This window comes from Lolium perenne, chromosome 1 (genome assembly GCF_019359855.2).
Source record: "Lolium perenne isolate Kyuss_39 chromosome 1, Kyuss_2.0, whole genome shotgun sequence".
Taxonomy (NCBI): Eukaryota; Viridiplantae; Streptophyta; class Magnoliopsida; order Poales; family Poaceae; genus Lolium; species Lolium perenne.
The window spans coordinates 258,410,359-258,554,537 of record NC_067244.2 but is presented as its reverse complement, the minus strand read 5'-3'; the positions used below and the strand labels follow the sequence as shown (position 1 = coordinate 258,554,537).

Sequence of the window (144,179 nt, the reverse complement as noted above, 5' to 3'; positions counted from 1 at the left end):
GTGTTATTCTTCTAGTGGTGTCATGTGAACGTCGACTACATGACACTTCACCATTTATGGGCCTAGGGGAATGCATCTTGTATTCGTTTGCTAATTGCGGGGTTGCCGGAGTGACAGAAACCTGAACCCCCGTTGGTATATCGATGCAGGAGGGATCGCAGGATCTCAGAGTTTAAGGCTGTGGTTAGATTTATTCTTAATTACTTTCTTGTAGTTGCGGATGCTTGCAAGGGGTATAATCACAAGTATGTATTAGTCCTAGGAAGGGCGGTACATTAGCATAGGTTCACCCACACAACACTTATCATAACAATGAAGATTATTTAGCCGTATGTAGCGAAAGCACTAGACTAAAATCCCGTGTGTCCTCGAGAACGTTTGGTCATTATAAGTAAACAAACCGGCTTGTCCTTTGTGCTAAAAAGGATTGGGCCACTCGCTGCAATTGATACTCTCGCACTTTACTTACTCGTACTTTATTCAACTGTTACATCAAATCCCCCTGAATACTTGTCTGTGAGCATTTACAGTGAATCCTTCATCGAAACTGCTTGTCAACACCTTCTGCTCCTCGTTGGGATCGACATTCTTACTTATCGAAGATACTACGATACACCCCCTATACTTGTGGGTCATCAAGACTATTTTCTGGCGCCGTTGCCGGGGAGTGAAGCGCTATTGGTAAGTGGAATTGGTAAGGAAAACCTTTACTGTTGTGCTGATTTTATTTCTGCCTGCTGCCATAAGTCATCATGGAGAGATCTTCTCTTCAATTTTTATTTGGGAAATCTACTACTACTGCAACGGTAGTAGATGAGGCGCCAGGTGAGGAAGTGATACCATATAAAATACCTACGAAAATTATTGAACGTGTTATGGATAACCACTATGAAGGGGATGGAACTATCCATCCCGGTGATCATTTACTGTTTTTGCATGAATTATGCGGGTTATTCAAATGTGCAGGTATTGCTATGGATGAAGTGAGGAAGAAACTATTCTCTTTATCGCTGTCTGGTAAAGCGACGCATTGGTATAAATTACTGGATAATGGGGATTCTCTTGAATGGAATGATATTGTGCCCCGGTTTTATTCTAAGTTCTATCCTCCAAGTGAAATTCATAAGGATCGGAATCGCATATATAATTTTTGGCCTCATGATGGAGAGAGTATTGCCCAAGCTTGGGGTAGATTGAAGTCTTTAATGCTCAAATGCCCCATTCATGAGCTTCCTGGTAATGTTATTATTGATAATTTCTATGCAAGACTTTCTTTTCAAGACAAGACCTTTCTGGATACTTCTTGTTCTGGATCATTTACACGCAACAAAGAAGAGTTTAAAAGGGACCTTCTTGATCGGATCCAAGAAAATACTGAAGGTTGGGAGAACGACAAGGATAGAGAATCAGGTATAATTTATGATTATAAATGCATTGAAGCTTTTATGGATACTGATAAATTTCATAATATGAGTGCTATATATGGTCTTGATTCTCAAGTTGTTGCAAATCTTTATAAAGCTTTTGCCTCTCATTATGAATTGCCAAAGAAGAATTTTGATAAGTATCATGAACCGTATAAAGATAAAATTGATTCATCTATTAATAAATGTGTTGTAGTTGAAACTGCTGATCATATTATTCCTGAAGCTTATATTGAAAAAACTCCTTTCCCTGCTAAAATGAAGGAGTACTCTGTTATAAATAGTGCGGTTCATAAAAGTGAAAAGAAACCTGTAGAACCTGAAGAACAAATAAAAGTTGAACCTGCTGTTGCAATAATTAAAGATCTTGTGACTGAAAATGTGGAGGATGGTCATATTATTTTCTGTGAAGATGCTTCTAATATTGTTTCACATCCTAATAAACCCAAACAAGCTAGTGTTCCTATGCTATCTGTTAGAATTGGTGATCATTGCTATTATGGATTATGTGATATTGGTGCAAGTGTTAGTGCTATTCCGTATGAGCTTTACACGGAGATCATGCACGAAATTGATTCTTGTGAACTTGAAGATATTGATGTGGTTATTCAGCTGGCTAATAGAGAAACTATTTCTCCAATTGGTATTGTTCGAGATGTGGAAGTTTTATGCGGTAAGATTAAATATCCTGCTGACTTTTTGGTACTTGGTTCTCACGCTAGCGATTATTGTCCTATTATCTTTGGTAGACCTTTTCTAAATACTTGTGGAGCTATTATAGATTGCAAGAAAGAGAAAATTTTGACTAAATTTGCTGGTGAATCTTATGAGTTTAACTTCTCTAAATTTACTAAAACTCCTTATAAAGCTGACTTGCCTAGTAATGATTTTAAAATGGAGCAATGTGCATCTATTGTTCTTGTTCCTAATAATCCTTTGCAGCAACATTTGGAGGATAGCGAGAGTGAAGTTTTAGGAAAGAAAGAGATGAGCTTGAGGAAATTTTTCTTCGCCAACCTATTCTCAAGCATGATTTACCGGTGGAAGATTTGGGTACAACACCTCCACCAAAGGAAGATCCTGTTTTTGATTTAAAGCCTTTGCCTGATAATCTTAAATATGCTCATATTGATGATAAGAAAATATATCCTGTTATTATTAGTTCTAAGCTTTCAGAGATTGAGGAAGAAAGGTTATTGGAAATATTGAAGAAGCACCGAGGAGCTATTGGCTACACTCTTGATGATTTGAAAGGGATTTCTCCTTCTATTTGCCAACATGCTATTAATATGGAAGATGATGCAAAGCCTGTTGTTGAACATCAGCGTCGTCTAATTCCGAAGATGAAGGAAGTGGTAAGAAATGAGGTATTACGACTTCTTGAAGCTGGTATTATATATCCTATTGCTGATAGTAGATGGGTTAGTCCTGTGCATTGCGTTCCCAAGAAAGGAGGAATGACTGTTGTGCCTAATGATAATGATGAGCTCATCCCTCAAAGAGTAGTTGTAGGGTATAGAATGTGCATTGATTTTCGAAAAGTTAATAAAGTTACTAAGAAAGATCATTACCCTTTACCATTTATTGATCAAATGCTAGAAAGATTGTCTAAAAATACTCATTTTTGCTTTCTTGATGGTTATTCTGGATTTTCACAAATTGTTGTTAAAGCTAAAGATCAAGAGAAAACCACCTTTACCTGTCCCTATGGAACTTATGCTTATAGACGTATGCCTTTTGGTTTATGTAATGCTCCTGCTACTTTTCAAAGATGCATGTCTGCTATTTTTCATGGTTTTTGTGAAAGTATTGTAGAGGTATTCATGGATGATTTTTCCGTCTATGGGAATTCTTTTGATAGTTGTTTGCGAAACCTTGATAAAGTTTTGCAGAGATGTGAAGAAACTAACCTTGTTCTTAATTGGGAGAAATGCCACTTTATGGTTAATGAAGGAATTGTATTGGGACATAAAATTTCTGAGAGAGGTATTGAAGTTGATAGAGCTAAAGTTGAAGCAATTGAGAAGATGCCCTATCCGAGGGATGTTAAAGGTATTCGTAGTGTTCTTGGTCATGCTGGGTTTTATAGGAGATTTATTAAAGATTTCTCCAAGATTTCAAAGCCTCTTACTAATCTTCTTCAAAAAGATGTACCATTTGTTTTTGATGATGATTGTAAGGAAGCTTTTGAAACTCTTAAGAAAGCCTTAACAACTGCTCCTATAGTTGAACCTCCTGATTGGAACTTACCCTTTGAGATTATGTGCGATGCTAGTGACTTTGCTGTAGGCGCTGTTCTTGGACAGCGAGTAGATAAAAAGCTGAATGTTATTCATTATGCTAGTAAAACTCTTGATGCTGCTCAAAGAAATTATGCTACAACCGAAAAAGAATTATTAGCTGTAGTCTTTGCTTGTGATAAATTTAGATCTTATATTGTTGATTCAAAAGTTACTATTCATACTGATCATGCTGCAATTAGATACCTAATGACAAAGAAAGATGCTAAGCCGAGGCTTATTAGATGGGTACTTCTTTTGCAAGAATTTGATTTACATATTGTAGATAGGAAAGGTGCTGATAATCCTGTTGCTGATAACTTGTCTAGATTGGAAAATATTGCTTATGATCCTGTTCCTGTTAATGATAGTTTTCCAAATGAACAATTGGCTGTAATAAAGGTGAGCTCGCGAGACAGTCCTTGGTATGCTGATTATGCTAACTTTATTGTTTCCAAGTACTTGCCTCCAACCTTTTCAGCTCAGCAAAGGAGGAAGTTCTTTTATGACTTGAGGCATTATTTCTGGGATGACCCACACTTATATAAAGAAGGAGTGGATGGTATTATGCGAAGATGTGTTCCCGAATATGAACAACAGGAGATATTGAGTAAATGTCATGGTAGTGCTTATGGAGGACATCACGCCGGAGAAAGAACCGCGCAAAAGGTTCTACAATCAGGTTTTTATTGGCCAACTCTCTTCAAAGATGCGAGGAAGTTTATTTTATCTTGTGATGAATGCCAAAGGGTTGGTAATATCTCCAGACGTAATGAAATGCCTATGAATTATACTCTTGTTATTGAACCATTTGACTGTTGGGGATTTGACTTCATGGGACCTTTTCCCTCTTCAGAAGGTAACACTCATATACTTGTTGCTGTTGATTATGTTACTAAATGGGTGGAAGCTATACCTACAAAAAGTGCTGATGGTGAGACCTCTTTAAGAATGCTTTTGGATATTATTTTTCCTAGATTTGGAGTACCTAGATATATTCTGACTGATGGAGGTTCTCATTTTATTCATGGAGGTTTTAGAAAAACTCTTGCTAGGTATGGTATTAATCATAGAATTGCTTCCGCTTATCATCCTCAAACTAGTGGTCAAGTAGAATTATCAAATAGAGAGATTAAATCTATTTTGGGAAAGACCGTTAATAAAACTAGAAAGAATTGGGCTAGTAAATTGAAGGATGCATTATGGGCTTATAGAACTGCTTATAAAAATCCCATGGGAATGTCACCTTATAAAATGGTTTATGGGAAAGCTTGTCATTTACCTTTAGAACTAGAGCACAAAGCTTATTGGGCAGTTAGAGAATTAAATAAAGATCCTAAACTTGCCGGTGATAAGAGGTTGTTGCAATTAAGTTCTCTAGATGAATGGAGAAGTGAAGCTTATGAAAATGCTAAACTCTTTAAAGAGAAAGTTAAAAAATGGCATGATAGAAGGATTATCAAAAGAGAATTTAATATTGGAGATAAAGTCCTATTGTATCGGTCTCGTCTCAGATTCTTTGCAGGGAAATTACTCTCGAAATGGGAAGGACCGTATGTTGTCGAGGAGGTGTATCGTTCAGGAGCAATCAAAATTAGCTCTCTCCAAGGCAATGCCACGCAAGTGGTGAATGGACAAAGACTCAAGCATTATATCTCAGGTGATTCCTATAATGTTGATGTTGATATTATTCAAGTGGAAACACCTGAGACTTTCATCAAAAGGCAAATTGACAACCGCGTAACCTGACTTTGAATAGGTAACAGTACTGGTAATGAAAAGTACGCAATTTACTTTCCGAACAATATTTTTGCTGTTTTTAGAAAATATGAAAAATTACGAGTTCGAAACGGAGTGGAAAGGACGCACGAGGGGGCGCCACCATAGGCCGGCGCGGCCAAGCCTGGGCCCGCGCCGCCCTATGGTCTGGCCGCCTCGTCGCCCCTTTCCGACTCTGGTTCGATCTGGTACTTTCCGTTTGTCGTGAAAATTTTTGCTATATAATCCCCCGGACCTCTGGAGGTCCGTATATCGTGTTCTCGACGTATTTTGTTTCGAGCTGTTTCTGCCAGGATCTGTTTTCAGTTTAGAAGCGCCATGGTCTCCAAGAACAAGGGCAAGGGGCTTTCGGAGGAAGAAGTGAAGGAGGTGCCATCAAGACAAGAGCAGCAAGCCGGAGGGAGCAAGCAAATCTTGGTGGGATCTGTTGATACTCGACGTTCTTTTTCTCATAACCTGCAGGGACCTATACCACCCGCTCTTAGCCTCGACTCCTTCCCCATGATGGAAGAAGTGCTACGGATTACCGATGAGTTTTGTGATCAATATCGGGCTCTAAGAAGAGAAGTGGAGATACTCCAGGAGGAGAATTGCCGTCTCAGAAGGATGATTGAATACCACTCGATTCGCATCACAAGGTCGTCGTCGCCAACTTCAGATAACAATGAATCTCTCCGAATCTTAGTGCAGAATTGTCAAGCTGAGAAACTGAAGATGAAGGAGCTTATTAAGAAGCGCGGGAGGAGTTCATCACCACCATCGCCGCAGGAGTAATTCATCATCGGTATTGGCATCCCCTTGGTTTGTTCCAAGCTTGGGGGAGTGCCGCGGTATCACATTATCACTACCTTTTACTTTTATTGTCAAGTAGTGTCATATCATGAGTAGGGAAGTTATCATATAAGATGGGTTGCAGTGTGGAAGTATCTCTCCTTTAGTTGGTTGTCTATGTATCCCTTGGTGTGAGTTATCGTTATGGAATATTAATGAGAAGTCTTATCATTTACATATTGCACATCTTATTCTAGTTTGCAATCTCTATTATATGATTTACCTTGTTGTTAGTATTGGTATCACTTTGGGAGCATTGAATAAATCTATTTGGTTTTGGCAAACTTAGCATTGGTCAATAGCAACAACACTTTGAGGTTTAGTTAGAAAAGAGAAATACATATAGATGTTTCATTGTCTTTCTTTCTTGTTAGCTCATAGCTTATTATTCTGAAGTTAAGATTGTTTGTGCTTACAAGGAAGATGCAAGATTGTTTCTATCATATGTATATTTGTTTGTTTCCCTCGACTCTTATGCTTGCTAATTAACCTTGCTAGCCAAAGACCTGTACTGAGAGGGAATACTTCTCGTGCATCCAAACCTTAACCCAAACCTATGCCATTTGTGTCCACCATACCTACCTACTACATGGTATTTTCTGCCATTCCAAGTAAATACTTCATGTGCTACCTTTAAATAATTCAAAACTTAGTATCTCTAATTTGTGTCAATGTTTCATAGCTCATGAGGAAGTATGTGGTGTTTTATCTTTCAATCTTGTTGGGCAACTTCCACCAATGGACTAGTGGCTTCATCCACTTATCCAATAATTTTGCAAAAAGAGCTGGCAATGGGATTCCCAGTCCCAAATTAATTAAACTAAATAGACACTCCTCCATGGTATGTGATTGATGGACGGCACCCTAAGGATTCGGTTAGCCATGGCTTGTGTAAGCAAAGGTTGGGGGGAGTGTCATCATCATCATAAAGCTAAAATAAAAAGGCACTCCTTCATGGTATGAGATTGTTGGCAGGCACCCGAGGATTCGGTTAGCCATGGTTTGTGAAAGAAAAGGTTGGAAGGAGTGCCACACAAAATGAAAATAATATGGGAGCCGCTCTTTGGAGGTTGTTTGGCAAGGGGGTTAGAGTACCCGCTACCAGTCGTTGACAACAACAAACACCTCTCAAAATGTTACTTTTATTCTCTTTATATGATTGCAAAACTAAAAAAGCTCTAGCACATGATTTAATCACTGCTTCCCTCTGCGAAGGGCCTGTCTTTTACTTTATGTTGAGTCAGTAAACCTATTTCCCTCCATCTTGAGCAAGCATTTGAGTTGTTGTGATCAAACCATTATATTGTGATTCACTTCATCATGTTTTTATTCTTCCTTGTTTAGTACAAGTTTTATCTGAATGAATATAGCTTTGCAAGTTATCAATGATCATGAAAAGACCATTATGATTGAGTATGCAAGTTGTGCCTTATAAACTTTAACATGAGAGCGCTGCTCAATGAGGTAAATATAATCTGTTAATTGTTCTCTGACCAAGAACGAAGTTTGCCATCACCAATTATGATTTCTTATGCACCTTTACTTGTGATTGCCTTATACTTGTTTCAAGTTGAGTTATAAGAGGTTGTTTACTATAATGTCCTGTGTGAATGAATATGATGCTTCTTGTCCGTATTTTATTTATCGACTCTTCACTCCATAAACATGTGGTCCTGTCTATCGAGCTCAGTTTCGCTTTGGGACAAGCGAAGTCTAAGCTTGGGGGGAGTTGATACGTCCAATTTGCATCACTATTTTATATCATAATTTGCTGTTATTCATTGATATATTTCATATTGGGACACAATACTTATGTTATTTCATCTATTTTGCATGTTTCATCATTATTGGAGGATCAAGCACCGGAGCCAGGATTCTGCTGGAAAAAGCATCGTCAGAACGCAATATTTCGGAAGATCAACTGTGGGAGGAAATTATACCAAAAATCCTATTTTTCAAGATAACGGAGGAAGCCAGAAGGAGGGGCCAGGAGGACCCAGGGTGGGCCCACACCCTAGGGCGGCGCGGCCCATGCCCTGGCCGCGCCGCCATGTGGTATGGGGGGCCCACGACCCCTTTCGCCTCCTTTTCTTCGCGAAACCCTTCGTCCCGAAGACCTAAGCCACAGAGGGTACCTCACGAAGAGTTACAGCCGCCTCTGCGGGGCGGAGAACACCAGAGAGAAAAGAGCTCTCCGGCGGGCAGGAATCCGCCGGGGAAATTCCCTCCGGGAGGGGGAAATCGACGCCATCATCACCGTCATCGAGCTGGACATCATCGCCATCACCATCATCATCGTCTCCACCATCATCACCGCCATCTCCTCCGCAGCACCTCGTCACCGCCGTAGCAATTTGGGTTTGATCTTGATTGTTTGATAGGGGAAACTCTCCCGGTATCGATTTCTACTTGTTGTTGATGCTATTGAGTGAAACCATTGAACCAAGTTTATGTTCAGATTGTTGTTCATCATTATATCACCTCTGATCATGTTCCATATGATGTCTCGTGAGTAGTTCGTTTAATTCTTGAGGACATGGGTGAAGTCTAAATGCTAGTAGTGAACTATGGTTGAGTAATATTCAATGGTGTGATATTTAAGTTGTGGTGTTATTCTTCTAGTGGTGTCATGTGAACGTCGACTACATGACACTTCACCATTTATGGGCCTAGGGGAATGCATCTTGTATTCGTTTGCTAATTGCGGGGTTGCCGGAGTGACAGAAACCTGAACCCCCGTTGGTATATCGATGCAGGAGGGATCGCAGGATCTCAGAGTTTAAGGCTGTGGTTAGATTTATTCTTAATTACTTTCTTGTAGTTGCGGATGCTTGCAAGGGGTATAATCACAAGTATGTATTAGTCCTAGGAAGGGTGGTACATTAGCATAGGTTCACCCACACAACACTTATCATAACAATGAAGATTATTTAGCCGTATGTAGCGAAAGCACTAGACTAAAATCCCGTGTGTCCTCGAGAACGTTTGGTCATTATAAGTAAACAAACCGGCTTGTCCTTTGTGCTAAAAAGGATTGGGCCACTCGCTGCAATTGATACTCTCGCACTTTACTTACTCGTACTTTATTCAACTGTTACATCAAATCCCCCTGAATACTTGTCTGTGAGCATTTACAGTGAATCCTTCATCGAAACTGCTTGTCAACACCTTCTGCTCCTCGTTGGGATCGACATTCTTACTTATCGAAGATACTACGATACACCCCCTATACTTGTGGGTCATCAGGGATAAAGTCCTATTGTATCGGTCTCGTCTCAGATTCTTTGCAGGGAAATTACTCTCGAAATGGGAAGGACCATATGTTGTCGAGGAGGTGTATCGTTCAGGAGCAATCAAAATTAGCTCTCTCCAAGGCAATGCTACGCAAGTGGTGAATGGACAAAGACTCAAGCATTATATCTCAGGTGATTCCTATAATGTTGATATTGATATTATTCAAGTGGAAACACCGGAGGCTTTCATCAAAGGGCAAATTGATAGTCCGCCAGAACTCGACTTTGAATAGGTAACAGTACTGGTAATGAAAAGTACGCAATTTACTTTCCGAACAATATTTTTGCTATTTTTGGAAAATATGAAAAATTACGAGTTCGAAACGGAGTGGAAAGGACGCACGAGGGGGTGCCACCATAGGCCGGCGCGGCCTGACCTGGGCCCGCGCCGACCTATAGTTTGGCCGCCTCGTCGCCCCTTTCCGACTCTAGTTCGATCTGGTACTTTCCTTGTGTCGTGAAATTTTTTGCTATATAATCCCGCGGACCCCTGGAGGTCCGTATATCGTTTTTTCGACGTGTTTTGTTTCGAGCTGTTTCTGCCAGGATCTGTTTTCAGTCTAGAAGCACCATGGCCTCCAACAACAAGGGCAAGGGGCTTTCGGAGGAAGAAGTGAAGAGGGTGCCATCAAGACAAGAGCAGCCAGCCGTTGGGAGCAAGCGAATCTTGGTGGGATCTGTTGACACTCGACGTTCTTTTTCTCATAACTTGCAGGGACCTTTACCACCCGCTCTTAGCCTCGACTCCTTCCCTGTGTTGGAAGAAGTTCTACGAACTACCGATGAGTTTTGTGATCAATATCGGGCTCTAAGAAGAGAAGTGGAGATACTCCAGGAGGAGAATTGCTGCCTCCGAAGAATGCTGGAATACCACTCGATTCACATCACAAGGTCATCATCGCCAACTTCAGATAACAATGAATCTCTTCGAGTCTTAGTGCAGAATTGCCAAGCTGAGAAACTGAAGTTGAAAGAGTTCTGTAAGAAGCGCGGGAGGAGTTCATCACCACCATCGCCAAAGGAGTAATTCATCATCGGTATTGGCATCCCCTTGGTTTGTTCCAAGCTTGGGGGAGTGCCGCGGTATCACATCATCACTACCTTTTACTTTTATTATCAAGTAGTGTCATATCATGAGCAGGGAAGTTATCGTATAAGATGGGTTGCAGTTTGGAAGTATCTCTCCTTTAGTTGGTTGTCTATGTATCCCTTGGTGTGAGTTATCGTTATGGAATATTAATGAGAAGTCTTATCATTTACATATTGCACATCTTATTTTAGTTTGCAATCTCTATTATATGATTTACCTTGTCATTAGTATTGGTATCACTTTGGGAGCATTGAATAAATCTATTTGGTTTTGGCAAACTTAGCATTGGTCAATAGCAACAACACTTTGAGGTTTAAGTAAAAAAAAGAGAAATACATGTAGTTGTTTCATTGTCTTTCTTTCTTGTTAGCTCATAGCTTATTATTCTGAAGTTAAAATTGTTTGTGCTTACAAGGAAGATGCATGATTGTTTCTATCACATGTATATTTGTTTGTTTCCCTCAACTCTTATGCTTGCTAATTAACCTTGCTAGCCAAAGACCTGTACTGAGAGGGAATACTTCTCGTGCATCCAAACCTTAACCCAAACCTATGCCATTTGTGTCCACCATACCTACCTACTACATGGTATTTTCTGCCATTCCAAGTAAATACTTCATGTGCTACCTTTAAACAATTCAAAACTTGTTATCTCTTATTTGTGTCAATGTTTCATAGCTCATGAGGAAGTATGTGGTGTTTTATCTTTCAATCTTGTTGGGCAACTTTCACAAATGGACTAGTGGCTTCATCCGCTTATCCAATAATTTTGCAAAAAGAGCTGGCAATGGGATTCCCAGTCCCAAATTAATTAAACTAAATAGACACTCCTCCACGGTATGTGATTGATGGACGGCACCCGAAGGATTCGGTTAGCCATGGCTTGTGTAAGCAAAGGTTGGGGGGAGTGTCATCATCATAATAAAACTAAAACAAAAAGGCACTCCTTCATGGTATGAGATTGTTGGCAGGCACCCGAGGATTCGGTTAGCCATGGTTTGTGAAAGAAAGGTTGGAAGGAGTGCCACATAAAATGAAAATAATATGGGAGCCGCTCTTTGAAGGTTGTCTGGCAAGGGGGTTAGAGTACCCGCTACCAGTCGTTGACAACAACAAACACCTCTCAAAATGTTACTTTTATTCTCTTTATATGATTTCAAAACTGAAAAAGCTCTAGCACATGATTTAATCCCTGCTTCCCTCTGCGAAGGGCCTGTCTTTTACTTTATGTTGAGTCAAGAACCTATTTCCCTCCATCTCAAGCAAGCATTTGAGTAGTTGTGATCAAACCATTATATTGTGATTTGCTTCATCATGTCTTTTATTCTTCCTTGTTTAGTACAAGTTTTATCTGAATGAATATAGCTTTGCAAGTTATCAATGATCATGAAGAGACCATTATGATTGAGTATGCAAGTTGTGCCTTATAAACTTTAACATGAGAGCGCTGCTCAATGAGATAAGTATAATCTGTTAATTGTTCTCTGACCAAGAACGAAGTTTGCCATCACCAATTATGATTTCTTATGCACCTTTATTTGTGATTACCTTATACTTGTTTCAAGTTGAGTTATATGAGGAAGTTGTCTACTATAATGTCTTGTGCGAATGAATAAGATGCTTCTTGTCCGTATTTTATTTATCGACTCTTCACTCCATAAACATGTGGTCCTGTTTACCGAGCTCAGTTTCGCTTGGGGACAAGCGAAGTCTAAGCTTGTGGGGAGTTGATACGTCCAATTTGCATCACTATTTTATATCATAATTTGCTGTTATTCATTGATATATTTCATATTGGGACACAATACTTATGTTATTTCATCTATTTTGCATGTTTCACCATTATTGGAGGATCAAGCACCGGAGCCGAGGATTCTCGCTGAAAAAGCACCGTCAGAACGCAATATTTCGGAAGATCAACTATGGTCGGAAATTATAGCAATAATCCTATTTTTCAAGATGACGAAGGAAGCCAGAAGGAGGAGCCAGCTGGACCCAGGGTGGGCCCACACCATAGGGCGGCGCGGCCCATGGCCTGGCCGCGCCACCATGTGGTGTGGGGGCCCCACAGCCCCTCTCGCCTCCTTTTCTTCGTGAAACCCTTCGTCCCGAAAACCTAAGCCACAGAGGGTACCTCGCGAAGAGTTACAGCCGCCTCTGCGGGGCGGAGAACACCAGAGAGAAAAGAGCTCTCCGGCGGGCAGGAATCCGCCGGGGAAATTCCCTCCGGGAGGGGGAAATCGACGCCATCGTCACCGTCATCGAGCTGGACATCATCTCCATCACCATCATCATCATCTCCACCATCATCACCGCCGTCTCCACCGCTGGACACCATCACCGCCGTAGCAATTTGGGTTTGATCTTGATTGTTTGATAGGGGAAACTCTCCCGGTATCGATCTCTACTTGTTGTTGATGCTATTGAGTGAAACCATTGAACCAAGTTTATGTTCAGATTGTTATTTATCATCATATCACCTCTGATCATGTTCCATATGATGTCTCGTGAGTAGTTCGTTTAGTTCTTGAGGACATGGGTGAAGTCTAAATGTTAGTAGTGAACTATGGTTGAGTAATATTCAATGGTATGATATTTAAGTTGTGGTGTTATTCTTCTAGTGGTGTCATGTGAACGTCGACTACATGACACTTCACCATTTATGGGCCTAGGGGAATGCATCTTGTACTCGTTTGCCAATTGCGGGGTTGCCGGAGTGACAGAAACCTAAACCCCCGTTGGTATATCGATGCAGGAGGGATAGCAGGATCTCAGAGTTTAAGGCTGTGGTTAGATTTATTCTTAATTACTTTCATGTAGTTGCGGATGCTTGCAAGGGGTATAATCACAAGTATGTATTAGTCCTAGGAAGGGCGGTACATTAGCATAGGTTCACCCACACAACACTTATCATAACAATGAAGATTATTTAGCCGTATGTAGCGAAAGCACTAGACTAAATCACGTGTGTCCTCGAGAACGTTTGGTCATTATAAGTAAACAAACCGGCTTGTCCTTTGTGCTAAAAAGGATTGGGCCACTCGCTGCAATTGTTACTCTCGCACTTTACTTACTCGTACTTTATTCAACTGTTACATCAAAACCCACTGAATACTTGTCTGTGAGCATTTACAGTGAATCCTTCATCGAAACTGCTTGTCAACACCTTCTGCTCCTCGTTGGGATCGACATTCTTACTTATCGAAAATACTACGATACACCCCCTATACTTGTGGGTCATCACTGCCCGTTCGTGGCGCCGTGATCAAGATCTTCTACGCGCTTTTGCAAGCGGCAAGTGAACGTCTACCGCAGCAACAAGAGCCTCATCTTGTAGGCTTTGGAATCTCTTCAAGGGTGAGACTCGTTAATCCCCTCGTTTCTACCGTCTTCTAGATTGCATCTTGGTTTGGATTGCGTGTTCGCGGTAGGAAATTTTTTGTTTTCTATGCAACGTTATCCTACAGTGGTATCGGAGCCGTGTCTATGCATAGATGGTTGCACGAGTAGAACACAATGGTTTTGTGGGCGTTGATGCTCTTGTTATCTTTAGTTGAGTACTTTGCATCTTTGTGGCATAGTGGGATGAAGCGGCTCGGACTAATTTTACGTGACCGCGTTCATGAGACTTGTTCCTCGTTCGACATGCAACTTGTATTGCATAAGAGGCTTTGCGGGTGTCTGTCTCTCCTACTATAGTGAAGATTCAATTTACTCTTCTATTGAAAACATTAGTATCACCGTTGTGGTTCATGTTCGTAGGTAGATTAGATCTCTATCGAAAACCCTAAACCACGTAAAATATGCAAACCAAATTAGAGACGTCTAACTTGTTTTTGCAGGGTTTGGTGATGTGATATGGCCATAATGTGATGATGAATATGTATGAGATGATCATTATTGTATTGTGGCAACCGGCAGGAGCCTTATGGTTGTCTTTAAATTTCATGTTGAGTAGTATTTCAAAGTAGTTGTAATAGTTGCTACATGGAGGACAATCATGAAGACGGCGCCATTGACCTTGACGCTACGCCGACGATGATGGAGATCATGCCCAAAGATGATGGAGATCATGTCCGTGCTTTGGAGATGAAGATCAAAGGCGCAAAGACAAAAGGGCCATATCATATCACATATGAACTGCATGTGATGTTAATCCTTTTATGCATCTTATTTTGCTTAGATCGCGACGGTAGCATTATAAGATGATCCCTCACTAAAATCTCAAGATAATAAAGTGTTCATCCTTAGTAGCACCGTTGCCAAGACTTGTCGTTTCGAAGCATCTCGTGATGATCGGGTGTGATAGAATCAACAAGTGCATACAACGGGTGCAAGACAGTTTTGCACATGCGGATACTAGGGTGGCCTTGACGAGCCTAGCATGTACAGACATGGTCTCGGAACACGTGATACCGAAAGGTAGAGCATGAATCATATGGTTGATATGATGAACACTTTGAGTGTTCGCTATTGAAATCACACCTTGTCTCGTGATGATCGGACTTAGGTGCGGTGGATTTGGTTCGTGTGATCACTAAGACAATGCGAGGGATATTGTTTTGAGTGGGAGTTCACCTAGATTTTTAATTATGTTGAATTAAAATTTGAACTCAATTTGTCATAAACTTAGTCTAAACTTTTGCAAATATATGTTGTAGAGATGGCATCCCCAATCAATTTTAACCAGTTCCTAGAGAAAGAAAAGCTTAAGAGCAACGGTAGCAACTTCACCGACTGGTTCCGTCATGTGAGGATCTTCCTCTCTGGCGGAAATCTGCAATTTGTGCTTGATGCACCGCTAGGTGACCCTCCTGCAGAAACTGAAACCGATGAAGTAAAAGCTGTTTACGCGACTCGGAAAACTCGGTACTCTCAAGTTCAGTGTGCCATCCTGTGCAGTCTGGAATCCGATATTCAAAAACGTTTTGAGCACCATGATCCTCATGAGTTGATGAATGAGCTGAAAGCTATATTCGAGACTCATGCGGCCGTGGAATGCTATGAAGCATCGAAACATTTCTTCAGCTGTATGATGGAAGAAGGCAGCTCCGTTAGTGAGCACATGCTCGCCATGACCGGGCATGCGAAGAAACTCAGTGACTTGGGAATAGTGATTCCTAACAGACTGGGGATTAATCGTGTCCTTCAATCACTGCCACCAAGTTACAAGAACTTTGTGATGAACTACAATATGCAGAACATGAACAAGGAGTTACCTGAACTCTTTGGCATGCTAAAAGCTGCTGAGATTGAGATCAAGAAAGAACACCAAGTGTTGATGGTCAACAAGACCACCAGTTTCAAGAAACAGGGCAAGTCTAAGGGAAAATTCAAGAAGGGTGGCAAGAAAGCTGCCACGCCTCCTATGAAACCTAAAGAACGGCCCTAAGCCTGATGCTGAGTGCTATTACTGCAAGGAGAAGGGACACTGGAAGCGTAATTGCTCCAAGTATCTGGCTGATCTGAAGAGCGGTGATGACCCACAAGTATAGGGGATCGCAACAGTCTTCGAGGGAAGTAAAACCCAATTTATTGATTCGACACAAGGGGAGACAAAGAACACTTGGAAGCCTTAACAGCGGAGTTGTCAATTCAGCTGCACCTGGAAACAGACTTGCTCGCAAGGGTTTATCAGTAGTAACAGTTTTATAGTAGTAGCAGTAGTGAAATAACAGCAGCAGAGTAACAAAGACAGCAGTAGTGATTTTAGTAAACAGCAGGATTAAAATACTGTAGGCACGGGGACGGATCACGGGCGTTGCATGGATGAGAGAAACTCATGTAACAATCATAGCAGGGCATTTGCAAATAATAATAAAACGGTGTCTAAGTACAAAGCAATCAATAGGCATGTGTTCCATATATAGTCGTGCGTGCTCGCAATGAGAAACTTGCACAACATCTTTTGTCCTACCAGCCGGTGGCAGCCGGGCCTCAAGGGAAACTACTGGATATTAAGGTACTCCTTTTAATAGAGTACCGGAGCAAAGCATTAACACTCCGTGAACACATGTGATCCTCACATCGCTACCATTCCCTCCGGTTGTCCCGATTTCTGTCACTTCGGGGTGATGCGTGTGGTTGGCACGTCCGTTGGGAACCCCAAGAGGAAGGTGTGATGCGCACAGCGGCAAGTTTCCCTCAGTAAGAAACCAAGGTTTAATCGGACCAGTAGGAGTCAAGAAGCACGTTGAAGGTTGATGGCGGCGAGATGTAGTGCGGCGCAACACCAGTGATTCCAGCGCCAACGTGGAACCTGCACAACACAACCAAAGTACTTTGCCCCAACGAAACAGTGAGGTTGTCAATCTCACCGGCTTGCTGTAACAAAGAGTTAACCGTATTGTGTGGAAGATGATTGTTTGCAGAAAACAATAGAACAAGTATTGCAGTAGATTGTATTTCAGTAAGAGAATTGGACCGGGGTCCACAGTTCACTAGAGGTGTCTCTCCCATAAGACGAACAGCATGTTGGGTGAACAAATTACAGTTGGGCAATTGACAAATAAAGAGAGCATGACCATGCACATACATATCATGATGAGTATAGTGAGATTTAATTGGGCATTACGACAAAGTACATAGACCGTCATCCAACTGCATCTATGCCTAAAAAGTCCACCTTCAGGTTATCATCCGAACCCCCTCCAGTATTAAGTTGCTAACAACAGACAATTGCATTAAGTATTGCGCGTAATGTAACTAGTGACTACATCCTTGAACATAGCACTAATGTTTTATCCCTAGTGGCAACAGCACAACACAACCTTAGAACTTTCACATCCTTGTCCTGTGTCAATGCAGGCATGAACCCACTATCGAGCATAAGTACTCCCTCTTGGAGTTACAAGCATCTACTTGGCCAGAGCATCTACTAGTAATGGAGAGCATGCAAGATCATAAACAACACATAGCATAACTTTGATAATCAACATAACAAGTATTCTCTATTCATCGGATCCCAACAAACGCAACATATAGAATTACAGATAGATGATCTTGATCATGTTAGGCAGCTCACAAGATCCGACAATGATAGCACAATGGGGAGAAGACAACCATCTAGCTACCGCTATGGACCCATAGTCCAGGGGTAGACTACTCACACATCACACCGGAGGCGACCATGGCGGCGTAGAGTCCTCCGGAGATGATTCCCCTCTCCGGCAGTGGTGCCGGAGGCGATCTCCTGGATCCCCGAGATGGGATCGGCGGCGGCGGCGTCTCGGAAGGTTTTCCGTATCGTGGCTCTCGTGCGGGGGTTTCGTCACGGAGACTTTTTATAGGCGGAAGGGCAGGTCAAGAGGCGGCACGGGGCCCCACACCACGGGGCCGCGCGGCCAAGGGGGGCCGCGCCGCCTAGGGTGTGGCCCCTCCGTGGCCCCTCTTCGTCTCTCCTTCGGACTTCTGGAAGCTTCGTGAGAAAATAGGCCCCCTGGGCTTTGATTTCGTCCAATTCCGAGAATATTTCCTTACTAGGATTTCTGAAACCAAAAACAGCAGAAACAAAGAATCGGCACTTCGGCATCTTGTTAATAGGTTAGTTCCAGAAAATGCACGAATATGACATAAAGTGTGCATAAAACATGTAGATAACATCAATAATGTGGCATGGAACATAAGAAATTATCGATACGTCGGAGACGTATCAGCATCCCCAAGCTTAGTTCTCGCTCGTCCAGCAGGTAAAACGATAACACGTATAATTTCTGGAGTGACATGCCATCATAATCTTGATCATACTATTTGTAAAGCATATGTAGTGAATGCAGCGATCAAAACAATGTATATGACATGAGTAAACAAGTGAATCATATAGCAAAGACTTTTCATGAATAGCACTTCAAGACAAGCATCAATAAGTCTTGCATAAGAGTTAACTCATAAAGCAATAATTCAAAGTAAAGGCATTGAAGCAACACAAAAGAAGATTAAGTTTCAGCGGTTGCTTTCAACTTGTAACATGTATATCTCATGGATATTGTCAACATAGAGTAATATAATAAGTGCAATAAGCAAATATGTAGGAATCAATGCACAGTTCACACAAGTGTTTGCTTCTTGAGGTGGAGAGAAATAGGTGAACTGACTCAACATTGAAAGTAGAAGAATAGTCCTCCATAGAGGAAAAGCATCGATTGCTATATTTGTGCTAGAGCTTTGATTTTGAAAACATGAAACAATTTTGTCAACGGTAGTAATAAAGCATATGCATCATGTAAATTATATCTTATAAGTTGCAAGCCTCATGCATAGTGTACTAATAGTGCCCGCACCTTGTCCTAATTAGCTTGGACTACCGGATCATCACAATGCATTGTTTTTACCAAGTGTCACAAAGGGGTACCTCTATGCCGCCTGTACAAAGGTCTAAGGAGAAAGCTCGCATTGGATTTCTCGCTATTGATTATTCTTCAACTTAGACATCCATACCGGGACAACATAGACAACAGATAATGGACTCCTCTTTTATGCATAAGCATATACCAACAATTAATAATTTTCTCATTTGAGATTTGAGGATTGTTGTCCAAAACTGAAACTTCCACCATGGATCATGGCTTTAGTTAGCGGCCCAATGTTCTTCTCTAACATATGCATGCTTAACCATATGGTGGTAGATCTCTCTTACTTCAGACAAGACGAACATGCATAGCAACTCACATGAAATTCAACAATGAAAAGTTGATGGCGTCCCCAGTGAACATGGTTATCGCACAACAAGCAACTTAATAAGAGATAAAGTGCATAATTACATATTCAATACCACAATAGTTTTTAAGCTATTTGTCCCATGAGCTATATATTGCAAAGGTGAATGATGGAATTTTAAAGGTAGCACTCAAGCAATTTACTTTGGAATGGCGGAAAATACCATGTAGTAGGTAGGTATGGTGGACACAAATGGCATAGTGGTTGGCTCAAGTATTTGGATGCATGAGAAGTATTCCCTCTCGATACAAGGTTTAGGCTAGCAAGGCTTATTTGAAACAAACACAAGGATGAACCGGTGCAGCAAAACTCACATAAAAGACATATTGAAAACATTATAAGACTCTACACCGTCTTCCTTGTTGTTCAAACTCAATACTAGAAATTATCTAGACCTTAGAGAAACCAAATATGCAAACCAAATTTTAGCATGCTCTATGTATTTCTTCATTAATGGGTGCAAAGCATATGATGCAAGAGCTTAAACATGAGCACAACAATTGCCAAGTATCACATTACCCAAGACATTTATAGCAATTACTACATGTATCATTTTCCAATTCCAACCATATAACAATTTAACGAAGGAGAAACTTCGCCATGAATACTATGAGTAGAAACCAAGGACATACTTGTCCATATGCTACAGCGGAGCGTGTCTCTCTCCCATAAAGTGAATGCTAGGATCCATTTTATTCAAACAAAACAAAAAAACAAAAACAAACCGACGCTCCAAGAAAAAGCACATAAGATGTGATGGAATAAAAATATAGTTTCAGGGGAGGAACCTGATAATACTGTCGATGAAGAAGGGGATGCCTTGGGCATCCCCAAGCTTAGACGCTTGAGTCTTCTTGATATATGCAGGGGTGAACCACCGGGTGCATCCCCAAGCTTAGAGCTTTCACTCTCCTTGATCATGTTGCATCATACTCCTCTCTTGATCCTTGAAAACTTCCTCCACACCAAACTCGAAACAACTCATTAGAGGGTTAGTGCACAATATAAATTGACATATTCAGAGGTGACACAATCATTCTTAACACTTCTGGACATTGCATAATGCTACTGGACATTAATGGATCAAAGAAATTCATCCATCATAGCGAAAGAGGCAATGCGAAATAAAAGGCAGAATCTGTCAAAACAGAACAGTTCGTATTGACGAATTTTAAAATGGCACCAGACTTGCTCAAATGAAAATGCTCAAATTGAATGAAAGTTGCGTACATATCTGAGGATCATGCACGTAAATTGGCTTAATTTTCTGAGCTACCTACAGGGAGGTGGACTCAGATTCGTGACAGCAAAGAAATCTGGAACTGTGCAGTAATCCAAATCTAGTACTTACTTTTCTATCAACGGCTTAACTTGGCACAACAAAACACAAAACTAAGATAAGGAGAGGTTGCTACAGTAGTAAACAACTTCCAAGACACAAAATAAAAACAAAATACTGTAGGTAAAAACATGGGTTGTCTCCCATAAGCGCTTTTCTTTAACGCCTTTCAGCTAGGCGCAGAAAGTGTGTATCAAGTATTATCAAGAGACGAAGTGTCAACATCATAATTTGTTCTCATAATGGAATCAAAAGGTACCTTCATTCTCTTTCTAGGGAAGTGTTCCATACCTTTCTTGAGAGAAAATTGATATTTTATATTACCTTCCTTCATATCAATAACAGCACCAACAGTTCGAAGAAAAGGTCTTCCCAATATAATGGGACAAGATGCATTGCATTCAATATCCAAGACAACAAAATCAACGGGAACAAGGTTATTGTTAATGGTAATGCGAACATTATCAACTTTACCCAAAGGTTTCTTTGTAGAATGATCAGCAAGATTAACATCCAAATAACAATTTTTCAGCGGTGGCAAGTCAAGCATATTATAAATTTTCTTAGGCATAATGTAAATACTTGCACCAAGATCACATAAAGCATTACAATCAAAATCTTTAACCTTCATCTTAATGATGGGCTCCCAACCATCCTCTATCTTTTTAGGAATAGAGGCTTCGCGCTCTAGTTTCTCTTCTCTAGCTTTTATAAGAGCATTTGTAATATGATGTGTAAAAGCCAAATTTATAGCACTAGCATTAGGACTTTTAGCAAGTTTTTGCAAGAACTTTATAACTTCAGAGATGTGGCAATCATCAAAATTCAAACCATTATAATCTAAAGCAATGGGATCATCATCCCCAATGTTGGAAAAAATTTCAGCAGCTTTATCAAAGGCAGTTTCAATGATTTTAGCGATTTCGTGCAGTTTTTCGCTTTGCATTAGAAGTGGAAACATTGCTAACACCAATTCTTTTATTAGTATGAGTAGGAGGTGCAGCAACATGTGTAGCATTAGCATTACTAGTGGTGGTAATAGTCCAAACTTTAGCTATATTCTTTTCTTTAGCTAGTTTTTCATTTTCTTCTCTATCCCACCTAGCACGCAGTTCAGCCATTAATCTTATATTCTCATTAATTCTAACTTGAATGGCATTTGCTGTAGTAACAATTTTATTATGATGATTCTCATTAGGCAAAACTTTTGATTTTAAAAGATCAACATCAGCAACAAGACTATCGACTTTAGAAGCAAGTATGTCAATTTTCCCAAGCTTTTCTTCAACAGATTTGTTAAAAGCAGTTTGTGTACTAATAAATTCTTTAAGCATGGCTTCAAGTCCAGGGGGTGAATTCCTATTATTGTTGTAAGAATTACCATAAGAATTACCATAGCCGTTGCCATTATTATAAGGATATGGTCTATAGTTGTTACTAGAATTGTTCGGTAAGCATTGTTGTTGAAATTATTATTTTTAATGAAGTTTACATCAACATGTTCTTCTTGTGCAACCAATGAAGCTAACGGAACATTATTAGGATCAATATTAGTCCTATCATTCACAAGCATAGACATAATAGCATCAATCTTATCACTCAAGGAAGAGGTTTCTTCGACCAATTTACCTTCTTACCTTGTGGAGCTCTTTCCGTGTGCCATTCAGAGTAATTGATCATCATATTATCAAGAAGCTTTGTTGCTTCACCAAGAGTGATGGACATAAAGGTACCTCCAGCAGCTGAATCCAATAAATTCCGTGAAGAAAAATTTAGTCCTGCATAGAAGGTTTGGATGATCATCCAAGTAGTCAGTCCATGGGTTGGGCAATTTTTAACCAAAGATTTCATTCTTTCCCAAGCTTGAGCAACATGTTCAGTATCTAATTGTTTAAAATTCATTATGCTACTCCTCAAAGATATAATTTTAGCAGGGGATAATATCTACCAATAAAAGCATCCTTGCATTTAGTCCATGAATCAATACTATTCTTAGGCAGAGATAGCAACCAATCTTTAGCTCTTCCTCTTAATGAGAAAGGGAACAATTTTAGTTTAATAATATCACCATCTACATCTTTATATTTTTGCATTTCACATAATTCAACAAAATTATTAAGATGGGCAGCAGCATCATCAGAACTAACACCAGAAAATTGCTCTCGCATAACAAGATTCAGTAAAGCAGGTTTAATTTCAAAGAATTCTGCTGTAGTAGCAGGTGGAGCAATAGGTGTGCATAAGAAATCATTATTATTTGTGGTTGTGAAGTCACACAACTTAGTGTTTTCAGCGTTGGCCATTTTAGCAACAGTAAATAAAGCAAACTAGATAAAGTAAATGCAAGTAAACTAATTTTTTTGTGTTTTAGATATAGCAAACAAGATAGCAATAAAGTAAAACTAGCAACTAATTTTTTTGTATTTTGATTTAGTGCAGCAAACAAAGTAGTAAATAAAACTAAGCAAGACAAAAACAAAGTAAAGAGATTGAGAAGTGGAGACTCCCCTTGCAGCGTGTCTTGATCTCACTGCAACGGCGCCGAAATTTGCTTGATGCGTGTGGTTGGCACGTCCGTTGGGAACCCCAAGAGGAAGGTGTGATGCGCACAGCGGCAAGTTTCCCTCAGTAAGAAACCAAGGTTTAATCGGACCAGTAGGAGTCAAGAAGCACGTTGAAGGTTGATGGCGGCGAGATGTAGTGCGGCGCAACACCAGTGATTCCGGTGCCAACGTGGAACCTGCACAACACAACCAAAGTACTTTGCCCCAACGAAACAGTGAGGTTGTCAATCTCACCGGCTTGCTGTAACAAAGAGTTAACCGTATTGTGTGGAAGATGATTGTTTGCGAGAAAACAAGAGAACAAGTATTGCAAGAGATTGTATTTCAAGAAGAGAATTGGACCGGGGTCCACAGTTCACTAGAGGTGTCTCTCCCATAAGACGAACAGCATGTTGGGTGAACAAATTACAGTTGGGCAATTGACAAATAAAGAGAGCATGACCATGCACATACATATCATGATGAGTATAGTGAGATTTAATTGGGCATTACGACAAAGTACATAGACCGTCATCCAACCGCATCTATGCCTAAAAAGTCCACCTTCGAGTTATCATCCGAACCCCTCCGGTATTAAGTTGCTAACAACGAGACAATTGCATTAAGTATTGCGCGTAATGTAACTAGTGACTACATCCTTGAACATAGCACTAATGTTTTATCCCTAGTGGCAACACAACACAACCTTAGAACTTTACATCCTTTGTCCCGGTGTCAATGCGAGCATGAACCCACTATCGAGCATAAGTACTCCCTCTTGGAGTTACAAGCATCTACTTGGCCAGAGCATCTACTAGTAACGGAGAGCATGCAAGATCATAAACAACACATAGCATAACTTTGATAATCAACATAACAAGTATTCTCTATTCATCGGATCCCAACAAACGCAACATATAGAATTACAGATAGATGATCTTGATCATGTTAGGCAGCTCACAAGATCCGACAATGATAGCACAATGGGGAGAAGACAACCATCTAGCTACTGCTATGGACCCATAGTCCAGGGGTAGACTACTCACACATCACACCGGAGGCGACCATGGCGGCGTAGAGTCCTCCGGGAGATGATTCCCCTCTCCGGCAGGGTGCCGGAGGCGATCTCCTGGATCCCCCGAGATGGGATCGGCGGCGGCGGCATCTCTGGAAGGTTTTCCGTATCGTGGCTCTCGGTGCAGGGGTTTCGTCACGGAGACTTTTATAGGCGGAAGGGCAGGTCAAGAGGCGGCACGGGGCCCCACACCACAGGGCCGCGCGGCCAAGGGGGCCGCACCGCCCTAGGGTGTGGCCCCTCCGTGGCCCCTCTTCGTCTCTCCTTCGGACTTCTGGAAGCTTCGTGAGAAAATAGGCCCCTGGGCTTTGATTTCGTCCAATTCCGAGAATATTTCCTTACTAGGATTTCTGAAACCAAAAACAGCAGAAAACAACAACTGGCACTTCGGCATCTTGTTAATAGGTTAGTTCCAGAAAATGCACGAATATGACATAAAGTGTGCATAAAACATGTAGATAACATCAATAATGTGGCATGGAACATAAGAAATTATCGATACGTCGGAGACGTATCACGGGGCCATCGGTTCCGGACAGCGACATGTGTATACAACTTATAGGTAAGACCATAAACAATGAATATCTTGATGAAGCAATAACATGTTCAGATCTGAGATCATGGCACTCGGGCCCTAGTGACAAGCATTAAGCATAACAAGTTGCAACAATATCATCAAAGTACCAATTACGGACACTAGGCACTATGCCCTAACAATCTTATGCTATTACATGACCAATCTCATCCAATCCCTACCATCCCCTTCAGCCTACAGCGGGGGAATTACTCACACATGGATGGGGGAAACATGGCTGGTTGATGTAGAGGCGTTGGCGGTGATGGCGGCGATGATCTCCTCCAATTCCCCGTCCCGGCGGAGTGCCAGAACGGAGACTTCTGGCTCCCGCGACGGAGTTTCACGATGTGGCGGCGTTCTGGAGGGTTTCTGGCGACTTCGACTTCTCTCCGTGCGTTTTTAGGTCGAGGCGAATAAGTAGTCCGAAGGAGGGCGTCGGAGGCCGGCCGAGGGGGCCACACCATAGGGCCGCGCGCCCCCCCCCCTAGGCCGCGCCGCCTTATGGTGTGGGGCCCTCGGGCCTCCACTTGATTTGTCCTTACAGCTCCGTCGCATTCCTGGGAAAATAGGGCCTTCTGCATAAATTCCGAGGATTTTCCCGAAAGTTGGATTTCTGCACAAAAACGAGACACCAGAACAGTTCTGCTGAAAACAGCGTTAGTCCGTGTTAGTTGCATCCAAAATACACAAATTAGAGGCAAAACAATAGCAAAAGTGTTCGGGAAAGTAGATACGTTTTGGACGTATCAACTCCCCCCAAGCTTAGCTTATTGCTTGTCCTCAAGCAATTCAGTTAACAACTGAGCGATAAAAGAACTTTCACGAACACATTTGCTCATATGATGTATATATTCTCATGCTATGGCTAATACTTAAGCAGTTCATAATGAAATACATGCAAATAAGATCATCCAACAGCTATGCCAAACATGGAGAGGTACCAACAATTAATAATAAGCATCATGAATCATGTATATAAGCAGGATTGCAATGTTCATAAGGGAGTATGATAAAGTGGTATCTTGCTTGCCTGTATTTGGTTGGCAGAACATAAATGCCCGGGCACCTCTGGAGTTCATAGAAAGACTAGAAGTAGTGATTGTCAAAAGATAAATGCATCAAAGTTATACCACAATCAATCATATTTTGAGACAAGCATATTATACTGAGAATGACAGTTGTGCTCTCAAGATAGTGCTCAAAGAAATAATGGAGACACAACATAAAAGTAAAAGATTGACCCTTCGCGAGAGGGAAGTTGTGGATTAACATGCGCTAGAGCTTTTCATTTTTATAATCAGGAGTAAAATTATTTTGAGAGGTGTTTGTTGTTGTCAACGAATGGTAATGGGTACACTAACTACCTCGCCAACCGGACTTTTAAGAGCGGCTCCCATGAATTATTGCATATTTATGTGGCACTCCTTCCAACCTTTCTTGCACAAACCATGGCTAACCGAATCCTCGGGTGCCTGCCAACAATCTCATACCATGAAGGAGTGCCTTTTTATTTTATTTTTATTATGATGATGACACTCCCCCCAACCTTTGCTTACACAAGCCATGGCTAACCGAATCCTTCGGGTGCCGTCCAACAATCACAAACCATGGAGGAGTGTCTATTTAAATTAATTAATTTGGGACTGGGAATCCCATTGCCAGCTCTTTTTGCAAAGTTATTGGATAAGCGGATGTGCCACTAGTCCATATGAAAGTCCGTCAAAAGTAAATGACAAGGTTGAAAGCTAAACACCACATACTTCCTCATGAGCTATGAAACATAAACACAAATTGAGAAGCATTTTGAAGGTTTTAAAGGTAGCGCATGAGAATTTACTTGGAATGGTTTGAAATGCCATGCATAGGTATTTATGGTGGACACTTTTGGAACAACTTGGTTTTCAGGTGTTTGGAAGCACGAGCAGCGTTCCCGCTCAGTACAAGTGAAGGCTAGCAATAGACTAGGGAGCGACAAATCAAGAGAGCGAGAATCGTCATAATCATGCTTGCGGCAAAATAAATTAACGGAGGTATAAAAGTGATACAAGAACTCTGAAGCAATATAGATCATCGAGGCTTAATTGACTTTTTGTTCAGTCATATGCATGCGTGAGCATGTGCCAAGTCGATATAAATGAATTATTTAGAGGAGGATACCACAATGCCATACTTACTTATGAATAAAACAATACAAGCAAACATCCATGACATGCTACTCATATTAATAGATTGGTGCTAAACATGAGAGATCATGAACTACTAGACTTTCTCAAATAACATATACCTCACATGAACCAACTAAGCATGCTCACATGGATGAGTATATGTACAAAAATGAAAACAAATAGAGTTCATACCAGCCTCTCACCACAATCAGATTGTCGTAGATCGTCATTATTGCCTTTTCACTTGTGTAGCTTGGATAATATGAAAGGAAAACCACGCTCCAGCCACCGAAGACCATTGAACTCATAAAGAACTTTACAAACCAAAGAATAACAGCAAATATTTTTGGTGTTTTCGAATTAGAAACAAGAACAAGAGGAAACAAACAAACAAAGCAAAATCTTTTTGGGTTTTCTTATAGCAAACTAGCAATAGCAAATAAAGTGAAACAAATGCAAGAAACCAAAGCAAACAAATGGTGAAGAGAAACAACAGAAATATTTTTGGTCTTTTTGTGTTTTGGGAAGGAAACAAAGCAAAAACAAGAAATAGCAAACTAAAAGAAACACATAACAGCAGGATGACAGAAATCTGCCAAAACCTGACAGCAGTACAGAAATCGATTTTTACAAAAATCTTACGTTGCTCAGATCGAAAAGTGTTCAACTAATGAAAGTTAGATAACAACCTGGGAAACCTGCACAAAAATTGGCAGCTCAAAATGACGCTCTGGCTATTTTTGAGAATTTTTACGGTAACGTTCCAGAATCTGTTTTCAGGCAGCACTTCCCCAAATATCATCTTCCTCTCATTAGAAAACCACTCAAACGAACAAAACAAGTATGTACAAGTATCCAGCAACCATAATATGCAAAGAATGAGTGATGCCGGTATACCTCCCCCCAAGCTTAGGCTTTTGGCCTAAGTGGAGATCAACCCCATCGAGGATCTGGGTTCCATGCCGATGAATCATACATGGAGTAGTCATAATAAGGTACCGATGCGGAAGAAAAGCGTGGAGGCTCCATATGCCCAACATGTTGATGCGAGGAACTTGCTGCATCGGATGATGAATCGAGGTGTTCCTCGACCTCCGTGTCGTCTCTTGCATGATGGCCTCCTCCCTCTATGTGTGCATTCAGCGCACTTTCTGCGACCGACCAATCCTCCCTGGAATCAAGGTTAAACGAGCAGTGCAGGCAACCTTACTAATTTCTCAGTTTTCTTAGTTATTGTCCAGACTTTCTTATAAAATGTCATTTTGTAAAACAGGTTACCCAAGTTGGAGGAATCAGAAACGAATTCATGTTTAATCATAGAAGCTATGTCAAGTTTTTCTATGGAAAATGGAATATCAAAATGATGAGGTTCTACATTATGAAAAGCTAGTAAACGAGAGGCGATGAGACCTCCACAAATTCCACCTTTCTCACGGTTAGTAGCGAGTCTATAAGCTATCAATGCCCCCAAATTATAAGTCTTACTACCTTGAAGTGCCGCAGCTAGAAAAGCCAAATCCGGGATAGAAAGTTTACCTCCAATTTTTTTAGCAAGAACGCATTTAGTAATAAAATAGGCAAAGTAGCGGATAGCCGGGAGCTGAATACTAGTGATTTTACCACTATCCCCTGAGAAACTCCTTCCATCGCAAATCATCTTGTAGAGATCCGAGAGTTCTTGCGGCGATCCCCTTATCTTCTCGCATGACCCCCATTGCGGTACTCTAATTGCTGCACAAAAAGCACTAAATGGCAAGTTGACAGCTTTATTGTAAATTTTATACTGGACCATGGGGTTAGATCGCGACCAATTGAACTTGAAGTCCTGCACAAAAGACATAGTTAATTTTACATATTGTCTTGGCTCTCCTTCAACAAAGTCACTCAGCCCTGCACGAGAGATTAGAGTTTGAACATCTTGTAAAATCCCCGCACTTCTCATAAAGTCCACGCATGGGTAGTAAGAGGGGTATACTCCCTCTTCACGATTGACTATCATAACTTGTTGGACTTCCAATTCTTGCTGGTTCAAGTGATATCTATTCCACTCCATTTTCTGAAATTTCAACAAACAATATAAAAAATTTGATTTGGTGACATATAATTGAGGGAAACTACCATAGGAACTTGCTAGAGTACTAATCATGCATCAAAACTAGTTTCTACCACTTAGAACAAGCATGCAAGCTCACTAAACATGTTACCTACAGCAGCAAAATATTCAAGATATACTCAACCAAACAAAATTCTACTTGGATGGGTGGAGGAGTCACATACCGAAGAGCAAATGTGCCAAATTTCAGACAGAAATCTGAGCTGAGCAAAGAGATCGAGAAATCTGAAGCTCTGGAGCAAAAACGCGAGAGAGAGGAACTTGGTACGAGTTTTTTCGGGAGAGAGAAGGTGCTGGGAGAAAGAGATGACAAAGTGGGGCAAAGGGGGGCCCACACCACATGGTGGCACGGCCACCTCCTTGGCCGCGCCGGCCTGTGGTCTGGCGCCCTCTGGTGCCCCACAGGTCATCCTCTGGTGCTCCCAGGTGCCTCGTCGAAAAATAGGACCAACGGTATAATTTTTGTGAATTTTTGAAAACTTTGAAAAATGCACATTTCTGGGTATTTAGTTTATTATTACTGGCCAGGAAAATTTTTGAAATCTCCAAATAACTAAGGAACTTTGAAAATTAAAAGTGCTACAGCAACTAGAGCAAGTGGAGGAAGAAAGAGATGTTGTTTATCTCCTCTATGCATGTAAAAGGTATTTGTTAACAAGGTTGATCAAGTCTTGTCACCAAATAACTTTTTCATAACATAAGAAGAAATAAACCTCAAATCAATCATGTTACCTTGAATTGTATTGATATGGATCCAATCACGAGAGTTTGATATTCTTCTTTAGGCTCATATATAGGACAATCAATAGTTCCCACTTTAATACTTCTCACATTAGTAATAGTATTGACTCCACATACTTTCTCAATCTTCTTGGGGAAATAGACGGTATGCTCCTTATCATCAACATTAAAAGTAACCTTTCCTTTATTGCAATCAATAACAGCCCATGCGGTGTTAAGAAAAGGTCTCCCAAGAATAATAGACATATTATCATCTTCAGGCATTTCCAACACAACAAAATCAGTTAATATCAAGCAGTTAGTAGTAACTTGAACAGGAACATTCTCACATATACCAACAGGAATAGCAGTAGATTTATCAGCCATTTGCAAAGATATATCAGTAGGTATCAACTTATCTAAGTAAAGTCTCTTATAAAGAGAAAAAGGCATAACACTAACACCGGCTCCCAAATCACATAGAGCAGTTTTAACATAATTATTCTTAATAGAACAAGGAATAGTAGGTATACCTGGGTCGCCCAACTTCTTTGGAATTTTGCCATTGAAAGAGTAATTAGCAAGCATAGTGGAAATTTCCTCATTGGGGATTTTCCTTTTGTTAGTAACAATATCTTTCATATACTTTGAATAAGGAGGCAATTTAATAGCATCAGTCAAAGGGATTTGCAAGAATAAAGGTTTCATCCAATCACAAAATTTATTATAGTGTTCTTCTTCCTTTGATTTTAGTTTCTTAGCAGGAAAAGGCATTTGCTTTTGCACCCAAGGTTCTCTTTCATTACCATGTTTCTCAGCAATAAAGTCTTCTTTAGTATACTTTTTATTTTTAGCATGCTTTTCAGGTTCTTCTTCTACCTCTTCTTTATCAGGAGTATCATTCTTATCATTATCTTTATCATGTTCATTACCACTTTCAGCCAAAGCATCAGAAATAGAGATACTATTAGGATCATTAACAAGTTCAGAGGATTCTACAACATTTTTATGCTTCTTCTTCTTTTTCTTCTTAGAATGAGCACTAGGTTCAATGCGTTGAGAATCTTGTTCAATTCTTTTGGGGTGCCCTTCAGGATATAGAGGATCCTGGGTAGAGACACCACCTCTAGTTGTTACTTCATAAGTATGTTTCTCTTTAGAATTATTCCCTAACAAGTCATTTTGCACTTTAGTGAGTTGATCAATTTGCGTTTGAATCATATGAAAATGTTTAACAAGCATCTTAACATCATTGGAGGTTCTCTCTACAATACCATGCAATTCACTAATAGCTCGAGAATTTTCCATTAAATGATTCTCTACTCTCATATTAAAATTTTCTTGCTTAACAATATAATTATCAAACTCATCTAAGCATTGTGCAGGAGGTTTCGAATACGGAATATCTTCCCTAGTAAAGCGTTGAAGGGAGTTTACCTCAATCATGGATGAAGGGGGAATTATCTCACATATATCTTCTATAGGAGGTAGATTCTTCACATCTTCAGATTTAATACCTTTCTCTTTGAGAGACTTCTTGGCTTCCCTCATATCTTCATCATTCAATTTAATCATACCCCTCTTCTTCAATATTGGTGTTGGAGTTGGTTCTGGCGTAGTCCAATCATCATGATTCCGGCTTATTTTAGCCAATAATTCTTCAGCGTCATCCGGAGTTCTTTTCCTGAAAACACAACCAGCACAACTATCCAGGTATGCCCTAGACTCAATGGTTAGTCCACTATAAAATATATCAAGTAAATCATGCTTTTCCAAATCATGGTCAGGCTGAGCTCTAATAAGAGAGCAAAATCTCGCCCAAGCCTCAGGCAATTTCTCTTCATCTCCCTGGTCAAAATTATAAATTCTCTGCAAAGCAATATGTTGAGCACTAGCAGGAAAATATTTGCGGAAGAAAACATCAAGCAATTCTTTTGGACTTTTAATAGAATTAGGTGGCAAATTATTATACCAAGTTTTAGCGTCATCCTTTAATGAGAATGGAAAGATTTTAGCAACAAAGTAAGTACGCATCTTGACATCATCAGAAAATAAGCTACTAAGAGTAGATAACTCAGTCATGTGTTCAACAAAGACTCTCTTTTTCAAGTACCACAAAAAGGTGTTTTCTCAACAATAGCTATATGAGATAGATCAAGAGAAAAATCATAATCTTTATCCCTAATGTTTATAGGAGATGTGGCAAATTTAGGATCGGGAGACAGTTTATATCTAACGGCATGTTCTCGCAAGCAACTTTTTAATTTTTCTTGCATCATTAGTAGATTTGCATTTTTCAATAAAATCATCATTAAGCTCCACATAATCTTCATCAGGATCATCACTAAAATAATCAAGTTCAGGTGAATTAACAGTGTAGTAGCATTAGGAGTTTCAGTATTTTCAATTTGTCTAGACCTAGCAATTGTAGCATCTAGAAAGGATCCCAATGAACCACTATCATCAAGCACAGCAGAAATATTATCAATATTATGAGAGTTTTCAGATTCAGCAGAAGTACCCGCATTTGAAGCATGCGGCGGTGAAACAAGTTTATCAATCACAGATGGTGAATCAAGAGCAGCAGAGGTACTCAGAATTGTACCTTTTCTTGTAGTGGATGGTAATATGGCGATCTTAGTATCGCGAGGTTTACCCATGATGGAGAATTTGCAGCGAACAATATTAATCCAAGTGAACTTCCAAATAAAGCTATGCTCCCCGGCAACGGCGCCAGAAAATAGTCTTGATGACCCACAAGTATAGGGGATCGCAACAGTCTTCGAGGGAAGTAAAACCCAATTTATTGATTCGACACAAGGGGAGACAAAGAACACTTGGAAGCCTTAACAGCGGAGTTGTCAATTCAGCCGCACTGAAACAGACTTGCTCACAAGGGTTTATCGGTAGGTAACAGTTTTATAGCAGTGGCAGTAGTGAAATAACAGCAGCAGAGTAACAAAGAAAGCAGTAGTGATTTTAGTAAACAGCAGGATTAAAATACTGTAGGCACGGGGACGGATGACGGGCGTTGCATGGATGAGAGAAACTCATGTAACAATCATAGCAGGGCATTTGCAGATAATAATAAAACGGTGTCTAAGTACAAAGCAATCAATAGGCATGTGTTCCATATATAGTCGTGCGTGCTCACAATGAGAAACTTGCACAACATCTTTTGTCCTACCAGCCGGTGGCAGCCGGGCCTCAAGGGAAACTACTGGATATTAAGGTACTCCTTTTAATAGAGTACCGGAGCAAAGCATTAACACTCCGTGAACACATGTGATCCTCACATCGCTACCATTCCCTCCGGTTGTCCCGATTTCTGTCACTTCGGGGCCATCGGTTCCGGACAGCGACATGTGTATACAACTTATAGGTAAGACCATAAACAATGAATATCTTGATGAAGCAATAACATGTTCAGATCTGAGATCATGGCACTCGGGCCCTAGTGACAAGCATTAAGCATAACAAGTTGCAACAATATCATCAAAGTACCAATTACGGACACTAGGCACTATGCCCTAACAATCTTATGCTATTACATGACCAATCTCATCCAATCCCTACCATCCCCTTCAGCCTACAGCGGGGGAATTACTCACACATGGATGGGGGAAACATGGCTGGTTGATGTAGAGGCGTTGGCGGTGATGGCGGCGATGATCTCCTCCAATTCCCCGTCCCGGCGGAGTGCCAGAACGGAGACTTCTGGCTCCCGCGACGGAGTTTCGCGATGTGGCGGCGTTCTGGAGGGTTTCTGGCGACTTCGACTTCTCTCCGTGCGTTTTTAGGTCGAGGCGAATAAGTAGTCCGAAGGAGGGCGTCGGAGGCCGGCCGAGGGGGCCACACCATAGGGCCGCGCGGGCCCCCCCTAGGCCGCGCCGCCTTATGGTGTGGGGCCCTCGGGCCTCCACTTGATTTGTCCTTCTGGCTCCGTCAGTATTCTGGGAAAATAGGGCCTTCTGCATAAATTCCGAGGATTTTCCCGAAAGTTGGATTTCTGCACAAAAACGAGACACCAGAACAGTTCTGCTGAAAACAGCGTTAGTCCGTGTTAGTTGCATCCAAAATACACAAATTAGAGGCAAAACAATAGCAAAAGTGTTCGGGAAAGTAGATACGTTTTGGACGTATCAAGCGGCCTTGTCAAGAAAAAGAAAGAAGGTATATCTGATATACATGTTATAGATGTTTATCTCACTGGTTCTTGTTCTAGTACCTGGGTATTTGATACTGGTTCGGTTGCTCATATTTGTAACTCGAAACAGGAACTAAAGAATAAACGAAGACTACTGAAAGATGAAGTGACGATGCGCGTTGGAAACGGATCCAAAGTCGATGTGATCGTTGTCGGCACACTTCCTCTACATCAACCTTCGGGATTAGTTTTAAGCCTAAATAATTGTTATTTTGTACCCGCGTTGAGCATGAACATTATATCTGGATCTTGTTTAATGCAAGACGGTTATTCATTCAAGTCTGAGAATAATGGTTGTTCTATTTTTATGAATAATATCTTTTATGGTCGAGCACCTGAAAAGAATGGCTTATTTCTGTTAGATCTCGATAGTAGTGATACGCATATACATAACATTGATGCTAAGCGAATTAAATTGAATGATAATTCTACTTATATGTGGCACTGTCGTCTTGGTCATATTGGAGTGAAACGCATGAAGAAACTCCATACCGATGGATTACTTGAATCACTTGACTTTGAGTCACTTGATAGATGCGAAGCATGTCTAATGGGAAAAATGACTAAGACTCCATTTTCTGGTATGATGGAGCGAGCTACTGACTTATTGGAAATCATACATACCGATGTGTGCGGACCAATGAGCATAGCATCGCGCGGTGGTTATCGTTATGTTCTAACCTTCACAGATGATCTGAGTAGATATGGGTATATCTATTTCATGAAACATAAATCCGAAACTTTCGAGAAGTTTAAGGAATTCCAAAGTGAAGTAGAAAATCAACGTAACAAGAAGATTAAATTTCTACGATCTGATCGTGGAGGTGAATATCTGAGTTATGAGTTTGGCATGCATTTAAAGAAATGCGGAATACTTTCACAATTGACACCGCCGGGAACACCACAACGAAACGGTGTGTCCGAACGTCGTAATCGAACTCTCTTAGATATGGTTCGTTCTATGATGTCTCTTACTGATTTGCCGTTATCATTTTGGAGTTATGCATTAGAGACAGTCGCATTCACTTTAAATAGAGCACCATCAAAATCCGTAGAAACGACACCGTATGAATTATGGTTTAATAAGAAACCTAAGCTGTCGTTCCTTAAAATTTGGGGTTGCGAAGCCTATGTAAAGAAGTTACAACCGGACAAGCTAGAACCCAAAGCGGAGAAATGCGTCTTCATAGGATACCCTAAGGAAACTATAGGGTACACTTTCTATCATAGATCCGAAGGCAAAATCTTTGTTGCTAAGAACGGAACCTTTCTTGAGAAAGAATTTCTCACTAAAGAAGTTACTGGAAGAAAAGTAGAACTCGATGAGATTGATGAATCTATACTCGTTGATCAGAGTAGCGCAAGATCGAAGTTGTACCTGTACCGCCTACACCGGCAACAGAGGAAGCTAATGATAATGATCATGAAACTTCGAACGAGGAAACTACTGAACCTCGCAGATCGACAAGGGAACATGCCACTCCTGATTGGTATGATCCTTGTCTAAATGTCATGATTGTGGATAACAATGATGAGGACCCTGCGACGTATGAAGAAGCGATGATGAGCCCAGATTCCAACAAATGGCAAGAAGCCATGAAATCCGAAATGGGATCCATGTATGATAACAAAGTATGGACTTTGGTAGACTTACCTGATAGCCGAAAGGCTGTCGAGAATAAATGGATCTTCAAGAGAAAAACAGATGCTGATGGTAATATTACTGTCTATAAAGCTCGACTTGTCGCAAAAGGTTTCCGAAAAATTCAAGGAGTTGACTACGATGAGACTTTCTCACCTGTAGCGAAGCTAAAATCTGTGAGGATTTTGTTAGCAATAGCTGCATTTTTCGATTATGAGATTTGGCAGATGGATGTCAAAACGGCGTTCCTTAATGGAGACATTGAGGAAGAGTTGTATATGGTACAACCCAAAGGTTTTGTCGATCCTAAAAATGCTGACAAAGTATGCAAACTTCAGCGTTCAATCTATGGACTGAAGCAAGCATCAAGAAGTTGGAACCGACGCTTTGATAAGGTGATCAAAGACTTCGGGTTTATACAAAGGTCATGGAGAGGCCTCGTATTTACAAGAAAGTGAGTGGGAGCTCGTAGCATTCTCGATATTATATGTAGATGACATATTATTGATTGGGAATGATATAGAACTATTAAGCAGTGTAAAAGGTTAATTGAATAATAGTTTTTCAATGAAAGACCTTGGTGAAGCATCGTATATATTAGGCATCAAGATTTATAGAGATAGATCAAAACGCCTAATAGGGCTATCACAGAGTACATACCTGGACAAGATTCTAAAGAAGTTTAGAATGGACGAAAGTAAGAAAGGATTCTTACCTATGTTACTAGGCAAGGTCTTGAGTAAGACTCAAGGACCGGCTACGGCAGAAGAAAGAGAAAGGATGAGTAATATCCCCTATGCCTCGGCAGTAGGATCTATCATGTATGCCATGCTATGTACTAGACCGGATATAGCACATGCTGTTAGTTTGACTAGCAGATATCAAAGTGATCCAGGAATGGAACACTGGACAGCGGTCAAGAATATCCTGAAGTACTTGAAAAGAACTAAGGATATGTTTCTTTGTTATGGAGGTGACCAAGAGCTCGTTGTAAGTGGTTACACCGATGCAAGTTGGAACACTGATCCTGATGACTCTAAGTCACAGTCTGGGTACGTGTTTATATTGAATGGTGCTGCAGTAAGCTGGGCAAGCTCGAAGCAGTGCACGGTGGCGAAGTCTTCAACAGAATCAGAGTACATAGCGGCATCAGAGGCTTCATCAGAAGCGGTATGGATGAAGAGGTTCATTGTAGAGCTCGGTGTGGTTCCTAGTGCATTGGACCCACTAGTCATTTACTGTGACAACATGGGTGCCATCGCCAATGCACAAGAACCAAGGTCACACAAGAGGCTGAAGCATATCAAGCTGCGTTACCACTCGATTCGCGAGTACATCGAAGATGGAGAAGTAAAGATTTGCAAAGTACACACTGATCTGAATGTAGCAGATCCGTTGACTAAAGCTCTCCCTAGGGCAAAGCATGACCAACACCAGAATGCCATGGGTGTTAGGTACCTTACAATGTAATCTAGATTATTGACTCTAGTGCAAGTGGGAGACTAAAGGAGATATGCCCAAGAGGCAATAATAAAAGTGGTTATTATATATCTTTATGTTTATGATAAATGTTTATATACCATGCTATAATTGTATTAACCGAAACATTGATACATGTGTGATATGTAAACAACAAAGAGTCCCTAGTATGCCTCTTATCTAGCTTGTTGATTAATGGATGATTAGTTTCATAATCATGAACATTGGATGTTATTAATAACAAGGTTATATCATTGTATGAATGATATAATGGACACACCCAATTAAGCGTAGAATAAGATCACGTCATTAAGTTATTTGCTATAAGCTTTCGATACATAGTTACCTAGTCCTTATGACCATGAGATCATATAAATTACTTATACCGGAAAGGTACTTTGATTACATCAAACGCCACTGCGTAAATGGGTGGTTATAAAGGTGGGATTAAGTATCCGGAAAGTATGAGTTGAGGCATATGGATCAACAGTGGGATTTGTCCATCCCGATGATGGATAGATATACTCTGGGCCCTCTCGGTGGAATGTCGTCTAATGTCTTACAAGCATATGAATGAGTTCATAAGAGACCACATACCACGGTACGAGTAAAGAGTACTTGTCAGGAGACGAGGTTGAACAAGGTATAGAGTGATACCGATGATCAAACCTCGGACAAGTAAAATATCGCGTGACAAAGGGAATTGGTATCGTATGTGAATGGTTCATTCGATCACTAAAGTCATCGTTGAATATGTGGGAGCCATTATGGATCTCCAGATCCCGTTATTGGTTATTGGTCGGAGTGAGTACTCAACCATGTCCGCATAGTTCGCGAACCGTAGGGTTACACACTTAAAGTTGGATGTTGAAATGGTAGAACTTGAATATGGAATGGAGTTCGAATATTTGTTCGGAGTGCCGGATGAGATCCCGGACATCACGAGGAGTTCCGGAATGGTCCGGAGAATAAGATTCATATATAGGAAGTCATTTTATGAGATTTAAAATGATCCGGAAGGTTCTATGGAAGGTTCTAGAAGGTTCTAGAAAAGTCCGGAAGAAACCACTATGGAAGGCGGAGTCCCAAAGGGACTCCACCTCCATGGCCGGCCAACCCTAGAGGGGGAGGAGTCCCAAGTGGACTCCCCCAAAGGGGGCCGGCCACCCCCCCACATGGAAGGGGGGAATCCCACCCCAAGTGGGATTCCCACCTTGGGTAGGTTTCCCTATCACATGGAAGGTTTTGGGTTCGGGTCTTATTCGGAGACTTGTAGTCCAACACTTGGGGCTTCCACCTATATAATGAGGGCCAAGGGGAGGGGGCCGGCCACCCCAACAACCACCAAGGTGGCCGCACCCCTTAGTGGCCGGCGCCCCCCTCTCTCCAAACCCTAGCCGCCCCGCTCATCCACTTCCCGCACGCTTAGCGAAGCTCCGCCGGATTTCTCCACCACCACCGACACCACGCCGTCGTGCTGTCGGATTCAAGAGGAGCTACTACTTCCGCTGCCCGCTGGAACGGGAGGTGGACGTCGTCGTCATCAACAACCGAACGTGTGACCGAGTACGGAGGTGCTGCCCGTTCGTGGCGCCGTGATCAAGATCTTCTACGCGCTTTTGCAAGCGGCAAGTGAACGTCTACCGCAGCAACAAGAGCCTCATCTTGTAGGCTTTGGAATCTCTTCAAGGGTGAGACTTGATAATCCCCTCGTTGCTACCGTCTTCTAGATTGCATCTTGGCTTGGATTGCGTGTTCGCGGTAGGAAATTTTTTGTTTTCTATGCAACGTTATCCTACAGATGGACGACCCGGTACGTGAGCTCTGTTAATGTGTGCGAGTGCCCTGTATCATGCATCTGATGTCCGGTCGTTCGTAGGACTATTGGAAGGACCGCCATGATTCAGACATCCAGGAAATTATCTACGGCGGCGGCTTCGTTCGCGATGATCGGGCCTGGACAGGCGCGCATGATGCGGAGGACATCGAGACCGCACGGCTGTTCGGCACCCAGCAGACGCAAGATGCGGAGGACATCGAGACCGCACGGCTGTTCGGCACCCAGTAGACGCAGCCAACACCCGTGTGCGTGGACGACTTCGACGACACGCCAACACAGCCTATCCCCACGGACATTGCCACCAAGAAGAAGGGGGAGAGCCGCGGGACACAAGGCTTCATCGACGACGAGGACAAGTGTTTGTGTGAAGCGTGGCTGGCAACGACCCAAGATTGTATCAATGGCGCCCAGCAAAAGGGTAAGGTCTATTGGGCCAAGGTCTTGCAGCAGTACAACGAGACCAGGATGCACCCGCCCTACCATATCACAGGCCCTCGGACGGAAGAGTCCCTCCGGAAAAGATGGAACTACATCAAACAAGAGACTGCCAAGTTCTGCTCGGCGGTTGAACATGCTATTAACAACCCCGTAAGCGGCACTGGCGTCATGACAGTGATAAACACGATACAACCATCATCATTCTACACAATTTGCGTCATTGCGTCAATTTGCGTCATTGTACATCATTGGCGGCTATGATTGCAGGTATCCCGCGCCTTGCAGAAGTTCAGGGCGACGCACAAGAAGGGCTTCCATATGGTCCATTGTTGGGAGCTGCTCAAAGACAACAGCAAGTGGATGATAAGCTTTGCGGCCTACAACGAAGCTGTGAGGAATGGGACAGCGGTCAACCTCGATGGCGAAGACGACGATCAAGGTCGTCCAGTCCTTCCACCTCGTCCACGAGGCCACAAGGCTACCAAGGCCGGTCTCGTTCGGGAGGCGCAGGCCATTGCTTTCACGCAGAGCATGGAGAAGATAATGGCCGACAACCGTGCCGCCATGGCTGCTAGGGACGAGAAGAGGCGTCTGGAAAAAGAGGCCGCAACTGCCATCTACCAGAACCTCGCCAAGGAGGTCCTCGATGTCCAAAGGCTGGACATCGAGGCCAAAAATGCAGACGCCGAGGCCAAATTGCGTGCAGAAGACACAAGGATCATGCTTGCCGACTTGAGCGGCGTCGACGACGACACCAGGACATGGTTCATGAAGAGGCGCGCCGAAATCCGCGCGCGAGACGCCTGATCGCCGGCGCCGGCGCCATGCGCCCAGCACCTTGGCCTCCTTTTGGACTTTTTTTTTATTGCTGTTCAGGCCTTGTCGTGCCCCTTTTGCTCCACTTTGCGCCGTACGAGCTGCAAAGTGTGATGAACTTGTTTCAACCCTCAATTTGCGGCTGTAATTTCGTGCAAAGTCGACGCTATTTCATCGTTTTTTGAATTCTGGTCTGCGCCCAAAATACGTCGCCCCGCTGGAGCCAACCCCAGACGTAAACGGACACACGACCATTTCCCCGTCCGCTAGGCGACGCACGCGTGCGAACAATTTAGGCGTCCGAAATACGTCCCGCCGCTGGAGATGCCCTAAACAAAGGGATAAAACCCAAAACCCCGGTAGAGGTGAGATGAAAGGAAATCCAGCACGCGCCGCCGGGCCCCCGCCGCGCGACACGACACCCCTCCGCCGTCGCCATTCGGCGGCACCCCATGTGCTTGTGCTCACTCACATGCCCATCCTCCACCACCTCCGCCTCCTAGCCACCTAGCCTCCCAGCCGCGCCACCCACACTCACCACACTCAGCAGCAGCTGCTTCGCGCGCCAGATTCGCCAACCCTCTGAGCTCTGAGCTCTGAGCTCTGAGCTGAGCGAAGCGGAAGATGAAGGATGACGGCGGCGGCGGGTTCGTGCGGGCGGACCAGATCGACCTCAAGACCCTGGACGAGCAGCTCGAGCGACACCTCGCGCGCGCATGGACCATGGACAAGCCGCCGCAGCCGCAGCCGCGCGGGGAGCAGGCGCCCCCCGAGCGGAGGGAGGACTGGGAGGCCGACCCCGCCAGGCTCGTCGTCCGGGGCGTCATCGCGCGCGGCACCTTCGGCACCGTCCACCGCGGCCTCTACGACGGCATCGACGTCGCCGGTCCGTCCCTAACCCACACCCCGTTCTCGCTCGCTCCATAAACTCTCACTCAATCCCCTCCCCTCCCCTCCAGTTCAGTCCAGTGATCCAGTCCAGTCCAGTCCAGTCCCCCATTCACTGTCCGCGCCCATGCCGGTCGCCACTAGTAACAGTCATGTCTTAGCGGAATGTCCACCGCACGCCCGCACGCACGCTGTTCGACGGAATGTCCGCGGCGGCGCGGCGGCGCCGACGGACGGGTGCCGCCCACCTGCTACCTGTCGGTCGGCTGCTTTATTTCCCCTTTCGGCAAGTCGCGGGAGCTGACGGCGCTGCCCTTTTCTGGCGGCCGCCCGCACTACCCTGTCCATGGGGGTTCCCCGTGACGTCGCAAGTTGGCATCGCTCATGTGAGTCTCGGTCCTTATCGCTGGCCTTATTCCTGTGATCCATTGGGAGGTAGGAGCCAAAGCGAACAAACAACAACGATGAGAGTTAGGTTGCTTCGGGGGTTAGCCAAATGTGTCCACGTCTTAGCAGTATGAAGTGAAGCTTTGGTGTTTTTTTCGTTTGTCACCAGATTGAGCTTATCCACGGATGTAATTGAGTGGCATAGCAACAGCATGAAAGAGGAATAATCCCCTTATGCTGAATCATCTACCGGGTACTGACCGAAGCCTGCCGTTGTAGCCGATTAGTAGTTTGTTAAGGAGTTGCTGCTCTGCATGCACGGTTTGCAGACGTGGCAAAAGCATAAAAGACTAGTTTCTTCATGCTGAATTGTCTCGGTCTACTGAGTACTGATGAAAGCATTTTATTATAGTCAATTACTAGCAAGTTGTTAAGGAGTTATTATTCTGTACGCACTTTGTGCAGAGATCCGCACCCTGTTACTGAATGACTCGTGCCACCCACGCTTGTCAGCAAGCATTCACCTATTTCTCTGATCCTGACTAGGGTTCGTTTCGTTTTGCAATCCCCAAGATGTTCTTTATCAGTAAAACAAATCAATTTAACACCCATGCAAAAACCTGGACTGTGTAAGCTTGAAAAAATTTGCATGTGTTGTCCTGCAAGGCAAGCACTTCGATACCACACAAAGCTATCTCATTACTCCATTAGACCAGACGGGGCACTAAGTAGTATCCTGTTGTCGATCTATATCCTAGGACAGGTAATACAAATTTTCTGTAGCAAATAACCCTGTCCCTCCTCTTGCTATCTCCCTCTCAATGCTGGCACCAGCCTTTCGCGTCAATTCTTAACTCCCAAATTTAGGACAATAGTTTGCTAGGAATAATGGAAACCTCTTACTACAACTGTCATTTTTAAACATGGAAAATGGTTAACACTGATTATGTTTCAGTGAAATTACTTGATTGGGGAGAGGATGGTCATAGGTCGGAACAAGAAATAACGGCTGTAAGAGCATCGTTTTCACAAGAAGTCTCCGTCTGGCACAAGCTTGACCATCCAAATGTGACTAAGGTACTATTTGGCTCGACAAGTATTGTGCCTCCTTCAAATGTATTTGGTTAATCTGCTCTGCTGTTTTGGCGTGCAACATTTGATGCATTTGTTGATGATAAAATGAAATGAATCTCCAATCTGCAACTTATTATGATTGATGATACTTACTGTCTAAATGATGTACGGGGTGCATTACAGCAACAATGCTGTTAACTGGCCCTGTATTGTAACATTAGTTTCCACTAATAAATCCATTAACTATTAACTTCTGTAATAGCCCCTATGAAGTGTTCACATACACCAATATTTTCACATCTTACTTGTCAGTTGTCATACTGTTGTGCACCTTTTTTTGTGTGTAATAGCTACATACGAATTGAAGCTCTGTTATCTTCATTTCTGTATTATTAAGATGCTTGAAATTTCTTGCTTTGTACCATACTATCGAACATGCAAAGTTGCACTGACAACAGCTTCGATTTCCCTGTACAGTTTATAGGGGCTATAATGGGTGCTAGGGATCTGAATATTCAGACAGAAAATGGAAATATTGGCATGCCAAGTAATGTCTGCTGTGTTATTGTGGAGTACCTTGCTGGAGGTGCACTAAAAACATTCCTGATCAAGAACAGGAGAAGGAAGTTAGCTTTTAAAGTTGTGGTTCAAATAGCTCTTGACCTTGCTAGGGGGTAAGTAGTTTACTGCATCTCACCAGTCTTGCAATTTAAATTTTGACTCCCAGTAGCTACCGAAGTTCTCACTGATTTGAGGAATACTGACATCTAAATCTTTGACAGATTAAGTTATCTTCACTCGAAGAAAATTGTGCATCGCGACGTGAAGACTGAAAATATGCTTCTCGACAAAACAAGAACCGTAAAGATTGCGGATTTTGGTGTTGCACGCCATGAGGCTGCAAATCCTAGCGACATGACAGGCGAAACAGGAACCTTGGGGTACATGGCACCTGAGGTATCTTTTTATTGGACGGTGACTGGTCTTGCTGTGTTCTCATACAATTTGACATTTCCGCATCAAACAGTTCCTTGCGTATGCTAGCCACCTTGCATGTTATATGCCTTATCGCCACCTGATGTGCAGGTTCTCAACGGCAACCCTTACAACAGGAAGTGCGACGTCTACAGCTACGGGATCTGCTTATGGGAGGTCTACTGCTGCGATATGCCGTACGCAGATTTGAGCTTCTCAGAGGTCACATCTGCTGTCGTGCGACAGGTGCAAATCTAACATGCTTCTTTATTTGCTGATTTCTGTAACTAGTCGACACTTGACAATGCAATCTCCCTAATTCCCAGAACCTGAGGCCAGAGATCCCGCGCTGCTGCCCAAGCTCTTTCGCGAACGTGATGAAGCGCTGCTGGGACGCGAACCCCGACAAGCGGCCTGAGATGGCCGAGGTGGTGTCCATGCTGGAGGCGATCGACACGTCCAAGGGCGGCGGCATGATCCCCGTGGATCAGCCGGGAGGTCTCGGCTGCCTCTCGTGCTTCTGGAAGCACAGGGGCCCTTGAACCCTCGACGGACAGATCGTGCATGCGGATTGACCAGTAGTTTTCTTTCTGCATGGAGATTGCTCGCTCGCGTAAGTTGATTGCATTTGGTTTAGTTTTAAGGTACGCAAACTGGTTAATGCAGCTAAGCTTGTGATCCTTTGGTAGCCCCCCTCCGATGTAAATTCCTCTGTCTACCCCGTCTGTTTGTTAACGAAAGAACCGCGGCTCGTTCGTCTATGCCTTCTCTGTGCTGACCTGACATGTCACCATGATCTGAGTCTTCTTCAGCTCTCAGAAAATTAGTGTTCCTGAGGCTTTGACCTTAACAAAAATTAAGAAAAGGTACTTTTAAAACGAAAAGTGCAGAGGGAAATCAAAGGTGCTGTCCTGTACAGGAAAACGTCTCACCGTTGACAAGATCACAAGAGGCACCCCCGCCCACGAAATGATTGTTGGGTTGACCTGGCAGAGTTTCAGAAATAGGCAGAAACATCAAGTGATAACGATAGGCTGATACCGGTGCTCACTCAAGTGATAATCACGGCCAAGACCGGATCAGTCTTACTGCGTGCTCATCCATAACCACCATCAAGACTGGATCGATCATCAGCAAATAACATTTCTGGTAGGTTTGCAGAATTATACGTGACCAAATCAGCGCGGGACGAGGCGCGATTACTTATGTAGACAGGGCCGCTGTACCGTAAGATTCTCTGTTGCTGATGAATAAATAATCTCGATCAGCTAATGGCGACCATGCATTTTCTAGGTCTGGATCCGATCGGCGGAAAAAATTCCATTGGAATTCCGCGCGGCTTCCTGCTTGAGCTGGTTTAGAGGAAGACAGTGTAACCAGTAACCACTCGCCTTGAACCATTTTTCCAGCTCGTCACACGGCATGCGCAAACCGCCTTTGGCCTGTCACACGGTATGTGCGGTCTGTGGTGCAGTACTATTTTAGCTAAGCCAGGTTGTTTCCTTGTGTCAGCATAAACTACTTACGAAACCCAAAGTATGTAATTTGTCTTCTAAAACTTTCACCAGTGACAAATTAACAATAACTTAACTATTCCCTTTGTTTGGACCTCCAACATCACCTTAAGGCGTGCTCTGATAGCTTCTTGAGTTTTTATCGCTTTTGTTCTTAAATTTTTGTCGAAGTTATGCGTCTGAATTTGAGATAAAACCACAACAACAGTTATAAAACAGAGGGCGTAGCAAAGAGTAAATTGCAGAGACATGCGCTTACCAGGTCGCAATAACAAAACAAGAAAACCGAACTTTTGAAAATTCATAACAAAAACTCCAACTATTGCACTTAATTGTAGCAAAAATACATGAATCTACACAGATTAGCCTTTTGTGTCAAATATGCTAGAAAAACGAAATCATTGAAAAAATAAGATAATTACTGAAAATTAACCATTATGTGCTGACGGTCGAGTAAAGGGGGGAAATATTTGAGCTCAACCCGAGCATCCAATATTCGGTTAGTATTTATTCAAACATAATAGGAATTCCTTTCTGAGATAAATGTCTTTTGTAGAACATGGATCTTAATGCCATGAGTAACTTGTGGAAATTTGAACATATTTGAGCATCCATTATTCAGGAGAAAATTGTGAGCACAATAGGTGTTTGTTGCTGGGCCTAATTATGTATTTGAACACCAAGGATATCTCCAACGGTGAGCTCTCAACTGGATATCTCATTTTCCTATTTGAAAGATGTCCGAACCTCTCTTGAGGTTGACAAAATAACATGTTATCTAATGGGTAATTGCCCACCCAATTTGTCCAAATCTTTGTTTTCCATTCTCATTCCATTTTACACCAACAATATTCTGGACTCGACAAACATAAATTTGAAGATAAATATTGGAGCGTGTATGTGTAAAGTCAACGACTACTCTAAAAATTAAATGGCATAGCTCAAATTGCAGAAGTTACATGATCTCTGTTCGATTCTAAAGACCGGACACCGTAGGAGCAGGGGAGCTCCTTTGGCCGTCGGACAAAACAGGGAGGCGGAGCTCGTCTCTGCTTCAGCTGTCATAAGATAAGACAAGTGTTTTTAAGGCTCGACCTTAACAAAAAATTATGGAAAAGTCCTTTCCCCATTTTTAACGAAAGCTGGAGAAAGGAATGAACATGCTGCCCCCATTGCATGAAAACGTCCCGTCGGCTGCTTTATTTCCCCTTTTGGCAAGTCGCGGGCAGCTGATACCGCCGCCCTACCCTGTCCACGGGACGGGGGCTCCCCGTGACATCGCAAGTTGGCATCGCTCCATGTGAATCTCGGTCCCTGTCACTGCCATGTTTCGCGTGATCCATTGGGAGGCGGGAGCTAAAGCCAACAACAGTGAGAGAGAGATGCGGTTTCTGGGTGCAACGAAAATTAAGTTTGCTTCGCGGGTTAGCCAAATGCGTCGACGTCTCGGCAGCATCGAGCGATGCAGCCTAGTAGAAACTTCTGTGTTTTTTTAGTGACATGGCAACAGCATAAAAGAGGAATCCCTTCATGCTGAATCATCTACCGGGTACTGACCAAACCCTGCCGTTGTAGCCGATTAGTAGTTTGTTAAGGAGCTGCTGCTCTGCACGCGCGGTTTGCAGACATGGTAAAAGCATAAACCACTAATCCCTTCATGCTTGAGTCATCTACTGAGTACTGACGAAAGCATTTTGTTATGGTCGATTAGCAAGTTGTTAAGGAGCTAGTGTTATTCTGCACGGAGATGCACACCCTGTTGCTGAACACACCTACGCCCCTGCCCCTGACTCGGCAATCCCCAAGTTGTTCTTTATCAGTAAAACAAATCAATTCAACGCCCATGGAAAAATCTGGACTGTGTAAGCTTCAAAAAATTGCATGCGTTGTCCTGCAACTGCAAGGCAAGCACTTCAATACCAGACAATGCTATCTCATTACTCCATTAGCCCAAACAGGGCACTAGGTAGTATCCTAGTACAGGAAATACAAATTTTCTGTACCAAATAATAACCCTGTCCGTCCTCTTGCTGTCTCCCTCCTCAATGCTCGCACCAGCCTTTCACATCAATTCTTAATTCCCAAGTTTAGGGCAATAGTTTGCTACGGATATGGAATTGTGGAAACATCTTATTACTACTGTCATTTTTAAACATGGACGATGGTTGACACTGGTTATGTTTCAGTGAAATTACTTGATTGGGGAGAGGATGGTCATAGGTCAGAACAAGAAATAACGGCTGTAAGAGCATCGTTTTCACAAGAAGTCTCCGTCTGGCACAAGCTTGACCATCCAAATGTAACTAAGGTACTATTTGGCTTGGACAAGTTTTTGGGCCTCCTTCAAATGTATTTGGTTAATCTGCTCTGCTGTTTTGGCGTGCAACATTTGATGCATTTACTGATGATTAAATGAAATGAATCTCCAATGCTGCAGCTTATTATGATTGATGATACTTACTGTCTAAATGATGTACGGGGTGCATTACAGCAACTATGTTGTTAACTGGCCCCATACTGTAACATTAGTTTCCTCTAATAAATCGATAAGCTGTTAGTTAGTCCTGTATATGCAACTACAATAACAGCCTTATTACCGTGCACTTAATTTTTTCCAATATATTATTGTCAAAGCAGGCATAGTATTAACTTCTGTAAAAAAATGAAGTGTTCACATGCACCAATATTTTCACATCTTACTTGTCAGTTGTCATGCTGTTCTGCACCTTTTTTTGTTTGTAATTGCTACATACGAATTGAGTCTCTATTATCTTCATTTCTGTACCATTAAGATACTTGAAATGTATTCCTTTGTACCATATTATCAAACATGAAAAGTTGGCCTGACAACATCTTTGATTTTCTTGTACAGTTTATAGGGGCTATAATGGGTGCCAGGGATCTGAATATTCAGACAGAAAATGGAAATATTGGCATGCCAAGTAATGTCTGCTGTGTTATTGTTGAGTACCTTGCTGGAGGTGCACTAAAAACATTTCTGATCAAGAACAGAAGAAGGAAGTTAGCTTTTAAAGTTGTGGTTCAAATAGCTCTTGACCTTGCCAGGGGGTAAGTACTTTACTGAATGCTCATCAGTCCTGCAATATAAATTTTGACTCCCAGTAGATTCCAAAGTTCTCGCTGATTTGAGGAATACTGACATATAAATCTCTGATAGATTAAGTTATCTTCACTCGAAGAAAATTGTGCATCGTGACGTGAAGACTGAAAATATGCTTCTTGACAAAACAAGAACAGTAAAAATTGCGGATTTTGGTGTTGCTCGCCATGAGGCTGCAAATCCCAGCGACATGACAGGCGAAACAGGCACCTTGGGTTACATGGCACCTGAGGTACTGTATCTTTTTATCGGACAGTGACTGGTCTTGCTGTGTTCTCATACAATCTGACATTTCCGCGTCAAACAGCCCCTTGTGTATGCTAGCCACCTTGCATGTTATATGCCTTACGCCCCCCTAATGTGCAGGTTCTCAATGGCAACCCTTACAACAGGAAATGGGATGTCTATAGCTACGGGATCTGTTTGTGGGAGGTATACTGCTGCGATATGCCGTACGCAGACTTGAGCTTCTCGGAGGTCACATCTGCTGTTGTTCGTCAGGTGCAAATCTGCAATTCCACCCTGCATGTTTCTTTGCTGATTTCTGTAACTAGTGGACACTTGACAAATACAATCTCTAATCTCCAGAACCTGAGGCCAGAGATCCCGCGCTGCTGCCCAAGCTCCTTCGCGAACGTGATGAAGCGCTGCTGGGATGCGAACCCCGACAAGCGGCCTGAGATGGCTGAGGTGGTGTCCATGCTGGAGGCGATCGACACGTCCAAGGGCGGGGGCATGATCCCCGTGGATCAGCCAGGAGGTCTCGGCTGCCTCTCCTGCTTCCGGAAGCATAGGGGCCCTTGAACCCTCGACGGATGGATGGATCGTGCATGCACGCGGATTGACCAGTAGTTCTCTTTCTGCATGGAGATTGCTCGCTCGCGTAAGTTGATTGCATTTGGTTTAGTTTTAAGGTACGCAAACTGGTTAATGGAGCTAAGCTTGTGATCCTTTGGTAGCCCCTCTGATGTATATTCCTCTGTCAACCCCGTCTGTTTATCAATCAAAGAACCGGCTCGTTCGTCTATGTGCTGACCTGACATGTCACCATGATCTGCTTAGAGTCTGCTTCAGCTCTCAGAATTAGTGTTCCTGAGGCTTTGACCTTAACAAAAATTAAGAAAATGTACTTTTAAAACGGAAATTGCAGAGGGTAATCAAAGGTGCTGTCATGTACAGGAAAACGTCTCGCCGTTGACATGTTCACAAGAGGCACCCCCGCCCACTAAATGATTGTTGGGTTGACCTGGCATAGTTCCAAAAATAGGCAGAATTAAACATCTCACTCAAGTGATAATCACGACCAAAAGACTGGATCAGTCTCGCTTCCATAACTACCATCAAGACTGGATCGATCATCACCAACATTTCTGGTTGGCTTGCAGAATTATACGTGACCAAATCAGCAACGCATCCTAACAAACGGACGACGTACGAGGCGCGATTGCTTATGTAGACGAAGACAAGCAGCTGTACTGTAAGATTCTGTGTTGCTGATAAATAATCTCGACCTGCTAATGACAACCATGCTCTGGATCCAAGCGGCGGAAAAGGGCCCATCGGAATGGCTGGAATTCGGAGGGTAGATTCCGCGCGTCTTCCCTGCTTGAGCTTGAACCATCTTTTCTGTCCTGCAACTGCAAGCAAGTCAAAAGATCCAGCTCGTCACACGGTATGCGCAAACCGCCGTTGGCCTGTCACGTATTTGCGGTGCAGTACTATTTTAGCTAAGCCAGGTTGTTTCTGTTGGATAATTAGGCACAATTTCCATGATTAATTCCAGAATATAAAACATGATGGCAGCAACTAGCAACATGTGAAACTCAAACATACTAGATGCATTAATCAACATGAGTAGCAGCAGCGCAAACGGTAAAGCATCCATCGCTAAACAGATCGAGATATGTCGCACGTACCGATCTGGTGGAGGTGGCGGTGGAGGTGTAGCAGATGATGTCGCGGCAGTAACGTTGTTGATGACAACGTTGTTGACGACGGGGACGACGGGTCGAAGTAGATGGCGTTGAAGACGACGGTAGGCAGCACCGCCCGACTTGGACGGAAGGCGACCCGTGATGAAGAGCTTGAGCAGTCGCGCAGAGCGCTTCCCAAAAACCTAATTCGCCCTCTCCCGTACAGGATCACAAGGACGAGCGGTTCCGGAGACCTGCTCTCCCGTTCGCCGATGCACGTCGGCTCGCGGGATGGAGTAGGCTACGATGGCGGCGCAAGCAGAGAGAAGTGGAAACCCTAACTCGTGTATTGGATGTGTTTCTGCGGTAGCCGGGCAGGAGATTATATAGGCTCGGGAAACCCTAGGCAACGTGGGCCACGCCCACGTCGCACGAACGTTTCGAGTCGGCCCGGACCGACTAACTGCGACGCGTCCGTCTAGGACTCTGTTCGTTTTCCTGAGCTGCAAAAAGTAAGGAAAGTCTCGGCTCGAGGCTCAATCCACTCACCACTCACCACGAGCCACGAGCCACGAGCGCGGCGCGCGTCGTGACGAGTCGAGACGAGCGAGGAGGAGGAGGAGCGCGCGTGTAGCACTCCTATTCTCACTCACTTACTAGTGGTGGAACAACCCACCTTATAAGGTGGTCTAACTTCCTCCCAACTTTCCATGTGGGACTAAACTTCCCACCTCTTGCCACTCCCTAGTGAGCTGCCACCAACTTGGGCTCAAACTCACAAGACTGCCACTATGTGGGCTTTGAGATTTATAGGAAAAACTGAAATCTAATTTGGGCCACTGAAAATGGGCCCAATATTTCAACAGTTTCCTTGTGTCAGCATAAACTACTTACGAAACCCAAATTGTTTATTCCTTTGTGAGATAAATGTCTGTTGTGGAACATGGATCTTAATGTCATGAGTAACTTGGGGAAATTTGAATATATTTGAGCATTCATTATTCAGGAGAAAATTCTGAGTACAATGGGTGTTTCTTGCTGGTCCCAATTATGTAAGCAACACCAAGGATATCTCCAATGCTGAGCTCTCAACTGGACATCTCATTTTTCTATTTGAAAGATGTCCGAGCACTTGAGGTTCCATGTTATCTAATGGGCAATTGCGGACCCCATTTGCCCAAATCTTCGTTTCATTCTCATCCCATTTTACAACAACATTCTTGACTCGACAAACATAAATTTGAAGATAAATATTGGAGCGTATATATATAAAGTCGACGACAACTCAAATTTTTTAAATGGCATAGTTCAAATTGAAGAGGTTCCATGATACCTGTTCCATTCTAAAGACCAAACACCTTAGGAGCAGGGGATTTCCTTGGCCGTCGGACAAAACAGGGAGGCGGAGCTCGTCTCTGCTTCAGCTTTCATAAGATAAGACAAGTGTTCTTGAGGCTTGACCTTATAAAAAATTATGGAAAACTACTTTCCCCATTTGTAACGAAAGCTGGAGAATGGAATAAATATGCTGCCCTGTACATGAAAACGTCTCGTCGTTGAAAAGATCACAGGACGCACCCCTACCCAGCCACTAATGATTGTTGAGTTGACGGGGTGGAGCTTCAAAATTAAGCAGAAAACATCAAGTGATAATGATAGTATCACTGCGCTCTCATCCATAACCACCGTCAGTGTACCCATCAAGAGTTGAAGGCTGGATCCATCATCGTGAAATATTCCAGAAATAACAACGAAGAATCATTCCTGGTCTTGGTTTTGGCGAATTATACGTGATCAAATTAACAATCAATCAGTTGCCTAAAAGAAGACATGAGGCGCGATTGCTTATGTTAAACAACAAGGCAGATGTAATACGTAAGATTCTCTTCTGCAGATTATTAGTATGTTGGCCCTTTTTTTTTTTTTGGTGGAGGCAGAACGGATGTCGGATGACGCGTACGTTCCGTGCATCTTCCTAGGCATAGCTGGTGCCTGGTGTCCTGTGGGTTGTCGTCTATTTTTTGTCCTCGAAGCCAGTCCAAAGATGAATGCCGTTTGGATCGGCCGGGTTGCTCATCCTCCTCCGGGTCCGGTCGGTGGCGGGCGGCGCACATGGTTGGACGGTGGCTCCGGCAAATGGACTCTTCTGCTCGGCGCGACAGGCGGATCTCCCAACTAGTGCTTCCACTACAAACATTTCTCGACTAAAATACAAACCAAGCTTGATTGGCAAGAACGGGTGATCACAGTTCACATACGACATGTTCTTCCACGAAAACGTCGTCGTCAGCGAGCACCGCACGGCAGCACGATAGCAGCTTCAGATGACGGAGTCTCGACGGAACGACAGAACGAGTCAATCAAACAGATCAATCTGTCGCCTTGGTTGCTCCGTCGGCCGGAGGGTGCTGTGGAGCGAGTTGGTTGTCGGCGTCGACGAGCGGTTTGGATCCCTCGACTCGGCGGTCAGGCGAACACGTCTTCGGTTTAGGTGTGCTCCGGGTGAAAACCCTGCACCGGCCTCGGCCGTTGCCGGTGATGGCGGCGCTCTTGGACGTCGCTCCCCTTGTTGGAGGCATCACTGTGGAGGCCCTCACTGCAAGTTTGTTGTTCGCGTTGTCTGTCCAGTCGGTTTCGTCCTCGGCTTGTCTTCGGCTAGGTGGTGCGCGGCCCCGGGGGTCGGCGTGGTTGTCGTAGCGGCGGCTCCGTGTTTTGCCTCCGCCTTGTCGTGTTTTGAGGTGTTTTTAGGGTGTCGGCCTTGGCCACTAGGGTGGCTAGGTCGTCGGCTCGTGTGGTGCGCGGCCCCGGGGCCGGCGTGTTGTGTTGTGTTGTGTTGTATCGGTTTTCGGCTAGTTTCCCTCATAAACTGGCCATTCTCTTCTCCTATATCAATGAATGGCAAGTCTCTTGCCTAGTTTCAAAAAAAAAAAAAAACAGATCAATCAAATCCAAAACTTTATACACATTCTTGATCAATCAAACCGTTCAAAGTTCCGTGAGTTTCGGCGGTACATTGATAGATTCCTAATTAGCAAGAAGAAGTCCTAATTAACCAGACCGCCGGAGATCCGACCGGCCAGGCAGTCAGCAGGGGACGCCGAGGAAGTCGAGCGCGGAGCGGGCCATGACGCCCGCGAACTCCCTGAAGCTAATGACGCCATCCCCATCCACGTCCGCGTCGGCCATCATCCTCCGCAGCTCGTCAAACGTGAGCGGCTGCCCGAGCTTCGCCATGGACCTCGCCAGCTCGGCGGCGGAGATGTAGCCGTTGCCGTCGCGGTCGAAGGCCTGGAACACCTCCAGCAGCTGCGCCTGGTCGACGAGCCTGGGCGCGTGCGCGGTGAGCACCGGCGCGATGGCAAGCGCCAGCTCGTCGAACTCCACGGTGCCGCTGCCGTCCGCGTCGATGGCGAGCAGGAGCGCGCGCGAGTCCTCCCCCGTCGGGCGCAGGCCGAGGGAGCGGAGCAGGGCGGCGAGCTCGAGTTGGGTCAGCGAGCCGTCGCTGTCCATGTCGAAGCGGGTGAAGAGCGCGCGGAGTTGCTTTAGCTGGCTCCCGCGCAGCGTCGGGGCGGGCTTCGCCGGCGATGGCGATGCTGAGGGCTTCGTCATCGCAAGCGCCGGGGCTGGATCTTTGACTTGTTCGGCGGGGAGGAGGAGGAGGCGGCGGAGACTGGGCGGTGGGTTTGCCGGGAGGAGACTTTGGTGTTATTTATGGAGGGGAGGAGGGATTACCGGGCGGGAAGAAGACGCGTGCTGGGTAACCACTGACCGGGTCGGTGGGTGCATGCATGGCAGAAATGGAAGGGGTGGGTGCGCCGTGCGCGTAAAATAACAGAAGCTTTTTTCTTTCTTTTGCCTGCAGCTTGCAAGTTGTAAGTTGTAGTAAGTTGTAACCTCTTTATTTTTATTTTTAGACTGCTTTTCTTAGGTTATCTTTAGACCTGAGTTGAAAGGAGGGTGAGTACTGAGACTGTACTTTTTTGCGTGACTTCTCAGAAACTAACAAAGTATTTTCTTACTCCATAATAGAAAACTAAGTTATATGTGTAAATAAACAATTTTTAAAAGCAATCACATAACAGAAAGTCAAGTTATATACGTAAACAAACGTGAAAACTAACCGACAAACTAGGAAAAGATTGTTATCCTAAAAACTTCTCCTCGAAGCTAGCGGCCTCGCCGAACTCCAACGCAGCCTACAAGTGCGTTGGAAGAGACGACTAGGCAACAAAAAAGCACCATCATCAGTAAGATTTTGTGAGTCAATGAACAAGCCCACCATAAGCAGCGAGGCACATGTCGTTATGGCACGTCGACCGGAAACGTCCCCGTGCTACCTTAGACCAAGATCCGCCGCATCCCATCGATAAAGTCGAGGAATAACAACAAATTCACCACATGCGGCACACCTTAGTTTGGTTCTAGGCTTGCGAAATCAGCTATTACAGTTTTACAGAAGATCTTTACACAATCGGGGTAGTTTGTTATTGGGCCCATGCTCACCGTTGTAGGCGGAAGCTGTAGCCTCACTTATCATGTTCATCTCTTGGGAAATTTGAAGCGGGCGTTCTCAAAGACGCGAGCACCATGCCCGCCGGCCATTGTCTTTGTTAGAATCAACATGAAAGCTAGAATTCGCTTTTTTTTTTTTTTTTGCGGGGCAAAACACGATGCTTGTGGGTAGCTTGTAACTAGGGTTGCAGATGCGGGCGGTACGGAATTTGCTCACGCCCTTCGTTATTTCTACTTTGGATCTCCGCACCTTTGCCTAAATCATGTCTTTTCCGGACTAGTGCCGGACGGGCGCTTGCCACTCTACTTGTAACCTTAAAAGCTTTTGTAGAGAACACCATGTGTCATGTTTCATTGATGAGATAACAAATTTACATCATTTGCGAGCTTGCTAATAATAAACCTAGGAGGTTCATTGGTTCAATTGCAATAAGTATTAGAAGTGTAAGCATCTCTAGCAAGCTCATGCGCCACTTGATTGGCCTTCCTATCACAGAACTCTATCGAAACATTGTCAAACCCACTCCACAGAATGTTACAATCTTCATAAATTACAGATGATGAGGTTGCCGAGAATCCACCATTCTTCACTGTATCAACTTTTTTCAATAAAGGGAATATATTAATATCAAGAGATACCAATTACACCCAGCCTCTGCAACAACGCACCACCCTAATGGCACTACGGATGCACACAGCCAAAAAAAGGAAAAGAAAACTAAGAAACAAAAGTCTCGCTACAGTATCTCGGGCCTAACAACAGCAATACATCCACCGCCATGACAACACCCTGAATTACAGACTCTCCAAAAAAAACGACGCCTCCAAGAAGGGAACAATGCTCAAACACCGTCGTCGCCCGATCAAAGATCTTAGGTTTTCACCCTGAAGATAGTCCCCACTCTCAAAACAATGCCTCACCAAGGTCATTGCCAGACACAACCAGTTAAGGCCAGACCTTAGGTTTTCACCCTGAAAGGTAGGACTCTGCACTTCACCTGTGTTGTCGCCCCCACTTTCATACCGCTGTTGTGAAGCCTGGAACACCAAGCAAGCCCCTCAACAGCACGGAGACTTGAACCTCCCTTAGCTAGTCCTCCCCTCCGGCCTTCATGAAATTCTCTTCTTCCGACTTTCATCATGGATCCATAGTCACTTGATGTCAACATAGAAAAAGAGCTTCGCGCCGCTCCCTCCAGAACCAAACGGTCGGAATAAACGCATGGGTGTGCACGACCGAGTACCTCCGATCCAGCAAACTCCAGGCAAAGCACTGTTACATTCGCCGGCGGAGCCTTTTTGTGTAGGGATTCGTTGCATAGAAAACAAAAATTTTCCTACCGCGAACACGCAATCCAAGCCAAGATGCAATCTAGAAGACGGTAGCAACGAGGGGATGATCGAGACTCACCCTTGAAGATTTCCAAAGCCTACAAGATGAGGCTCTTGTTGCTGCGGTAGACGTTCACTTGCCGCTTGCAAAAGCGCGTAGAAGATCTTGATCACGGCGCCACGAACGGGCAGCACCTCCGTACTCGGTCACACGTTCGGTTGTTGATGAAGACGACGTCCACCTCCCCGTTCCAGCGGGCAGCGGAAGTAGTAGCTCCTCTTGAATCCGACAGCACGACGGCGTGGTGTCGGTGGCGGTGGAGAATCCCGGCGGAGCTTCGCTAAGCGTGCGGGAAGAAGGAGGAGTGGGGCGGCTAGGGTTTGGGGAGAGGGGGGGCGCCGGCCATCTAGGTGGTGCGGCCACCTTGTTGTGTTGGGGTGGTCGGCCCCCTCCCCTTGGTCCTCATTATATAGGTGGAACACCCAAGAGTTGGTCTACAAGTCTTCGAATAAGACCCCAAACCAAAATCTTCCATATGACATGAAACCTACCCAAGCTAGGACTCCCACTAGAGGTGGGATTCCCACCTTCCCTTGGGAGGGGGTGGCCGGCCACCTTAGGTGGAGTCCACCTGGGACTCCACCCCCTAGGGTTGGCCGGCCATGGTGGTGGAGTCCCTTCGGGACTCCGCCTTCCAAAGTGACTTTCTTCCGGAATATTCTAGAACCTTCTAGAACCTTCCATAAATGCACCAGATCATTTTCAAACTTATAAAATGACTTCCTATATATGAATCTTATTCTCCGGACCATTCCGGAACTCCTCGTGATGTCCTGGATCTCATCCGGGACTTCGAACAAATATTCGAACTCCATTCCATATTCAAGTTCTACCATTTCAACATCAAACCTTAAGTGTGTCACCCTACGGTTCGTGAACTATGTGGACATGGTTGAGTACTCTCTCCGACCAATAACCAATAGCGGGATCTGGAGATCCATAATGGCTCCCACACATTCAACGATGACTTAGTGATCGAATGAACCATTCACATACGATACCAATTCCCTTTGTCACGCGATATTTTACTTGTCCGAGGTTTGATCATCGGTATCACTCTATACCTTGTTCAACCTCGTCTCCTGACAAGTACTCTTTACTCGTACCGTGGTATGTGGTCTCTTATGAACCATTCATATGCTTGCAAGCTATTTAGACGACATTCCACCGAGAGGGCCCAGAGTATATCTATCCGTCATCGGGATGGACAAATCCCACTGTTGATCCATATGCCTCAACTCATACTTTCCGGATACTTAATCCCACCTTTATAACCACCCATTTACGCAGTGGCGTTTGATAATCAAAGTACCTTTCCGGTATAAGTGATTTACATGATCTCATGGTCGAAAGGACTAGGTAACTATGTATCGAAAGCTTATAGCAAATAACTTAATGACGTGATCTTATGCTACGCTTAATTGGGTGTGTCCATTACATCATTCATATAATGATATAACCTTGTTATTAATAACATCCAATGTTCATGATCATGAAACTATGATCATCTATTAATCAACAAGCTAGTTATACAAGAGGCTTACTAGGGACTCCTTGTTGTTCACATAACACACATGTATCAATGTTTCGGTTAATACAATTATAGCATGGTATGTAAACATTATCATAAACACAAAGATATATTATAATAACCATTTTATTATTGCCTCTTGGGCATATCTCCAACAGTCTCCCACTTGCACTAGAGTCAATAATCTAGTTTACATATGTAAAGATATAACACCTTGGCCTTCCGGTGTTTTATCATGTTTTGCTCACGGGAGAAGTTTTAGTCAACGGATCTGACATGCTCAGAAACGTATGTATTTTGCAATTCATTTGCGTCTCAACGCATCAATCATTTTCCAAATGAGTCGGCATTAAATATGTTTGGTCTTCGGGTGGAACCTTAATTCCGCGGTCTGAAATATGTCACTAATATTGTCATACACAATATAGCTTCAAAGTTCTGACACTACCGGAACTACACCAAGTTCTCAAAGAACCTCTTGACTTAACATCCTCAGTCATTGTCAAAACAATGACATATTCTGCCTTCATTTGTAGAATCCGTCACAACATTTAGAACTTATCTAAATCTAGCATAGACAACTTCTAGCTCATTGTGCTACCTTTTAAACAACACTTAGCCTAATTTGAGATTGAAATTTTTATTTTTATATGTGACCAAACTAATATCGGTGCAACACCTTACAGCGATTTGTTTGTCATTACTCATACAAAAATATATATCCTTGGTTCTTCTAAAGCACTCAGGAATATTCTTACTGTTTATCCAATGATCATCACATGAATCATTCTGGTATATGCTCCCAACATTTTAGAGCACAGGACATCTGATTGTGTACATATTATTCGTGATTCATAATCACTTATGTGTTTTTACTCATTGAGTGTCAGATACACTCAAGTCTTGTTAAAACCTTCACATGAAAAGAACACCTTCTTTATATTGAACTACTTCAATATTCATTCTATGTACTTTTTAACTTAAACTTTTAAGTGTTTCAATCCATCTTCTTAGATCTTGACACTAAATATGTTTCAGTTCATATCCTTTCATTGAAGTTTAATTCTCAATGAAACCTTTTTAATCAATTATATAATTACATTATTTATAATCAACGATATGTCACTTACATAAAGTATTACAAATATGTCTCAGCGCTCCCACTTAATTTCTTGCAAATGCAAGCCTCTTCATCGTCTCTGATGAAATCCAAAACTCTTTGACTATTTCATCTGGTGAAGATTCCAACTCCGCGATACTCACTTCATCCAATTGAAGTTCGTATACCTATCTAGTATTCCACGGACTAGCAAAACAATTGGTTGTATCTTGTATACACCTTTAATACACACTTCTGTTAAGTAATGTATTTTGCCATCCTACTATCATATCTCATGAAAGAAATATGTAGCGATTACTTAGAATAATCCACATAGACTATAAGCATTGCTACGGAAGATCTAATCTTATCGTAGTCAATGAAGGAGATATGCCCTAGAGGCAATAATAAAGTGGTTATTATTTATATCTTTATGTTTATGATAAATGTTTATATATCATGCTATAATTGTATTAACCGAAACATTAGTACATGTGTGATATGTAGACAAAACAAAGAAGTCCCTAGTATGCCTCTTAACTAGCTTGTTGATTAATGGATGATTAGTTTCATAATCATGAACATTGGATGTTATTAATAACAAGGTTATATCATTGTATGAATGATGTAATGGACACACCCAATTAAGCGTAGCATAAGATCTCGTCATTAAGTTACTTGCTATAAGCTTTCGATACATAGTTACCTAGTCCTTATGACCATGAGATCATGTAAATCACTTATACCGGAAAGGTACTTTGATTACACCAAATGCCACTGCGTAAATGGGTGGTTATAAAGGTGGGATTAAGTATCTGGAAAGTATGAGTTGAGGCATATGGATCAACAGTGGGATTTGTCCATCCCGATGACGGATAGATATACTCTGGGCCCTCTCGGTGGAATGTCGTCTAATGTCTTGCAAGCATATGAATAAGTTCATAAGAGACCACATACCACGGTACGAGTAAAGAGTACTTGTTAGGAGACGAGGTTGAACAAGGTATAGAGTGATACCGATGATCAAACCTCGGACAAGTAAAATATCGCGTGACAAAGGGAATTGGTATCGTATGTGAATGGTTCATTCGATCACTGAAGTCATCGTTGAATATGTGGGAGCCATTATGGATCTCCAGATCCCGCTATTGGTTATTGGTCGGAGTGAGTACTCAACCATGTCCGCATAGTTCACGAACCGTAGGGTGACACACTTAAAGTTGGATGTTGAAATGGTAGAACTTGAATATGGAATGGAGTTCGAATATTTGTTCGGAGTCCCGGATGAGATCCCGGACATCACGAGGAGTTCCGGAATGGTCCGGAGAATAAGATTCATATATAGGAAGTCATATTCCAAGTTTGGAAATGATCCGGTGCATTTATGGCAGGTTCTAGAAGGTTCTAGAAAAGTCCGGAAGAAATCACCATGGAAAGTAGAGTCCCGGAGGGACTCCACCTTGCATGACCAGCCAACCCTAAAGGGGAGGAGTCCAAGATGGACTCCCCTAGGGTGGCCGGCCAACCCACCTCAAGGAAAGGTGGGAGTCCCACCTTGGGTAGGACTCCCTCCTTGAGTAGGTTTCCCACATATGGGAGGTTTTAGTGTTGGGGTCTTATTCGAAGACTTGGACTAGAACTCTTGGTGCTTCCACCTATATAATGAGGAGGAGAGGGAGGGGGGCAGCAACTTCAAGCCTCAGCCTTGGCCGCACCCCTTAGAGGGCCGGCGCCCAACCCCCCTCTCTCCCCAAACCCTAGCGGTCTCTCTCCTCCACCACATCCCACACGCTTAAGCGAAGCTCCGCCGGATTTCTCCACCACCACCGACACCACGCCGTCGTGCTGTCGGATTCAAGAGGAGCTACTACTTCCGCTGCCCGCTGGAACGGGGAGGTGGACGTCGTCTTCATCAACAACCGAATGTGTGACCGAGTACGGAGGTGCTGCCCGTTCGTGGCGCCGAAACCGATCGTGATCAAGATCTTCTACGCGCTTTTGCAAGCGGCAAGTGAACGTCTACCGCAGCAACAAGAGCCTCATCTTGTAGGCTTTGGAATCTCTTCAAGGGTGAGACTCGATATCCCCTCGTTGCTACCATCTTCTAGATTGCATCTTGGCTTGGATTGCGTGTTCGCGGTAGGAAATTTTTTGTTTTCTATGCAACGTTATCCTACAGTGGTATCAGAGCCGTGTCTATGCATAGATGGTTGCACGAGTAGAACACAATGGTTTGTGGGCGTTGATGCTCTTGTTATCTTTAGTTTGAGTACTTTGCATCTTTGTGGCATAGTGGGATGAAGCGGCTCGGACTAACTTTACATGACCGCGTTCATGAGACTTGTTCCTCGTTTGACATGCAACTTGTATTGCATAAGAGGCTTTGCGGGTGTCTGTCTCTCCTACTATAGTGAAGATTCAATTTACTTTTCTATTGACAACACTAGTATCACCGTTGTGGTTCATGTTCGTAGGTAGATTAGATCTTACTCGAAAACCCTAAACCACGTAAAATATGCAAACCAAATTAGAGACGTCTAACTTGTTTTTGCAGGGTTTGGTGATGTGATATGGCCATAATGTGATGATGAATATGTATGAGATGATCATTATTGTATTGTGGCAACCGGCAGGAGCCTTATGGTTGTCTTTAATTTTCATGTTGAGTAGTATTTCAAAGTAGTTGTAATAGTTGCTACATGAGGTGAACAACCATGAAGACGGCGCCATGAACCTTGACGCTACGCCGACGATGATGGAGATCATGCCCGTTGATGATGGAGATCATGTCCGTGCTTTGGAGATGAAGATCGAAGGAGCAAAGACAAAAGGGCCATATCATATCACATATGAATTGCATGTGATGTTAATCCTTTATGCATCTTATTTTGCTTAGAACGCGACGGTAGCATTATAAGATGATCCCTCACATTAATATCAAGATAATAAAGTGTTCTCCCCTCGTATGCACCGTTGTAACAGTTCGTCGTTTCAAAGCATCTCGTGATGATCGGATGTGATAGATTCAACGATTCACATAGAACGGGTGTAAGCCATGTTGCACACGCGGAATACTTGGGTTTGCTTGACGAGCCTAGCATGTACAGACATGTCCTCGGGACAACGGAAACCGAAAGGTTGAACACGAGTCATATGGATGATATGATCAACATGTTGATGTTCACCATTGAAGCTACATCATCTCACGTGATGATCGGTTTTTGGTGTAGTGAATTTGGATCGTGTACTACTTAACAACTATGAGGGATGTTGTATTAAGTGGGAGTTCATTAGTAATTAGATTAAAACATGAACTAATTATCATAAACATAGTCTGAGTAGTATTTTGAATTAATTTTGTAGTATTGGCATCCGTTTACTACTATGCGCTAGTCTTATAATTGAGATAGAAATACTGTTAAAATCTGACAAGAAACTTTACGGATTGGTACCGTATTGTTAAAGAATCAAGAATTGATTAAGTCCTATTGCAAACTTTTAGTAAACCTCACATTGTTGATTCAAAGAGCTATGGTTTCAATTAATACCTAAAGTTATCTTGTCTCCGTGAAACTTGAAGTTCAAATCTGTTTGAAAAGTAAGGAGCTGAAAATTTAGTTTTCAGAAATAATCAAGGTATGAGATATATGTGATATCTAAGACCTTATTGCAAGATGATAGAATATAATTTGGTGAGACTACATGAACTCATAAGTTTTATGGGAATGTACGAAGGTTGAAGACGCAAGGCGTCACAATCCTCCAACTATTGGGGCACTAACGATATTCGCATATCCATGAAGTGACCATCCTTAATATGCACCGTTACTAAAACTCGTCATTTCGAAGCATCACGTGATGATCGGGTGTGATAGATTTTACGTGTGCATACAACGGGTGCAAGCTAGATTTGCACATGCAAATACCAAGGTTAAAACTTTACGAGACTAGCATGTACAGACATGGTCTCGGAAAGTCGTCATGATATGATGGATAAAATTATGAGTGAAATTATTCATCATATTACAAAGTTACTAATAGTGAAATCTGGAACACTTGTCATATGATGATCAACTTCAAAGTAAGAACCTCAAGGTTATTGGTATTTGACCAACAAACCTAGAAGTTATTAATGTTGAAGTGTTTTTCTGAATAATGAGGAAAGCTAAAAGAGAAACTGCAAAAGATATTTTGGCAAAAAGAAAAGAAAAGACTAGAAAGTCTAGCTCAGGTGTATATAAATGATATACATGTTATGGTTGTATTCCTAGTTAAGTCACACAATGAAATTCTTGGGTATTAGTACCATATTGATTGGTATGAAGTGTCATACAAAACAACGCAATACAAGAATACAATGGCCTAAGTGACTGACAAGGAATATGATAGGAATACACGTCTGGAACAAAATAAAGTGTTATTATGTTCGTCGTTGGCATTCTATCTAGCCCTTAGAATTTATAATAAAGAACTTAATAATTGTTATTTTGCTCTGGTCAAATGAAAACAATGAGTTGTTCAAATTATGACATTACTCCATGTACGATGGATAAGTTATTATAAATCTTAATGGTGAAACACACATACATAAAACTGACGCTAAAATGCTATAAGGCAAATGATTTGAATTCCACTTATTTGTGGAACCGCCATTTAGGTCATGTTAGAAAGGAACGCATGAAGGAACTCCATGCAAATGGATTTTTGGAGTCATTTGATTTTTGAATCATTTGGCGCTTGCAGATCTTTTCTAAAGAGAATGATTAAAATACCGTTCATAGGCCAAGAATTGAACGGACAACAAACTTAGTTGAAAAATACATAATGATGTATATGGTTCACTGAGCATAGTTGTGTGCGGGAGATTCTTCTACTTCATGAAAACTTTCAACAATGAATTGAGTATATATATGTGGATATATTCGATAAGGAAGAAGTTTGAAACATTTGAATGGATTCAAATAAATTTCAGCATGAAGTGGAAATCATCGTAATAGAAAAGTCAAATATCTATGATTGGATCATGGTGGAAATATTTGAATTACGAGTTTTAGCGAACATCTAAGAGAGTTATGAAATTGTTCTACAACTCACATTTCTTGGAGTATCATAATGATGATATAGTATCCGAGATATGTATCCAAACCTTGTTGGATCAATGATGAGATAAAATATTGATGCCATTATATTTTTATGGATTATGCTTTAGTGACTACCGCTTTTACACTGAATAGAGCATCATCATGATCCGTTGAAATGACACCATACAAGTTATGGTATGGGTATAAAACCTAAAAGTCTTTTCTTTAAATTTTGGTCTAAAGAGTTTACAACCAAAATCGGATGAATGTCTTTGTTGGTTATCCCAGAGATTTAATTGGGAATTCTTCCCACGAGACAAAGACAAAAGTGTTTGTCAATGTTTCTTATTTCCGAGAAATTGTTTCTAGTGAAGTATTTGAGTGGGAGGACAATATAATTTGATAAGGTTTATGAAACCTGAGCATAATGATCAAAATAGCGCAACATCGGAATTGGTTTCGGAAGCGGCCACAACGATCATGGCTCCCATGACTACAAAGTGTTTTAGCCATGGAGATCAAAGTACATATTGAACCTTGTAGGTATGGTTTACTTTGTGATCAAATAAATGATTTGTGAACAAAGGATTGATTTTGAACAATGATAAATCAACTACAAACAAAGAAGTTATGATGGGCCCTGACTCCGTTAAATATGGCTATATGCCATGAAATCCAAGATAGATGAATACTTTTTGAAAGTAAATGGATCTATAAAATTGATGGACTTGGATGAAATATCCTTGAAGAAGCTTGACTTGTCGAAAAGTTGTTTACGACAAAGTTCAAAGAGTTGACTATGACAAGATTAGATCTTCCGTAGCAATGCTTATAGTCTATATGGATTATTCTAGTAATCACTACATATTTCTTTTATGAGATATGTTAGTAGGATGGCAAAATACATTACTTATCAGAAGTGTGTATTAAAGGTGTATACAAGATACAACCAAGAGTTTTGCTGGTCCGTGGAATACTAGATAGGTATACGAACTTCAATTGGATGAAGTAAGTATCGCGGAGTTGGAATCTTCACCAGATGAAATAGTCAAAGAGTTTTTGATTTCATCAGAAACGATGAAGAGGCTTGCGTTTGCAAGAAATTAAGTGGGAGCGCTGGGACATATTTATAATACTTTATGTAGATGACATATAGTTGGTTATAAATAATGTAATTATATACTTGATTAAAATGTTTCATTGAAAATTAACTTCAATGAAAGGATATGGACTGAAACAGATTTAGTTTCAAGATCTATGAAGATAGATTGAAACACATAATAAGTTTAAGTCAAAGTACATAGAATGGATATTGAAGTAGTTCAATATAGAAATATTAAGAAAATGTTCTTGTCATGTGAAGGTTTAACAAGACTTGAGTGTATCTGACACTCGATGAGTAAAAACACATGAGTGATTTTAGATCATGAATAATATGTACATAATCAGATATCTTGTGCTCTAAAAAGTTAGGAGCATATACCAGAGTGATTCATGTGATGATCATTGAAAAACAGTAAGAATATTCTTGAGTACTTAAGAAGAACCAAGAATATATAGTTTTTGTATGAAGAAATGACAAACAAATCGATGTAAAGTGTTGCACCGATATTTGTTTTGTCACATATGAAAATAAAATTTCAATTTCAAATTAGACTAAGTGTTGTTTAAAAGGTAGCACAATGAGCCAGAAGTTGTCTATGCTAGATTTAGAAGAGTTCTAAATATTGTGACGGATTCTACAAAAGAAGGCAGAGTATGTCATTGATTTGACAATGACAAAGGATGTTAAGTCAAAAGGTTCTTTTAGAACTTGGTGTAGTTCCGACAGAGTCAGAACTTTGAAGCTATATTGTGTGTGACAATATTAGTGACATATTTCAGACCGCGGAATTAAGGTTCCACCAGAAGACCAAACATATTTAATGCCGACTCATTTGGAAATGAGTGATGCGTTGAGACGCAAATGAATTACAAAATACATATGGTTCTGAGCATGTCAGATCCGTTGACTAAAACATCTCCCGTGAGCAAAACATGATAAAGCACCGGAAGGCCAAGGTGTTATATCTTTACAAATGTAAACTAGATTATTGACTCTAGTGCAAGTGGGAGACTGAAGGAGATATGCCCTAGAGGCAATAATAAAGTGGTTATTATTTATATCTTTATGTTTATGATAAATGTTTATATATCATGCTATAATTGTATTAACCGAAACATTAGTACATGTGTGATATGTAGACAAAACAAAGAAGTCCCTAGTATGCCTCTTAACTAGCTTGTTGATTAATGGATGATTAGTTTCATAATCATGAACATTGGATGTTATTAATAACAAGGTTATATCATTGTATGAATGATGTAATGGACACACCCAATTAAGCGTAGCATAAGATCTCGTCATTAAGTTACTTGCTATAAGCTTTCGATACATAGTTACCTAGTCCTTATGACCATGAGATCATGTAAATCACTTATACCGGAAAGGTACTTTGATTACACCAAATGCCACTGCGTAAATGGGTGGTTATAAAGGTGGGATTAAGTATCTGGAAAGTATGAGTTGAGGCATATGGATCAACAGTGGGATTTGTCCATCCCGATGACGGATAGATATACTCTGGGCCCTCTCGGTGGAATGTCGTCTAATGTCTTGCAAGCATATGAATAAGTTCATAAGAGACCACATACCACGGTACGAGTAAAGAGTACTTGTTAGGAGACGAGGTTGAACAAGGTATAGAGTGATACCGATGATCAAACCTCGGACAAGTAAAATATCGCGTGACAAAGGGAATTGGTATCGTATGTGAATGGTTCATTCGATCACTGAAGTCATCGTTGAATATGTGGGAGCCATTATGGATCTCCAGATCCCGCTATTGGTTATTGGTCGGAGTGAGTACTCAACCATGTCCGCATAGTTCACGAACCGTAGGGTGACACACTTAAAGTTGGATGTTGAAATGGTAGAACTTGAATATGGAATGGAGTTCGAATATTTGTTCGGAGTCCCAGATGAGATCCCGGACATCACGAGGAGTTCCGGAATGGTCCGGAGAATAAGATTCATATATAGGAAGTCATATTCCAAGTTTGGAAATGATCCGGTGCATTTATGGCAGGTTCTAGAAGGTTCTAGAAAAGTCCGGAAGAAATCACCATGGAAAGTAGAGTCCCGGAGGGACTCCACCTTGCATGACCAGCCAACCCTAAAGGGGAGGAGTCCAAGATGGACTCCCCTAGGGTGGCCGGCCAACCCACCTCAAGGAAAGGTGGGAGTCCCACCTTGGGTAGGACTCCCTCCTTGAGTAGGTTTCCCACATATGGGAGGTTTTAGTGTTGGGGTCTTATTCGAAGACTTGGACTAGAACTCTTGGTGCTTCCACCTATATAATGAGGAGGAGAGGGAGGGGGGCAGCAACTTCAAGCCTCAGCCTTGGCCGCACCCCTTAGAGGGCCGGCGCCCAACCCCCCTCTCTCCCCAAAACCTAGCGGTCTCTCTCCTCCACCACATCCCGCACGCTTAAGCGAAGCTCCGCCGGATTTCTCCACCACCACCGACACCACGCCGTCGTGCTGTCGGATTCAAGAGGAGCTACTACTTCCGCTGCCCGCTGGAACGGGGAGGTGGACGTCGTCTTCATCAACAACCGAACGTGTGACCGAGTACGGAGGTGCTGCCCGTTCGTGGCGCCGAAACCGATCGTGATCAAGATCTTCTACGCGCTTTTGCAAGCGGCAAGTGAACGTCTACCGCAGCAACAAGAGCCTCATCTTGTAGGCTTTGGAATCTCTTCAAGGGTGAGACTCGATATCCCCTCGTTGCTACCATCTTCTAGATTGCATCTTGGCTTGGATTGCGTGTTCGCGGTAGGAAATTTTTTGTTTTCTATGCAACGTTATCCTACAGTCAATTCTTTGAACTTTGTTGTAAACAACTTTTCGACAAGTCGAGCTTCATTCAAGGATATTCCATCCAAGTCCATCAATTTTATAGATCCATTTACTTTCAAAAAGTATTCATCTATCTTGGATTTCATGGCGTATAGCCATTTTAACGGAGTCAGGGCCCATCATAACTTCTTTGTATGTAGTTGGTTTATCATTGTCCAAAAACAATCCTTTGTTCACAAATCATTTATTTGATCACAAAGTAAACCATACCTACAAAGTTCAATAAGTACTTCGATCTCCATGACTATAACATTTTGTAGACATGGGAGCCATGATCGCCGTGGCCGCTTCTGAAACCAATTCCGATGCTGCGCTACTCTGATCATTATGCTCAGGTTCGTAAACCTTATCAAGTTATATTGTCCTCCCACTCAAATACTTCGCTAGAAACAATTTCTTGGAAATAAATATGAAACATTGACAAACACTTTTGTCTTTGTATCTATAGTGGAAAGAATTCCCAATCAATACTTTGGGATAACCAACAAAGACATTTATCCGATTTTGGTTGTAAACTCTTAGACCAAAATTTAAAGAAAGGACTATTAGGGTTTATACCCATGCCATAACTCGTATGGTGTCATTTCAACGGATCATGATGATGCTCTATTCAGTGTAAAAGCGGTAGTCACTAAAGCATAATCCACAAAAATATAATGGCGTCATAATATTTTATCTCATCATTAATCCAACAAGGTTTGGATACATCTCTCGGATACTCCATCATCACTATAATACTCCAAGAAACGTGAGTTGTAGAACAATTTCATAACTCTCTTAGATGTTCGCTAAAACTCGTAATTCAAATATTTCCACCATGATCCAATCATAGATATTTGACTTTTCTATTACGATGATTTCCACTTCATGCTGAAATTTATTTGAATCCATTCAAATGTTTCAAATTTCTTACTTATCGAATATATCCACATATATATACTCAATTCATTGGAAGTTTTCATGAAGTAGAAGAATCTCCCGCATACAACTATGCCTAGTGAACCATATACTGAAGGAGATATGCCCTAGAGGCAATAATAAAGTGGTTATTATTTATATGTTTATGTTTATGATAAATGTTTATATATCATGCTATAATTGTATTAACCGAAACATTAGTACATGTGTGATATGTAGACAACAAAGAAGTCCCTAGTATGCCTCTTAACTAGCTTGTTGATTAATAGATGATTAGTTTCATAATCATGAACATTGGATGTTATTAATAAACAAGGTTATATCATTATATGAATGATGTAATGGACACACCCAATTAAGCATAGCATAAGATCTCGTCATTAAGTTATTTGCTATAAGCTTTCGATACATAGTTACCTAGTCCTTATGACCATGAGATCATGTAAATCACTTATACCGGAAAGGTACTTTGATTACACCAAACGCCACTGCGTAAATGGGTGGTTATAAAGGTGGGATTAAGTATCCGGAAAGTATGAGTTGAGGCATATGGATCAACAGTGGGATTTGTCCATCCCAATGACGGATAGATATACTCTGGGCCCTCTCGGTGGAATGTCGTCTAATGTCTTGCAAGCATATGAATAAGTTCATAAGAGACCACATACCACGGTACGAGTAAAGAGTACTTGTCAGGAGACGAGGTTGAACAAGGTATAGAGTGATACCGAAGATCAAACCTCGGACAAGTAAAATATCGCATGACAAAGGGAATTGGTATCGTATGTGAATGGTTCATTCGATCACTAAAGTCATCGTTGAATATGTGGGAGCCATTATGGATCTCCAGATCCCGCTATTGGTTATTGGTCGGAGTGAGTACTCAACCATGTCCGCATAGTTCACGAACCGTAGGGTGACACACTTAAAGTTGGATGTTGAAATGGTAGAACTTGAATATGGAATGGAGTTCGAATATTTGTTCGGAGTCCCGGATGAGATCCCGGACATCACGAGGAGTTCCGGAATGGTCCGGAGAATAAGATTCATATATAGGAAGTCATATTCCAAGTTTGGAAATGATCCGGTGCATTTATGGCAGGTTCTAGAAGGTTCTAGAAAAGTCCGGAAGAAATCATCATGGAAAGTAGAGTCCCGGAGGGACTCCACCTTGCATGACCAGCCAACCCTAAAGGGGAGGAGTCCAAGGTGGACTCCTCTAGGGTGGCCGGCCAACCCCCCTCATGGAAAGGGGGAATCCCACCCCAAGTGGGATTCCCACCTTGGGTAGGTTTCCCTACATATGGGAGGTTTCATTGTTGGGGTCTTATTCGAAGACTTGGATACCAACACTTGGGGATTTCCACCTATATAATGAGGAGGAGAGGGAGGGGGCTGCCCACTCTTGGCCGCACCACCTAGGGCTGCCCTTGGCCGGCGCCCTAGCCTCCCCCTCTCTCCCCAAACCCTAGCGGTCTCTCTCCTCCACCACATCCCGCACGCTTAAGCGAAGCTCCGCCGGATTTCTCCACCACCACCGACACCACGCCATCGTGCTGTCGGATTCAAGAGGAGCTACTACTTCCACTGCCCGCTGGAATGGGGAGGTGGACGTCGTCTTCATCAACAACCGAACGTGTGACCGAGTACGGAGGTGCTGCCCGTTCGTGGCGCCGGAAGCGATCGTGATCAAGATCTTCTACGCGCTTTTGCAAGCAGCAAGTGAACGTCTACCGCAGCAACAAGAGCCTCATCTTGTAGGCTTTGGAATCTCTTCAAGGGTGAGACTCGATACCCCCTCGTTGCTACCGTCTTCTAGATTGCATCTTGGCTTGGATTGCGTGTTCGCGGTAGGAAATTTTTTGTTTTCTATGCAACGTTATCCTACAGTGGTATCAGAGCCGTGTCTATGCATAGATGGTTGCACGAGTAGAACACAATGGTTTGTGGGCGTTGATGCTTATGTTGTCTTTAGTTTGAGTATTTTGCATCTTTGTGGCATAGTGGGATGAAGCGGCTCGGACTAACTTTACATGACCGCGTTCATGAGACTTGTTCCTCGTTCGACATGCAACTTGTATTGCATAAGAGGCTTTGCGGGTGTCTGTCTCTCCTACTATAGTGAAGATTCAATTTACTCTTCTATTGACAACACTAGTATCACTGTTGTGGTTCATGTTCGTAGGTAGATTAGATCTCTCTCGAAAACCCTAAACCACGTAAAATATGCAAACCAAATTAGAGACGTCTAACTTGTTTTTGCAGGGTTTGGTGATGTGATATGGCCATAATGTGATGATGAATATGTATGAGATGATCATTATTGTATTGTGGCAACCGGTAGGAGCCTTATGGTTGTCTTTAAATTTCATGTTGAGTAGTATTTCAAAGTAGTTGTAATAGTTGCTACATGAGGTGAACAACCATGAAGACGGTGCCATGAACCTTGACGCTACGCCGACGATGATGGAGATCATGCCCGTTGATGATGGAGATCATGTCCGTGCTTTGAAGATGAAGATCGAAGGCACAAAGACTAAAGGGCCATATCATATCACATATGAATTGCATGTGATGTTAATCCTTTATGCATCTTATTTTGCTTAGATCGCGACGGTAGCATTATAAGATGATCCCTCACATTAATATCAAGATAATAAAGTGTTCTCCCTCGTATGCACCGTTGTACAGGTTCGTCGTTTGAAGCATCTCGTGATGATCGGATGTGATAGACTCAACGTTCACATACAACGGGTGTAAGCAATGTTGCACACGCGGAATACTTGGGTTTGCTTGACGAGCCTAGCATGTACAGACATGGCCTCGGGACAACGGAAACCGAAAGGTTGAACACGAGTCATATGGATGATATGATCAACATGTTGATGTTCACCATTGAAGCTACATCATCTCACGTGATGATCGGTTTTGGTGTAGTGGATTTGGATCGTGTACCACTTAACAACTATGAGGGATGTTGTATTAAGTGGGAGTTCATTAGTAATTAGATTAAAACATGAACTAATTATCATAAACATAGTCTGAGTAGTATTTTGTATTAATTTTGTAGTATTGGCATCCGTTTACTACTATGCGCTAGTCTGGTTATTGAGATAGAAATACTGTTAAATCTGATAAGAAACTTTACGGATTAGTACCGTATTGTTAAAGAATCAAGAATTGATTAAGTCCTATTGCAAACTTTTAGTAAACCTCACATTGTTGATTCAAAGAGCTATGGTTTCAATTAGTACCCAAAGTTATCTTGTCTCCGTGAAACTTGAAGTTCAAATCTGTTTGAAAAGTAAGGAGCTGAAAATTTAGTTTTCAGAAATAATCAAGGTATGAGATATATGTGATATCTAAGACCTTATTGCAAGATGATAGAATATAAATTTGGTGAGACTACATAAACTCATAAGTTTTATGGGAATGTATGAAGGTTGAAGACGCCAGGCGTTACAATCCTCCAACTATTGGGGCACTAATAATATTCGCATATCCATGAAGTTATCATCCTTAGTATGCACCGTTGCTAAGACTCGTCGTTTCGAAGCATCACGTGATGATCGGGTGTGATAGATTCTACGTGTGTATACAACGGGTGCAAGCCAGATTTGTACATGCGAATACTAAGGTTAAACTTTATGAGCCTAGCATGTACAGACATGGTCTCAAAAAGTTGTCATGAATTGATGGATAAAATTATGAGTGAAATTGTTCATCATAGTTACTAATAAGTGAAATCTAGAACACTTGTCATATGATGATCAACTTCAAAGTAAGAACCTCAAGGTTATTGGTATTTGACCAACAAACCTAGAAGTTATTGATGTTGAAGTGTTTTTCTGAATAATGAGGAAAGCTAAAAGAGAAACTGCTAAAGATATTCTGGCAGAAAGAAAAGAAAAGACTAGAAAGTCTAGCTCAGGTGTATATCAATGATATACATGTTATGGATGTATTCCTCGTTTGGTCACACAATGAAATTCTTGGGTATTTGTACCATATTGGTTGGTATGAAGTGTCATACAAAACAACGCAATACAAGAATACAATGGCCTAAGTGACTGACAAGGAATATGATAGGAATGCACGTCTGGAACAAAAAATAAAGTGTTATTATGTTCATCGTTGGCATTCTATCTAGCCCTTAGAATTTATAATAAAGAACTTAATAATTGTTATTTTGCTCTTGTCAAATAAAAACAATGAGTTGTTCAAATTATGACATTACTCCATGAACGATGGATAAGTTATTATAAATTTTAATGGTGAAACACACATACATAACACTGATGCTAACAATGCCATAAGGCAAATGATTTGAATTCCACTTATTTGTGGAACCGCCATTTAGGTCATGTTAGAAAGGAACGCATGAAGGAACTCTATGCAAATGGATTTTTGGAGTCATTTGATTTTTGAATCATTTGGCGCTTGCAAATCTTTTCTAAAGAGAATGATTAAAATACCGTTCATAGGCCAAAAGTTGAACGGGCAACTAACTTAGTGGAAAAATACATGATGATGTATGTGGTTCATCTGGGCATAGTTGTGTGCGGGAGATTCTTCTACTTCATGAAAACTTTCAACAATGAATTGAGTATATATATGTGGATATATTCAATAAGGAAGAAGTTTGAAACATTTGAATGGATTCAAATAAATTTCAGCATGAAGTGGAAATCATCGTAATAGAAAAGTCAAATATCTATGATTGGATCATAGTGGAAATATTTGAATTACGAGTTTTAGCGAACATCTAAGAGAGTTATGAAATTGTTCTACAACTCACATTTCTTGGAGTATCATAATGATGATATAGTATTCAAGATATGTATCCAAACCTTGTTGGATTAATGATGAGATAAAAATATTATGACGCCATTATATTTTTGTGGATTATGCTTTAGTGACTACCGCTTTTACACTAAATAGAGCATCATCATGATCCGTTGAAATGACACCATACGAGTTATGGCATAGGTAAGAAACCTGATAGTCTTTTCTTAAATTTTGGTATGCATAGCATAAGTAAATAAGTTTACAACCAAAATCGGATGAATGTCTTTGTTGGTTATCCCAGAGATTTGATTGGGAATTCTTCCCATGAGACAAAGACAAAAGTGTTTGTCAATGTTTCTTATTTCCGAGAAATTGTTTCTAGTGAAGTATTTGAGTGGGAGGACAATATAATTTGATAAGGTTTATGAACCTGAGCATAATGATCAGAGTAGCGCAGCATCGGAATTGGTTTCGGAAGCGGCCACAACGATCATGGCTCCCATGACTACAAAGTGTTTTAGTCATGGAGATCGAAGTACATATTGAACCTTGTAGGTATGGTTTACTTTGTGATCAAATAAATGATTTGTGGACAAAGGATTGATTTTGAACAATGATAAACCAACTACAAACAAAGAAGTTATGATGGGCCCTGACTCCGTTAAAATGGCCATGCGCCATGAAATCCATAATAGATGAATACTTTTTGAAAGTAAATGGATCTATAGACTTGGATGAAATATCCTTGAAGAAGCTCGACTTGTCGAAAAATTGTTTACGACAAAGTTCAAAGAGTTGACTACGATAAGATTAGATCTTCCGTAGAAATGCTTATAGTCTATATGGATTATTCTAGTAGGATGGCAAAATACATTACTTATCAGAAGTATGTATTAAAGGTGTATACAAGATACAACCAAGAGTTTTGCTGGTCCGTGGAATATTAGATAGGTATACAAACTTCAATTTGATGAAGTGAGTATCGCGGAGTTTGAATCTTCACCAGATGAAATAGTCAAAGAGTTTTTGATTTCATCAGAGACGATGAAGAGGCTTGCATTTGCAAGAAATTAAGTGGGAGCGCTAAGACATATTTATAATACTTTATGTAGGTGACATATAGTTGGTTATAAATAATGTAATTATATACTTGATTAAAAAGGTTTCATTGAGAAATTAACTTCAATGAAAAGATATGGACTGAAACAAATTTAGTGTCAAGATCTATGAAGATAGATTGAAACACAAAATAAGTTTAAGTCAAAGTACATAGAATGGATATTGAAATAGTTCAATATAGAAATATTAAGAAGATATTCTTGTCATGTGAAGTTTTAACAAGACTTGAGTGTATCTGACACTCAATGAGTAAAAACACATGAGTGATTATAGATCACGAATAATATGTACACAATCAGATATCCTATGCTCTAAGAGTGTTATGAGCATGATTCATGTGATGATCACTGAAAAACAGTAAGAATACTCTTGAGTACTTAAGAAGAACCAAGTATATATATATAGTTTTATATGGAGAAATGACAAAACAAATCGATGTAAGGTGTTGCACCGATACTAATTTTGTCACATATGAAAATAAAATTTCAAATCTCATATTAGACTAAGTGTTGTTTAAAAGGTAGCACAATGAGCTAGAAGTTGTCTATGCTAGATTTAGAAGAGTTCTAAATATTGTGACGGATTCAACAAAAGAAGGCAGAGTATGTCATTGTTTTGACAATGACAAAGGATGTTAAGTCAAGAAGTTCTTTGAGAACTTGGTGTAGTTCCGATAGTGTCAGAACTTTGAAGCTATATTGTGTGTGACAATATTAGTGACATATTTCAGACCGCGGAATTAAGGTTCCACCAGAAGACCAAACATAATTAATGCCGACTCATTTGGAAATGAGTGATGCGTTGAGACGCAAATGAATTACAAAATACATACGTTTCTGAACGTGTCAGATCCGTTGACTAAAACCTCTCCCGTAAGCAAAACATGATAAAGCACCGGAAGGCCAAGGTGTTATATCTTTACAAATGTAAACTAGATTATTGACTCTAGTGCAAGTGGGAGACTGAAGGAGATATGCCCTAGAGGCAATAATAAAGTGGTTATTATTTATATCTTTATGTTTATGATAAATGTTTATATATCATGCTATAATTGTATTAACCGAAACATTAGTACATGTGTGATATGTAGACAACAAAGAATTCCCTAGTATGCCTCTTAACTAGCTTGTTGATTAATAGATGATTAGTTTCATAATCATGAACATTGGATGTTATTAATAAACAAGGTTATATCATTATATGAATGATGTAATGGACACACCCAATTAAGCATAGCATAAGATCTCGTCATTAAGTTATTTGCTATAAGCTTTCGATACATAGTTACCTAGTCCTTATGACCATGAGATCATGTAAATCACTTATACCGGAAAGGTACTTTGATTACACCAAACGCCACTGCGTAAATGGGTGGTTATAAAGGTGGGATTAAGTATCCGGAAAGTATGAGTTGAGGCATATGGATCAACAGTGGGATTTGTCCATCCCAATGACAGATAGATATACTCTGGGCCCTCTCGGTGGAATGTCGTCTAATGTCTTGCAAGCATATGAATAAGTTCATAAGAGACCACATACCACGGTACGAGTAAAGAGTACTTGTCAGGAGACGAGGTTGAACAAGGTATAGAGTGATACCGAAGATCAAACCTCGGACAAGTAAAATATCGCATGACAAAGGGAATTGGTATCGTATGTGAATGGTTCATTCGATCACTAAAGTCATCGTTGAATATGTGGGAGCCATTATGGATCTCCAGATCCCGCTATTGGTTATTGGTCGGAGTGAGTACTCAACCATGTCCGCATAGTTCACGAACCGTAGGGTGACACACTTAAAGTTGGATGTTGAAATGGTAGAACTTGAATATGGAATGGAGTTCGAATATTTGTTCGGAGTCCCGGATGAGATCCCGGACATCACGAGGAGTTCCGGAATGGTCCGGAGAATAAGATTCATATATAGGAAGTCATATTCCAAGTTTGGAAATGATCCGGTGCATTTATGGCAGGTTCTAGAAGGTTCTAGAAAAGTCCGGAAGAAATCATCATGGAAAGTAGAGTCCCGGAGGGACTCCACCTTGCATGACCAGCCAACCCTAAAGGGGAGGAGTCCAAGGTGGACTCCTCTAGGGTGGCCGGCCAACCCCCCTCATGGAAAGGGGGAATCCCACCCCAAGTGGGATTCCCACCTTGGGTAGGTTTCCCTACATATGGGAGGTTTCATTGTTGGGGTCTTATTCGAAGACTTGGATACCAACACTTGGGGATTTCCACCTATATAATGAGGAGGAGGGGGAGGGGGCTGCCCACTCTTGGCCGCACCACCTAGGGCTGCCCTTGGCCGGCGCCCTAGCCTCCCCCTCTCTCCCCAAACCCTAGCGGTCTCTCTCCTCCATCACATCCCGCACGCTTAAGCGAAGCTCCGCCGGATTTCTCCACCACCACCGACACCACGCCATCGTGCTGTCGGATTCAAGAGGAGCTACTACTTCCGCTGCCCGCTGGAACGGGGAGGTGGACGTCGTCTTCATCAACAACCGAACGTGTGACCGAGTACGGAGGTGCTGCCCGTTCGTGGCGCCGGAAGCGATCGTGATCAAGATCTTCTACGCGCTTTTGCAAGCGGCAAGTGAACGTCTACCGCAGCAACAAGCCAAGATGCAATCTAGAAGACGGTAGCAACGAGGGGATGATCGAGACTCACCCTTGAAGATTTCCAAAGCCTACAAGATGAGGCTCTTGTTTCTGCGGTAGACGTTCACTTGCCGCTTGCAAAAGCGCGTAGAAGATCTTGATCACGGCACCACGAACGGGCAGCACCTCCGTACTCGGTCACACGTTTGGTTGTTGATGAAGACGACGTCCACCTCCCCGTTCCAGCGGGCAGCGGAAGTAGTAGCTCCTCTTGAATCCGACAGCACGACGGCGTGGTGTCGGTGGCGGTGGAGAATCCCGGCGGAGCTTCGCTAAGCGTGCGGGAAGAAGGAGGAGTGGGGCGGCTAGGGTTTGGGGAGAGGGGGGCGCCGACCATCTAGGTGGTGCGGCCACCTTGTTGTGTTGGGGTGGTCGGCCCCCTCCCCTTGGTCCTCATTATATAGGTGGAACACCCAAGAGTTGGTCTACAAGTCTTCGAATAAGACCCCAAACCAAAACCTTCCATATGACATGAAACCTACCCAAGCTAGGACTCCCACTAGAGGTGGGATTCCCACCTTCCCTTGGGAGGGGGTGGCCGGCCACCTTAGGTGGAGTCCACCTGGGACTCCACACCCTAGGGTTGGCCGGCCATGGTGGTGGAGTCCCTTCGGGACTCCGCCTTCCAAAGTGACTTTCTTCCGGAATATTCTAGAACCTTCTAGAACCTTCCATAAATGCACCAGATCATTTTCAAACTTATAAAATGACTTCCTATATATGAATCTTATTCTCCGGACCATTCCGGAACTCCTCGTGATGTCCCGGATCTCATCCGGGACTTCGAACAAATATTCGAACTCCATTCCATATTCAAGTTCTACCATTTCAACATCAAACCTTAAGTGTGTCACCCTACGGTTCGTGAACTATGTGGACATGGTTGAGTACTCTCTCCGACCAATAACCAATAGCGGGATCTGGAGATCCATAATGGCTCCCACATATTCAACGATGACTTAGTGATCGAATGAACCATTCACATACGATACCAATTCCCTTTGTCACGCGATATTTTATTTGTCCGAGGTTTGATCATCGGTATCACTCTATACCTTGTTCAACCTCGTCTCCTGACAAGTACTCTTTACTCGTACCGTGGTATGTGGTCTCTTATGAACCATTCATATGCTTGCAAGCTATTTAGATGACATTCCACCGAGAGGGCCCAAAGTATATCTATCCGTCATCGGGATGGACAAATCCCACTGTTGATCCATATGCCTCAACTCATACTTTCCGGATACTTAATCCCACCTTTATAACCACCCATTTACGCAGTGGCGTTTGATGTAATCAAAATACCTTTCCGGTATAAGTGATTTACATGATCTCATGGTCGAAAGGACTAGGTAACTATGTATCGAAAGCTTATAGCAAATAACTTAATGACGTGATCTTATGCTACGCTTAATTGGGTGTGTCCATTACATCATTCATATAATGATATAACCTTGTTATTAATAACATCCAATGTTCATGATCATGAAACTATGATCATCTATTAATCAACAAGCTAGTTATACAAGAGGCTTACTAGGGACTCCTTGTTGTTCACATAACACACATGTATCAATGTTTCGGTTAATACAATTATAACATGGTATGTAAACATTATCATAAACACAAAGATATATTATAATAACCATTTTATTATTGCCTCTTGGGCATATCTCCAACATTTTGAACTCAACCCACCGGCCAGATCACGAGTCCAGGCCTCCGGTAGGTCCTCCTCTTCACGCAAGAGAGGCCCTAGAACCGCCGCCTTTATTCAGGTCGGACCCCCACGTCGGCGACCATCTCGGGCTGGCCAATCCAACCCTCCACCGGCGACACCATCGCCGGCTTCCATGCTCCTCCATCTCACCGCCGGATCGCGATGATAGATCAAAGATCCACCACCACCAACCGCAGGCCGACCCTCTCCAGCGAAGAAGAGGCCTCCTCCGTTGAACCCAAGGCTGCTGCCCCGGGCGCCCTCGTGTCGCGGAAGAATCCCGAGATCGCCTCCACGCACCGACGAGAGGCGGGGGTGGATGACATGGCGCAGACCGAGGGCCTGGCCGCCGCCCACCACCAGCCCCGGCCGGAGTGCTGCGGAGAGCCGACGGGAGGAGGGAGACCGCAGCGTCACCCATCCCAACCGCGCCGGCCGGTCCGCCGGGGGACAGCCGACGGGAGGAGGACCGCCGCCGTCTTCGCCCATCCCAACCGCGCGCCTGCTCCGCCATATGCGTCAAGGAGGTGGTATCCGGCCGCCGTTCCCCACGCAGCGACGAGGAAGGGCCCCCGCCGCCGCCACGCCCCGAGGGACTTTGCCCCAGCGGCGCTACCGGCGGCGGCGGCGGAAGGTGGGGTGCGGGAGGGTTAGGGTTGGGGTGGGTGCGTGCGGGAGTGGTAGTCAGCTCTTGTCAAAAGATGGTCTTCACTGTATCTACTACCTTAGTTTGTGCATCCAATAGATTGGGCAAGCACTAAGCCTTCTCTAAAAGCATATGCTTCCGCCATTGTAACCTTAAAACTTTGTACTCTAAAAAAACCAAGCAAGTTTCTACAAAGGAGAAGTGCACACTTTAGTTCTTCAAATTAGTTTTAGGCTGACACAAGGAAACCAGCTATATTAGCTTAGGTAGAATGTTAGTACTCCTGCTGTAAAAGGAAGAAAAAAAAGAATGTTAGTACTCCTGGTAATTTCACATGCATTTTTTTCGATAAAACTACACATGCATACCGTGTAACAGCTAACAACAGTGCAGATTTTTGAACATGCCGCGTGACAAGCTGCCACCTTGAACCGGAGTGTCTCATCTTTTGACTTCCTTTGCAGGACAAAAAGATGGTCCAAGCAAAGCTAGGACACAACGCCTCAGCTCTGCTCTGCACCAGCTCAACCAGGAAGGAAGATGCACGGAATCTACCCTCAAATTCCAGCCATTCCACCGATCGGATCAGGAAGTAGAATGTTTATCTATGTATGTGGTTGTCATTAGCAGATAGAGGTTATCAGCGGAGGAGAATCGTACAGCTACCTTGCTGACATAAACAATATTTCTGCAAACCAACCACAGAGATGTTTTTTCTAATCACTACGGGGACGACCGGCTACACCGACGGCCCCGCACCGTCGGCACAATACGGTTCACCGTCGGCACAGGCTCTGCCGACGGTCACCGTCGGCGTCTCCCCGTCGGCACAACAGGCGTCGGGGTCTGCGCGCGCACCGTCGGCACAGCAGCTCACCGTCGGCACAGTCGTACGCCGACGGCTGGACGGTGGCCGTCGGCCGCCCCATCGTCGGCACAGCCAACCAGCCGTCACGCCGGCGCCGTCAACGTCCCCAGCTGTGCCGACGGTGTAACCGTCGGCACAGTTTTCCTTTTTTTTTTCCAGAACTGGCGGCAAAACGGTGACTTTTCGAACTGGAAACGCGCGCGAAACTGGGCCGGCTGTGCCGACGGTGTCACCGTCGGCACAGACCCTGCCATTTGGCACAACTACGGGTCTGTGCCGACGGTGACACCGTCGGCACAGCCGGCCCAGTTTTTTTATGATTTTTGCCAATTTGGCCTCATTTGCTCAGAAAATCGCACAAAATGCACATATTATAAGATTGAATATCCAGTAACATATATAGCACCATATAGCACAAAAATATCACCGTATAGCACCAAATGTCACAAAAATAACATCAAATCTCACAAATAGCACAAATATAGCATACAAGACCATGGTACATACACTGGATCCACTACAAAGATGGAGCGTGTCATCATGTGCTAGTACAATGTAGAAACTATGGTGGTGCACCACCCGAGTGACGATCTAGCTACAGACGATCTAGCTCCGAGTGGGTGAAGTGAGGCCGCTGTATCTCGACGGTGCTCGGGGAGGTAGAACCACGACGAGAGCCACCGGAACCAGAAAAATGCCGAGGTTCGGCAGAAGCACCAGGAGAATGGCGACCGGGGTGCATCGGCGTACCACAAGGAGTGTCGTTCCCGGATTCTCCCAATCCCTACATGTTGGAGGGAGTTAGCAACTTAGCCATGTCACACCAAGTTAGCAACTTAGCCAAGTTAGCAACTTACCGGGGTCAACTGACGCTGACGCTTGTACATGATATAGAACTCCTCCTTGGACGGGAACACTGGCGTCGGCCCCGGATGAGGTGGCTCTGGGAGTGGTTCCTCTCGCACTCCAGTCATCATGAACCGAGTGAAACTCTGCAAGAAACGGGAGAGATAGCTCAGATTCAAACATGGGGACTTATGATGTTTTGCAACCATAGAGATTGAAACTTACCGCCATCTGGTTGCTCGTCCACTGGACATAGGCATCTTTCACAAGGTCATGCTCCTTAATCTTCTCGAGATACTCCGCGTAAGCTACTGCATAGGCCTCCTCGAGCTGAGTCTACAATTTCAGAAATAATGCGTCTCATCAACATAGCCATTCAGGAACAAGAGTCAAAACAGAGGATGAAAGTGTGGATGACTTACATCAACCTCTACCCGAGAACGGCATGTAGTCCGCGAGGAGGTAGCGTAGGCTGCCGGAGGAGGGTAGCCTTGATCTGCGTGAAGTTCCTCTCGAGGCTTGAAACCCCGACAAGGCAGGCAGGACGTCCATGCGGCTGGCCGGACCCCGCCAGCATCATCGCCACCTCGTCGACCGGCTCGGTCATAGGGTCCTCCACCTCTGGATGGAGCTTGGCGTACTCCTCGCAGTATCTTTCCTTGTTCTCTTTGGCCTTGCCGTAGTACATCTCAGGCGCGGGCCGAGGCTCGTTCGGACGGGGCGTCACCAGCTTCATGTGCGTCCACGCTTCCATCTCACCAAGTTCCCTCCCGAGCTTCTTCCCCTGCATCACAAAACAAATGTTATGCATATCATCGAAAATCAAAAAAATGCAGCTTGTTCCATTTTTATATGTACCAGACGCTCCCGATAGCGATCGGTGCTGCTGCTCCCGCGGTGTGTGTTCCCTGATTCCCACGGTTGGCCTTGTTCCGGTCGCTCACGGCCTTGAAATCGGGGTTTTCGCCGACCCAATTCTTGACCAACTCCATGAAGGCGGCCCTCTTATTATTATCAGCCCAATGTGGTACAACCTGCAAAATCAAAACTCATTTGAAGAACAAACAATATAGTTGCAAGTTAGCCGCGGTACATAGAATCGCATTGACAATTACTTACCGACATGAAGTCATCTATCGTCATAGCCGGGGCGAGTCCCTGCACAATCTCAGGCTTTGTGTACCTTACGCCCTGCTCAGCATAGAAGTGGCCGATGCACGTGATCCTCTGGTTGTACCACTGCTGCCGTGTCAACTTCCGACACATGTTACGGAGCACCACGTCCGCCCTCTCCTTATGCTCAGTCGCCACCCTATAATTGCGCTGCAATCAAGCATAACAGAAAGTGTGAGAGGCATGAGTTATCACGGTGGGGTTATCAACTACATATGAACGAAACCCAAAGAGTATGCATTACGTACCCAAAACTTCTTGATCACGGCGTCGGCGGCGGAAGTAAAGCCAGGGTAAGGCGCTATCTCAAAGTCTTCCCAAGTGTAGGCTAGCTTGGACTCGCCCCCAAGGACCGGAGTGTACATCCCCGGCCAGTACTTCCTAATAGCAGCTCCAATCAGACTCCCTGGCACGCGGACATTCTTCCCCGTGTATGTGAAATTCCTGCACAATTATCAAACATTAGAAAATGCTAAGTGTCATAACGAAAATGAAATCACCTTACTACTTACTCTATCCTTCCTGGGACAAGGAGCCACTTCTCATCCTCCGTAGCAGGTTCCTTACTCTCATCGGGAACCTGCGCTTCCCCACGAATCCGCAACTTCTTCGGAGCCATCTCCGTCGAAGCCTCCTCGTCCCTAGACTCCTCCTCCTCCTCCCTAGTGTCCTCCTCCTCCTCCCTAGTGTCCTCCTCCTCGTCCATAGACTGTGAAGCCACTGAGCCAGAAGCAGAGGGAATGTCAGCTAGAAGGAGCTGTGCATTCCCCCCTCGTCCTCCAGCTCGTCCTCCCCCTCGTCCTCCAGCTCGTCCTCCCCCTCGTCCTCCAGCTCGTCCTCCCCCTCGTCCTCCCCGTCCTCCGTCTGCGTCTTCGTAACGCCGGGTGGGAACAATGGGTCTTCCACTCCGTCTGGAAGCACCCGGCCCTGGCTTCCGCTGATGCATCTGATCAAGCAAGGAGCTCGATGATGCCTTCCGTCCGCTCATATTGGGCAATTACCTGCATAAGAAAAGAGAAAATAATTAATAAGCATGTTGAAAATTAATAAGCATAATGACAAATATAGGTACTAAGCATAATGAAAAATGTAGGTATTAAGCATAATGACAAATGTATGTATTAAGCATAATGATAATGTAGGTACTAAGCATAATGACAAATGTATGTATTAAGCATAATGATAATGTAGGTACTAAGCATAAAAGACCCTCACCATTCATCACCACTCTCATCTCTAGGCATTGGGTTCTCAGCCTCACTATCAAAATCAGTATCATATGAGTATTCATGGTCGGCATTGGGTTCCGGTTGAGTCTCGACAATGTTGTCTTTGTTCGCATGGCGCTTGGTGAGCATAGCTATGTCCTTCAGGTCCACCACGGTCTCACCACGCATTTGTACATCGTTGTGGAGATCCTGAAGACCTATGTCTATTTGAAGAGCCCCGAACTGCTCTTCCTCTTGATAGAAAATTCCCTCATATGTTACCGGGTCAATGTTGTTGTAATCGTCCTCGGAGGGGATGGGTAGCTTACCATGTGGCGATACCTGGAACACGACTTCCCAGCCCATGAGTTCCTCATTCTGACATGGGTAGGACAAATAATAAACTTGCTTGGTTTGGTGAGCCACAACATAGACGTCGGATCCGCTGTAGGTGGTTGTAGGCCTAACTTCAACTAAACCAATGGAAGGGGTGCTTCTCATTCCACCGTGTGGGTCAAACCAGTGGCATTTGAACACAAAGAGCTTGAGTTCTATGTTTGCGTTGTTGAACGTCAACTCGTATACCTTTTGTAACCTTCCATAGTAATCAAGATCATCGGCTCCGCGGGTGTAGACCCCAGTATTTATTGTTTTTGCATTAGGCCGGTTCTTCTGGTGAAACTCCGTATGGAAGCGATACCCATTTACATCATACTTCTCATGCGTATGGACTCTACGGTTAAAACCACCTGGGAAACGCATCTCAACTCATCTGTCATCTCAACGTTGGGATCAGCTCCCTACAAGTTCAGTTCAGATTATTTTGTGCATTAGTTACGTGTAATAAGACAAGTCACGGATTGCAAAGTAAGAGGAACATTTGAGAAATTACTTTTTCATGGAACCAGTTCACGAAGCTTTTATTTAAGGGCGGGGCACCCTCTTTCAGAAGAGTGTACCACTGCGTGGGAGTGGGACCATTTCTTCCTGACCACATTTCATCATGGAATTGGCTGAAAGGAGAAAATACGTATTAGACCAAAACCAAGTTACTGATTGCAAAGTAATTGGTTCATCATTTTACCTCATGAAATCGACCACTTCCTCCATGTTCATAAGCACGTAAAGCATTATGCAATCCTTCTCTTCTGGCGAAATGTTCTCCACTTTTGAGGCACCGGCCTTGCCACCGGGATATTTGAAGAGCAAGAGCTTTGGGTCACGGTTGGGCTCATCGGAATTGTACCGAGCGACCGGGTTATGCTTAGTGGGCACATCATTGGCATAGTACATTGTCGTGGCGTCTGCCATCTCATGGAGGAGAGTTGCCTCATCTATGCATGCTTCAATCTTATTTTTGTTTCCACATTTGTACCGAATATATTTGAACTCCCTCTCAATACAAAACTGCCAACGATACTGCACCGGTCCCCCCAAGAGTGCCTCGTTGGCGAGATGCACGATGAGATGTAACATCGGAGTGAAGAAGCCTGGGGGGAATATCATCTCTAACTTGCATAGCATGTCCGGCACTTGCTGCTGCAGCTTCTCAATCACCTCGGTACATATACGCTTAGCACGGACCGTGCGGAAAAAATGGCTCACCTCCGCAAGCACTCGCCGGACATGATCGGTGAGATACCCTCGAAGCATCACCGGCATCAGCCGCTCAATCCATATATGATAGTCGTGACTCTTGAGCCCGTTTATTTTTCCTGTAGCAAGATTGACTCCCTTACTCATATTCGAACAATAACCATCAGGGAACATCACGTCATATTTGAGCCACGTAAATGCCTCCTTCTTGTCGGCGCTATCAAGACAGTACTTGGCATGCGGCTTTAACCAACCTTTTCGATTGCCCTCAGGAGGCTGCATGTGTAGAGCCACCCTGTCACATATCTCCTCAATATCGACTCTAGCTGAAACATTATCCCTTGACTTGCCTGGTATGTTGCAGCAGGTGTTAAGGAATGCCTCCCCACAATTCTTTTCGGTGTGCATCATATCGATATTATGGGGAAGTTCAAGGTCCTTGTAATACTCGAGCTCTGTTATGCCTGCTATGTGAGTCCAAACTTGTGCGTTTTACCATATCCCTCAAATTGGTGGCCGGGTTCCTTACTAGGCCGGAGAGCACGTAGCTCAGCATCAACGGTTGCACCATTGAACTTTGGTATTTCTTTATGTTCAAGCACAACTACGCCTTTCGTGAAGTTTTTCTTGTCGATCTGAACCGATGCCTGGGTGAGGAACTTGCGGTGTTTGTCAAAGGCAACATATTTGTGTCCAGCTTTTAGGTGCCTGAATTCTAGTTCGTGCCTGCACACTGGGCATGGAAACTTACCAGCTGTACTATGCCCACAGAATAAGGCGTACCCGGGTAGGTCATGCATCGAATAGTGGAACCAAACTTTCATGATGAAGTTTCTCTTTGATGCTCGGTCGTATGTCAATGTACCGTGATGCCACGAGTGGTGCAAATCATCCACAAGTGGTTGCATTAAGACACTCAATTTCTTCCCTGGATATTCGGGCCCTGGAAGGATCATCGACAAGAATATGTTCTTCCTTTGCATTACGACTCCAGGAGGGAGATTGAGCGGAATAACAAACACGGGCCAGCAGCTGTACGCGGCGATCGACATACCATATGGGTTGAATCCATCGGTTGCTATCGCAATTCTAACATTCCGAGCCTCACTTGCCTCATTTGGGTGCTTTTCATCGAAGCGCTTCCATGATTGACCATCGAGATGGATGTACCATGGGTACCCGTTTCTTCTCGTCTTGCAATCTTATCCCGGTCTTATGCCATGTCATACGCTTGGCAGTCTCCTCGAACATGTAAAGCCGCTGGATTCTTTTGATGAATGGGAGATAACGAAGAATCTTTATGGCTACTTTTGTCTGCCTCTTCTGACCATTGCCTACATCTACCTCATGATACCTAGAGTGACCACACTTGGCACAGTACTTGTCATCCGCATAGTCTTTCCAAAACAAAAGGCAAAGTTTTGGACAGACATCATATGTTACATAATCCATTTTCAATGCTTTCAAGATTTTCTTCGTTTCGTACATGGTCTTGGGCAAGCAATGACCTTCAGGCAACATGTTACCTACTGTGCTCGTAGTCTTTTCAAAGGATGCTCGAGTACTCTCAAACATGCACTTGTCGGCTAGCAACTGCGTGATGCCATCAAGTTGAGACATTTTTGCACCCGGGTATAGAGGCCTCCTAGCTGAGGCCATCATATCAATGAAGGCCCTCGCGGTTGGCTCGGGTTCCTCCTCTGGAAGTTCCTCCGGTTGTGGCGGTCCCTCCGGTTCAGGCGGTTCCTCCTGTTCGGCTCGTTCGTCCCATGGTAACTCTGGCATGTCGGCCATCCCGAAGATCATCTAGCAAGTTTAAGATGCCATCGTTCTCATTGCCATCGATCCGCTGCCGCATCACCTCACCTCTATCACGTTCGTGCCGAGAAAAGTCGACCGGCGGGTCGTAGTCACGCATATACCCATTCCACCAAAGGTGTTTAGTCATCTCTAGAATATCCTTAGGATGACGCCTCCTGCAGACATTGCAAGGGCAACGGGGACGAACAATCCCCTTCGAACCACGAGCTAACTCCTTCACTAACAAATCGGTCTTCCATTTCCATTCATCTCGTCACTTGAGTCGAACTAACACGGGCAATGTTAATCCACTCATTATCAGCCATCCTGCTTTATTGCGTGACAAACAACAAATAGTAGCATGAAATTGAATGCATCATATTTTTATTTTTCTACCGGCGAAAACGCGTGCATCAACCTACATCTCTACTAGGTGGGCTCCTAGCAGCCCCCGGACCCGTAGTTGGGTACGTTCTCCACGTTCTGCTCGGGTGCGAGACAGAATTTCGGCAGCACCTCCCCGCTGCTCTCCCGATACACGTCTCGGCAAAAAGCCGAGAGGATGTGCATCCGGAGAACAACAGGGAGGCGCTGGCGAAATTCTGTCTCGCACCCGAGCAGAACATGGAAAACGTACCCAACTACGGGTCCGGCGACTGTCCCGTAAATGCCACAAGCGTTACGGTTCAAAATATGCTGACCACTAATGCATATTTATCCGCGTAACGCTTGCGGACGGGAATTGACACCTAGGTTACGCGACTTGATGGAGAAATTAAAACTAATGACATAAAAAATGCGGAGGGGGAGTTGGCAATTCAGCTCACCCTCGACTGTAGAGGAAGTAGTCAAACAACCGGCGATGTCGACGGCCTTAGCGATGCGCCGCAAGATCCGGGGTCGTCACAGAGCGTGCTCACTACGAGGCCTAGTTTACAAAACAAAACAAAATGTCAATGCAAATTCAATTTATAACGCGGGGTCATTCCCCCTCCGTACATCTGCCAAACAACTTGCTAATTCCTAATACTAAAAATCTTCAAAAAAGAAACAAAAAGAGGGCAGGGGCTTACCATATGGACGGGGGTGGCAGTGGCGGGGGCTAGCGACGGAGACTGCGGGCGCGGCAGGGCCGGCGATGGGCGAGGCAGGGGGCCGGCGATGAGGGTTGCGGGCGCGGCGGGGCCGGCGACGGGCAAGGAAGGGGGCCGGCGACGGGGGCTGCGGCGCGCGGCAGGGCCGGTGACGGGCGAGGCAGGGGGACGCAGCGGGGGCTACGGGCGCGGCGGGGCCGGCCACGGCGGGCGAGGAGCGCGGGGCCGGCGACGGCTGGCTCCGGGCGCGCCGTGGCGGAGGCCGGAGCGGGCGGCGTTGGGGCTGCGGGCGGCGAGGGGAAGGAGGAGCGGGCGCGGCGCGGGGCGGGGCCGGCGACGGGCAGCTGCGGGCGCGACGTGGAGGAGGCCGGAGCGGGCGGCGATGGGAAGGAGGAGCGGGCGGCGGCGGGGGAAGCTCGGTGGCGTGGGTTAGTTTGGGGAGGATGTGTGGTTGGGTCCGCGCGCGCGTGTGGTGGTGGCCTGTTTGACCGATTCGGTCAGGCTGTGCCGACGGCTAGACCTGTGCCGACGGTGACCGTCGGCACAGTTAGGGTTTTTTCTTTTTTCCTTTTTAATGTTTTCTTCTTATTTTTTCTTTTCTTTTTTCTTTTTATTTTTTAAAATAAATATTGTCACAATCTACTGCAAATAATAAGAATAGAATAGATCCGATGTCCGAGAAGCCGGACCCCAACCCTAACCCTAAACACTAACTCTAACCCTAACCCCATGTCCGGGAAGCCGGGCACACCCGGAGGGGGTAGCATTGGATATAGAACCATCTCAAATCACTTTTGTGCATGCCATGTGGACACACACAACTTTTGGGGCCATTCCCTAGGTCCGATGCTCGATTTCTGACGAAACCCTAGTTCTGTTGACCGCGCCGTCTACCCCTTTGACTGCATCCCATCGGGGTTCCCCCGGTGGGCGTATGCCTACGTTTGAGCTTGGTTAGGTCATAGGTACATGTGGAAACAAGGATCATCCCATATGATCCCAAGGTTCTCTCCGGTTCACCTCCGAGGGAGTTCCCCCCTATACATGCGAGACCCGCCTAAGTGTAGGAACCCCATGTCCGGGAAGCCGGGCACACCGGAGGGGGTAGCATTGGATATAGAACCATCTCAAATCACTTTTGTGCATGCCATGTGGACACACACAACTTTTGGGGCCATTCCCTAGGTCCGATGCTCGATTTACGACGAAACCCTAGTTACGTTGACCGCGCCGTCTACCCCTTTGATCGCATCCCATCGGGGTTCCCCGGGTGGGGGTATGCCTACGTTTGAGCTTGGTTAGGTCATAGGTACATGTGGAAACAAGGATCATCCCATATGATCCCAAGTCTCTCTCCGGTTCAACTCAGTGTGAGGTCCCCCTATACATGCAGAATCTGCCTAAGTGTAGGAACCCCATGTCCGGGAAGCCGGGCACACCCGGAGGGGGTAGCATTGGATATAGAACCATCTCAAATCACTTTTGTGCATGCCATGTGGACACACACAACTTTTGGGGCCATTCCCTAGGTCCGATGCTCGATTTCTGACGAAACCCTAGTTCTGTTGACCGCGCCGTCTACCCCTTTGATCGCATCCCATCGGGGTTCCCCGGTGGGCGTATGCCTACGTTTGAGCTTGGTTAGGTCATAGGTACATGTGGAAACAAGGATCATCCCATATGATCCCAAGGTTCTCTACGGTTCACCTCCAGGGAGTTCCCCCTATACATGCAGACCGCCTAAGTGTAGGAACCCCATGTCCGGGAAGCCGGGCACACCCGGAGGGGGTAGCATTGGATATAGAACCATCTCAAATCACTTTTGTGCATGCCATGTGGACACACACAACTTTTGGGGCCATTCCCTAGGTCCGATGCTCGATTTCTGACGAAACCCTAGTTCTGTTGACCGCGCCATCTACCCCTTTGACTGCATCCCATCGGGGTTCCCCCAGTGGGCGTATGCCTACGTTTGAGCTTGGTTAGGTCATAGGTACATGTGGAAACAAGGATCATCCCATATGATCCCAAGGTTCTCTCCGGTTCACCTCCGAGGAGTTCCCCCTATACATGCGAGACCGCCTAAGTGTAGGAACCCCATGTCCGGAAGCCGGGCACACCCGGAGGGGGTAGCATTGGATATAGAACCATCTCAAATCACTTTTGTGCATGCCATGTGGACACACACAACTTTTGGGGCCATTCCCTAGGTCCGATGCTCGATTTCTGACGAAACCCTAGTTCTGTTGACCGCGCCGTCTACCCCTTTGACTGCATCCCATCGGGGTTCCCCCGGTGGGCGTATGCCTACGTTTGAGCTTGGTTAGGTCATAGGTACATGTGGAAACAAGGATCATCCCATATGATCCCAAGGTTCTCTCCGGTTCACCTCCGAGGGAGTTCCCCCCTATACATGCGAGAATCCGCCTAAGTGTAGGAACCCCATGTCCGAAGCCGGGCACACCGGAGGGGGTAGCATTGGATATAGAACCATCTCAAATCACTTTTGTGCATGCCATGTGGACACACACAACTTTTGGGGCCATTCCCTAGGTCCGATGCTCGATTTCCGACGAAACCCTAGTTCTGTTGACCGCGCCGTCTACCCCTTTGACTGCATCCCATCGGGGTTCCCCCGGTGGGCGTATGCCTACGTTTGAGCTTGGTTAGGTCATAGGTACATGTGGAAACAAGGATCATACCCTATGATCCCAAGGTTCTCTCCGGTTCACCTCCGAGGGAGTTCCCCCCTATACATGCAGAATGCGCCTAAGTGTAGGAACCCCATGTCCGGAAGCCGGGCACACCCGGAGGGGGTAGAATTGGATATAGAACCATCTCAAATCACTTTTGTGCATGCCATGTGGACACACACAACTTTTGGGGCCATTCCCTAGGTCCGATGCTCGATTTCTGACGAAACCCTAGTTCTGTTGACCGCGCCGTCTACCCCTTTGACTGCATCCCATCGGGGTTCCCCCGGTGGGCGTATGCCTACGTTTGAGCTTGGTTAGGTCATAGGTACATGTGGAAACAAGGATCATCCCATATGATCCCAAGGTTCTCTCCGGTTCACCTCCGAGGGAGTTCCCCCCTATACATGCAGAATCTGCCTAAGTGTAGGAACCCCATGTCCGGGAAGCCGGGCACACCCGGAGGGGGTAGCATTGGATATAGAACCATCTCAAATCACTTTTGTGCATGCCATGTGGACACACACAACTTTTGGGGCCATTCCCTAGGTCCGATGCTCGATTTCTGACGAAACCCTAGTTCTGTTGACCGCGCCGTCTACCCCTTTGACTGCATCCCATCGGGGTTCCCCCGGTGGGCGTATGCCTACGTTTGAGCTTGGTTAGGTCATAGGTACATGTGGAAACAAGGATCATCCCATATGATCCCAAGGTTCTCTCCGGTTCACCTCCGAGGGAGTTCCCCCCTATACATGCAGAATCTGCCTAAGTGTAGGAACCCCATGTCCGGGAAGCCGGGCACACCCGGAGGGGGTAGCATTGGATATAGAACCATCTCAAATCACTTTTGTGCATGCCATGTGGACACACACAACTTTTGGGGCCATTCCCTAGGTCCGATGCTCGATTTCTGACGAAACCCTAGTTCTGTTGACCGCGCCGTCTACCCCTTTGACTGCATCCCATCGGGGTTCCCCCGGTGGGCGTATGCCTACGTTTGAGCTTGGTTAGGTCATAGGTACATGTGGAAACAAGGATCATACCCTATGATCCCAAGGTTCTCTCCGGTTCACCTCCGAGGGAGTTCCCCCCTATACATGCAGAATCTGCCTAAGTGTAGGAACCCCATGTCCGGGAAGCCGGGCACACCCGGAGGGGGTAGAATTGGATATAGAACCATCTCAAATCACTTTTGTGCATGCCATGTGGACACACACAACTTTTGGGGCCATTCCCTAGGTCCGATGCTCGATTTCTGACGAAACCCTAGTTCTGTTGACCGCGCCGTCTACCCCTTTGATCGCATCCCATCGGGAGTTCCCCGGTGGGCGTATGCCTACGTTTGAGCTTGGTTAGGTCATAGGTACATGTGGAAACAAGGATCATCCCATATGATCCCAAGGTTCTCTCCGGTTCACCTCAGGGAGTTCCCCCTATACATGCGAGAATCTGCCTAAGTGTAGGAACCCCATGTCCTGGAAGCCGGGCACACCCGGAGGGGGTAGCATTGGATATAGAACCATCTCAAATCACTTTTGTGCATGCCATGTGGACACACACAACTTTTGGGGCCATTCCCTAGGTCCGATGCTCGATTTCTGACGAAACCCTAGTTCTGTTGACCGCGCCGTCTACCCCTTTGACTGCATCCCATCGGGGTTCTCCCGGTGGGCGTATGCCTACGTTTGAGCTTGGTTAGGTCATAGGTACATGTGGAAACAAGGATCATCCCATATGATCCCAAGGTTCTCTCCGGTTCACCTCCGAGGGAGTTCCCCCCTATACATGCAGAATCTCTCCTGCCCTTTTTTTCCCGCCCACCCTTTTCCCGCTGCTTCTCTCCCGCCCTTTTTTCCCGCCCACCCTTTCCCGCTGCTTCTCTCCCGCCCTTTTTTCCCGCCCACCCTTTCCCGCTGCTTCTCTCCCGCCCTTTTTTCCCGCCCACCCTTTCCCGCCCATTCTCTCCCGCCATGTTTTCCCGCCGTTTCAGCCCCTCGTCGGCCTATATATAGCCATGGCTTCTCCACTAACAGCACCAGCAACATTTCTCCCTTCATCACTTCTCTCATCCAATAGAACCACAAAATCCTCGAGCTGAGCTGCCGCGAGATGGCTCCTCGTCGCCGTAGCAACACGGGCTTCATCGGCGTTCGCTGCGGCTGCGGGACATTTCGCGGCTGAAATCACCGCCGGTGGTACGCGTGTGTGGCTCGGCACCTTCTACACGAAGGAGGCTGCTGCCCGCGCATACGACGTTGCGGCTTGGAGGTTTGGCGGCCGCGCCACGAAATGAACTTCCCGGAGGTCGGGTCTCGACGGAAGCCGAGAGTCTCTCTGCGAGCCGCTACTTCGCTCGAGAGGGTGAAGCGCAGCGGTTCAGAGATGGCCAGCGGCGGATTGATACCACCGAGGCGGACGAGCAGTTCATGGCACAGTGGCGCAGAGACCATCCCGGAGACGTCGCGGCCACGCGCGCATTCTGGAAGGAGAAGCAGGCGTACAGGAGAGAGAGAGGAGGGCGGGAAAGCGGCAGAGGAGGGCCGAATATGACGCGGAGTACGCCAAAGGAGAGGCGTCGACATGGGGGGAAAATGATGAACGGTGGTTTTCGTACCTCTCAAGTACCGCTTCAGAGGACACCCCCAGCGAGGATGAAGATTTCGACTTCTCTGATTAATATGTGTGTGTCGAGTCCGTGTGTCTAGCGGGTCATGTGTCGACCCAGTGTTCTTTAAATGCTTTGGTTTGTGTGTGGGTCTAGTTCTTTAAGTGTTTTGGTTCATGTGTGTGGGTGTAGTTTCTTTAAGTGTTTTGCTTCCTCTGTGTGGGTGTAGTTCTTTAACTGTTTCAGTTCGTGTGTGGGTCTAGTTCTGTAAGCGCTTTGGTATGTGTGTGAGTCTAGTTATTTAAGTATTTTGTATCGTGAGTGGGTCTTAAGTATTTTGTATCGTGTGTGGGCCATTCACCCCCTCCGAGGTTCGATTTCTGGCGAAGGGGTTCTATACCGCCCTTATACATATATATAGGTTTCCCGCAAAGGGGTTCGCCAAAATAGCAGTGAGAAATAAATAAACAAAAAAATGATTGGGATTAATAATTATCTCTTTGGTGCAAAAAAAATGGAAAAACAAAAAAATGTGCATAATTGGCTGTGCCGACGGCCTTTTTTGTGCCGTGGGTGACCGTCGGCACAGAAGAAGGGGGACCCAGTTTTCAGTCCCTGTGCCGACGGCCGCCGTTGCGCCGTGGGCTACCGTCGGCACACTGTAGACAGCGCCGTGACAGCCTAACGGCTGGGCCCGCCTGTCTGCGCGTGTACCGACGGCCGTGGCTGTGCCGACGGTGACCTTCGGGCGCCAAGTTTCTGTGCCGACGGTCCGGTTTGCGCCGACGGTGACCGTCGGTGTAGACAGCTGTGTGCCGACGGTGACCGTGCGCCGACGGTCAGCTCCGTCGCCGGTCGACGAGGGCCTCTGTGCCGACGGCCCCGACATTTGGCCGTCGGCACATGGGCTGGCCGTCGGCACATTAAGTTTCTCCCGTAGTGAATGCTAATGCTGGAATATTTTCATGATCACCCAGACTTAAACTCTTGATGGGTGCATTGACGGTGATCTAAGGGATGGTGGTTACGGATGAGATCGACGCAGTGACACTGATCTTTTGGTCAAATCATCGAATGCATATCTGGGCAGACAGCACAGGCAGAAGGCATCATATATTCATATCAGGATAGTCTTCACCTGATATTTCTGCCTATTTTTAAAATTCGGCCAGCCTATTTTTTCTTTTAAATTTCTGGCAGGTCAACTCGATAATCATGAGTGGGCGAGGGTACATCTTGTGATCGCGTTCATCTACGGGTCAGCGTACGATTTCTCTTCGTAGTTTCCGGTTACAAGTAAAGGAAAGACTGGTTTCTTAAGTTTTGTCAGCAATGAACCCTCGAGAACAATAATTTTCTGAGAGCTGAAGAAGACTATTAACAGATCATGGTGAGACATCAGTACCGAGAAAGGAAAGGGCTTCGACAGGGTGATCCGTTGTCACCCATGTTATTCAACATTATTGCAGATATGTTGGCTATCCTAATTGCAAGGGCAAAGATGGATGGCCAGATCGGAGGTCTAATCCCTCATCTTGTTGATGGAGGAATCTCCATACTGCAATATGCCGATGATATTATACTTTTTATGGAGCATGATCTTGACAATGCTATTAATATGAAACTAATATTAAGATTCTTTGAAGAATTGTTAGGATTGAAAATAAATTTTCACAAAAGTGAGATTTTCTGTTTTGGTAGGGCTAACGAAGAAGAAGAATAATACAAACATTTGTTTGGTTGTGAATCCGGTTCTTTGTTTAGGTATACCAATCCATTATAGAAAGCTTAAAAATTCGGAATGGAACCCTATCGAAAGTCGTTTCGAAAAAAATTGGGATGTTGGGCCGGCAAAATGTTATCATATGGGGATCGCCTCGTATTGATCAACTCCGTTCTTACTAGTTTACCAATGTTTATGTTATCTTTCTTTGACATACCTAAGGGGTAAGGAAGGGATTAGATTTTTCCGATCACGTTTCTTTTAGCAATGTGAGGAAAATAAAAAGAAATATCGGTTAACTAGGTGGAATGTGATTTGTAGACCTACGGACCAAGGTGGTCTTGGCGTTGAAGTACTTGAAATTAAAAACTCTTATCTTCTTAGTAAATGGTTGTATAAACTTCTCACGGAAGAAGGGTTATGGCAGCAGTTTTTAAAAAACAAATATCTTTCACAAAAGACCCTGGCTGAAGTTCAAAGTAAGCCAACTGACTCACCTTTCTGGAAAGGACCGATGAAAGTTAAAAGGCGATTTCTTTAGCAGAGGGAGTTTTAAAGTTGGCTCCAGGGAAGGAGTCCGCTTCTGGGAAGACATATGGCTCGGAGAGCAAACCCTCGCATCCCAATACCCACAACTTTATAATATAGTTCATCGTAAACATGATACGGTGGCAAATGTTATGAGTTCGGTTCCGCTAAATATTGGTTTTCGGAGGCAACTGTTGGGTAATAGATGGAATCAGTGGGTTCATTTATGTCAACGGTTGATGGAGATAAATTTAAATGATGAACCAGATAACTTTGTTTGGGGTCTAACATCATCAGAGATTTTTACTGTAAAGTCTATATATGCTGATATGTTAAATGATCATGCCAGATATCTACGCAAATATCTCTGGCTAAAAATTAAAATTTTCATGTGGTTTCTTAGTAGAAAAGTTCTATTAACTCGTGATAATCTAGTAAAGAGTAATTGGCATGGAAACACAAAATGTTGCTTCTGTGATGCCGAGGAAACAGTCGAACATTTATTTATTTCATGTCCGTTTGCTAGACTTGTTTAGCGAGTAATTTTCACTGCATATAATATTCCTCCTCCATCCAATATCACAAATATGTTTGGGAATTGGCTTAATGGAACAGATAAAACCGATAAAGCTAGAATTCGCATTGGTGTTTTAGCTTTATGTTGGTCAATATGGAATTGCAGGAATGATATTGTGTTTAACAAAAAAGATTCTACAAATTTTTTGCAGGTTATCCATACTATTGTCCATTGGATCCAGCTTTGGCGCTTCTTGCTCCCGGAGGACCTGCGGGAGTGCATGGTTTCTGGATGCAACCGCTTTCAAATGGTTGCCCGGGATATTTTCTTCCAGGCTACTTGGCGACATGTTAAGAGATTGGAAGATGCTTAGACTGCTTAGCATGTTTCTTATTTTCAGATGGTTGATTTTTGTATCGACCGTCGTTGATCCATGATTGTAACTCTTGAATATTCGTTTTATTAATAACAGGTTGTGTGCATGAACCAATGCAGAGGGCGGGGATACCCCATTTCAAAGAAAAAAAATCAGTACTGAGAAAGCACCGCCGGAGAGAGGGCCATCGCCACCAGACCCCAAACCACAAAGTGAGTCTCCATCTGAAGGAGATCGGTACCAGTCTCGGCAACGCTCTGGCTATATACTTTCTTTTTTTTTGACTGTAACTACGGCGGGCATAAGCCAGCCTGAACATATATTCAGCCAAGTCTCAAGTACAGGGTCAACTTACAAGTTTGAAGGAGAAAGGAGAAACAGAAAAAATACCGCTAAGCCTAGCATCTAAGCATCCAGCAACAATGGAACAGACCGAGAAGAGCAGGAAGGGGTGTTGAAGGATAAGCCGAAAGGATCTTGAAGTCGAGGCAGCGCAAAGAAACGAAACTCGCTTGCCCAGCGATTACTCTACACCTTGAAAGAACTAGGAGCCTCGCAGCCATTGTCGAAAGGCATCCCACTACCGAGGCCGTGACGCGACGCCGAGAGCCGCAAACACCACCGAAGGGTAGAGTTCCACCAAGACAGTCGCTGCACATCCTCTTGGCCTCGAACTAGGAAGGTCGCAATAGCCGTCGAAGGGCATCCCACTGCCGAGGTTACATCGCGACACCGAAAGCCGCCGACATCACCGAAGGGCAAAGTTCCACCGAGACGAACTCCGCACTTCCTCTTGCCTCCGCCATCACCGAATGAGCAAACCTGGGCACAACACGAGGCAACGAGAACCTCATACGCCATCGAAGGACGACAATCACCGAGACTGCACCGTAGACACGAACATCCCTGAGAGAAAGTCAACCAATGCCGCATCCACGCTCCGGCCAAGCCAAGCAACCACTTGTCTCCCAGCAATGCCAACCAACCAGCACAGAGTGGCAGCTCCGAAGACGATGCCTCCATCGAGGTAAGCGACGTGTAGCGCCGCCATCGCCGGATCAAAGAGATCTAGGGTTTCCCCCCGGAGAAATGCAGAGCCTGACCAAGAAAGTGCTAGAAGTCCCCGAAACACCGCCTTCAAGAAGGTTGCGGCACCCAAGGGTGTCGCCGGTGTCGACTCCGACAGGAGTAGGACTTTCGTCCGGACAGCAGCACCTCGGCAAACCTGCAACCGCCCCGCCAAAGTGCTCAAAGAATTGAACATCGCCGCCGCCCTCAGGGATGACTGCATCGCGTCAACGACGCGCCGGATCTGGAGAGGGCGGTCCGGCCACCCGCCGCCGGCAACCAGAAGAATACCGGAGGCTCACCTGACCTCCAAGCATCCGGCCGTGCAGCGCACGCGCGTCGTAGCCGCCCGCTGCCGCGCCCGCCAGACATCCCTGCTCATCCTCAACGCCCGCCACGAGGAGAACCTCCTGTTCCCCACCAGCAACCTCCGCCTGCAGGGTTTGGAGCAGAGCAGCAACCGCCGCCACCACCCCAGGCCCTCCGCCGCGAAGCCCTCCACGCAGCCGCCCAGCACGACGCCGCCGCCGCCCGTGCTCGCCACCACGCCGCCGCGCCCACGCCAGCCCGACGCCGCCGCCGGGCGCCAGCCCGCGCCGTCCTCGCCGAGCGAGGGAGAGGAAGCCCGCCGCCGCCGACGCCGACCGGGCTTCGCCCGTCAGCGCACCCCGGCGGCGGCGAGGAGGGGGTGGAGGCGGAGGGCGCGGGCTCCCGGCGGCTAGGGTTCCCCCCCGGTCGCTCGCGGGAGCGACGCGGGAGGGGATAAGGTTTCTCCTCTGGCTCCTTTCTTCTGAATATGTACTGAAATTTCAGGCTACAATGGCTTCCCTTTGTGTAGGGATTAACCTTGAAACAACAACGATTAATTACTCTTGCTATAAAACAGGCTCGTATTTTATCTTTCTTACCATTTCGTAACTATGAAAACGAAAAGCAATTTCAAGCCCAGTCAATTTCAATAATTACTGGTTCCAGACCCAGAAAAAATAGACATATTCCTCAATTAACGGAAAAGTACAATTCTAATCGAAACGAATCGACCATGTTGCATACGCCCAGCAAGACAAGTATGTACCTTCCACCTTTGAAATCATCCTATGCATTGTTTTGTTTTCATGAACCTGACAAGGCTCCATCACGGTATTCAAGACTTGACGACATGATGCAATTGGTTAACAGCAACCCAGGAAAAAACTATCAAGATCTGGCACTTCTACAGTCCTGACAGACCCTCATCTTTTGCTCTTGTACCTCCAAAGAGAGTACAGACTTGTCGTGACAAACGTGGAAATTACAGAGGCGAGCATCAGGTCGTTCAGTTAATAATCAAAACCACACTTATTTTTAATGGTAGCAGTACACAACTTCAAACATCCGACAAATTCCGGTAATTTGAACAACAACATAGAGCATTTAAAGTACCTAGTTACTCCAGGACGATAGGTTGGTGCCTAATGTCCAACACTACTACTGCACGTGCCGCAGGGCTCCAGGACATTTAGCTTCACAGTCGAGGGGATTCTCCGCTGGATGTATGTTCTGATGGCCAGAAGAGTTCGAGGAGCCTCCACCAACTTACCATCGTACATGGGCCTGAGTATGGCACCAGATACCGAGACAACACGCGTACCATGAATGTCCAATGTTAGGCTCTCCAACGATGTAGCAGCGTTCTCGATGATATAGCATGTTAGCTCGACTAAGCTCTTTGCATAACAGAAACCAAAGATTGTCACGCTTTTAAGATTGCCATGCTGCTGCCCTGGCATCTGTCTCGGGTGTGAGGGATCTTCCATGAACGTCTGATGTCCCACGCATGTATGAGATACCTGAAGATGGAAAATCAATAGATAACTTCAATCAATTAAGCATTGTTTCCACCATATGGCTAGATATCCTTGCATTGACTTACATTTAAGAAAATTTTCCTCAAGGAAGGACAGCTATCAAGCAAACAAGCCAGAGAAAAATAATCATAGTCACCCTCTTCGGTCAATGAAAGGTTAATTTCTTTGAGGTGGAGTAACTTGATGGGTAGCATAACTGAACTGATCACCTGCACAAACATGTCGATGATTCATTATCCCAAAGGATGACTGCTATTATAAGCACAAACTAGTCCATGATCAACCAAACTTCCACAGATTACCTGGCAACACGATTTTAGCTTGAGACCTTCGAGATCTGGCACATTGGAGAGGAACTCCAAATGGGCACAACTCACAAGGTCTGGACTGCTTATGTATAACTGCTTCAGCTCCACTGATACTCCAAATGAGAGCTTTATTACCTTTTCTGCATCCAAGTCAAAAACACGAAGTTTTGGAGCTTTGATCTCTATCATGTACAGCCTCAGGCAAAAGTAAACACTCAGGTAGCTAAGCCGCTGAAGCTGGCAGGGTATCTTCAGGCTATCTAACTCGTCACAAGAATTAAGTTCCAACCACTCGAGAGCAGGACTGTTTGTAAGAAGGCACCCTAACTTGTACCCTGTAATACGCACTTTAAAGAAACGCAGCATTGCCAGGCTTCTGAAAGGACCAAGTTTGACTGTGGGGCCGAAAACACAACGGTGTAGTTTAAGACACCGAATTGAATTCCTGATCCTATCAGATAAAAGCCAGCATGGAAACGTGTATGCTGCCTTCGCAAAGAAGCCGAAGCTAAGGGATATTTCTTCAATCCCTGGTCTCATGGCAATCTGAAGCAGACTATTCAGCCGACGACGCCAGGAATTTTTAAAATCATCCAGTTCAAGTGTGAGTGTTTTGATGTTAGTTCCCGAGTGTTTTTTCAGAACATGGTCAATTGTTCTGATGAAATCTGTTACATGTCCATCGCTATTTGAGCCAAGCATACACTTATTAAAGGTGAGGTTGGGATGATATCTCCAGGATTGTGAAAAGGCACGAGACACGCAGGCAGTACGAGCAGCATCTCGCAGTGGCATTAGGGAATGAATGTGACACCAGATATCCTGCATGAATAATCATGTGATAGAAATTCAGAATTCAGATTGTAAAGACAGATGGTTACTTTGGTTGGGAACAACAATAACCAAGCCTTTGTCCCCAGCAAGTTGGGGTAGGCTAGATATATAAAGTTTCCGTGCATTCGTGCACAAAGTGCTAGGTTGTGTAACAAAATGTCATAGATAAGATAAAGTAGCAGAAATGAACATACAGCATCTCCATATGGTACAGATAGTACATCTGAATAGTGAAACAGATGGAAGTCCGTGTAATAGAATAAAAAAGGTAGTGTGAAGAGGCATACAACCTTGGAACTAAGGTAAAGAAACAAAATATTCAGCAGATCGTATAAAATCAAAACTAAATTTCATCGGGGCTCCCTAAGAAGTTCCAACGTTGTCTAACATACATAACCCATCCAACTTTGATGTTACTTCTCCCCCCCAAAAAAACCCACAGTTTGCACCACAGGGAACTTTGACTGTTTAAATCCATTATCTGCTGACATGACATGAAAGTACCGCCTCAACAGAAAACAGAAGGGGGTAAAAGTGGATTGCGATTGTGACTGTTTCCATCCATTATCGGTTCTTTGGAGTGCTCTAATGTAATTTTACTCTAAAACAGATACTCAATGTAGAATGTGCATTTTCAATCATATTGGTGCTGAAATAAGGAAGTACAATAACTAGTGAAAATGGTAAAGCCAGTGTTTATATATGAATTGCGGCCGGGAACGGAGCTTGGAACAAAATTAAGGAGGGGCCAACGACGATTTTAAATTAATTAGGCTCTGCTTGTAGTGCTTAGTTGGTAGAGAAATTCTACAAAGTTTCTGCTGGAGTTAGCTGCAACAGTTTAGTGCAAAGCAAAGATACGAGCCTTGTAGGAGTGTAAATGCTGAAAGATGTGTTATCTGTTCATAAATTATATTGGCAATATTGCAATTAAAATCGAATTCTAGAATTAGTACATGAAGCCTCCAGCATTAGAGTTTTTTTTTTACGCCAGATCCAAGCAAAAGCTTCAAAAAAACATCTAATTCTGGATTAATAGGAGGATTTGTTTTACATTGTTAGGATCTGGCGCCTAACAATGTAAGAGGCGAGAGATACCTCCTATTACAAATGTAACAATCTCTCGCCTCTTACATTGTTTGGCACATTTGTAAAGAGCGTAATAGGAGGATTTGTTTTACATCAAATTGATGATCCTGGTCACAATTGCTTCCTTGATTAGAAAAAACATCAGCCTCCTTCAGGAGGCATGTGGTGTGGTGTGCAGCCCAGCTGCAGATCACACATTCAGTCCTTCCTTTACTTGTGTTTTTCAGTTCCTGTTTTCCTCTAGGTTGTTTTCAGCCTGTGTAACCCCCTTTGGTTCCCCTTTCTTATGAACATAACTTCTACTAGTTCTGTCAATATAATTATTGCATTAGCGGAAAAATATGCCATACCTCTGGAAGGTGCAGTCCTGAAGATCTCAATCGTTTAGCACCTGGAGAAACATCATCGCTGCCGACTTCCTTCTTTCTTTTAGCCTCTGAAGAACTACATCGGTCTGCATCACATCCTGCATGGTAAAGAATGCTACAGATTTTAACAAAGGAAAAAATAACACGTTTGAGCACATAAATGCACACATGGAAACCAATAAGGTTTCTGTCATCCAACTGCTATGCAAGTTTGTGAACTCACGTAGCATGGGATTTCTATGAAAAGGTAAGATTTTCAGTGAAATCAGCATACAGGGTACAACATTCTGTGTCAGTTAGTGAACTCATACAAGCTGGCTCATCTAAGGGTGACCGAGGGAGTCCACGCGCGGAGGAGAAGCATCTGGCGACACCTCTGCAAGCTTGACTGTCCAGCCAAGGTTCACCATTTTCTTCGGAGATTTAGTCATGACAGTTTACTAACGAGGAGAAACATTTTGTGCAGAACAATGTAATCTCTCCAAAGGCTCATCTTCAACCTCATACCTACCGGCTAAACACGGTAGGAATTTCCATGTTTATTCCAACTTTGTCTTTGCTATAAGCGTTGGAACAAAAAGGAGCTCCGTTGGAACCCTAGCCTACTCAAACAGAAGAAAAAAGCAACATCACAATCCAGCTAAAAGAGATTCGAGATTTGTATGGTCAGACAAGATTGGCCAGCCAGCATAGAGCAATCTGAATTGAACCCTTGGCCACACAGAAAAAGGAAAGTAAAGAGCAAACACGGTAGAAAAAAAAGAGATTTTTTTTAGTGTTGTTGCATCAGAGGCAGAGCATGAACTTGCAGTAATAATATGTTCCACAAAAGCAGAACTAAGACGAGGCAGGCGGGGCTTACCAGGGGCTCGGGTTTGGCGACGCTGCGTAGACATGAGCCGCTTCAGCGCGAGCATCCCCATGTTAGCGAGCACCTGTGTTTTCCCCTCCGTCCTCTTCAATTTGCCTTATCAATAATCTCTATGTCTACTTATTTGGGACGAATCAGTCACGAGATCGATCCGAATACAACAAGGCGCGAGGGGGAAGCCCTACAAAGGCGGGCGGCGGCACGGTGGAGTCCGACGGGCTGGCGGTCGCCACCGCCCGCGTCCTGACCGCCCACGCCCCGCGCCTCGTCGACCAGCTGCTCGAGGTGTTCCGCGCCTTCGACCTCGACGGTACCGGGTACATCTCCGCCGCCGAGCTGGCCCCGCTGCCCTTCGAGGAGCTGAGGACGATGGTGCGGGACGCGGATGTGGACGGACGGGGATGTCGTGATTAGCTTCCCGGAGTTCCTCGGCGCCCCGTGGCCGTGCTGATGGACGAGTTGCGGGAATCGATTTTCTTGCCAGATCCCTAGTACTGCAGGAATCGATTTTCTTGCCACATCCTCGTTTGGTTGACCAATTGTGTTACTTACTTATGTGCCGTTCCTTTCTTGAAGGTATTGTCTCTTGCGGCACCCATCTGTGTCGTTTTCGTGGTTACCTGCTATGTGGTCTCCGTGTGACTGGAGGTTGTGAAGTCAGTGTTGGAGGGGATTCTAGCGCATCTGTCGGTGGCTTCCTATGTTATTCAACGGCTCGAGACGAATACCTGAAGCATCGAAATGTCCTATCTTAGCTTGTCGTCGTTCTCTTGTTTTTGGTTGTTGTTTTTCTGTGACCAACATATTGCTGCAACCAAATAAGTATTTACTGCATTTTTTTTCTTAGAGACATGTTCCAAATGTTGCAACATTTTTTCGTAACTTCTACCTAGCATGGAAAAATATTACATAAAAACCAAAATAAATATTGCGAGCGGAGGCTTTTGTCCCGCAAAAGTTCAGTGGTAAAGTGACGTATTCCATAAATTTCCCTTGACTTCTTGAGGTTTGGGATGCCTTGCGCACGATGTTTCCCGAAGTTAATACAAAGTAACATAATCAAAAGATTTATTCTAAAAAATCACAGTATACGTGCCTCTTCAATTTTATGATTAATCTAAGAAAAAAATGTTCATAAACCTTCTATTTCAATTTTGCTCACGACGAAACATGAAAAGTGCAAAAATAATAATCTCAAAATACAAAGCAAGCAAAAAAAAAATCCAGGAAGAACAGTAGAACACAAAAGAGCTCTTGGACTAAAATTAGGTGGGTCCTTAATAAACATGGACGGAACCTACGCATCCAGACATCACTATAGGCTTGGCGCTACCTCGGAGCAAAACACAGGCCGAAATTATCAGCCTCAACGGAGAAACTTTTATCTTACATCTACCATGATCATAAATAACTGCGCCTAGTCACCTGGTAGGATATGTTGCTAATGCTGGAATTAATACTACAGCTACAAACCAACAAAATGTTTTCAAAATGCTTTTCTGACATTTAAAATTTATTTTCATGGAAATTTCATGATGATGGATACGCTGACGGATCCAGTCTTGACGGGTCCATTGACAGTGAGCTTAAGGATGGTGGCCCTGTCGATGAGAAAGCAGCTCAAAGCAGTGCCCTGATCTTTTCGGTTAAATTCGAATGCAGATCTGGGTAGTGAGGCACTGGCATACATCGTGCTGTATTATCGTTTTCACTTATGTTTCTGCCTTTTTTTTTCGAAATACTGCCACGTCAACCCAATAATCATCAGTGGATGGGGGAGCGTCTTGTGATCTTGTGATGCGCCATTCTCGCCGAGCAAGTCCACCTGCCCATGCACCATGTGTGTGAGCTGCTACCGTGTGTATGTATCTGCTTACCATAGCTGTAGGAATCATATCACGTGCCACGTACACATCCATCCATTCATCTCAAGTCTCAACCACGTGAGCACCAAACATTGTCTTGTCTCGTTCCAAGAAGACAAGACAAATCATTTTATTTATTTATTAATGAAATTTAAAATACATTTTCCATAGTGAGATGTTTTGTCTCAAAACACTTACACACATCAATTTAAAATTCCCCATATGTGGAACCACTCATTCACTCTCTTGACATACTTCCTCCGTCCTAAAATGTAAGGCGTACAAGGATTAGTTAAAAGTCAACTTTTTAAAGTTTGTCCAAATATATACACAAAAATATATATCATTTATAATACTAAATAAATATCAATAGATTCACCATAAAGTATATTTTCTTAATGTGTTCATTTGATGTTGTAGATGAAAATATTTTTTTCTAAATATTTGATCAAAGTTAGTAAGATTTAACTTTTAACTAATGTTAGACGACTTACATTTTTAGACGGCGGGAGTAGTATGCATAGCCCTAACCAGAAATATATTTACAGAAAAAATTAACAATAAAATATTTGGTTGTTTCCACTAATAGTCAACAACATTAACAATTTCCCGTGGTAAAAAACTTCACAACAAATAAGATAGTGGTTTGCAACAATATTCCATAACTATCTCAGTTAACTAATCTAACATGCATTAGCAAAAAAAATTGCGATACCTGCTTGCAAGTAGATTCATAAGTTGTTCTCAACAAATATGATGGCAAAAAAATGTTATCCATCGCGATACTCACCGATTCGGCTAGTAACTTACGTGTTTGCTGCAGAAGTCATACGAGACACCGGTTTGTCAATAAAAATATAACATAAAAAATCTAATTAAATTTTTGAATATTCGATTTTGAAAACTGGGACCACAGGGCAGAGGAAAGCAAGTGCGCCCGACCGAGCGAGCGAGAGTGAGAGCGACCGATATTTTCATGGTACAAATGTTTTCCGTATTTCAAACAGAGCGAGCGGGATGCGCATGGGCCTTCCGCCTTCATATGGTCTCATTATTATCCAAGTCAAAGGCCCAGCTACTTCACTTCACAGTGACCCGCTGAGATCCCCGGAGATGGACGAAGCCACCGCCGCCGGCGCGCTCGCCGCGCTGGCGCCCTCCTGGAGCGCGGCGGTCGTGCTTCTCTCCTACCTCGGGTACCTGGCCGTCGCGGGCGCCGTCCTTCCAGGCAAGCTCGTAGCCGGCGCCGTCCTGCCCGACTCCTCCCGCCTCCACTACCGCTGCAACGGTACTTCCCCCGATCCCAAAGCGGAATCCTTAGCCGACTGATTGACTCGTGTCGCGTGCGCCTGGCTCTCGCAGGTCTCCTCTCGCTCCTGCTGCTCCTGGGGCTCTCCGCGCTCGGCGTCTACATGGGCTGGATGACTCCCACAGTGAGCTTGTCTCTCTTTGTTCAGTTTCCTGGTTCCCGCCCAGGAGATTTATAAAAATTTCCGACGAGTTGACCTGCGCAATGTTCGCTGTTAATTCTCAGGTCGTGGCCGACCGTGGGCTCGAGCTGCTGTCGGCGACCTTCATCTTCAGTGTCATTGTAGGTGCCACTTTCCTGCCCCGAGATCCTTCTGATCTGCAGCTTCTGTTCCACTTATCCTCGCTTCGCTTCTGGGGAATTATGTCCCTGGATGGATGCACACATCTGTTGTGCTATGTACCATGCTGTAGTTTTCTGAAATCAAACCAGGATAACAGATGGAAAGATTGTGTACCTCTATGAGGGAGATCTACATACCATAGTGGTTCTGGACGGTGTCGTGCGGTCGTAGTATAATGGGAGCATTTGAGTGTTGGTCCTTTTAAGTCTCCCGAGTATCCAACCAATGGTCCAGTGGTCTTATTGGGCAGAAAACTTCCTGAAAGAGCAACTTGACCTGGTCATACGATATTTTCATAGTTTCCCAGTAGTTTCGATACTGTTTCCGGTGTTATGTCATAATTTCTGTGTAGGGACTGCCAGCACAGCGTAGTTGTAGAAGCAATGGTATTCGGGACTCGAGCTTTAACGCCCCATTCTCCACTATACAGAGATACATTGTTAATATTAGATTTTGTAGAGATATACATTTAGATGTGCTGGACACTATGTCTGAACTGAACTGTTTGGTCATGTGTATGTCTAGTTTCTACTTTTTGCATATATAACTTTTCACTTTAATATAGTACAACCAAAATTCAGCAAAGGGATCAGTCATCCTAGATTTTTCTAACTATCTGCAAGGCAATGAATTTAGATGGAAAACATGGATGAAATCTTGTCACAAGTTCAGCCAAGAATGACGAGTTGGGCTATAGTATTAATATTTTGACACAGATGTTTGGTTACATCTGGTCACAAATGGAACACATCAAATACCGTTCTCTTGATTAGCTCATGTCTTGATGTTTCATTTCAGGTCACTTTCATGCTCTATTTTATCGGGTTAAGGTCCCGCCATCAAAGTTCTTCGTTGAAACCACATGTTAGTGGGAGCTTCATAGAAGATTGGTACTTCCGGGAAACTTTATTTGATCTAGTACTAAAAAAAATACTGTGACTTCTTGTGGCACTTGAGATATTTGTCAAACAAACATGATGACCTTTCATTTTCAGAAGTCTAGGAAATTAGCTACTGGATTCAACTCCTGTTTTCTTGTTTAATGATGTTAGATATCACTTTGTCTATTCCACTCCTGTTTTCTTGTTTAATGATGTTAGATGTCACTTTGTCTAACAGGTGGTTTGGAGTGCAGCTTAATCCCCATTTTATGGGAGTTGACCTCAAGTACGTTGGCAATATCTTCCTTGTTTTCTTAATAAATTTTTGATGTTTGCTGGGAATTTGCAATGGCATATGATTGCTGTAAGAATTGATTTATTGGTTTGTTGCTGCAGCTACTCCCATATATTTGCTAATGGTCATGTTGACCCATTGATAAATTAGAAGCAAGTTGCTACTTTCTATTGTTCGATAGACTTGTTAGAAATGAGGAAATACTGTTGTTTTGTTGATTTGCTCTTAGAGGTTGTTGAGGTGTGTTGAAAAGGGGGAGATTTGATGATAACCCCCCCCAAGTTGGGACGCCTTTGATCATAACCCCCCCTTGTGTCACTGACATGTGGGTCCGGACCCCACATGTCAGCGACACAAAGGGGGGGTTATGATCAAAGGCGCGCCAACTGGGGGGGTTATCATCAATTTTTCCGTTGAAAAGTCAAGCATTTCGATGTACTTGGTCTAGAACTCAGAATATTCAAAAGACTGGTCATGTGGTCATTCTTAAGATCTCCCACCTTAAGAAAGAACATGATATCTGTTTTCAGGTAGATACAGGAATGCAAATTAAGATTTTTTTTAATTTGCTCTTAGACTGAAGGATAATTGGAAATGAAGTTCAATATGCTACATAGCTAATTTTTTTTATTCTGCTTTATTGTTTCCTCAGGTCATCTCATTCTTATTTTGTGGTGGCGATTAATGTGAATACAAGTTTGTGTTGTATGTTTACTATACATATGCTTTAAATAAACATTCCCTGCATAATTTTGTCACTATAAAACAGTAAAACAACTATGAATTGGAGTACACTAGAATCCCTATAATTAAAAATATATTATGTTCATCTTGGTTGCAGGTTCTTCTTCGTGAGGGCTGGAATGATGGGATGGTTGTTTATCAACCTGTCTTTGTTTGCAAAGAGCTACCTAGCTGGCTCAGCTAACCGCTCAGTCATTCTTTACCAATTCTTTTGTGCGGTATTGGACGCAGACATCTTATTTGATCATCAGCTACTACATTATATGTGAAAGTAATTATGCTTCTTCATGCAGTGGTATATTATAGATTACTTCATTCATGAAGAATTCATGACCTCCACGTAAGTGCATGTTCTATTCTAGTATATAGATAAAAGAATATCATCATAGTCTGCTTGTGTTACTGCCTATAGAATGAATGGGGCTTATGGGGGCAGGGATGAAGCTTTATACTTCATTATTACTTTCCTTTCTTTGATTCCCTTTACCATTATTTCCAGATGGGACATTATTGCGGAGAGGTTGGGTTTCATGCTGGTGTTTGGTGACCTAGTTTTCATTCCTTTTACCTTCAGTATTCAGGTATACATATCACTTAAAAATTGATATATCCAAATAGCTAATATCTACTCATGTCGCTACTAAATGTACTTTTACTAGGAGCATTATTCCTCAGTTTTTCTCTCAGCTATATGCTTTTATCACATTAGGAGGTTCACATAATAGTAGTTCTGTCTCTTCTGTTAAATTATGAAGGTTTGCAAATGAGCCACTGACCAAATTGTATGACTTGCTGTTGAGCAGGGTTGGTGGCTTCTGAGAAACAAAGTGGAGCTGCCACTTTTGGCTTCCGTTGCTAACTGCTTCGTTTTCCTTATCGGGTACTCTTTTCTGTGTCCTCGTGAACCCACTGTTGGATTATAAATGCTGTATAGTCTGCTTTTTTGCTTTCTAATATCTGACCAAGCCTTGATGCATTTTGCACACAGCTATTTAGTGTTCAGAGGAGCCAACAAACAAAAACATTTGTTCAAGAAGAACCCTAAAGCTCTTATATGGGGTAAACCTCCCAAAGTTGTTGGGGGAAAGCTACTGATATCTGGCTACTGGTATGCTACATGCATCTCGTGGAACCTGTGCATATTTTTCTTCTCTGTTTATTTTCCTGACAGGAGTTCTCTAGACAGTAGACATATTTGATTTTTCAAACCTTGAATGTCCCCTTCTCTCATGGGAGTGTTAACTACTCTCGTGAATGTTAAAAATAACAACCCCCCGCTTTGTTGTGTACAGGGGCATTGCAAGGCACTGCAATTACCTTGGGGATCTACTTCTGGCACTTTCATTCAGCTTGCCTTGTGGAGCCAGGTGAGTGATACTACCCTCAAAAAATATAATTACCTTAATCCAATCAAGCATGAATAACTTTTGAATGCTTTTGTTGCAGCTCTCCGATCCCATACTTCTACCCGACCTACCTGCTCATCCTGCTGATATGGAGGGAGAGAAGAGACGAGGCAAGGTGCTCAGCAAAGTACAAGGACATCTGGGCTGAGTACTGCAGGCTTGTGCCTTCGAGGATCCTGCCTTACGTGTATTAATCAATCAGAAGGCATCATTGCTGACTGAGCCATGTTGTATTCTTTTGTAAACTATGCTGATGTAGAACTGGCAAGTTTTTGTTGATTTTTTTTGATACAGTATCTAGTTTCAAACCGAAGTTACACATCTCTTGGTAAAGGAACTGGTGTTAATTTTCGTCTAAGCTGTCTTTTTCCCCTCCATTTTTCCTTCATCACTTGCTATTAGATTGTTTTTTTTGCGAAACACAGAACAATCAAAGATGCTCATACATATGCGCACACACTCACCCCTATGAACGCACACACGCACACCCTACCCCTATGAGCACCTCCAAGAGACTGCGTTGAAGAATTGATCCGGCGGGTCTTGAGATTGACGAAGTCACCACAGGCGCCTCGCTGTCGACGGGAACGTCGCCTCCCACTGAAAAATATTCCGCCTTTATGAGACACCAAAGTGTCAAATCTGGGATTTGAACTCTTTGTTAAGGCGTGAAGCAAAACACACATACTTTCTTTTCAACATATGCTTTCTAATGTTCATCTTTACTGAACTGTTGGCTAATAATCAGAACTGAACTGTGCTCGGCCATCTTTCCCGTCAAGGATTCAGCTGGCAAGCACGTGAATCTTATGTTCTTTCTGAATTGTTTTGTTGCAGCGTCTTTATCATGTGTTCTAGTTCTATCATAAAGCGATTTTTTTGGATCCTAGTTTCAATGGAAACCGATTGAACTTTCTTCGATACGAAGTTACATAGTTAACTCATCACTAAGTTACAAAAATTTCGGGAGGGGAGAGTTTCCTTTAGACTATTCATCTAAAACTTGTGATTTTTGCCTAAGCTATATATACTTTCGAATTTGGGTATAAGAATTGGCACATACATATGAGCATCCTGTACATGCAAAAAAAAAATATTGGAATTTTTTGGAGGTCCGAAAATACGGATTTTTGGGCACTACAGTAACTTGGGTTGCGTTGAACCTAGGTTTCAACGCGTATCTTCGGTTCTATCCTTACGAACCTGTTTCTTGCTATTTTTGTAATGAGGATACAAGAATGCAAGTCCATAAAAAAGAACCTGAGTTAGTGAGGTCAACAACTCTGAACAGTAAGAAAAATTGACTGAATCCCAACCCAAGGCATCAATTAACTGGTACAAGGAATCACACTATTATAATTGTTTTTTGAACGGAGATAAAAGCTTTGCCTCTATCGATCTATTAATTAAAAAGAGGGTTATGATAAGATTATCCAAACATACAACAAGTTATTACAAAGAATTACTCTCGCGGTATCAAATCACGCAAGCGCTTTGTGCCTGCAATAACCCACAAGCGTCGTGGCTTTAGGTAATAATTTCAGCCAACGATAATTATTAGAAAAATAAATATATACTCCAAACTGCACTTCAGCCAACGAGAATTATTAGCAAAATAATCTTATGAACAAAAGTGGCGCGCTCGAACAAAAGCAGCTCGGCATCCCTTTTCCGCTTTCCACGGCGGCCGGCCACGCGTCGCCCCCACCTCCGGTCATCCGGCGCCCGCACCACGGCCACGGGCCACGGCGGTGCTCGCGATCGCGACGCGCGCTCGTCCACCTCCTAATTTAGGCGCGCTTTCCCCTCCACACATGCCTCCGCCCCAGCCTCCTCCCACCAACGCGACGCACCCGCGCGCGCGCAGACCAGGCTCCCCACCCGACCTCGACCGGCGCAGCAATGCAGCAGCAGCCCGTCACCCCGGTCTCCGGCCGCGCGGGCGCCCAGCCGGAGCCGTTCACCCCGCGTGGCACCCCGCGCCTGCGCCGGCGCGACTCCTCGGCGTCGGCGCCCTCCACCCCGGGCGCCCGCCGGCGGCCCACCACGTTCCGGGAGGACGTCGGCCACGCCGCCGCCGAGACGTACCTCGTCACGCGCCTCGCATTCATCCTACTCCGCTCCCTCGGGTAATTCTTGCTTGCTGCCCAGCGACCCCTGCTTCCTCCTAGGGCCGCGATTGTGAATTTGTGACTGTAATGCTTCAACGTTGGAATCTCAGGATTGCGTTGATCTCTGTGACTGTAAAATGATTTTGTGTTTTTGCAAAGGCCTACATCCTATCCTACGCATTGCCAAGGTTTTCTCGATTCTGGAAAATAGCCATGAACACGAGAACGATAGGCCATATCATACACATTTTCTTCTCCCAGTCAATGCATATGTTGTGTTTTCCAACGACCACGTTTTGAGCTACTCGCTAATATCGTCATACAAGATTTATGTGCAGCCAAGTGTTATAAGCCCATGTGAATTCCTAGTTGATTGATTTAACCTTTTATGCATATACCTACTCTCGAACCAGTCCAACAATTAGCTCTTAATAATCTTCGTTCTTGAGAGCAACTTTTATTTTTTGCTTATTGTTCTTGAGAGCAACTTCATTGCAGTGGTGCCATGCATTTCTAATTGATTCAGTTGGATGCCGTTGCCTTGCGCCAACCTTGGCATTCCCGCACTGAAAATCTATTTATGTACTCAAAGCTTAATATTTTCTAGCATACAGTACACCCACTGGAGACTATTCACCAAAACATCAAAGTCCATCTCTGATTTAGCTTCACCTTTTTGTATTGATCTTTCTGATACGTTCGCTTTTTTCAGGGTAGGTTATCGGTGGATATCTCAACTTGCTGCCCTCCTAATATATGCAGTTTTACTTATGCCCGGTTTCATAAGAGGTGTGTGAAGATCGAATTTAACTTTTGTCCCATTGAGATAGTAGTTAGCAATTATGAACTCGTATATGAAACACGGTGGTCACATATTCTTGGCTCTTGCCAATAAGTAGCTTATAACTTCTTGCTAAGTTAAACTTTATTCTATACAATTGAATCATGCTCATCATGTTCTAACTAATATATTTCATGTGCTGCCAGTTGGGTATTATTATTTCTTCTCAAGTCAGGTTCTTAGGAGCGTAGTCTATGGAGACCAACCAAGAAATAGGTAAGTAGAGTTACATACTGCAGAAGTGAAAGTTGTGTGATTTTGCACTGTGTTAGCGTTAATGAGGACCATAATTTACAGGTTGGATCTGTACATACCCAGAGATCGCAGTAAAGCCAATCCAGTTGTGGCATTTGTAACCGGTGGAGCTTGGATCATAGGGTGAGTGAATTTTTACTCAAGAAGTCATTCCTTGTGACTTATGTTGTTGACTTATCATGCTTCTGTTTAGTTACAAGGCGTGGGGTGCTCTTCTTGGAAGGCGGTTAGCAGAACGGGGAATAATAGTCGCTTGCATTGATTACAGGTGCTTACCTTTTGATGGCATTTCTATTTATTTTTTCCCATGACTTCTCGATGAGTGAGTATTGATCTACCTTTACTTGCTTGATGAAATATTTAAACATGGACTGCAGAAATTTCCCTCAAGGAACAATAAGTGACATGGTCAGTGATGCTACTGAGGGAATTGCATTTATTTGTGACAGTGTTGCTAGCTATGGAGGAGATCCTAATCAGTAAGCGATCCTTCTTTATATAATTATATGACAGTACCCCCACCCATGGATAGGCTGAATAAACATCACATAGACCGCTGTTTTTTCCATCTTCTTGAATGACTTTGCACTGCACGTCAAAGTCTGAACCTTTTCGGCGGTGATTCTATTCAAATTCCATGCTATGTTGATCTACAGCACTGTTGTCTGGACAACTTGGATGTTTGAAATTTGTTTTCTGGTTATTTATTGAGATGAGCGCATTAAGTTTCATTTGTGGATGCAGCATTGTACCTACATTGAGCTACAGAGCTGTAGAAACACATCTCCCTTTCCTAATGCAAAACCTACGATACGCATGATAGAAATTTATGGGGCATTTTGTCTTCCTGAGAAATGTCTTCAAAATAAGGATGGACAAATCTAACTGGTAAAGAGTTGGCTCTGTTCAGAAGCTCTAATTTGGTTATGCATGGTGATCAGTACAGTTTGCTGATATCATGGATGTGCTACTCATATTTGTACTGATTGCTGACGTGTACTCTGCACTTCTGTTTACTACTGGTGGTTCTCCTTACTGTGTTTGGTTAAGCGTTGATAGTGTAACTCCTATGCAGTACAGTTTACGAACTTTACAGCCTTTCTTCTATTTTTACTGGCTTTCAGTTCATCTCTTTGACACCTGCAACTGCTCTGCTTTGTATCTTGTCTTTAAGGTTTATAGCTTTAGGGACACTAATAAGCTTATTTACCACCAACGTGCAGGATCTACTTGATGGGTCAATCAGCAGGAGCACATATCTCGGCATGTGCTCTCTTGGAACAAGCAGTTAAAGAATCAAAAGGAGAAGAAATTTCTTGGAGTGTTACTCAAATAAAAGCATATTTTGGTTTATCTGGAGGGTGAGCTCTTAAATGCATCAGCATCAGTTTTTCATTATAGGTCTGTATGTCGAGTGTTCATAATCAACTACTGTATTGCTAACTTCGGCTCAAGACTACTACTACTACTACTACTACATGACTACATGCATGCACTATCTGATACATTCACCAAATTTGCTACTCCCTCCAAGGCATATGAGTTGTTGCTGATTTAGTACAACCTTGTACTAACTCAGCGACAACTAATATGGATTGGAGCGAGCATTATAATATGCCACTTAAGGAGAGGCCAAAGTCACTTATGTGGATGCGGTGAAGATCCTTTCTGTTGGCAACTGGTTAGGTTACATGATACTTGACTTACGAACACTTGGTATGAGATTGGGGCTCCACTTCTCCCTTTTTGTGTGTTTTTCTTCAAAAGATACTTATCTCATCAAGACTTTTTTCCTGGTAACTAAGAGAATATATGGTCACCTTACTAATTCCTAATTAACTGGTTGTCATCTGATTTTTGATTTCACATGTATATGGAAGTATGTACAGTGAGAGATACAATGATGTAGGAACTAATCTGTTTCAGATGACCCGAGATACATACCTAGTGATACGGATCGTCCATGACATATATGCTCATTTATTGTTGCAGATACAACATGGAAAATTTGGTTGATCATTTTCATGAACGTGGTCTTTATCGTTCAATTTTTCTCAGGTAATAATACGTTTGAACACGTACCTAGAAGTGTTGTTCCTACTTTCCTTTAGCAAGACTCATATATAAGTACTAAGTAAATTATGAATCTTTATTTCAGCATAATGGAGGGAAGGAGATCATTGTCACATTTCTCTCCAGAAATTGTCACGAAGAAATTAAATCCTGAAGCAATAGCTCTGCTTCCTCAGTTTGTACTTTTTCATGGAACAGGAGATTACTCTATACCATCTTCTGCTAGGTTTGACTAATACCTTTCTGAAGAAGCTTATTTTGGATGCACTGTTTTACAGCATAAATGTCCTTTAGTGTTCCTTTTTTTTACAAAAAATATGAGCATCAAAATAAAATTTATTATGCACAAAAAGTTGAAGTAATGAATAGTTTGTTCTAAATTATTATTTGCACATTTGAAATAATACTCTCTCTGTCTCAAAATATGGCACCCTTAAATTTCGCTGGTCAACGACTTACAACTTTGACTATGATTTGCACTTATAATATGTCCACAAAATTTGTATAAATATATGTGAAATGAAAAAATAATTTCAAGACGAATGCAACAGTACCATTTATACATTCTCAATCCATATATTTTAGTATATTATTAGTGATCAAAGTCGTGCATCAAAGACCGCACGAAAAAATCCGTGCCTTATATTTTGGGACGGAGGGAGTATAGTGTAATCAGTATTATAATCCAGAATGTGGTTTCACTATTTTGTAAAAGGCTTATTTGTAGTGCTTACCACCATTATTAATCACTCTGTTTCGGTTCAATTTAATCTTTTATTGTTCTGTTATTTGAGCTGCCAAACCTACTTTATGTGTAGTGAAGCTTATGTGGATGCCCTTAAAAAGGCTGGCGCTAAAGCTAAGTTACAATTGTACAAAGGAAAAACACACACTGATGTATTTGTGCAGGTAAGTTATCCTGACTATCCATTATACCTTGATGTTCTATGCTACAAAGAGGGTATAAACATAATATATTACTCCCTCCGATCCAAATTACTTGTAGATTCAATGAACGTAGATAGATTTTAGGCAATATTTTGCCTAAATCTGCAACAATTAATTGTTTTTCCGACAACGAGCATATATTAATATCAAAGATACCAATTACACCCAGCCTCTGCAACGACGCATTGCCCTAGCGGCCTTACGGATGCACACAACCAAAAAAAGAAAGAAGAATTACAGGAAAAAAGAAAAGTCCTGCTACGATAGTTTAAACATTAAAACAATAGCACTAACACCACCAAGACAGCACCATAAGTCCAACTTCTTCAAAAGCGGCGCCTCGAAGAAGGGAACAGTGCACAAGCGCTGTCGTCGCCCGATCAAAGATTTGCTTTTCATCCTGAAGAAGGTCCTCACTCTCAAAACAATGTCTTCAACAAGGCCATTGCCATGCACAACCAATTAAGGCAAGATCTTGAATTTTCACCATGAAAGATAAGACTTTGGTCTTCTCCTGTCACCCCCACTTGCATGCCGCTGCTCCAAGTCATGAAACACCAAGCCAACTCCTCCTCGCCCCAAAGAACGGATCGTCCATTGCTAGTCCTCAGATCTCGGCCTTCATGACATTCTCGCACCATGGAACGAGAACATGCCACATGATATTAACAGCCAGCAGAGCTTCGAAGCGCTCCCTCTAAAACCAAACAGCCAGAGTAAAACATGGGTGCGCACGACCGAGTCCCACCCGATCCAGCAGTTTCCAGGCGTGAATCGCCCATGGAAGATCGCCGGCGGCGCCTCCCGGAACCTGTCACTCTTGCCAGATCAATGGGGACACAGTCAGCATCTTGACACAAAAAGGAAACCTAGGACCGCCACCTTTATTTAGGTCACGCCCCCACGCCGGCGATCATCCCAGGCCGGCCAAGGTTGCCGCCGGAGACACCAAGCGATCGCGTTGTCCGAAGACACCGCACACGCCCTGGGCACCGCCGCAGCTGAACGCCAGCCCACCACCGGCAACATCAGCCGTCGCCGGCTTCCACACCTCTCCACCTCGCCACCGGAACAACAATTAATTTGGATCCAAGGGAGTATCAGTTTTAAGTATTTTTTATCTGGAATTTGATAGGGTGCAGATAATTAGCGTACTGGAAATTATTTGTTCTCTAGAGTTGGAAATGAACTTTGCCTGTTTTTTTGGTTATATATTTTTTTGTTATATAAAGCCAACTATATCTAAAAGACATAAGATCATTTTGTGTGAAGTCATTACTTTATTTTCCATTGTAGGATCCACTTAGGGGTGGCAAAGATCCACTGGTGGAAGACGTTGTTTCTATCATCCATGCTGATAATCCAAATGCATGCGAGAAGTACGATTCGTCACCTATACCTGAGCGCCTGGTGTCTGAGTGGCAAATACAGTTAGCCCGTCAAATTAGCCCATTTTGAACAGGTTTGGTTCTCTATATAGCAAGGTTCAAACAGCCCTTTGGCCGAGTTTTGGTTCTTCAGTTTGTTTTCAGTATAATGTACTAATGGGATATTTATTTGTGTTATGCATGCCGGCAGGTTATTTTTTCAAGCCGTTTCATGTATCCCCTAGAACGCAAGCATCTGGGTTCTTGTGTTCCAAACTTCCATTATGATGATGGGTTCCAGGAGAGATTGTAGTTTGATTATAGCAAGCACCTTTCACAGCATGTTAGCAGGGAAGAAACTATAGGTTTTAGGTGAATATCATAGCAGACTTTGTGAATATATATTCATATGCTACCGAGTTTGTATAAGTATACCCATACACATAAAATATCTCAGAAAAAATCATTGAAATTTTAGATTTGTTGCTCTCAGTTACTATCAATTCCACAATATGTGTGTCACAATTAGGAGGCACAAACTAATATCTGGTCCAATCGTCACATACATGACTCCATTTTATCAGATATTAGTTATTTCTTGCTTCTAGGTTTATGGGGTGAAATTGAAATTAAACTCATGATTGTTCAATTCTATTTTTTGTTCTAGATTAATCAGGTGCCGATGAGTGTGGGTGTGCGCAGTTGCCAAGTTTTTAAGTTTCAGCACTTGCCCATATGCATTTGGATCACAACGGAACATGACCTGCCATCGCAACCAGACCCTCGCCTTGTGTCTAGGACCCTTGCCGCCTTGTGTTCTCGTGTTCGCCCGTTCAAAGGCTAACTGAAGGAGAAAAACGAAGTAGGTCTTTACAATCTACATTAATCGTGATTATGCTCTGCCCAACCTCCACTTCCTCCTCCAGATCGATCCACGCTCAGCCTCAGAGAGTCAGAGTAATAACATTCTCACGATCCAAACGACAAGTTACAAAATGTAGAAGAAACCATCGAGTACTACTAGACACCTTGCTATATGCAATTGATATCCATGCGTTGAGATATAAGCTTTCATGACATCCGTGTCCAAACTTCGATCCGTTCCGTGCTCTGATTTCATGAATTTGTTGAACTTTGCACCTCGGACGATAAGCAGCCTTGCACCTAATGATCATTTTACGAGCCTTGTTACGAAGATCCTTCAGGCCGATTCTAGTACAGTCAGATAAAGCTAACACGCTACATATCTATGTGTGTTCAGAGTCCTACCTTTCAGGGTGAAAATCCAAGGTCTGGCCTTAACTGGTTGTGGCTGACAATGACCTTGTTGGAGGCATTCACTAGTAGAAAACCTCTCATCCATCTAAGCATTTAGTACCGGTTCCCTTACGAACCGGTACTAAAGGGGGAATTAATACCGGTTCCGTGCGTGGGACATCAATACTGGTTCGTTATGGACCTTTAATACCGGTTCGTAACACGAAGCGGTATTAAACGGTTTGGGCCCGATTTCCAGGCGGTGGTGGGGCCAGGGTTGCACCTTTAGTACCGGTTCGTGTAAGGAACCGGTACTAAAGGGTCTGTGCCCTATATCAGAGCGCAGCCGCGCGCCCGACCCCCTGCATATCTCATTCTCACTTCTCCTCTCACATTTCCAAATATTTTGCACCTCTCACACTCCAATAATTTTTATTTTTCTCCACCATTTTAACAAGATTAACGGCATACATCTATCCAAGGGTTAGCAATATCATCCTTCCTTCCGGCGTTCCTAATTTAGCTCAGTTCTTTGGTAGTTTTAACTCGTACTATTTTTGTAGTGCAAGCAAGGTGTTCGATGAAATGCCTAAGTTAGTGATTTTATTTTTTTATATGCAATTTGAGCTGAAATTATTGCATGTTTTGTAGGTTTTAATTAGTATCATCCCCGTCCTTACCGCTGTCGATCGCCAGCGTCGTCCCCTAGCCGGCACGGTACCACCTCGGTGAGCCCCTCTTCTTTTTTATAAAAAACAATTAGTTTTATGTGATGAACTTGAATATTAATTAAGTTGGTCACTCATATATCCATGATGTTGTGTATTTAATGATTTTTGATATACATATAAAATGCAGATGAGTCGACAATGGATGTACGGTGACCGGTGCCATCCCGAGTTCATTACTGGCATGCATTATTTTCTCAACGTGGCTGAGGCAAACAGGCGGTCGAATGGTTTCATGTATTGTCCATGTAGTTCCTGTAAGAATATGAAGGATTACTCTACCTCGAAGACCCTTCACGTCCACCTGCTGGAGAACGGTTTCATGCCCAGCTATAATTGTTGGACCAAGCACGGAGAAAGAGGGGTTATATTGGAAGACAACGAAGAAGAAGAGGACAGTGACAACTATCCCTTATTCACTGAAGACGGTGGTAGTAGAATGGGGGAAGACGAAGCTGAAGAAGAGCCCATTTTCGATGAGCCGATTTTTGGTGACCCGGATGACGATTTGGGTCGGGCCATTCTTGATGCGAAGATGAACTGCGGAAATGAAAAGGAGAGGTTGAAGTTGGAGAAAATGTTAGAGGATCACAACAAACTGTTGTACCCAAATTGCGAAAATGGTCAGAAAAAGCTGGGTCCCACGCTGGAATTGCTGCGATGGAAGGCGAGAGAATGGTACTTCTGACAAGGGATTTGAAAAGTTGCTGAAAATAATAAAGAAGATGCTTCCAGGGGAGAACGTGTTGCCCTCTAGCACGTACGAAGCAAAGAAGGTTGTCTACCCTCTAGGATTAGAGGTGCAGAAGATACATGCATGCATCAATGACTGCATCCTCTACCGCGGGGAGTACGAGAATTTGAATGCATGCCCGGTATGTAGTGCATTGAGGTATAAGATCAGGCGAGATGACCCTGGCGATGTTGAGGGTGAGTCCACCCCCAGGAAGAGGGTTCCTGCGAAGGTGATGTGGTATGCTCCTATAATACCACGGTTGAAACGTTTGTTCCAGAACAAAGAGCATGCCAAGTTGTTGCGATGGCACAAAGAGGACCGTAAGAAAGATGTGATGCTTTGAGACACCCCGCGACGGGTCGCATGGAGAAAAATCGACAGAGAGTTCTAGTCATTTTCAGATGACGCAAGGAACTTAAGATTTGGTCTATGTACAGATGGCTTTAATCCTTTCGGGGAGCGGAGCTCCAGTCATAGCACCTGGCCAGTGACTCTATGTATCTATAACCTTCCTCCTTGGTTGTGCATGAAGCGGAAGTTCATTATGATGCCAGTGCTCATCCAGGGCCCGAAGCAACCCGGCAACGACATTGATGTGTACCTGAGGCCATTGGTTGAAGAACTTTTAGAGTTGTGGCGTGACGAAGGTGTACCTGTGTGGGATGAGCACGAACAAAAGGAATTTAACCTACGAGCGTTGTTATTTGTAACCATCAATGATTGGCCTGCTCTTGGTAACATTTCAGGGCAGTCAAACAAGGGATACAATGCATGCACACACTGTTTAGGTGAGACTGACAGTAATTATTTGGGAAACAAGAATGTGTACCTGGGGCATCGTCGATTTCTTCCAAAACAACATCACGTAAGAAAGAGAGGAAAGCATTTCGGAGGTGAGGCAGATAACCGAACGAAGCCTACCCGCCCTACTGGGGAAGTTATATATGATATGGTCAAGGATTTAAAAGTGATCTTTGGAAAGGGTCCCGGCGGACAATCTGTTCCGCATGATGTTGACGGACACGTACCCATGTGGAAGAAGAAGTCGATATTTTGGGAGCTACCCTACTGGAAATTCTTAGAGGTTCACTCTGCAATCGACGTGATGGTCGTGACGTAAAAGCGGTGCGTGAACCTGCTAAGGTGCGTGCGCGTGTCTGGGTAGACACAAGATACACAGATGCACGGCGGGACCAGCAAAGTATCCACGAAGGAAACAACCTGAATCCGAGAGAAGTATCAAGGTCCTGCCGGCTACGCTCTTACCAAAGAGGAGAAGGAGATCTTTTTGAAGTCCTGAGTAGCATCAAGGTCCCGTCTGGCTTCTCGTCAAATATAAAGGGAATAATAAACATGTCGGAGAAAAAGTTTCAAAACCTAAAGTCTCATGACTGCCACGTGATTATGACACAATTACTTCCGGTTGCATTGAGGGGGCTTCTGCCGGAAAATGTTCGAGTACCCATTGTGAAGCTATGTGCGTTCCTCAATGCAATTTCTCAGAAGGTGATCAATCCACTTACTCTACAAAATTTACAGAAGGATGTGGTCCAATGTCTAGTCGGCTTCGAGTTGGTGTTCCCACCATCCTTCTTCAATATTATGACACATCTCCTAGTTCACCTGGTCGAAGAGATTGGCGTTCTCGGTCTGTATTTCTACACAACATGTTCCCCTTTGAGAGATTCATGGGAGTCTTAAAGAAGTACGTTCATAACCGTGCTAGGCCGAAGGAAGCATCTCCAAGGGCTATGGAACAGAGGAGGTCATTGAGTTTTGTGTTGACTTTATTCCTGACCTTAAGCCGATCGGTGTTCCTGAATCGCGCTATGAGGGGAGACTGCGTGGAAAAGGCACGCTAGGAAAGAAATCAGCAACGTGTATGGACGGACATTCTTTCACTCAAGCACACTACACGAGTTCTACATAATTCCATCTTGGTGGCTCCGTACAAAGAGGAACACAAGGAGATCTTACGCTCTAAATACCCGGAGCAACGTGAAGATTGGATTGATGGAGAACACATGAAGACTTTCGGCGGTTGGTTGCAAACACGTCTCATGAATGTCACCGATGACGAGCAGCTGTACTTGTTGGCCAAGCAACCATCTTCTACTATATCGACTTTTCAAGGGTACGAGATTAATGGGAACACATTTTACACTTTCGCCCAAGACAAAAAGAGCACCAACCAAAAGAGTGGTGTCCGCTTTGATGCAGAAGATGGCAATGGGAACAAGGTCACATATTATGGGTACATAGAGGAGATATGGGAACTTGACTATGGACCTAATTTCAAGGTCCCTTTGTTCCGGTGCAAATGGTTCAACCTGAAAGACGGGGTACAGGTAGACCCGCAGTACGGAATGTCTACAGTGGATTTCAAGAATCTAGGGTACGACACCGAACCATTCGTCCTAGCCAGTGAAGTGGCTCAGGTTTTTTATGTGAAGGATATGTCTAGCAAACCGAAAAAAAGAAAAGAAAGGCAGGAGGACACATCATACGATGAGCCAAAGCGGCACATAGTTCTTTCAGGAAAAAGAAACATCGTGGGAGTAGAGGACAAGACAGACATGTCAGAAGATTATAATAAGTTTGACGATATTCCACCCTTCAAGGTAAAAATTGACCCAAGCATCATCTTAAACAATGAAGATTGTCCATGGTTGCGTCGCAGTAAGAAGAAAGGGAAACGGACGAAGAAAACTCAGAAGACTAGCTAGCTACATATAGGGATCATAACTTGTGTATCTCAATATGGAAATCACTTTTGTGTAATGATGTTACTGTATGTAAGATATTAACAATGGAGATGGTTGGCTTGTTTTACTAGTTAAGTAGCTTTCACGGGCTTGCAGGGAAATTTTTCCGAGGTGGAACTTCCGAATATGCCATATATAGGGCATGTGCACCAAGGGCATATTCGAGAAGTTCCGCCACGGGAGATTTCCCAACCCTTTCCGCAACATTGTTAGAGGAGATGGAGTCTTCCACGTGCTTGCAGGAAAAAAATTCCGAGGTGGAACTTCCGAAGATGCCATAGGGCGTGTGCACCAAGGGCATCTTCGACAAGTTCCGCCACGGGAGATTTCCCAACCCTTTCCCCAACATTGTTAGAGGAGATGGAGTCTTCCACGGGCTTGCAGGGAAAAATTTCCGAGACGGAACTTCCGAAGATGCCATAGGGCGTGTGCACCAAGGGCATCTTCGACAAGTTCTGCCACAGGAGATTTCCCAACCCTTTCCTCCATCCATGGTGATGAAACTCTCCATCCATGTTGGCTTGTTGAGCTGCTTCCCATGGTGTATCGATGCTCCTTTTATAGGCAGAGCGTCCTTATCCTGCCGACAGCTTTAGTACCGGTTGCAGACACCAACCGGTACAAAAGGTTACCCACGCGTCCTTATCCCACCGACAGGGCGTCGTGCGCTACATACTTTATCTCATCGAGCAGGGCGTCCTTATCCTGCCGACAGCTTTAGTACCGGTTGCAGACACCAACCGGTACAAAAGGTTACCCACGCGTCCTTATCCCACCGACAGGACGTCGTGCGCTACATACTTTATCTCATCGAGCAGGGCGTCCTTATCCTGCCGACAGCTTTAGTACCGGTTGCAGACACCAACCGGTACTAAAGGTTACCCACGCGTCCTTATCCCACCGACAGGGCGTCGTGCGCTACATACTTTATCTCATCGAGCAGGGCGTCCTTATCCTGCCGACAGCTTTAGTACCGGTTGCAGACACCAACCGGTACTAAAGGTTACCCACGCGTCCTTATCCCACCGACAGGGCGTCGTGCGCTACATACTTTATCTCATCGAGCAGGGCGTCCTTATCCTGCCGACAGCTTTAGTACCGGTTGCAGACACCAACCGGTACTAAAGGTTTGCCTCTGTCTTCCCGCCTATTTTCTTCCCGCGCTTTCCACCGGTTCCCGCCTCTGTCTTCCCGCCTATTTTCTTCCCGCGCTTTCCACCGGTTCCCGCCTCTGTCTTCCCGCCATTTTTTCACTATATATATGTAGGCTTGGCCACCATTTACATATCACATCTAGACTCATATCTGCAAACCTCATCATTCTCTCCCATGGCTTCCATCGCATCTCTAACCCCCCGGGAGGCGGAGGCGCTTTGCGCCTCGAACTACCCCTGCCCGCCGGGCTACCGCGTCCCGACCGGCTGGTTGCTAAGCGTCGGAGGCGTACCGGTCCCTCCAATCCCTCTAGGTGTGGCGCGCGAGATGGCCATCACGAACCACTACTACTTCGAGCTCACGCCAGAGCAGCGGAGGAATCCCTAGTGGCATCCCGACTACAGCCCGACTTGGGAAAGCTTCTTCATCAATCGGCGTGAGAGGGCGCTTGCCAGGCACGAGGAGGGCGGCCCGCCTCCTCTGAACTTCAACGAGGCCGGCCGTCGGCTGTGGTGGCGCGGCCGGACTCTCCAGGGCGTCATGGCCTACCGTGGCCCCCGCCTGCGCTACCCTCAGTCCCAGCCCACGCGTGCTCACCCGCCGACGTTGGAGTACCGCGACCCCGATGCCAGCGACGATGATGACGGTGACTACGACGACTACAGTGGCGACTACTGATACGTCTCCGACGTATCGATAATTTCTTATGTTCCATGCCACATTATTGATGTTATCTACATGTTTTATGCACACTTTATGTCATATTCGTGCATTTTCTGGAACTAACCTATTAACAAGATGCCGAAGTGCCAGTTCCTGTTTTCTGCTGTTTTTGGTTTCAGAAATCCTAGTAACGAAATATTCTCGGAATCGGACGAAATCAACGCCAAAGATCTTAGAATCCCCGGAAGCATCCAGAACACACGAGAGGGACCAGAGGGGGGGCACAGGCCCACCAAACCACATGGTGGCGCGGCCTAGGGGGGGCCCGCGCCCCCCTATGGTTTGGCCAGCCCTTCGACCCCCTGGCGCCGCCTCTTCGCCTATATAAAGCCCCTGGATCGAAAACCCTGATGCGTTCGACGAAAACCACAGAAACCTTCCAGAGCCGCCGCCATCGCGAGGCCAAGATCCGGGGACAGAGTCTCTGTTCCGGCACCCTGCCGGAGCGGGGAAGTGCCCCCGGAAGGCTTCTCCATCGACACCGCTGCCATCTCCACCGCCATCTTCATCACCGCTGCTACTCCCATGAGGAGGGAGTAGTTCTCCATCGAGGCTCGGGGCTGTACCGGTAGCTATGTGGTTAACCTCTCTCCATGTACTTCAATACAATGATCTCATGAGCTGCTTTACATGATTGAGATTCATATGAGTTTTGTACCACAATTCATCTATGTGCTACTCTAGTGATGTTATTAAAGTAGTTCTATTCCTCCTGCACGTGTGTAAAGGTGACTAGTGTGTGCACCGTGTGGTTCTTGTCGTAGGCTATGATCATGATCTCTTGTAGATTGTGAAGTTAACTATTACTATGATGGTATTGATGTGATCTATTTGGTTATGTTGATCTATCTTACACTAAAGGTTACTAAAATATGAGCATTATTGTGGAGCTTGTTAACTCCGGCATTGAGGGTTCGTGTAATCCTACGCAATGTGTTCATCATCCAACAAAAGTGTAGAGTATGCATTTATCTATTCTGTTATGTGATCAATGTTGAGAGTGTCCACTAGTGAAAGTGTAATCCCTAGGCCTTGTTCCTAAATACTGCTGCGTTACTACTGCTTGTTTACTGTTTTACTGCGTTACTACTGCTGCAATACTACCACCATCAACTACACGCCAGCAAGCTATTTTCTGGCACCGTTGCTACTGCTCATATATATTCATACCACCTGTATTTCACTATCTCTTCGCCGAACTAGTGCACCTATTAGGTGTGTTGGGGACACAAGAGACTTCTTGCTTTGTGGTTGCAGGGTTGCATGAGAGGGATATCTTTGACCTCTTCCTCCCTGAGTTCGATAAACCTTGGGTGATCCACTTAAGGGAAAACTTGCTGCTGTTCTACAAACCTCTGCTCTTGGAGGCCCAACACTGTCTACAGGAAAGGAGGGGGAACGTAGACATCAACTACTACAGGGCTAGGCACGAGTATGACTGAATGACTCCAACAGTAGAATTTGGCCATGTATCTTTAATTTTCAGTTAAGCTATGTACTTTTAATTCGAGTTCACTCGTAATAAAATTTTATTCCCGCCCTTTCTTTCCCGCCTTTTTCCGTCGTACGTGGCGGGAAAGTTTCCCGCGCGGACGGCGTCGTGGCGGGAGTAAAGAATAGAAATAGATAATATATAGAAAAGAAATAGAAAAAAGGATATAGAAAAGAAATATAAAAAAGGATATAGAAAAGAAATAGAAAAGAAAACAAACGAAAAAAGAAAAAGAAATAGAAAACAAATAGAAAATAAAAGAAATAGAAAATAAAAAGAAAAGAAAAGAAACACAAAAGAAAAGAAAAAACAGAAAAGAAAGAAGAAACAGAAAAGAAAAAATAAATAGAAAAGAAATATAAAAGAAAAGAAAAGAAATAGAAAATGAAAAGAAAAGAAATAGAAAATGAAAAGAAAAGAAAAAAAATAGAAAATGAAAAGAAAAGAAATAGAAAAAGAAAAGAAAAGAAAAGAAAAGAAAACAGTAAAAGAAAAAAGAAACAGCAAAAGAAAAGAAAACAGTAAAAGAAAAAAGAAAACAAAAAAAAACCCTTTAGTACCGGTTGGTACCACCAACCGGTACGAAAGGTCTTTCGTACCGGTTGGTGTTACCAACCGGTACTAAAGGCCCATCCGCCATGTTTTAACTTAGCCGTCGCCGAAAAATCCCCAAATCAACGAAGCAGATGACGAAGCCGGACGCCGCGTGACGCACCCACGCCGGCCGCCGACGCACCCACGCCGCCGCCGCCGACGCAGGTACCTCCTCTTCTTTCCCTCTCCCTACCGCTGCCCGGCCACTGCCCGCAAGGTGTTCGACGGATGTTTCCGTCGACTACGACCGCGGCCGCCACACCGCCCGGGTCGAGGTGGACGGCGTCGGCGCCGACGCGCTTCCTCGCGCTCCAAGTTGCCGCGCGTGCTCGCGCTCCCGCCAGCCAACGTCACCTTCTGCAGAGCGACGTGAGCGCGGCGCGGACCCCGGCGTGACGTCGCGGCCGTGCCTCCCTCGTCCGCCCGGCACCGCCCTGAGCGCCGGCGAGGCCACCCCGCCTCGCGATTCGCCACCGCGTCGTATTTCCTACGGAGGGCTCCGCAGCGCCGCGCCCTCGGGCGTCTTGTAGTCCAGCACCTCGTCGGCGCCCAGGCCCTGCACGAAGGCGACATTGCGCGCGCCGCAGGTGGCCGTGACGTGCATCCCGGTGAGCTTCGCCAGCTGCACCGCGTAGTGGCCCACGCCGCCGGACGCCGCGGTCAACAACACGTTCTTCGGCCCGGTGGCGTTGGAGCTGACCCCCGTGGCCTTAAGCAGCTGGAGCGCGCTGCTGGCGGCGGCCGGCAGGCAGGCGCCATCGACGGCCGACACCTCTGGCGGTCTCGCCACCGTGAGCGCCGCTGGGGCCACCGCGTACTCGGCGAGTCCACCGCCGTTCTGCAATCACGTTTCACAAGTCAGAACTCAGAGCACTGGGTTTTGACTGTTGGGCACAGACGGAATGACAGCATTGGACGGTGCAGGGAATGCCGCCGCAGCCCAGGGCATCCGTGCGTCTTGCCATGCCAAAGTTCGTACGGCGTCTTGCTGTCCACGGCGCGCGTGAAGGAGCGGTTCAGGATTGAGCATGCTGCATGCGGTGGCCGCCACCGTCTGGTTGCGGCGTTCCACCACGCCATTGTGCTGCGGTGTGTAGGGCGCGGAGAGGTGGCGTTGGACGCCTCTGTCGGCGCAGACCATGGTGTCTTTGCTTTTCCTCCTGTACACAAGAGGATTCATTCCATAGAGATGCATTGTGGGTTTGAAAACAACAAATAATAGTGTTAGGATTTAGTGTATCAGGAAATCAGTATGATTGATGGTTGTGGTTACAGGTTGATTTTTTTTAGCAAATATATGATGTGTTTTTGCAAATATATGATGTGCTGTTGCAAATATATGATGTGTTTTTGCAAATATATGATGTGCTGTTATAAGTGCTGGTTATAGTTGCAGGGATTGAGTAGCGAGAGGAGGAGGGGGAACGCCGAGTAGTGTTAGGGTCGAGAAGAGAGAGAGGAGGGGGAACGCCGAGTAGTGTTAGGGTCGAGAAGAGCGAGAGGAGGAGGGGGAACGCCGAGTAGTGTTAGGGTCGAGAAGAGCCGGAGAGCGAGAGGAGGAGGGGGAACGCCGAGTCCGTGACCGTGGCGCCGCGACATCGAGTCAATTGTTATCCATCTAGCAATCTGTTATATGATCATTACATGATGAATGAAATATAATTGCTTTCTTCATTTTGCAGTGACATTGAGGTATGGAGGACGGCACCTTCGTCCGAGATGAGGAGGGGGAAGAAGCGGTGCAGAGATTGATCTATGAGAGTGCCCGTGGTCCGGAACCCGACGATGGAGATGACAACGAGTTCCAAGACTTTCTGAATGATTTTGGCGAGGGACTTGAGTCTGAACATGTTAGAAAAGACAATGAAGTGTCCATCACAAACTCCGGCGAGGTGTATATCTATGTATCAATTAGTCTGTGTTCATCCCTAGATGCATTCATTTATTTGTATTGCACTTATTAACGAATAATTTTTTGTTTTAGCCTTCTGGATCATCGAGCAAGTCTGTTAGAACAAAACGAGGCCCGACGCGGGTGCTAAAGGGCGAGGGCAGGTTAACCCTCACGGCATTCAAGGATAATGGTGAACCAGTTCATCCCAAGGAGTTTAGCCGCAAATTTACAAGTCAAGCCGGAGTTATTGTTAGGCACCATGTACCGATCAGCATTCAAGAGTGGCATAAGCCGAAGAACCCGGAGAGTGGTGCTAGTTATGTCAACGACACGATGAAAAATTTACTTTGGGACACGCTACTGACAAAGTTCAGCCTACCGGAAGACATGACGGAAGGCCAGAAGAATAAAGTCAAGGAATGGACATTGAAGAAGATGGCCATACAATTCCAAAGCTTCAAGAAAAATTTATGGGACAAATATAAGAATGAAGAACCAATATTCAATGATAATCTAGTGAAGATAAAAGATCACTGGGCCGCATTTAAGGAGTATAAGAAATCGTCTACTTTTGTGTCCCGATCGAAGAAAAATACCGAAAATGCTGCAAAGAAGAAACTTCCGCATCATTTGGGGTCAGGTGGCTACAAGAGTGCCATTCCGAAGTGGACAACGTTTGAGAATAAACTGATGGATGATGGAATCACTCCACAGACATGGGACTGGCCCGAACGGTCCAAGTTCTGGTTGTTCGCTCATGGGGCAGGGTTGGACCCAAAGACAGGGCTGATCGTTGCGAAGGGAAAATGGAAGGAAAAAATTGAGGCAATTTTACCGAAGCTTGTAGATGCAATTGAAAAGGTCAGAAAGGGAGAGTACATTCCCGATCGAGAGAATGACGAGCTGACACTCGCTCTGGGGAACCCTGAACACGTTGGACGGGTACGAGCTCGCCCAGGTCTCACCATGAAGGAAGCGTGGCCGGACAGCGCTCACACTTATAGAAGCCGTTCGCGAAAGAAGAAGAAGGACGCCGACATTGTAACGGAATTGTTGACTAGGGTGGAGGCTCTTGAGAGAAATCAGAGGGCACCTGATCAGCCGCTGTTTCTACAGGATCCACAAGCCGATGCTGCCCCATCTCAGCGAAGAAGCAGTGTCGGTTCCTCGCATCTTGACGGATGTGGAGGAAGCTACCCCGTGGATTATGTCACGGAGAAGACAGATTGCGAGCTACATATGTTATTCAGGACCGCGTCCGTTAAGGTGGCGGTCGGCTATGTGTACCCAAGTGAAGATGGAGCAATGCACCATCATATGCCCATTCCACCTGGTTGTGTTCGTGTCGGGGTGGATGAAGTTGTTCCGGGTTTTGAAACAGTGGAGCTTGATATTCCTAAAGGTGAAGATGAGAGGACACTGGCCGATGTCAAGCACGGTTTCGCCCTATGGCCGAAGAAGTACGTCGTCCTTTTGCAAAGGCCACCGACTCCTACACATGAGCAGCAAATGCCATCGACTCCTCCTGGTGGCAGTCCTGGTGAGCAGCCAAGTCCACACCTACCTGAGAGGGACCCCAGCGTGAGTCCACCATCTCGAGATCCTCCGCGACGTAAGATAGCGTCCGTTAAGCGGAACGGTACGCCGCCTAGGAAGAAAGCTAGAAAGGAGAAACAAGCGCCGCCCTCGAGAAGTTACCTTGGGAAAAAACTCCCGAGGAAAACGCGGAGGCCGTTCAGAAGGAGTTGAAGAAATTTTTTGCACCGAAAGTGCCAGAGATACCTTTCGAGAAGACACTAGATCCGGTGAAAGTTGTGCGTACCGTTGAGAATCTATATGACCCTGTACCATCGCCGCCATCTGACTATGCGCGTTCTATTGAAAGGTCGTATGACAAGATGATCGAGGCGACAAAACCCGTTCAATCGGGTATCAGGGAGATAAAAGGGATACACAGTGTCTACCAGCTCGGACAACAACCCGTTCAATCGGTCGCCCCTCTCAAGGTGTTTGACGGGAAGACCGTTCAAAGTTCTCGACAAGACGCAACTGATTACGCCTTCGCTGAGCAGGCATATCAATTTGTTCAAGGGAAAGATTTGGTCGAGAATCTCGGGAAGGTACCAACATGTATGCGTAACTTGCATTCGTGGTACCTTAAGGCCTCAAAGGAAGGGATCGAGACTATCATGGTGCGAGTTAGGGAAGAGCACTACTTCCGAGTATCTTGTGTGAACGTTGACTTCGCCGAACTCTTTCAGTTATACAATCTCCGGGCCCTCGACAAATTAATCATCAGTTGCTATTGTCTGTAAGTGATTTATTTATTTAATTTGAGAAGTCTTTAGCTCAGCTCGTTCATTGTCTGCAGATTATAACCTTTTGTGCGCTATATTATGCAGATCGAAGATGCTCGAATGCAAAAGGGATGATATCACAGACATTGGGTTCATTGACCCGCACACAATGCATGTTAAAACCATAGAGAATCCCCTCTATAACAAGGATACACCGCAGACTTTGCTAAGGTTTTTGAAGCGACAACGTGACAAAAAGCTAATAATTTGGCCTTACAACTTCGAGTGAGTCTTACTGTCTTATAACACATTATATTTTGCTCACCGTATGTCAAAATTTTAACTAATGACTTATATATATGACACTACATATTGAAACGTGCGTAGGTTTCACTTTATTCTTCTCGTCATCAATATGGAAATTGGAGAAGTTGAAGTCTTTGACTCACTAAGCAAAAAATCGGAACTATACGTGTCTTGTTTTTTAATGCTCAGAAGGTAATTTTAATTCTTATCGGTTTGTTTCGTTAATTTCCTGCTTTGAACTAATTGATGACTCTTTTATGCATTTTCTTTTGTCGAGCAGCGTATGGCAAACTTTCATCAAGGAAGATACGTCCCGTGAATGGACACCGAAGCTGCGATGGCGTGCGAAAGTAAGTAGTACTACCTAGGTCCACACACCTTTTAATTATCATACTTGACTATTGTTTGATTGAATTATATTCTTGTAAAGAAATGCCCGCAACAACCTCCGGGGACCAATCTATGTGGATTCTTCGTTTGCGAGTACATCCGCAGAATTGTCGACGAGAGAACGAATAATGAAAGAAATAAAGAGGTACAAAAACAATCTTCACAAATTTGTTTTGTTATCATAAGTTGTGCTGAGTTTCAGTAATAGTTGTTTCATGTATTCATTTGTATCTTATTCTTTTATAGTTGGCAAGAAAGCGGAACAAGCTCTCAATCGATGACCGCTTCATAGCAATAGGCGAGGAATTGGCGGGATTTTTCCTTCGGGACGTCATACCACCATTCGCAGAGTACCACTATGAATGAAGATGTACATGTTACATATATAGTTGACTCGAAGAGTACCACTATGCTACATGTAATAGACATATATAGAGTACGCCTCGGAGAGTACCACTATGCATGAAGATCGATCTTCATGCATAGTGCTACTTAATTTGCGATCTTATGCAATAACATGTGTGTTATATTATATGCACCAACTTGCTATGCATCATCTTGATCTTCATGTACTACCTAAACCCAAACGCGTTTCTGGTGCATCGACGCGATATGAAACAAACCGATATCCCTAAACCCCTCCAAAAACCCTAAAAAACCAATTCTCTGCCGCGGCAGAGATTTGGGAAAATTCCCTGCCGCGGGTGGGAACCTTTGGTACCGGTTCGTATTACCAACCGGTACCAAAGCTCCTTGGCCCTGAGCTCTCCTGGTGGCCCACGTGGAGGGCCTTTTATACCGGTTCGTAAGCAACCGGTACGAAAGGGGGGGGGCCTTTAGTGCCGGATAATTAATACCGGTTGCTCAACCGGTACTAATGCCCCTCTGGAACCGGTACTGATGAGAGATTTTCTACTAGTGATTGTTTTGAGAGCGAGGACTATCTTCAGGGTGAAAACCTAAGATCTTTGATCGGGCGACGATGGTGTTAGAGCATTGTACCCTTCTTGAAGGCGTCGTTTTTGGAGAGTCTGTATTTCAGGTGTTGTCCTGGCGGTGGATGTATTGCTGTTGTTACGCCCGAGATACTGTAGCGGGACTTTTGTTTCTTAGTTTTCTTTTTTTGGCTGTGTGTATCCATAGTGCCATTAGGGTGGTGCGTTGTTGCAGAGGCTGTGTGTAATTGGTATCTTTTGATATTAATATATTCCCTTTATCGAAAAACATATCCATGTGTAAATGTCCTTTAAGGAAGATATGCTTTGTTGTTGGCCCTTGGTTGCATCATTTGACTAGCACGGAGAAAGATGCTTACGTTCTAAAGTGGTTTTTGGCCATATGTCCATTCACCGTGAGAACTGATGACTACTACTAACTTAATGCGATCCCAAAAAAAAGAGGTACGCTTATTGAAGTCGAAGGAGGCCGGCCAGAAAGAAAAACTGTGGGTATCTATTCTATGACACTTGGCCAAATCTTTGTACTCCCTCCAATTCATAATAAGCATTATTAATTTTAGTAGAAAGTTGGGATTTCTATTTTCGTACCCTCGGTTTCTTAGTTGTGCTCAGTTTTCCCCAACTCCTTAGTTTTTTCTCAGTTTTCCCCAAGACCTTGTTTGAAACCATCACAGGTGTTGTAACGGCCGGTTGCCCAACGGTTGACCGTTATCTTCTGACTAGTGGGGCCACATAGAGCCCGCAAAGACACATCAGACTATCCATCTTTGTTTGACCGTAAGCATCCCTCATTGGAAACTTCTATTGGATCTGGGATCAGAAGAAATCCAATCAATGGGTAGGTAGTCAATTTCTGGCGAAAGCACAAACCTTTTCTCTTACTTAAGTCAATGTCAGGGGCTTGTGTTAAAGCCACTTCTAGGCTCTTCAAAGAAGCTTCTTTTAGCATATAAGGAAGCTAGCCGGTGGTTTCTTGGTCACGACCAGCTAAAACGAAAGTTCCATTAAAGAGCGTTTCCACGTGGTAGAACCTCCTCAGGGAATATAAGATTTTCATGAGAGATTTTCACCTCATACGGCTCCTCGGTCAATTCTTTCGAAGGGATCCTTTTCCTCGTTCGAGAGTCTCCGCCCTTCTTCCACTCCGTCCCGAAGACTAACTAAGACCAAGTTGAGGCGCAGTAGGAGGGATTTCTGTCACCATTATTTATGGATCGCTGTATCCCTGACCAAAACGCGCACAAGTGGGGCTTCGGTATATCGAATGACAAGTGGGCCATGGCGCTGATACAAGGGGCAATACACAGGTAGGAATAGATTTTTAAACGGAGCTCTACAGCGATGGCACGGAGGAGGTGGCTTGCGGGGTGCCGAGATGAGATCGACGTCCACAAAGAACTGCATGAGGCGAGACCAGACGCATTAGATAGATACGAACTAGAAGCGTTTAACCATGCAAAGAAGAGAAGAAATGGTCGATGACATCGACGACTACCTCAAAACTTTGACTGATCGTGTCCGACACGAACGCAAACAATATAGAGAAAACTAGTGTCTCTCCTTTCTGGCGTGTATAGATGGGTGCTAGAAGAGTGTGGTGGCGAAGGGAAAGACCTCGCGGTGGTCTGTGGCGTCCAGCATAGCGGGGCGGCGTGGCCGTGCCCACAGCGGCGTGCATGCATATTCGGCATTGGCATCAGCATGTACGTTCGGCAATGGTCTCGGCGGTATCTCTGGTGTGTCAGTGATCGAATGAGGGGACGAAATTGAGGGTGCATCCCGACGGTGACCTAGCAGTGGCGGCGAGCATAGCCGTTCTGACCATGCCGATATCGGCATCGGCATCGTTTGGAGGCTGTGGTGCTCGAATCAAGGTGGGATTTGTTTCTTGTACGTCAAAAGTGATTTGAAACAAGTTTCGTGTTGAAGGTTAGGTAACGAAAGTTTGTAACTAAGCCCAAAATTATACTAGCGCCATGGTGAGGTTCTTTTTGATAGAGCTATATGGTTGGGCAAACTTTTTTGACACTTTTTAGATAGGGTTCCTTGTTGTTACACGTATGACATCATGTATGGAAAATTTGGGGTCATTGATACGTCTCCAACGTATCGATAATTTCTTATGTTCCATGCTTGTTTTATAACAATGCCTACATGTTTTATACACACTTTATGTCATATTTATGCATTTTTCGGCACTAACCTATTAACAAGATGCCGAAGAGCCAGTTGCTGTTTTCTGCTGTTTCTGGTTTCAGAAATCCTAGTAAGGAAATATTCTCGGAATTGGACGAAATCAACGCCCAGGGTCTTATTTTTCCACGAAGCTTCCAGAAGTCCGAAAGGGAAACGAAGTGGGGCGACGAGGCGGCGACACGCCAAGGCGGCACGGCCCAGGCCCTGGCCGCGCGGCCCTGTTGTGTGGGCCCCTCGCGTCGCCCCCTGACCTACCCTTCCGCCTACATATAGCCTTCGTCGAGAATACCCCAGTACCGAGAGCCACGATACGGAAAACCTTCCAGAGACGCCGCCACCGCCAATCCCATCTCGGGGGATTCAGGAGATCGCCTCTGGCACCCTGCCGGAGAGGGGAATCATCTCCCGGAGGACTGCTCACCGCCATGGTCGCCTCCGGAGTGATGTGTGAGTAGTTCACCCCTGGACTATGGGTCCATAACAGTAGCTAGATGGTCGTCTTCTCCTCATGTGCTATCATTGTTCGATCTTGTGAGCTGCCTAACATGATCAAGATCATCTATTTGTAATGCTACATGTTGCGTTTGTTGGGATCTGATGAATATGGAATGCTATGTTATGTTGATTATCAATCTATCATCTATGTGTTGTTTATGATCTTGCATCCTCTCCGTTATTAGTAGAGGCTCTGACCAAGTCGTTACTTGTAACTCCAAGAGGGAGAATTTTTGCTCGATAGTGGGTTCATGCCTCCATTAAATCTGGGACAGTGACAGAAAGTTCTAAGGTTGTGGATGTGCTGTTGCCACTAGGTATAAAACATCAATACTATGTCTAAGGATATTTGTGTTGATTACATTACGCACCATACTTAATGCAATTGTCTGTTGTTTGCAACTTAATACTGGAAGGGGTGCAGACGCTAACCCGAAGGTGGACTTTTTAGGCATAGATGCACGCTGGATAGCGGTCTATGTACTTTGTCGTAATGCCCAATTAAATTTCACACTACTCATCATAATATGTATGTGCATTGTCATGCCATCTTTATTCGTCAATTGCCCAACCGTAATTTGTTCACCCAACATGCTATTTCTTATTGGAGAGACACAACTAGTGAACTGTGGACCCCGGTCCATTCTTTACATCAAATACAATCTACTGCAATACTCGTTCTTACTGTTTTCTGCAAACATCATCATCCACGCTATACATCTAATCCTTTGTTACAGCAAGCCGGTGAGATTGACAACCTCACTGTCACGTTTGGGCAAAGTAATTTGGTTGTGTTGTGCAGGTTCCACGTTGGCGGCGGAATCCCTGGTGTTGCGCCGCACTACACTCCGCCACCATCAACCTTCAACGTTCTTCTTGGCTCCTACTGGTTCGATAAACCTTGGTTTCTTACCGAGGGAAACTTACTGTTGTACGCATCACACCTTCCACTTGGGGTTCCCAACGGTCGCGTGCTGTACGCGTGTCAAGCTAAATTTCTGGCACCGTTGCCGGGGAGTCTCCACTTCCAATCTCTTTACTTTGTTTTTGTCTTGCTTAATTTTATTTACTACTTTGTTTGCTGCACTATATCAAAATACAAAAAAAATTAGTTACTTGCTTTACTTTATTTACTATCTTGTTTGTGTTCTTGATACGCGTACAGCACGCGTCCGTTGGGAACCCCAAGAGGAAGGTGTGATGTGTACAGCGGCAAGTTTTCCCTCAGTATGAAACCAAGGTTTATCGAACCAGTAGGAGCCAAGAAGCACGTTGAAGGTTGATGGCGGCGAGATGTAGTGTGGCGCAACACCAGGGATTCCGGCGCCAACGTGGAACCTGCACAACACAAACCAAGTACTTTGCCCCAACGAAACAATGAGGTTGTCAATCTCACCGGCTTGCTGTAACAAAGGATTAGATGTATAGTGTGGATGATGATTGTTTGTAGAAAACAGTAGAACAATTGCAGTAGATTGTATTTCAGATGTAAAGAATAGGACTGGGGTCCACAGTTCACTAGAGGTGTCTCTCCCATAAGATAAATAGCATGTTGGGTGAACAAATTACAGTTGGGCAATTGACAAATAGAGAGGGCATGACCATGCACATACATGATATGATGAGTATTGTGAGATTTAATTGGGCATTACGACAAAGTACATAGACCGCTATCCAGCATGCATCTATGCCTAAAAAGTCCACCTTCAGGTTATCATCCGAACCCCTTCCAGTATTAAGTTGCTAACAACAGACAATTGCATTAAGTATGGTGCGTAATGTAATCAATAACTACATCCTCGGACATAGCATCAATGTTTTATCCCTAGTGGCAACAGCACATCCATAATCTTAGAGGTTTCTCTCACTCCCCCAGATTCACGGAGACATGAACCCACTATCGAGCATAAATACTCCCTCTTGGAGTTACTAGCATCAACTTGGCCAGAGCCTCTACTAATAACGGAGAGCATGCAAGATCATAAACAACACATAGATATAAATTGATAATCAACATAACATAGTATTCTCTATTCATCGGATCCCAACAAACACAACATATAGCATTACAGATAGATGATCTTGATCATGTTCGGCAGCTCACAAGATCCGACAATGAAGCATAATGAGGAGAAGACAACCATCTAGCTACTGCTATGGACCCATAGTCCAGGGGTGAACTACTCACTCATCACTCCGGAGGCGACCATGGCGGTGTAGAGTCCTCCGGAGATGAATCCCTCTCGGCAGGGTGCCGGAGGCGATCTCCTGAATCCCCCGAGATGGGATTGGCGGCGGCGGCGTCTCTGGAAGGTTTTTCGTATCGTGGCTCTCGGTACTGGGGGTTTCGCGATGAAGGCTATTTGTGGGCGGAAGGGCAGGTCAGGGGGCCACACGAGGGGCCCAGGAGACAGGTCGGCACGGCCAAGACCTGGGCCGCGCCGCCCTATCGTCTGGCCGCCTCGTGGCCCCACTTCGTTGACTCTCCGGTCTTCTGGAAGCTTCGTGTGAAAATAGGCCCCTGGGCGTTGATTTCGTCCAATTCCGAGAATATTTCCTTACTAGGATTTCTGAAACCAAAACAGAAAACAAGAATCGGCTCTTCGGCATCTCGTCAATAGGTTAGTTCCAGAAAATACATAAATATGACATAAAGTATGCATAAAACATGTAGATATCATCAATAATGTGGCATGGAACATAAGAAATTATCGATACGTCGGAGACGTATCAGCATCCCCAAGCTTAGTTTCTGCTCGTCCCGAGCAGGTAAACGATAACAAAGATAATTTCTGGAGTGACATGCCATCATAACCTTGATCATACTATTGTAAGCATATGTAATGAATGCAGCGATCAAAACAATGTAAATGACATGAGTAAACAACTGAATCATATAGCAAAGACTTTTCATGAATAGTACTTCAAGACAAGCATCAATAAGTCTTGCATAAAAGTTAACTCATAAAGCAATAATTCAAAGTAGAGGTATTGAAGCAACACAAAGGAAGATGAAGTTTCAGCGGTTGCTTTCAACTTATAACATGTATATCTCATGGATATTGTCAATGTAAAGTAATATAACAAGTGCAATATGCAAGTATGTAGGAATCAATGCACAGTTCACACAAGTGTTTGCTTCTTGAGGTGGAGAGAGATAGGTGAACTGACTCAACATAAAAGTAAAAGAAAGGTCCTTCAAAGAGGAAAGCATCGATTGCTATATTTGTGCTAGAGCTTTGATTTTGAAAACATATAGAGAGCATAAAAGTAAAATTTTGAGAGGTGTTTGTTGTTGTCAACGAATGGTAGTGGGTACTCTAACCCCCTTGCCAGACAAACCTTCAAAGAGCTGCTCCCATTTTATTTTTATTTTTGTGTGGCACTCTTTCCAACCTTTCTTTCACAAACCATGGCTAACCGAATCCTTCGGGTGCCTGCCAACAATCTCATACCATGAAGGAGTGCCTTTTTATTTTAGTTTTATTATGATAACACTCCTCCCCACCTTTGCTTTCTCAAGCCATGGCTAACCGAATCCTTCGGGTGCCGTCCAACAATCACATACCATAGAGGAGTGTCTATTTTTGTTAATTAATTTGGGACTGGGAATCCCATTGCCAGCTCTTTTTGCAAAATTATTGGATAAGCGGATAAAGCCACTAGTCCATTGGTGAAAGTTGCCCAACAAGATTGAAAGATAAACACCACATACTTCCTCATGAACTATAAAACATTGACACAAATCAGAGGTAATAAATTTTGAATTGTTTAAAGGTAGCACTCAAGCAATTTACTTTGGAATGGCGGAGAAATACCATGTAGTAGGTAGGTATGGTGGACACAAATGGCATAGTGGTTGGCTCAAGTATTTTGGATGCATGAGAAGTATTCCCTCTCGATACAAGGTTTAGGCTAGCAAGGTTTATTTGAAACAAACACAAGGATGAAGCGGTGCAGCAAAACTCACATAAAAGACATATTGTAAACATTATAAGACTCTACACCGTCTTCCTTGTTGTTCAAACTCAATACTAGAAATTATCTAGACTTTAGAGAGAACAATTATGCAAACCAAATTTTAGCATGCTCTATGTATTTCTTCATTAATAGGTACAAAGTATATGATGCAAGAGCTTAAACATGAGCACAACAATTGCCAAGTATCACATTACCCAAGACATTATAGCAAATTACTACATGTATCATTTTCCAATTCCAACCATATAACAATTTAACGAAGAAGAAACTTTGCCATGAATACTATGAGTAAAGCCTAAGGACATACTTGTCCATATGCAACAGCGGAGCGTGTCTCTCTCCCACACAATGAATGCTAGGATCCATTTTATTCAAACAAAACAAAAACAAAAACAAACCGACGCTCCAAGCAAAGCACATAAGATGTGACGGAATAAAAATATAGTTTCAGGGGAGGAACCTGATAATGTTGTCGATGAAGAAGGGGATGCCTTGGGCATCCCCAAGCTTAGACGCTTGAGTCTTCTTGATATATGCAGGGGTGAACCACCGGGGCATCCCCAAGCTTAGAGCTTTCACTCTCCTTGATCATGTTGTATCATCTCCCTCTCTTGATCCTTGAAAACTTCCTCCACACCAAACTCAAAACAACTCATTAGAGAGTTAGTGCACAATCAAAATATACATGTTCAGAGGTGACATAATCATTCTTAACACTTCTAGACATTGCACAAAGCTACTGAAAGTCAATGGAACCGAAAAATCCATCGAACATATCAAAACAGGCAATGCGAAATAAAAGGCAGAATCTGTCAAAACAGAACAGTTCGTAAAGACAAATTTTATTGAGGCACCAGACTTGCTCAAATGAAAATGCTCAAATGAAATGAAAGTTGCGTACATATCTGAGGATCACTCACGTAAATTGGCATAATTTTCTGAGTTACCTACAAAGAATTTTGCCCAGATTTGTGACAGCAAAAAAATCTGTTTCTGCGCAGTAATCCAAATCTAGTATGAACCTTACTATCAACGACTTTACTTGGCACAAAACAAAGCACAAAACAAAGATAAGGAGAGGTTGCTACAGTAGTAAAAAACTTCCAAGACTCAAATATAAAATAAAGGTACTGTAGTAAAAAACATGGGTTGTCTCCCATAAGCGCTTTTCTTTAACACCTTTCAGCTAGGCGCAGAAAGTGTGTATCAAGTATTATCAAAAGATGAAGCATCAACATCATTTTCAAAATTTATCCCATTAGGTGTCTTAGATGCTCCCTTATCTATAGTGGTTTTAAGAGCTTTATCAATTTTAGGCCTATAATAGCTTTTTGGTTTTGGCCCCTTAGAGACATACATGAACTTTTGCTCCTTACCCACATAAGCTTTCTCTCTAAATTTTATAGATGAAAATGTTGAACCCAATGTTCCCATAGCCTCTTCAAGTTCACTAATCCTTTGGGTTTGATTATCATGAATAGCACAAGATTCCAAAATGGCAATTTTCTCATTAATTCCACCTAGAGATTTATCAAGTTTATCAGTGCTATCAAGTAATGCTCCCAAAGTAGTATCAATACTTGGAAGGTTTTGTTCTATGGTTTCCAACTTTTTCATGACATCTTCAAGAGAGGTTTCAATTTTAACTTCATTAACAGGTGGTATTCCAAATAAACTCTCAATAATGCAACTAGCTTCTAAGGCAGGAGTACTTAGGAAGTTACCTCCTTGAGACAATCAAGAACATACCTATTCCAGCTAGAGATACCAACATAAAAATTCCTGAGTAAAATAGTGGTGGAGTGTTTCTTAGTGCACCTATTATGGGCATTACTAATTCTATACCAAGCATCTCTTAAACATTCTCCCCCTTGTTGCTTAAACGAATGAACTTCAACTTCAGGATTACTCATTTTAGCAATAGTAAATAAAGCAAACTAGATAAAGTAAATGCAAGTAACTAATTTTTTTTGTGTTTTTGATATAGATTGCAAACAAGATAGCAAGTAAAGTAAAACTAACAACTAATTTTTTTTGTGTTTTGTTTTAGTGCAGCAAACAAAGTAGTAAATAAAGTAAAGCAAGACAAAAACAAAGTAAAGAGATTGCGATGTGGAGACTCCCCTTGCAGCGTGTCTTGATCTCCCCGGCAACGGCGCCAGAAAACAGTCTTGATACGCGTACAGCATGCGTCCGTTGGGAACCCCAAGAGGAAGGTGTGATGCGTACAGCGGCAAGTTTTCCCTCAGTATGAAACCAAGGTTTATCGAACCAGTAGGAGCCAAGAAGCACGTTGAAGGTTGATGGCGGCGAGATGTAGTGCGGCGCAACACCAGGGATTCCGGCGCCAACGTGGAACCTACACAACACAAACCAAGTACTTTGCCCCAACGAAACAGTGAGGTTGTCAATCTCACCGGCTTGATGTAACAAAGGATTAGATGTATAGTGTGGATGATGATTGTTTGCAGAAAACAGTAGAACAATTGCAGTAGATTGTATTTCAGATGTAAAGAATGGGACCGGGGTCCACAGTTCACTAGAGGTGTCTCTCCCATAAGATAAATAGCATGTTGGGTGAACAAATTACAGTTGTGCAATTGACAAATAGAGAGGGCATGACCATGCACATACATGATATGATGAGTATTGTGAGATTTAATTGGGCATTACGACAAAGTACATAGACCGCTATCCAGCATGCATCTATGCCTAAAAAGTCCACCTTCAGGTTATTATCCGAACCCCTTCCAGTATTAAGTTGCTAACAACAGACAATTGCATTAAGTATGGTGCGTAATGTAATCAATAACTACATCCTCGGACATAGCATCAATGTTTTATCCCTAGTGGCAACAGCACATCCATAATCTTAGAGGTTTCTATCACTCCCCCAGATTCACGGAGACATGAACCCACTATCGAGCATAAATACTCCCTCTTGGAGTTACTAGCATCAACTTGGCCAGAGCCTCTACTAATAACGGAGAGCATGCAAGATCATAAACAACACATAGATATAAATTGATAATCAACATAACATAGTATTCTCTATTCATCGGATCCCAACAAACACAACATATAGCATTACAGATAGATGATCTTGATCATGTTCGGCAGCTCACAAGATCCGACAATGAAGCATAATGAGGAGAAGACAACCATCTAGCTACTGCTATGGACCCATAGTCCAGGGGTGAACTACTCACGCATCACTCCGGAGGCGACCATGGCGGTGTAGAGTCCTCCGGGAGATGAATCCCCTCTCCGGCAGGGTGCCGGAGGCGATCTCCTGAATCCCCCGAGATGGGATTGGCGGCGGCGGCGTCTCTGGAAGGTTTTCCGTATCGTGGCTCTCGGTACTGGGGGTTTCGCGACGAAGGCTATTTGTAGGCGGAAGGGCAGGTCAGGGGGCCACACGAGGGGCCCAGGAGACAGGTCGGCGCGGCCAAGACTTGGGCCGCGCCGCCCTATCGTCTGGCTGCCTCGTGGCCCCACTTCGTTGACTCTCTGGTCTTCTGGAAGCTTCGTGTGAAAATAGGCCCCTGGGCGTTGATTTCGTCCAATTCCGAGAATATTTCCTTACTAGGATTTCTGAAACCAAAAACAACAGAAAACAGCAACTGGCTCTGCGGCATCTCGTCAATAGGTTAGTTCCAGAAAATGCATAAATATGACATAAAGTATGCATAAAACATGTAGATATCATCAATAATGTGGCATGGAACATAAGAAATTATCGATACGTCGGAGACGTATCAGTTCTCCATAGTAAAAACACAAAAAAATTAGTTACTTGCATTTACCTTATTTTTGTTATCATGACTAGTCCTTTAGTTGTTACTCTATCACCTGAGGAATCGATCTTTACTTTTAAACAAGGGGGTGAGGAGAGTTTTAAAGAAGCCTGGTCTAGAATTTTTGATTCTTATAGTAAAACTGAACCTAAAATGACGCTAAGTTTGCTTCTTAGTAATTTTTATTTTGGGCTTATTCTTCATTATAGATATGCCTTAGATGCTGTAGTGGGAGGAGATTTCCTTCACTGTGATGGGGATCAAGCTTTTAATGCCATAAAAAAATTGGTTACATCAGCTAGCTCCACTAATAATGTTGATCCATCTCTTGTTAGTATTTATAATAGATTGAACACTCTTGAGACAAGTGTATCTTGCTTAAAAGAAGGGTATGGTCGGATTCGTGAGCATTTTGATTATGTTCCAATAAACTCTGAACCTTCAATGTGGGACCCCACTATTAAAGTTACTATTGATGGTAAAAAATTTGATGCTCGTTGTGATATTATGACTGAATTTTGCCTTATGCCTGAAAGTATTTATGAATCTTTGACACTCTGGGGACTTACTGAAGGTGGAGAAGGAATAACTCTCACTGATAACTCTGTTATAATTCCTAAGGGAATATCTGAAGGAGTATTCACAACCCTTCTTGGAAGAACAGTATCCACTGATTATCTTGTTACTGAATGTGTAGGGACAGGACAAATTACACTTGGAAGATCCCTGCTGAAGCTCTTGGGAGTAACCATAGATATGGGGAAAGGCATTTTAAATTCTTCCATACCTGGATGTGGTCATATATTCCCTAAACCAAAGAATAAGAATAAGAGTAAGAAGGGTAGACGCAAAGCCCCTGGTAAGAATGCCAATTCTTCATCTCTTGATAATACTTGATACAC

The 144,179-nt window shown here is 44.0% G+C and overlaps 6 protein-coding genes, 1 long non-coding RNA gene and 1 pseudogene across 10 annotated transcripts; 3 read left to right on the top strand and 5 right to left on the bottom strand.

The window, feature by feature from the left end:
* Positions 1-40,742: 40,742 nt before the first annotated feature.
* Positions 40,743-49,351, top strand: LOC127299061 (serine/threonine-protein kinase 54). Of its 3 annotated transcripts, none has more exons than XM_051328946.1 (6): positions 40,743-41,251; positions 47,390-47,511; positions 48,076-48,272; positions 48,382-48,556; positions 48,691-48,825; positions 48,913-49,351. In XM_051328946.1, exons 1-6 carry the CDS (start codon positions 40,990-40,992, stop codon positions 49,126-49,128), a joined length of 1,107 nt encoding a protein of 368 aa, XP_051184906.1. In that variant the 5' UTR covers positions 40,743-40,989; the 3' UTR covers positions 49,129-49,351. The 3 variants fall into 3 exon arrangements, with proteins under 3 accessions (XP_051184906.1, XP_051184908.1, XP_051184902.1); XM_051328948.2 differs by lacking the exons at positions 47,390-47,511; positions 48,076-48,272 and adding exons at positions 42,596-42,717; positions 43,192-43,388 and having other exon boundaries at positions 40,748-41,251; XM_051328942.2 differs by lacking the exons at positions 47,390-47,511; positions 48,076-48,272; positions 48,382-48,556; positions 48,691-48,825; positions 48,913-49,351 and adding exons at positions 42,596-42,717; positions 43,192-43,388; positions 43,497-43,671; positions 43,801-43,935; positions 44,016-44,369 and having other exon boundaries at positions 40,752-41,251.
* Positions 49,352-53,163: 3,812 nt separating this feature from the next.
* On the bottom strand, positions 53,164-53,991 carry LOC127299062 (probable calcium-binding protein CML14). The gene has a single exon (XM_051328953.2). It carries the CDS (start codon positions 53,844-53,846, stop codon positions 53,322-53,324), a length of 525 nt encoding a protein of 174 aa, XP_051184913.1. The 5' UTR covers positions 53,847-53,991; the 3' UTR covers positions 53,164-53,321.
* Positions 53,992-81,050: 27,059 nt separating this feature from the next.
* On the bottom strand, positions 81,051-81,659 carry LOC139835524 (uncharacterized). The gene is made up of 3 exons (XR_011751205.1): positions 81,602-81,659; positions 81,388-81,522; positions 81,051-81,314 (listed from the first exon to the last, which is right to left on the bottom strand). It is a non-coding gene; the product is annotated as an uncharacterized lncRNA (long non-coding RNA).
* A 565-nt stretch (positions 81,660-82,224) lies between these two features.
* Positions 82,225-83,031, bottom strand: LOC127304598 (uncharacterized). The gene is made up of 3 exons (XM_051335237.2): positions 82,798-83,031; positions 82,496-82,699; positions 82,225-82,410 (listed from the first exon to the last, which is right to left on the bottom strand). Exons 1-3 carry the CDS (start codon positions 82,912-82,914, stop codon positions 82,225-82,227), a joined length of 507 nt encoding a protein of 168 aa, XP_051191197.2. The 5' UTR covers positions 82,915-83,031.
* Positions 83,032-99,076: 16,045 nt separating this feature from the next.
* Positions 99,077-103,687, bottom strand: LOC127299063 (F-box/FBD/LRR-repeat protein At1g13570). The gene is made up of 5 exons (XM_051328955.2): positions 103,066-103,687; positions 102,186-102,301; positions 99,907-100,734; positions 99,670-99,813; positions 99,077-99,586 (listed from the first exon to the last, which is right to left on the bottom strand). The coding sequence occupies exons 1-5, from the start codon at positions 103,124-103,126 to the stop codon at positions 99,209-99,211; spliced, it is 1,527 nt and encodes a 508-aa protein (XP_051184915.1). The 5' UTR covers positions 103,127-103,687; the 3' UTR covers positions 99,077-99,208.
* A 2,273-nt stretch (positions 103,688-105,960) lies between these two features.
* LOC127299065 (delta(14)-sterol reductase) lies at positions 105,961-110,268 on the top strand. The gene is made up of 12 exons (XM_051328958.2): positions 105,961-106,227; positions 106,302-106,372; positions 106,474-106,530; positions 107,390-107,481; positions 107,711-107,758; positions 108,609-108,729; positions 108,805-108,851; positions 109,011-109,092; positions 109,315-109,391; positions 109,500-109,619; positions 109,804-109,878; positions 109,958-110,268. Exons 1-12 carry the CDS (start codon positions 105,963-105,965, stop codon positions 110,109-110,111), a joined length of 1,209 nt encoding a protein of 402 aa, XP_051184918.2. The 5' UTR covers positions 105,961-105,962; the 3' UTR covers positions 110,112-110,268.
* Positions 110,269-111,664: 1,396 nt separating this feature from the next.
* LOC127299064 (probable isoprenylcysteine alpha-carbonyl methylesterase ICME) lies at positions 111,665-118,008 on the top strand. 2 transcript variants are annotated; one of them, XM_051328956.2, is made up of 12 exons: positions 111,674-112,046; positions 112,741-112,817; positions 113,016-113,085; positions 113,167-113,247; positions 113,318-113,392; positions 113,502-113,603; positions 114,348-114,485; positions 115,117-115,182; positions 115,283-115,423; positions 116,016-116,106; positions 117,442-117,607; positions 117,724-118,008. In XM_051328956.2, exons 1-11 carry the CDS (start codon positions 111,820-111,822, stop codon positions 117,601-117,603), a joined length of 1,230 nt encoding a protein of 409 aa, XP_051184916.1. In that variant the 5' UTR covers positions 111,674-111,819; the 3' UTR covers positions 117,604-117,607; positions 117,724-118,008. The 2 variants fall into 2 exon arrangements, with proteins under 2 accessions (XP_051184917.1, XP_051184916.1); XM_051328957.2 differs by lacking the exon at positions 116,016-116,106 and having other exon boundaries at positions 111,665-112,046.
* Positions 118,009-127,151: 9,143 nt separating this feature from the next.
* LOC127303302 (quinone-oxidoreductase homolog, chloroplastic-like) lies at positions 127,152-127,806 on the bottom strand (annotated as a pseudogene).
* Between the last annotated feature and the right edge of the window lie 16,373 nt (positions 127,807-144,179).

Excerpts from the sequence above, each read along its gene's own strand:
- LOC127304598 (XM_051335237.2), bottom strand. The coding sequence starts at position 82,914 with ATGTACACTCCGGTCCTTGGGGGCGAGTCCAAGCTAGCCTACACTTGG. Across the intron at positions 82,700-82,797 it reads CCGTGATCAAGAAGTTTTGG|CGCAATTATAGGGTGGCGAC; the intron begins GTACGTAATGCA and ends GCTTGATTGCAG. Across the intron at positions 82,411-82,495 it reads CGATAGATGACTTCATGTCG|GTTGTACCACATTGGGCTGA; the intron begins GTAAGTAATTGT and ends TTGATTTTGCAG.
- LOC127299063 (XM_051328955.2), bottom strand. The coding sequence starts at position 103,126 with ATGGGGATGCTCGCGCTGAAGCGGCTCATGTCTACGCAGCGTCGCCAA. Across the intron at positions 102,302-103,065 it reads TCGCCAAACCCGAGCCCCTG|GATGTGATGCAGACCGATGT; the intron begins GTAAGCCCCGCC and ends TTTACCATGCAG. Across the intron at positions 99,587-99,669 it reads TGAGGAAAATTTTCTTAAAT|GTATCTCATACATGCGTGGG; the intron begins GTAAGTCAATGC and ends TTCCATCTTCAG.
- LOC127299062 (XM_051328953.2), bottom strand. The coding sequence starts at position 53,846 with ATGACGAAGCCCTCAGCATCGCCATCGCCGGCGAAGCCCGCCCCGACG.
- LOC127299065 (XM_051328958.2), top strand. The coding sequence starts at position 105,963 with ATGGGCCTTCCGCCTTCATATGGTCTCATTATTATCCAAGTCAAAGGC. Across the intron at positions 108,852-109,010 it reads GAAGAATTCATGACCTCCAC|ATGGGACATTATTGCGGAGA; the intron begins GTAAGTGCATGT and ends CATTATTTCCAG. Across the intron at positions 109,392-109,499 it reads TGCTTCGTTTTCCTTATCGG|CTATTTAGTGTTCAGAGGAG; the intron begins GTACTCTTTTCT and ends TTTTGCACACAG.
- LOC127299061 (XM_051328946.1), top strand. The coding sequence starts at position 40,990 with ATGAAGGATGACGGCGGCGGCGGGTTCGTGCGGGCGGACCAGATCGAC. Across the intron at positions 41,252-47,389 it reads CGACGGCATCGACGTCGCCG|TGAAATTACTTGATTGGGGA; the intron begins GTCCGTCCCTAA and ends GTTATGTTTCAG. Across the intron at positions 48,557-48,690 it reads TGGGTTACATGGCACCTGAG|GTTCTCAATGGCAACCCTTA; the intron begins GTACTGTATCTT and ends CCTAATGTGCAG.
- LOC127299064 (XM_051328956.2), top strand. The coding sequence starts at position 111,820 with ATGCAGCAGCAGCCCGTCACCCCGGTCTCCGGCCGCGCGGGCGCCCAG. Across the intron at positions 112,818-113,015 it reads TATGCCCGGTTTCATAAGAG|TTGGGTATTATTATTTCTTC; the intron begins GTGTGTGAAGAT and ends ATGTGCTGCCAG. Across the intron at positions 114,486-115,116 it reads TATTTTGGTTTATCTGGAGG|ATACAACATGGAAAATTTGG; the intron begins GTGAGCTCTTAA and ends TTATTGTTGCAG.